Below are 140,478 nucleotides of genomic sequence, written 5' to 3' on the forward strand. Positions count from 1 at the left end.
GCCCTGCTCTCTGACTCCATGCTTATCAAAGAGGTCATTCACACCCCTCAGCACGGTTTGAGACTCACAGAGAAACCTGGTGATTTATTGGACCTCGAGCCATTCTAAGATTGAACAGCGTTAGCTCTGAAAGATGCTTGGTTCTTCACCTTCCCACAGACCACAGCCCAAAGCAGTGCCACACGCTCAGGTCTGCGTTCCTGTGTGTTAAAAACAACACGCGGACCATCACACTGACTCCCGGCGTTGCCCTCAACCTACGTCTCCGTGACCAACAAGTCATGCTTAAATGACCAGCCAATTTACCATCCTATACATGCAAGTGTTTTAACTCTTCCCACAGATCCCTGAACAGGATATGCATGGAACGCAAAGCAAGCATTTTATGAATATGCTCCTGTCGTGGTGCTCAAAAACACTTTCTGGATTTATGTTATTTTTTGAAAAATAGTCAGAGCTCAGTCAGAAAGCCCCTCTTTAAACCTTAGTACATTCAATTTACGAGCTTTTCCAATAAAGATGTGGATTTTTTTTATGGTTTAAACCAGCAATGTATTCACTCTGTAAAACATGTTTGATGTTATTCTGAAGTGCCCTTCACAGATGTATACTGTAGTACATAAGAAACTAAGTAACGACTTTGTTGAGCTTGGCTTTTCTTCCTTACTTGTTTTGGGTCCCACAGACCCAACTGCCATAGGCATGTTTAAAAATAATACTGGTAATAATTGCAAAATAATGTCTTTCCTTTTTTCATTATATCTTATCTTATTTAAACTATTGTACATATGCAGAAAAGAAGGACTCTTATAATGGGCTTGCACATTTGATAAAGGTGATGAAATACAGAAATGACCATAAAGCATTGTTATTTCACCAAATAAGGGAATTTTTCAATCCTTTTGCCAAAAAGTCATCTGCACAAGAGAAAGTACTGCATGTTATTGCACATAGTGATGATACTTGTGTTTGGGGTTGTGTTATAGCTCCCATAAATGGTCTTATTATCTCTTTAAATGTGGTTAAACTCCAGTTACAGATATCCAAATAGATTTATTTGGGATTTGGGCTGAGTAGCTGTATTTAAGGTAAAAGTCATCACCAAATTTAACCACCCTTCACAGCTGAGGCCAAGCAGAAGTAACGCGTTGTTTTCTGTAGTGGCCTTCTGAAACATGCCATCAGTTCCAAAGCATGTTTTGTTTTTAAGAATTTTCATTAAAGTACAGGAAAAGTCATGAAGTATCAAGGTGATAAAACAAATTAAGTGTGTTTTTTAATAGCGCAATAATGGCAAATGGCTGCAAATCTACTCTAAAGTCAGTTTATCTCACAGCCATTGCAGCTATTACTCTCAAATTTGTGGTACCAATACATTTTTCAGCCAGTCCTGAATTTAGAACTCAATGAAAGAGACAATGAGCCCACTCCATAAACTTCATCCTCAAGTCATCAAACTATGTACTGCTGTGGTGATTTGAGCGCCTGTGTTCTGCAAATGTCAATATCACAACTGTATAACAGAGACCCTTAATTCCACTTCTTCTTTGTGCAATAAAGTACATGTTGTACTTGTTGTAAAACAGCCTACTGTAATATCTTTGTGCAACGAGTTGTTTTTGTTGTCTGTTGTAAAGGTAATCGGGTGTAAAACAAGTGGCGCAATGTTGACACTGGAGAGAAGCATGTGAAAAATGTGCTGCTGCCATGCAATCACAAAAGGAAAAGGCTGGCAGTTGACTTAGACATTTAATCGCTGTGTTGCGTGAAACGGAGGAACCAAAAGCCTGGAATAACAGGGAGAGCCACCTTAAACTTTACAGAGGGATTCCTGGTGGAGCCACACCAAGGCACTGACAGACGGGGTAGCTGATTATCAGTCATGGCTTTGAGGTGAAGAGGTATAAGCAGACAGGAAGCCAAGGATCCAGGAGCTCAATAGGCTCTTAATGTCTGAATGAACAATTCTCCTTTATTGTTTTCTGTTCTTCCTATACCATGTAGGACATTTGATTCGTACTGGTCAAGTTTGGTGACATGATGACACTTTAAAAGGATTTAAATGGGACATCTTGCTGCTCTTAGTGTCAATATATAACAAGAAATAGCTACATCAGAAAAACAAAATTGTGCAGATGACAGACACTTTTTTAGAATCTGAAATGCACGGGCATCATGATAAAGATGGGTTAGGGTATCACTGGATAACCCACATGGTCCAGTGGACAGCACAACACATTTGCCAGTTGTATCTAAACAAGACAAGAGCTGAGTGTATTCTTCCAAGGACCTGAGCTGAGAACACTAGAAGAATAAACCTGATGTTCTGAAGTGATAAAGATGAGTTAGGCTGCTCGATACAGTTCATATCTCCACACAAAACGGTATGCACCACTTAACATGTTAAAAGAAACCTCATTTTCATTTTGGTGAACTTGTCCATGTTGTCTCGGCTCACTATCGCTTAGAGCACACACTGATGATCAGGGATCCAGTTACCAACTTCTCCGACACCGGGCCACGTGACTCAGGTCCTCCTCATTTTAAAAAGCGCTGCTACCCTGTAATTCTCTCCACAGCTTCAAAGAGGTGCTAAATGCTTCCCTTGTGCCATATGACCAATTTTCGCACCTTGTGCACCTTCTGTGTCAGAGGGACAACTACTGGAGGTTGCACCGCGGCGAAAAAGTGACTAGTGCGCTGGACCGAGTCAATCACATTTCTTCACCGATAAGTTGGCGTGCATCCTGCAAAGTAGCCTCATAGGTAGCCTCCGTCTCTGATCTGCTGGCCAAGGATGGTACTGGACCATAAGAGCGCATTTGGCGCCTCCGTTTTGCTGGCAAGTGTGATAATCTGCGGTAACGTGCTATGTCCCGTCGGTGCCTATCTGTACAGCAACCGCTACGCAGGGTGAGTAAAGACCCCCATTCATTTCTGGGGCTCACGAGAGCTTTCATTCTACAGGAAAAAGTGCTCTGTTGCTATCATGTTTTTCTGCAGAGACTTTACAGCAAAAGACGGTTTTATTGAATGTTCTGAGTTGAGAGTATAAACAAAGAAAGTCTTTGTGCTCATAATCTTCCTTATCGTGTTGGGACATATTTCCCGTTTGAGACATAATATAATGTTTACACTTTACTCTATACTGATCTTATTGTCTGATGGCATTTGGATAAGACTGTCTGCTGTGCTGCAGGAAGGCATTCAGATTGCTCATGATAGGCACGGTCCGGAAGACACTGGGGATGCTTGCAGCAAAAGTGGCCTGTCAAACTGCTTAAAGAATTCATTTAAAAAAAAAAAAGCATAGCTGTAAGATGGCAGCAACTGCCAACTCTCTTTGTCTAGCCATGGGTTTCTGTAATCACAACAGAGAACACATTTGTCATTTTTAATAAAAGGCCTGGCATATTAGTCTGTTTGCATGTTTATAAAGCTGAATGTGGGGCACACATCTCCCCACCTAGCCCCTAAGCTGGTAGCCTAATAGATGGTCTCCAATGGGACCACCTGGAACTGTACGCGTATAGACATGTAGAGGACATGACTGGACCATGTAAGGATTTATGGTCTGTTTTTTTTAAAGAGCTTTTGATGCAATGTATCATGAGCGGAGTGCGACCACCTCTGCTGGAAACCCCTCCTCGTCTGTCTTAAACAACATATATTTTGGTCATAGTCCATGAATTGCATGGAGGGGGTCCTGTTTCACTTAAAAAGCAGGGATGTCAATGATCAGGGTGTTGTTTATGTCACAATGAGCCTGAAAGAAAGACTTCCATTGTCAAAATATGTCATATCATTCATTAACAGATTGTATTGTATTAAAATGACAGTATCAAAACACTGGTGAGAGACAACTTCTTGGTTTGAAACAAATTGCTTCCATCCCAGAGACAGTACGGCTGTGGGAGTCAACAGACTGACAACTTAAAGACAGCTTTAGCTCCGAGAGCCCTGCAGCTGGTAGATTCAAAGTAAAAAAGCCTCTACCAGGCCAACACTGTAACAAAAACAGTCTGTCGTCTTTGAGAATCACTACAAGATGAAGAAAAGGTTCACTGTGGACTACAGTAGAGCTCCGGGGTGTCACTTTATTTTCTCATGTGTGTGTAGGGTGTTGTACGTACTGGTGAAAACAAAATAGTCCTACTAACTCACATCAGTGAGGATTGATTGAAGATGTGGAAACGCGTATTTCTCTGATGTTTCAGACAGAGAGACTAAATTATACAACTGGCTTGTTTTTAAAGTTTGCAGTCTGTCTAGATTTAGCTTGCCTCATTTCTATCACAAACAAACAACATTCTTACTTCCAAAAAATGACTGCCTGTCCCCTTTAAAGTCCGTCTTCTATCACGATTGTTGCCAAGGAAACAGGCTGTTTTTGGACACTGTTGGGATGGTCACTGAAATGGGGTGGCCAGCCTCTCACGTGGGACACCAGGACCCCTTTGTTTCTCAAAACCTTAAAGAGGCCGACTGCCACCTTTGTTTAGGGGGGGCCAACTTCCTGCGTGACACATTGTAAAAAGCTATTTGAAATAAGAAAAACATGAGAGAGGATGACACAGAGAGACAGAATAAAAGAGGCTAAAAAAAACATGAGACAAAGAAGTGGACATAAATACAACCTGGCAGCCAGACAGGTAACTGGGCAGACACAGAGACTGTAATGGATTATTTGCAGCGTGTTAGCTCTAAGGTCAATCCGAGGATCTGCAGAGTGAATGCAACACTATGTGAGATTCATGGTGAGGATGAAAGAGTGTCTTTATTTTAATATAAAATATGTTTGCAGGGTCTCAAGCTTATCTATCTACTGTTTGTTTTAGTTATGCGCCTAGACCAACAAGAGTAATATTACTCTGTAGTGATTTTTTATAGTAGTACAAATCTCTATTGTATTCCATAACAAATTCATTTGCAGTTCTGCATTTAACTAAGATGAAATTCTTTTTGATTCGCAATTAACACAATTTAATTAAGTGTTATTATCCGACCACTGATGTTAAAATAAAGTAAACTACAGCTTTATTAACGCCTTATCTTGTTTATGAAAACTATTATTAAAAAAAACAAAAAAAAAAACATTAATAGTCAACTCCCCTTTCTGTGGTTTTAACCAAACAAACATCTTGTGCGGTGTTTCGGCTTTCACATTACAGTTTTATGTTAAATGTTTTGTTTTCTGCGTATACACACTGTACACATGAACAAATCAATGTTGCACTGTCAAACGCATTAAAGTATTGGATTATACTTGTCCATATTTTTCATGTGTTTTTCACATCTATCTACAGCTAAAATCAGTATATGAGGGATATATTACACACATCATGTGTGAAAATGTGAAACGGCTGCTGCTACTGTATCCACCAAAGAATAGTTCCAGGTGCTACGTACAGAGCTGGAAACCATGAAATATAATCCTTTAATGAGGTCTCGCCCAGCTTGTTTGACTGAGGTTTGACCCAGCCGTCTATAGGACTCTGAAAGAGGAACCACCCATTTCACCATCAAACATCTGTTATTATATGTGTCACCTTCAATCAGCACAAAAGCAGGTATACCTATGACTTCACGGCCTAGATGTTTTTAAAATGATGTGCACTTAGCGAAAATTGATCCAAGCCCTGTTACAGTGAATTTTAGTGCCGTGAAAATCCCTTTGGGGGACTTTGAACCCAGCACTTAAAAGAGCGCTGTTGTTTTTGCAGTGATCAAGTCTTCAGGATAACCCCGAGCAATGATGAGGAGGTCAGAATGCTCAAGAAAATTCTGGGACACATGAAGGTTGGTGCATATTTTTTCTTAGATCCCCCAAACACACACACGCACACACACACACATACGCAAGCACGCACACACGCACACTGCTCACTATTCTGACTCATATTTATGACTGTATTCATCATCAGACACCATTTCTTAAAACTTTTTATTGTTGTGTGCGTTTTCCAAAATGCCATATTAAAAAGTCATATCAGTTATTATTCTGCTCAATCCAGCCTATAGTCCCTTTGTGGTCTTTACTATGACACTTGAACAGCAGTCACAGACAGAGTGAGGCGTGACGCTGGTGGTAAAAGCGGGGTGATGTGACAGAGGGCTGGGGACAGAGAGGCAATGAGCAGCCGAGTGTGGTCATCCGTCACAGTCAGGACATATTCCCTGTCTGAAAGAGCCAGATACTGTTGAAAGGAGAACCCCCAGGAGAAGAGTGGGGGAGGAATACAAAAGACTTTTTCATAATTAGGTCTGAATGTTTGGATGTCTTTCAGTTACAAACTGTATGGACATGTGTTTCAAAGACACTGAAATAAGGGGAGGACACAAAGCTTTGCTTCTCTTCCCAAACTCATTTGGCAGTAATTAGCCATCAGCCTCAGGAGCATAGATGACCTTCCTTTGCACATTGTTTTAGTTTGCAAATATGCAGCAAATATTGTTTGTAAAGCCTAAAAACCATGATGCAATTAAAGACATTATTGTGCAGCAAATAATCAAAGAACTTCTTTGAATAATTAATTGAACAGTGTATTTAACTAAAAATCTGCATTTCCAGTATTACTATCCTTATGCAGATGAATGGTACATTCAGAGGAATCATGCTTATGACAGAACAAAGCACATTTGTGAATATTAGAGTGATGCTGGTGATTATGTTTTTCCAGTAATAACCAGTGACTAACAGATCAAAGACAACAAAAACCTCACGGCAGCCTTATGTCATACTTATCTGACTCAGTAAATCTATATTTGTATTCCAAAACTAAAAAGTGTACACTTTTAAGTCTGATTCCAGTAGTTAGTCATAGCCTGGAAATCCAGACCCAAATCCGAAAGATTAATTAACTTGCTGAGCAAATTCAAACTGTGCACTCATGAGAACTCTGGATGTTCAGGGAAGCATCTGTAGACTTTAGATTTAAAATGTAGAAATTAAATAAATAATTCTGTGTTTCTCCATCCGAATGTTTAATCATGGCAGTGTGGAGAAGGCTTTGAAACTGATTGATTTGATTTGATGTTGAAATAAAACAGTAATGCTATATTCTAAACAAAAGGCCAACTTACAAGTTTTTTAGGTTTAACTTTCATTGCCATCTCACTCTTTATTTTATGGGTCTATTTCCTAATAACTTTCTAGGAAGTTTCCTGGAATGAACTATGTGATCTTGTACTAATTATAGAGAAAATAAAGGCAAAGCTCTGTGAGTGTTTTTAGGTAGTTTTGATTTGATATGTTTTGAACAATTTCCTTGAAATAACTGCTCCATTTAAATAAAACCTTCAGACAACATAATTGAACAGCTAATTGAGAAATCTAATATGAAACTTTCTGGAGATTCTCTTTGAGAGAGTTGCAGCAATGTCAGTGTGGTCCGTTTCTCTGGTTTGGTTTGGTCCACTTAGGTTGTATTTGTGCAGCCAGATGGCTCACCAACAGAAGGCATCTGTTCGGGTTTAGGTCAAGCTTTCGTTAATTGGTCCAGAACCAATACAGCTCTGAAACGTGAATGAACAGAAAAGGACAAAAAAGAGAATTCAGTAAATGTTTTTGATTTGTGGTAAGGGATAGAAGGAGAGAGCCAGGGTGCTGGCCGAAGCTTTAAGTATGTAAGGGCAGCGGACACAGTGGTCCAAGACCAACTGAGGCAGTGGCAGCCTATTGTTTGGACAGCTGTAGACTTGTGTTTTCAGTAGCTTAGCCACACTGCCATCACTCTTTGCCAGAGTCTAACTTTTCAGCCTCAGGCTAGACATGGCGTCAAATAATAAACAACTACTGGCCACTACAGAATGAATGAGAATCAAGAATCAGATCCATCAGCAAAAAAATAACCCATTTCCTTGCGTAATAATCCAAGATTTTTGTTTGGCTATGCTCTAAGCTTGACGTTACATTTAACCTAAAACCATGTAGGATTTTACTTTTGCTTTTTTCCGAACACCTGTTGGCGGGTTGGTCATTCCCAAGATAGAACGCCTGGAACACAACAATCAATGTTTCTAGAAACAGCAACAGCAATAGTTTAGGATAAATTTAGCACAAGCTTTGTAAGCCACCATTATAGGACAGAGTTTGATCTAGAGAAAGCATTAAGACATGTGCATATCAACTTTGCAGTCCTGGATGCAGTGTTTATTGACTCACAGGTGAACACTGGGCAGCCTAGAGAAAAAAACACAACAGCTTGTGAATGCACCCAGTAGAGCAAATACCTTCACCAAATCTATGTATGCATTGTCAAGATAAGATATTTCTACAGTACATGTTGGATTTTCACAAAAAGTTAATAATTACTACTTTAGCTCCTGGAGAACATGTTTATAATAGAGAAGCTGGAAATATGCATGGCGTTTGGTGTTCTTGCTTGACAAGTGACTTAAAGCTATAGTACTACAGTTGTTAGTAGCCAAGGAGGACACAGAGGAAAACATGATGAAATTATCATCACGCAAGTCTCTTTGTGGTAAAGGCACCGGACGACATCATCTTTTGAGCATAACCATACTGAGAAATACAGAGAGAGTTGTGTGGTGCTGATAGTCTTAATGTAGCAGCGCATTTGGCAATGGCTTGAATCTGACATTTATTAGTATCAAAAATGTACGCACTAAAGCTTTAAAAAATTCATTGATTATCAAAATAGTGGCTGATTCTGTTGACCAACTGGTCAATTAATCAGCTAATTACTTCAGAGACCAAACTGAAATGAATAAAAATCTCCAGTGACCCCTTGTTGTTTGAGGGGAGTGATGACAGAATGAGTGACAGTCTCTTTCCTGGATCATAGAAGTTAGTTTGACGTGTTCCAGGGATTAAATCTGCTAAACAGATGCACCAATACCACAACCACTATTATTTACTGTCTATGGAGCATGTCTATTGTTCACATCTGTAGTGCTGTTGGGGGGAATCTGACATTGACATTTTATACAAGTACAAAAAATACAAGTTTGTCTTTTGCCGAGAGTTAGATAAATGTAGCAAATATGAAGATGGAGCCAGCAGCCGGTTTTCTTTAGGACTAGAAACTAACTTCCTCGGGTTTACGCCTGGCAACCCCGTGTTGACAACTAAACTCTTTTTTTTTACAGATTAAACAAACAAGATATAAAGTGTTGATTAGTTAGCTTTAGAGGTTCTGGTTGGCAGATTCTGTTACTTTAGGACAGAGCCAGGCTTGCTCTTTTCTGTTTCCTGCCCTCTTTATGCTAAGCTAACCAGCTGCTGGCTGTAGCTTCGTATTCACTGTGTGCACAGGATAGTGATATTGGTCTTTTAATCAAACTCTCAGCAAACAAAGTGAATAAACGTATTTTCCCAAATGTTGAACGCTTGATTTTTATGGTATAGCATCCAAAATGAGACTGTGAAGCCAACAGCCGGTATTCTGATTATAATACATATTCACTTAAAACCGGTGTATTACTTTGGTGTGTTGTGTTTCACTTAAAGCAACAGCTTCACCGCATCTGCAAGCTCTTTTTATTGAACTATAACTTTTTCTTTCTTGTTCTGCCCATGCCAGTGTTAAATCAACCAAAACAACACAAATGCAATTTATAGCTACCCTGCATACACAGACACACACATAAAAAAGAACGATCACATTAAAAATCAGGAGACAAAAGATTTGAAATACAGACAAAGCATTTGTAGGGCTCATAAATACAGCTGTAAAATTTAAAATTGAGAGAATTTTCTGTGAGGAGTTGCGTTATCTGATCAGAGATATTTAAGTGCCTTTTAGGCTTACGTTCTTTTGTTTTTTTTGGCGGAGCTGAAACATTTGGGGTACTTAACCATTTGGAAACGCCATAAAAGTGCAGCAGTACAGAGCGGTTGTAACTCCAGGGCACCAAACATTCCAGCGGAGGATTTTCTACCCCTATGGCACTAAACAAAGTTAAATAAACTGGTATGCATTCTGTAAACTATTAAACCAATTGACACATTAACAAGCATGTGTGCCAGCCTGCATGTCTCTGCCCCCATGTACAAAATGAAAGCCAGCTGAGGACGCTCACACATGTCTGCAGAAACACCAACTGTGCAGAATTCAAGTCTTTGCAGTGACTACTGTGTGTATCATTTGTAGGTCAGCTCTAGCTGTTTTTTTATCAGTTATCACATGATGTCTGTGTTTATAGGGGTGGCTAGCTATTTCAGCTAACGCTAACAGACCAGACTTTCACAGCTTGATAACAGCCGTGGAAAGACAGGATTTTTGTTGCTAATACGGAGTCAAACAGTGGAGAGGAAAGCAGGAGAAGGGTCATTCACGGCAGGTTGTTAATGGGACACATCTGAGTGTGTTTTGCCCCATTAACGCGGTAGAGTCATCAACATTCCCCTGATTTAGTCCATCACTTGAAGGTAGTGACTAGAGGAATGTTAAACTGTCCAGGTCTCACAAAACAATATGGTCATTACCAAATTGTTGGTGCAATATTTAAACATCCACCAGAGAAGATAATACATCTATACATCTACATACCTTTTTTTTCTGAAACATATGCTCTTTAAATCTAGTTTACTTATTTAGCCAGTATCTGTGTTATACTGGGTATCAGCAAAAACATAACAGATCTACATTAAATATAGATTATGTTCAACATCATTATAAAATGTTATGTTTCTACAATTAGTTATTATTAGTTATTATTATTTAGGGCTGTAGTCAAGACCACCTTTGTTGAGTCTAATTATTATTATTATTATATAACAAAATGTAGTGGACGTTAAGATCTGTTTACAGTGTGGTTGCTATCCCTTTATTATTCTTGCTGTATGGGTTGGCGGCCATGCTGAAAATGAATGAGCAGCACTACTGCATGGATCAATATTGGATTTGCATGATTTTTGCATCAATTTGATGAAGTATTTGCCAAAAACAGACATTCCTGTCAGATTACTTTTGTCCATGAACAGTTTCTCAATTGATTTTCCTTATAGTATCTCACAATACTGATATTGCAATTTCGACTTAATATATATCGCCTTCTCCTACCCCTCAATTAAAAATGATGAAATCCTGCAGGGTGTTTGTGTCTCTCTATTCCCTGTTCTAATATACAGTATTTGTCCTTTTTTCTTTAGGTGGACTTCTGGCAGCCCAACAGTGCCACTCTAATCTGTCAAAATGCCACTGTGGATGTCCATGTGAAACGCAATGACACGCAAGGTTTTCATGAACACTTAAAGCAGGAACATATTGATTATCGGTAAGACTGGAAGTACCACCGCCCGCAAATACACAGACATACCACAGTACACATGCATACACATTTGGTTATCTTGTTAGCAGAGTGTCTACAAACGGAGACACATCTGTTATCCAAAGGGCGTTGCAATTACCCAGCTTTCCCCAGCCAGAATACATGATTTGCACATGCAGAGTCGGCCATACTTTGCATGCAAAAGAGCTTCCTCAAATCTGGGACACACACACACACACACACACACACACAGTACATCACAGTCCCTCTCCCAATCTTTCCAAAAGCAGCCCTTTCATCTCCCCACCCCATCTCTCATCAAAATTAACATTGAAATGATGGAGTTTTATCAAAGCAGCCGCAGCTAGAAAGAGTTCCATTGTCATCTCTGTCCTAAGGGAGGAATTTCAGATCTGAGAATGAGGTTGTTTTTTTGTACTCTGTGTTGATTGACTGAGAAAATGGTCCTCACTACAGGGGACATTTTTTTCAAGGTTGTTGGGTTTTGAGGAAGTGAGGCATCAAAGATCTCCTTTTACTCTTGGGGAAATAAGCTAGCTTTTTTAGTTTTATTGAAGTAGTTATGGATAGAAATGTACATATAAGAACCTTCATGAGAAAGTGTATTTTAGGAGAGTCTGGCTGCCCACATAGCTGCCATTAAAACAGATCACATTGGCTGTTTTAGGTTGGAGTGGGAAGTGAAGAGGCAGAGGTCTGATCAGACGTGAGAGCAGTCTATGAACAGATACTGAGGGTTATAATGATGGTGTTGGCTCATTCGACACATTTCGTTGACTGATAGACAGCAGTGTTATAGCTAGTGTCATCTGTGCTATCACACAGGGTTAGTGCCGATGTAGAAATCCGGTTTTGGACGTAGGAAAAGAAGAGGATAAGTGAGAGCAGTTTCATAATCAGTTAGGAATGAGTCAACAATACAATTCTTTAAAACGTTAGAGTTCATGCTTTGTATAGAAACACAAACAAACAATATCTGCAGTAATTATTAATGCAATATAATGTTTTACAGTAGCTACTTATATATGACCTTCACTCTAATGAATGAAATACGGTGGCACTGTATGTGAAGATTTTCCGCTTTTCTTTGGTATATACAGTATATCGTTGTAAACTGATCTATCTGGGTTTGGAACTTTTGGTTGAACTGAAAAAGACATTTGACAAGTTGTGATGTTTAGTTTTTTTTATTGGTAAGGATGTCACGCTAGTTTCAGTTTAACTACGTCTTTTCTATCCACAGGGTGTTTATCTCCAATCTGCAGACGGAAATTGAAAAACAGACGGGGTATCGCTCTTCTCGCAAGCGGAGGTCGGAGTCTCAGTATGACTACGAGGTTTACCACTCTCTGGAAGAGGTAGATGTGAAACCCTCCGTTGACCTGCCTACCTATCTTTCGCTCTCCTCTGCTGCTCTCTAATCGAATGCACGCAGAGTAAACTAACATCGTCTCTAAGGTGCTCTCAAACTCCCAATTACCCCATTCCACAGGTTTCTCTCCCACAGCCTCATGCTCTTACACACGGAGACATGCACTCTACTTCAGACACTTCACAGTAGAGTGTTTATTTTCCCAGGTCGATTAGGCTACTGGTTCATGAATCTATCAGGCCCTATGAAGCAGCATGAATTCCACACACAGATCCTAAGAGCCTACACAAATCTTTAGTACTCTTCCCTTTGATCCCCTCTTTTGCTGTGAAACACACACTTACACATTTATGCGTGTGTGTGTGTATGTGTGTGTGTGTGTGTGTGTGTGTGTGTGTGTGTGTGTGTGTGTGCGTGTGTGTGTGTGTGTGTGTGTGTGTGTGTGCAGACACATTGTGCAGCCAAAGACACAATCATGCACATACTCAAGAGGAACATTGAGTACGTCTTAGAAGTTTTTTTTCAGATTGTCTGAAAGGTTAAATGCACATTAAACCAATCATTTTTCCAGTGTACTCTTGAAAACGTTGTAAACAAAATCTTGAGTGACATTCACTCTTCTGCATTATGCGCTGTCCTTAAGATCCAGAGCTGGATGTTTGAGATGAACAGAACCCACACGGACCTGGTTGACATGTTCTCCATCGGGAAGTCGTATGAGGGTAAACCGCTTTATGTGCTTCAGGTAGGATAAAAAGCATGAGACACACAAAAGAATGGCACACGGGTGCGTGCACATGCACACTCATGCTACTTTAAAACTGACAGTGCTTGTCTCCTGTCAGATAGGAAAGAGAAGTCGTCATCAGAAGAAAGCTGTTTGGATCGACTGTGGCGTCCATGCCAGAGAGTGGATAGGACCTGCTTTCTGCCAGTGGTTTGTCAAAGAGGTACTCTTGTTTTTCTAGTCTGCCAATTTGAATATAAAAACACTGTTTAAATTGCATGCATTGTTTGCATCAATGCATGTGTCAACACATCTAAATGATAGCCTGTAGCTAACAAGTCTGTGATGATTTGGTCTCTGGGGTCCTCAACAAAACATCTGTTTACTCGTCATGCACGTCATGCAAATACTGAAGATTACTCTTTATTGTTCAGATGTTGAACACAACCCTGGGCGTGCACACAAGTTCCATCACACCCTTAAGATCTTAAATACTACCCTCTGAAGTGAGGACGGTACCAGACCAGAGCCAGACATTAACTGCAAGAACCTTTAATGGCTTGTTTTGTACTTCTTGTATGCCAGATGAGTGGGATTTGCAACACATTGCCAGAGCATTAAGATAATTAAAGGAAAAGTCAATGAATATCAATGCAGAGCACTGAGTCACAGCCCTTTTTTTGCGTGATTCTTGCATGATAGACCTCAACTGACAGGTACTTGAAAAAGGCTTTACCAAATGCTAAGAAATAATTTAAACTTTAGTCACCAAATGAGCTGATGTTGAGTAGCAAATAACGTAAACTTGCCACTATAAGGAATTACATGCACATTCTAAAGCTTACTTTTGACTAACCTCGATCATTGGATCGTATTATTTAAAAAACAATATTATGTTGTGCTCTATAGTTAGTCTGTTGTGCACGCTGACACTTATTGAAATGGCCTCCATAATGATGGTTTAAACTAAAATGCTTGACTAATTCACCTAAGACCATAGATGGACTTATAAGTTCAGTAGGGAATTCTTCAAAAAAGGATAAAGTAAGAGTAGGAAGTAAGAGACTAGGGAAGAAAAAAGAAAATAGCAGCAGAAAATCAGGAGCACACATTAAAATGACATAAAAATGGATGAACTATGAAGAGAATGAACTACAGTCATGTAGTTACTAAGGTTGTCCACTGGAGGTCAGGGTGCCATCTTGGTTTAAGACATAAAGCATTTAAACCTTGGTTAGAGTCCGATTAAAGAGCAGGTAGAAGCAGTATTAGCCCAGTGCCAAGATCCCACTTCAAATCCTCAAATATAGTCTGTTTAATTTTTAACCTACTGCAGTTGTGCATTTAAAGAACCGTGATAGCAATCATGCGTACATTAACAAAATAATAATACATCGCATAGTAATTAAATGTATCTGTATGATTGGACCACAATCTAGCTCGGTGCTCTATAATTACATTTAGACCTTTAACAATTCCAAATTTTGCTGTACAATTAAATGTATTAGAAATAATTGCCATTAACAATATAATTGTCTCTTTCTGTCAAATTAAAGTTTTGAAAGAATTCCAGGACACGTCTTTTGGTTCAATCACCTTTATGTGACCCACACAATGTAAGACAGATACACAGCCTATGAAGTAAACCATGCCTCTTTATTATCATAAAACATTGTATTTGGTTTCTAAAATGAACGTGACATTGACAATAGAACAATAACCCTCATCAATAAAAAACAAAGCATTGGTCATTAACAAAAAAAAGATTAAAATTAAATTAGGAGTACAAAAAATAGTCTTCACTATTGACAAAACTATGTGGCAAAAAAGTCTTCTTCTGTACTTACGTTTTTTTCTAACTGTATTCCCCCGTGTAATTTTTGTTGATATGAACGTGTAGGGACAAAAAGCATAGCTTTAGCTCAACAGTCTGACCAAACATCTCATATGTAATTACAATTTGCATATCCAAACAAAATCAACAATAACTATCAACAGCCATACCCCATTGGACCTTAGCTAAAGTTAGCAATTAATTGCAGTAGGCCTAATTATACTATTTTCATGTTATAATTCAAGGCAATCAACTCATACCATTATGACTCTGTGATGAGACGACTGCTTAACCAGCTCAACTTCTACGTCATGCCCGTCTTCAACGTGGATGGATATGATTTCAGCTGGACCACGGTACTGAAGGTCTTTCTGCATACACAATACAGACTTAATCCTGCATGCTCATTCAGTCATTTTCAAACAGCACGAGTCAGAAGCTTTGATTGTAAAGAATTCTTATGCTTTGCAGAATGCATGGTCCAGAGGAGAAACACCTTTTATTTAATTCAGGTGCTTGTATTCAGAACATCAAATAATTAATAATAATAATTAATTCCATTTATATAGCGCTTTGTCATAGACACTCAAAGCGCCTTGGGGTGGGGGTGGGGGGGGACTACTTTCTAACACCACCAATGTGTAGCACCCGCCTGGGTGATGCACAGCAGCCTTACGACGCCAGATGTTCACCACACATCAGCATCAACAACTGCTATCATATACCTTCTGACCACCGATTTTGAATACTTTTAAGGCAGTATGATGAATATTTTGTGTTCAATTAGATCAGAATTGATTCAGTAATGAAAGCTTAACAGAAGAGAGATAACAATGTGTTTTTGTCATTATACAGCCCTTATATCTGTGAAAGAATACATGTATACTTATGTGAAAAATGCTCCTCATCTAGTGTCCAAATATCTGGAATCTAAATGAGTGACAGATGGACTATTTGGAAGATGGCAGGGAGCTCCATTTGTACGATAAGTCTGACAGGCAGGGGGACGTACACAGTGACAGTGGCTTTTTTCCCTTTAGGATCGGTTCTGGAGGAAAACACGGTCCAAAAATCACAAGTTCCACTGCCGTGGAGTGGACGCTAATAGAAACTGGAAAGTGAAATGGTGTGGTGAGTTCAATTACACTGAACTTCAACTGAAATCTGAGGAAAATCAACTGAATCTCTATCACGCAGATACAGCACTCGGTGGCAGTAAGACTGCAACTTGGCAAGGCACTCCCTGTAGTCTGTTGCTGATGAAGTCTTTTCTGACTATTAATCAGTATAAGCTGCAGATAAAATATTTGTGTGGTGACAACTCTCTGTATTTAATGTCATGTAGTCTCTGGTGGCTGGAGGGGTTCTGCTGAGTCATCATCGGTCCGGGAGGCTTCGGAAAATATAGCAAGAGATGTTTGCAGTACATTCAGACATTTGGAGATGTGATGCGAGTTAAGAAAGAAATTGAGGAAACAAGTTTTGCCCTCTCAAAGGAATACTAAGCTCACAAATTGGCCATTTGGATACTTAATTTAAAAGCTTTTCTTAAAGGGAACCCACTGTTAGTGACATGTGAAATATATATATGTATGAAAGAAATTAAAACATGGAAAAGACCTCGGCTTAAACTTCAGTAATAGACTACAGAAGAAATGCATTTAACAGGACATAGTCAGGTCTGAGACAACTTTCAGCTTCAATCCATGTTAATTATTTGCAATATTGACCACCACATCTAGCTCCTGCTATTTATAGATATGATTTTCATGTGCAAAAATAAATGCAGCATATCATGTTTGACTGTTATCCTTGCATTATAATGTGACTTTGGTGATTTCAATCTGGGTCTGCATTAGTTTCCCCCACAGCGTTACTATGCATCTGTTTACTCTGCCTTCTTGGTTAATTAATGTAAATAATCCGGATTCCGGCACCTAACTTCTTTTATGTTTAATTTGAAAATCTGAGTGGAATCCAAATCTGTCCCTATCTGAATGCATTCTGTTTGTTCCCTTCCTTTCCTTCAGAGGAGGGTGCCTCCTCTCATCCCTGTGATGACACCTATTGTGGTCCCTTCCCTGAGTCTGAACCTGAAGTCAAGGCTGTTGCCAGGTTCCTGCGCAAGTACAAGAAACGCGTCAAAGCATATATATCCATCCACGCCTACGCCCAAATGCTGCTTTACCCCTATTCCTACAAGTATGCCACTATCCCCAACTTCAACTGCGTGGTAAGACACCCACTGTTTGATAATTAACCCATAAACCTTTATGTGTTTGAGTTTGTTAACTGGACCACATTGATATTAAACCATACTGTGAAGACATAGAATCACTAATGAGCTGACCTCCGGCTTTCACTGTCCAGGAATCGGCAGCTCATAATGCAGTGACAGCCCTGTACTCCGCCTATGGAGTGAGGTACAGATATGGACCTGCCTCCACCACCCTGTGTGAGTATTGTTCTTTCTCTTCATTGCATCTTCAAGGTTTAGAAAACGTAAAAGAATTGATTATGTGTTGTGTTATACTTGTTGCTTTGTGCTCTACTTTCAACCACACCTAGGTTTCGACAAGGAAAAATTGATCCTTATTCATGTTCCAAAGTAGGGAGACGTGCCAGTTTGTCTATAAATACACAATCAATTTAGTCTTCGCCTCAGTGTACTGAACGTACCCCTGAAGAGAAGATCAAAATGCGGAGATGGAAACTTAGCATCGATGAGAATGAAATGCTTTCAGACTCACCTAAAATGTAATCAATTTGTTATCAGGAGTGGTAGAAGAAATATTCACCTCATTTCATTAAGTAAAAGTAGCAAGACCACATTAACAAGTAAAAGGCTTGCAGTCAAAACGTTACTTATGTGTAGTAAGAAGTAGAACTAATTACAGTACAGTGTAATTACATATGCAAATGCTTCTATAACTAAATATTGTCCTAAGATTTCTTAATCTGTTTGTTTAACTCTTTCACAGATGTTAGCTCAGGCAGCTCTATAGACTGGGCCTACCGGAACGGGATCCCGTATGCGTTTGCCTTTGAGTTGAGAGATACAGGATACTTCGGTTTCCTCTTGCCGGAGTCCCTGATCAACCCGACCTGCACTGAGACTATGAGGGCAGTGAAGGCCATTGCATCAGGTCTGCTCAAGAAGTGTAAAACAGACAGGGAAAAATTTCCATATATATAAGCTAACTGTAGGTCCCCCGCCGGAGCTCCACCTTCCCAGTTCCTCCATCTCAACAAATCATATTTCATTGAGATCTCATATTCCTCGCAGATATTATCAGGTAAGGAGCTGAGAAGGGACAGCAAAGCATACATTTTAATTTGATTTTCTTGTGTTAAGGTTGTTCGCTTTATTTTACTTTTCTGATGAAATCTGTAGCCTACCTATGGGGGTGTTTTCTGTGTGGGTGTGCCAATACCCGTGAATTCTATAAGCAACCAGCCTGTTCACATACAACAAGATCACACATTTGGTGTAAAAGAGAATCCTGCTTGATCAGTGCCCAAATTTACTGGCCTGAGCTTAAATCCTTTCTAGCACTCCTTTGCCAAATTCTTTGATGCTCCCCACTTACAGAAACACTAATAATACAGATTTTTCCCTGATACAAGCTGAATGGTGGTCATGTGAGCGCTTGTCACGATAGAACAGCACTTTTTTTTAAAGAATCAGCTACAAATTTTATGTTTTTCAAAAATGTGTTATGTTAAACAAACTTTTTACAACAATTTCTAATAACCCTTTTGCTATTTTTATTCTGGTTGCATTTTATTGTGAAATTAGTCCTACCAAGTGCCAGTAGCTTAATGTTAATGTATTAATGCCGTTATTACTGCAACATTGTTGGTGTACATAATATGCTATCACCTGACAATCTTAGGTTTGGTTTAAATTTAGATGTTTTTTTGTTACGTTGTTGTTGTTGTTGTTTTATTTAGTTGAGATTGAAATTTGGATTGAAGGAAGTCACTTCAGCAGCTTACTGTGTCATTACTCAGGTATGGATCAATGACAGAGTCAGAAATGTTTACTTTTGACAGCTTATGTGCCAAATATGAGATTCTAATACATGTTTGACATCTGACTTGAATAAATTTTGTAATATAATACTGCAAATGTTCATTTCATCACATTTATTTCATATTCACATTTCTAGTATTTATTTAAAAATAGCAAAATGTGACAGTTGTTTCCCATATTTGTGTTTTGTAGGTGTTGATAGGGATGGTTAATAATAAATATTATTTTACTCGCATTGCTTTCATTACAACCTCACTGAACTTTTTATTATAAAATGATAGCTTAAAGCTGCTGATTCTGCAACTCTGCTCAAATTTATGGATTCAGAAACGATGGAACTGAATTTTCTGACGCCCGCAACTGCCAAATCTGTGTTGTGTATTTGTCAGATTCTTCGGATGTATTTGCTGTCGGATCTTGCTTAAAGTTGCGCAAGGTTTTAAAATGCAGTGTAGCAATACTACACATGTAGGTACACACAGTCACAGATGAGGTGAAGCAGTAAGCAAAGTATATTGATATTTGCAACGACTGTAGACAATAACTTAACCTGAGCTATTAATGTTTGGAGATTATGCTTACAGTTTTTTATGATTATTTTGAAAAGGGAAAAATGACATGCATACAAAATCGGTTGGGGTGACAAAAAAATTCTAATTTTAGGATCTGAAAGGGAAAAAAGCCTTTTCCTAAATAAGGATGAGAGAAGAATGTGATGTTTAAGATGTGTCTACGTCAGTAATAATTGGCTTGAGTGAAACATAAAAGTCATCCCAAAAAGGCTTATTTCTTTCTTGAATGCCAGTTAATTTGAAAACCTGTAATTTAGATGCTCAGTTTTCCTGTTACTATTATTCACACAACAAAATACAGCCTTATATAAATGCACTTACAACTCACAGGTAAGTTGCCTACATTGTATAATACTCATATTTTTGTAAGTAGGTTATTTAAGTAGAAAAGTGACATGTTTTTTCAGCAAAAAAAAGGGAAATTCTGCACACATTGAATGTGGCATGCTGGTTATATATATATATATATATATATATATATATATATATATATATATATATATATATATATATATGCCAATTATTTCACATGTGACTTTAACACGCCCATAGGCTTATACACGAGAGCTTAGCTGAAGAGTACACTCATGACGGTCACCCAATCTCCCTGCTGCCTCACTGCGGCCGTTCTCGAACGTACGTGACGTCGTTTCCTCTCTCCAACATGGCGCAGGAGGCAGGTCGTTAATGGAAATCGGAGGGATTTACCCCACCTTTCTGTGTTTATTTATGTTTGTCTGTTAGTTGCTCTGCGGCTGACATTTGTAAAGGAATACATCTCCATTCGAGGCGGCTGCAGCCCCCCTCGGGACCAGGCACACCTCGCCCCTAATTCCGGTGCGGCATGTTTGAGGGCAAAAAGACGAAAAACATGTTCCTTACACGAGCTTTGGAAAAGATCCTGGCCGACAAGGAGGTGAAAAAGGCTCACCATTCACAATTGCGCAAAGCCTGCGAGGTGGCACTTGGTAAGTTATGTTGTTTTAGCTCCACATTTTTGCAGTCTTGGACTCATTGATTTAGACACGTCATGCAACCTTTCACTTAAACCATGTTATCCTGCAACAACGTCGCAGTGTTTGGCAACACAGTGTTTTCACATTCATAAATGCTGACTGCTAATGTCTTATTATGTTACGTTGTACTGAAGGAAGACCTTTGTTATTAATTGACGTGGCACGGACTCCGTGGAAACGATTCCGTGTAGAACACGGAAATGGTGCAGGAGGGGTGGGTGTTAGCAACGCCGAACCGATGCTGCGAAACTATTGCGATGTGAGAAAAGGCCGAGCACTTGACAGAAAACAAAGTTGCTGACGGCTGTATCATCTTTCAATATCAAGCAAACCAACAACCACACCTCATATATTCGTCAAGTATAAACTATATTAATTTAAACTGCTTAATTCCAAGTGTTTAACCCCATAAAGGTGATACGTTAGTGTCTCTTCCTGGTACTAAACGCAAGACGTGCCCGTTCAGCAGTGTTGGAGACATGTTAATCCATTATTACAACCTTTATTTATTCGTCAGTTAAATCATTGGATAGTCTGAGCTCTCTTCTTGATTAATATGTTGTAAAACTACGCGTGAAGTCGGGGGAGAAGGTGTCAGCTGTCAGTAGCACTAGCACATCTATGCTAGAACAACGTCAAGCTGCTGTAATAATAAGACGTGTTTTCCGGTCTTATCTTAAATACAATTACAATAGAAATACACGTGACACCGATCCCAACTCCAATACCTGATAATACTAAATTGAAAAAATAAATAATGAATATGAAACAACAAACGTTATCTACATATAGCGTTGTGACATTTACGGTGCTTTTATTTTGAAGTGAACATCAGTTAACGTCCGGTTTTAAATTAACTGTATACTGTAGCTTTATGAAACTTTGTTAGCAGGTGGATTTTCCGAAACACGTCCTTGCGGAAGCTATTTTTTTTTAATTTTTTTTATTTTTAATAGCATCAATATAGAAATTCACATAGGAGCAAAGCAGCAAAAAATCTACAATTACTATACCATAGCCAATGATATTTTCCCATGCCAGACCTTTATTTTTGTGATCCCTTTTTTATTTTTATAATCAGAAAAAAGTAAACATAACATTCACAAAAGTTACAAACTGGGACATAGGAACACATCCCAGGGCCACAAATTCACAGAGAGGAAAAATGGGAGGGAGGGAGACAGACAAAACCACACATGCAAAAGCAGACACACACACACACACACACAGACGGACACAAGACAAGGGACCAATCACACACGCTAACAAAAGAAAAGGCTACAGCATTGCCTTCATGGACCCCAAAGTCTTCCCCCGGGGCTCCACCCACACGAGCCGTGGAGAGTTCCATGTATGTGATATTCCAAAAATAAAGGATCCATGAACGAACAGATAAGTCATGAGGTGGCTTCAAACGGGTTGCAATTATCCTCTTACCAGCATACACAGCACGTTTTTGAGCTTTAGAGAGCTGGAAGGTTGACAGGTGATTCCTAATCAAAACGTTAACAGTAACAGGCACAGTAACATTAATCACGTTGGAAATTTTGGATGCAATATTGTTCCAGAACTGACCAACAGGAGAGCACTCCCAGGACATATGAAGAAATGTACCTTGAGCTTTAGTTGGGCAGAACGTGCATAAAGGGCATGTGATGCATTTTCCTTTGTAGGAAATTATAGTTAATCTGCTGATGATCTGGATTTTAAGATACTTCTGGAATGTTGGACCATACATTATGCCAATCGAGAGCGGGGTCTGGGCCTTCAAGGACTGATCCGCTTAATAGGAAGGGCAGAGCGTCCAGATATCACCAAGAACTGAAAGAGCCTGAATACCATACCACAGTTTTTAGACTGAAAAGTATATAACTTCTGAATAGGATGGATGGGCAAAGGCCTCTGCCAAGGGACACCGTATGCCTTGAGTCCCATGCCAGACTGTTCTGAGTTGGAACAAGCTGGGGTTTGTCCTGCAAAGGGAGTAACATGACACTACCAAAGAAACAATGAGTCCATGTTGTGCAGCAGCCAAGCATCCAACCTGTCCTGGCAGTTGCTGCTGTTACCAACTCATTCAGCTGTTGCAGGGTTTTGAAATGGCCTTGAAGGCTAAATACACCAATCATGTTTGTCTAGGCTTGCTCTGATGTTTTGTGAAACCAACACACCTACACATAAATTATATATTCCGTCCCCACTTAAGTGTGTGTGGAGCAACAGTGCTGATGGCAAGAGGTTAGCTTTTATTGCAAGAGTGAGGATCTCACTAGCATTTATTGAAAGGGTAAATACACCATGAATTGCTATAGTGATCTAGCTGGAGTCAGTATTATCCCTGGGAATATCTGGGAATCAGAGCATAAGGACTTGAATTGATGATGTCATCAGGTGACACTCTTTGTCTATTGTAAGTGAATTAGTCACCCTATTGGTTTTATTGAAATGTAGGTTTTGAGTCAGAAAACGTTCACAAACCAATAAATTCCCGTCATGGTTGCTGACTGTAATGTAGCATCCTATCAGTAATTCACTGTTTATGGAGCAGCACCATATTTTTTCTCCACATGACACCACCATACATTCTTTCTCAATAGCCGCTTTCTGACCGGATAGACTTTTGCAGTTCCTAGAACATAACGTTCCTAGAACCCTTTTTTTCTTGTGTTGCAACTGGACAAATTTGGGGATTATTAAGTTCCTCTGGCCACTTTAACTCTTTCAGCTCCTACTTCAGGGCAGGGTCTTTTCTCTTTTTCACATAGTGTTGGTTAGATGGCTGTGTTATAATAACAAAAGATCAGTGCCTGTGGCCACATGGTCAGTGTGAATGCAAATGGTAAACCGGTTTTGGGGGAGAGTAGTTAGTAGAACTGTTTAGAAGTGGACTGTTCCTTCAACTACGTTCCTGCTACTACCTGGTCGAAAAGAGGCTTATGCCACTAACTAATAGTCACCACTTAAAATAATTATATTTAAAGGTATACTTTCTCTTTTAAAAAGCAGTGTTAGTCAGTCACACAGTCAAGGCTTGTGGGTCTCCTCAGGTCAGAAAATGAAAGAACAATATTGAGGAAAAAACCATAAACACTGTGCAACAGAACAGTGAAAAGGGGAAATATGTCATCATAATTAACTCTGCTGATTTTAACTTCACACTGAGGCTCAGCCATTCACTAAAAATCTATGAAATGATATCTGTAATGAGATGTAGAAGTTCATAAAAAAACTGGCTGACCTAGTATACTGAGTGACTTACGTAATCCCCTCCAGCTCTCGGGGCTCTGAGACATATCAGAGAGTGTCTGTGCCAGAGTCTCCTCTTTGCTGTCACTGGAAGTTCTCCTGTTATTCTTATTGCAAAACTAGGTATTGTTTGAATTCTTGCTTGTATAACACAATATAGTATATTTTATTCAGCTTTTCATAACTGTTTGATCATATTTGGCATATACACTCATGAATTGTTTATCACTGTCTGGTTTTAATGCATAGGAATGAGGAAAAAGGCTCCAGCTAGGCTACCTTTGCCAGAAAGTCCACCCTCCTCCCTCCCAAACTGACCTTTCTCTTGGATTATCAAAATGTCACTCAGCAGTTTCCCAAAAAGAACACCATCTCAATTTCTCCCACTCTAAACTGTATGTGTGTAGGCTCCTGTTATCTTTGGATCGCACCGACAGCTTCTTTGACAAGAGCTGTCTGAAAGCAAGAGACAGACAGAGGGTAAGTCCAACAGTAAACTCAAAATATCAAAGGCCCTCAGGCTGTACTTGCCAGGAAGTGAACATAGAAGCTCTGGTTCATTTGCTGTCGCGCATTGCAAGCTTCACATTATACTGGCTTTATAGATGCTCTTATTGTTTTTAAACCCAACTCGGTGTCCTCTCTGATTTAAGATATCCATGTAGCTTCACTGCTTCTGCAAAACAGTCCTACTGGGAATGTGACAAGCTAAAGCAGGGGACTCTGTATGAGCTACCACGCTAAGAGGAGTGAGTACTTGGATCCAGGCTAGTAATCTGTTGAGTCCTGCTGAGCACACAATGCTCATTTTCTCTCCCCTTAGGGCGTATCATCTTAGTGTTTGTGCATAGGATGCAGCAACATTGAAACCTGTTGCAGATGCATTCTTGATTCCTCCATTTTTTTCTCCATGCTGATGCGTATTCTGTCCAGGTTCTGGAGGCAGTCACTGGAAAGAGAACTCCATTATGTCTGAAACTGTGTACTCACTTTATTTTCTTTTTGTCACAGAGCATTCAAGATAAATTATTTACTCTGTAGATGTAGCTGAAATGTAGGTCAATACATTGTAGTGTGGACAAAATGAACATGCTACAAACAATTTACCTACTAACACATCAAGCAGACAGAGCAATATGGACATCCCATTGGATTCATCTTCATTGCCCCCTGATGAAATCCATTATTCAGTGGTATTTTGTGTCTGGTTCAAGCCACCAACACTTGAGAAAAACACCCGTCCCTCATTGCTTTCTAAATTCTTGATTTTCTTTTTTTTCTTTTCCCTAACGTTTACTTCAGCAGTTTCACGCTGGGCGGGTACGGTACAGTCGGTTTCTCTGGGATTGTTTGCTGGAAAAAGCCTGCCTTGGGTTTTGTATAGGCAGCGTGTGAATTTTATTCCAGAAAGTTGTGTTGCAAGCAAGCACACCTTATCATTGTCAATAGGCTTGTCAACTTTGTTGCTTTGCAAGATGGGGTATATATGAGAAAATGACAATAAACCAGGAGCTAGTAGCTATATTGACATGGTTCAGCCCCTTGCCATGCTATAATGGTAGTGTTTGTTAACTTTAATTTATTCATTAGTCCCCCTCTCCCCCTCTTCATCAACATGAACTCTTTCTTCTTTAAAGAGTTATGACTGGTGCCTATGAAAGTTGGTGATGTTGTTGGGCATTTTGTTATTAAAGCTTTTATAATAAATCCATCTAAAAAAATGAGAACAATTCTAAATAAGAAGATATTATGTTGATTAGTTTGTTCATTTTAATTCAGAAAAGCTGAAGAACAGTGTTCCCTGTTAGAGTTACATGTGATTCAGTTGTTTTTGTAAAGAAAGCTATGAAAGAGATGCAGATTTTAGGAAATTTCCTTAATTGATCCTCTGCCACATAATGATCTCATTATCTTATTATCAAAGGCTTAGAAATCATTATCAATTAATCGTTAACATCCCTACCGGCAATGGACTTTTTAATGATTAAGAAGTGTTTCCTGCTCATACATGGGATGTTTGCTTCACTGTAACATTTAACTTAGACCGAAATGTGGTTCGACTAATGCCACTGCATTTGTGGAACATCTGTGGCAGAACAATTTCCTATCCAAGGTCAAAAGAACCTTGAATAAATTGTAAACACAGACTAAATCAAAAGGAGTGCTCTTTTGCACCAAATTCAAGGCCACTGCATTCACTGGCCACCTTTTCTCTCGAGTTGGCAAACCTGGCAGGGAAGCCAATGGGACAACTGTACCTCTGATCATTAGGATGGTGAACGCACGCTCCTCCACAATTAGCTGCACAATAGTCACCACATGCTCACCCATGATAAGCACCAGGCTATAAATGATTCTGTTTGCTCGTTAATGTTTTTACCGAGACTCCCGAAAGACCCGCAAAGCCTTTCCAAAAATATGAAGTGCAGGGGCTGAGAGCTGATGTCAAGGCAAGCCTCGAATGAGTAATAAAAGCTTTCCTGATTTGTGTACCTGACAACCCTTTTTATCAGCATCCTTCATATTCTTGACAGACACGTATCAACACAGAAGTTAAAGTCAGGAAGTTTTATTCTCATTTCCACTGGAGCAGAGGCCAACTAGTTAACCGGCTGATGAAACTGGCAGGTATTACTGGGGATGGGAAAGTGTTAACAAGGGAAGAGATGGCAGCTGTCACTGTTTGACTTGGAATCAGATACATTTCCATGTATGTGTACAGTTTAAAAGATCCTTATCTTCTTCCAAAGTGGAGCTACAAACAAGTGGGAGGCAGCACTAGACAGACTAAACTCTATTGGAAAAGCAGACCTGCTTTGTGGCAGCATTTCCTCTTCCAGCGTGTTGTAGGGCTGCAGCTGACGATTATATGCCTTAATTATTACTCCATTGCTTATTAAAATTAGAGAAAGTGTGTGATAAAAGCCCATTGCAAGTTCTCAGTCCAAAGGGCAAAGGTCTTACCAGGATTTTGAATGTGCTGTATTTGTTAAAGTGTAGTAAATTTGTTTGCGATAAATTGTTCCACAATTAAGTCTTCTGCTACATTTCCCTGAAGGAAAGGGAGACATTAGAAAGGATGAGAAGATGTGTTTGGTTTCTGTCTCTTGTCTCCCCTTCAGACTACGTGCAGACACTTAATCAGCTTGTAACCCCAAAGGTTGACTGCTTTTCAGATAATGAGCAGTGGAGTAGTCAACATGGCAGGGCCAGGGTTCGCTCTGAAAACAAAAATAATTCTCTTATCCATACAGACGAGCCAGTTTAGAATTTAGAAAGAAACATTTTCTTCTTTTATTTTTTTTAATATTCCATACTTTAGAAATACTTTCAACTAATACATCCATACATAATATATTATTTATCTCCACTGATGCCTCCTTAAGTCCCGGGACAAGAGATAAGTTAATTATACCACAAACAGATGAGACGAATGAAGAGAAACCCTCTCATCTCTCTCTTCCTCCTCCTCTGTTTCAGCTTGTGTTGCTTGTATTTATCTTTATTTTCTATCTGATGTTGACCTATTATCTGTTGTTGTCCATGCACTTGGTTGTTAGCCGCTGCTTACTCCCATTTGTTTTGTTAGCTTATCCTGCCTTACTTTGAGACTCTGTACATCACTCCATAATTCTGATCACTTGGTAATATACAGTATGGTTCGCGTAGGTTACAGAACTACCAGTTGCAGTAAGCGTTTTTACGTCTGGACATCTCGTCCTTTAGGCAGTAGCACACTACGGAATTTGACAGTGCATCTCTTGGAATGCCAGCTCCCAAGCGTCAGTTGACCGCTTGAAACTTAAAAGGTGTTTAAACAAATACAGGGAGGAAAATAAGTATTTGAGCACCCTGCTATTTTGCAAGTTCTTCCACTTAAAAATCATGGAGGGGTCTGAAATTGTCATAGGTGCATGTCCACTGTGAGAGAGATGATCTAAAAAAAGAAATCCAGGAATCACAATGTATGATTTTTTTAAAACTATTTATTTGTATGATACAGCTGCAAATAAGTATTTTAACACCTGAGAAAATCAATGTCAATATTTGGTACAGTAGCCTTTGTTTTCAATTCCAGAGGTCAAACGTTACCTGTTGTTTTTCCCCAGGTTTGCACACACTGCAGAAGGGATTTTCGGCCCCCTCCTCCACACAGATCTTCTCTAGATCAGTCCGGTTTCTGGGCTGTCGCTAAGAAACACGGAGTTTGATCTCCCTCCAAAGATTCACTATTGGGTTTAGGTCTGGAGATTGGCTAGGCCACGCCAGAACCCTGATATGCTTCTTAAAAAAAACACTCCTTGGTTCTCCTGGCTGAGTGCTTCGGGTCATTGTCATGTTGGAAGACCCAGCCTCGACCCATCTTCAATGCTCTAACTGAGGGAAGGAGGTTGTTCCCCAAAATCTCGCAATACATGGCTCCGGTCATCCTTTCCTTAATACAGTGCAGTCGCCCTGTCCCATGTGCCGAAAAACACCCCCAAAGCATGATGCTACCACCCACATGCTGCACAGTAGGGATGGTGTTCTTGGGATGGTCCTCATCATTCTTCTTCCTCCAAACACGGTTAGTGGAAGTATGACCAAAAAGTTCTATTTTGGTCTCATCTGACCACATGACTTTCTTCTATGACTGCTCTGGATCATCCAAATGGTCATTGACAAACTTAAGACGGGCTTTGACACGTGCTGGTATAAGCAGGGGAACCTTCTGTGCCATGCATGATTTGAAACCATGACGTCTTAGTTTATTACCAACAGTAATCTTGGAAACTGTGGTTCCAACTCTTTTCAGGTCATTGACCAGCTCCTCCCGTGTAGTTCTGGTCTGATTTATCACCTTTATTAGGATCATTGAGACCCCACTAGGTGAAATCTTGCATGGAGCCCCAGTCCGAGGGAGATTGACAGTCATGTTTAGCTTCTTCCATTTTTGAATGATTGCTCCAACAGTGGACCTTTTTTCACCAAGCTGCTTGGCAATTTCCCCGTCGCCCTTTCCAGGCTTGTGGAGGTGTACAATTTTGTCTCTAGTGTCTTTGGACAGCTCTTTGGTCTTGGCCATGTTAGTAGTTGGATTCTTACTGATTGTATGGGGTGAACAGGTGTCTTTATGTAGCTAACGACCTCAAACAGGTACATCTAATTTGGGATAATAATTAAGTGGAGATGGACATTTTGAAGGCAGACTAACAGGTCTTTGAGGGTCAGAATTCTAGCTGATAGACAGGTGTTCAAATACTTATTTGCAGCTGTATCATACAAATAAATAGTTATAAAAAATCATACATTGTGATTTCTGGATTTCTTTTTTTAGATTATGTCTGTCAAAGTGGACATGCACCTACGATGACAATTTTGGACCCCTCCATGAATTCTAAGTGGGAGAACTTGCAAAATAGCAGGGTGTTCAAATACTTATTTTCCTCACTGGATGTGCAAAAATGACTTTGTCCACTTTAAGATGTAACGGTATGCACAAGAACTGCAATGGTTGTCTCACATAGAGCACATCTGTGAGGTTTTAACTCCATTATAACTTGCCCTTAACATCCTAAGACCTAAAAGACGGCGGGTTGGAAGAGAAAGGGCACTTTGGCTGAGTGAACGAAGGAGGATGCAATTCACAGTACACACATTTATCTTCCATTGACTTGCTATTATCTCCAGCTTGTGGACCACTGTCTTGCACAATAATAACCTGATTTCAAAGGGCAGAAAGTGCAATTCATAGCAGCCTAAAAGTGCCAAATCATGTACCAGCAGTGGAGTTAAAAAAAGATAAATTAATTTCAGTAACACAGCTAACAGCTGAGTAGTCAAGGCCCAGTGGAGGCTACGTTTTCTGTGACTTTTTGGCTAAGAAATGAGAGCCTTGATTCAGCCATGGCAGTGAAACTAGTGATTAAACACAAGCTTATGCAAGTGTGGGTGTGGGGGTTGTTTGGACACACGCACATAAACGTAACGCACACATACAGGCGTGTGCACACACTGGGAGCGCACGCACAGTTAGGTAGCCCAGACAACCTCTGGCAGTGTTTCCTTCTTCCCCTCCAAATGTAATTACTGCTGTGCAACCTTTCCCTTCAGGCTGGACAATAGAAATGTCAGGGGGCTGATTTTTCTTAGGGTCTTTTGTGGTGGTTGCAGCTGCCCCGTGTTTATCTATGTTTGATAGAAGGTGGAGGTGTACACATACTGTAGATTAATCCTTAGATTTGCCAAATTTAGCAGCACAAAGCTACAGTGTAGTCTTTATTATAATGCCAATGGACATTGTCTCATTACAAACTATTCCCAAAACTCTGTTGCTTGATGACTAATCACACCAGAGATGTAATAACGTTCACAGCCTGGATAATGGGGTCAATGTTTAACATTTAATGGAGATACATCTTTACTTTTTTACATGTTGCGGCATCATAAAGCCAGATTGTGTCCATCTGAGTCCTGAGGGTCGTGTTTTTGTCCCCTCAGCCTATTTCTCTTAAGCCGCCTACACATTTGGGCTGTGACGATATGGAAAATAAAACCAAAATCACGGTGGGAGAAGGCAGAATTGCAACACACTCCTTCCATCCCCAGAGTTATCCTTCTCGTCCAGATCCAGTGCTACCACATCTGTAACTTACTAGTAGTCCTTTTGGTGCCTTATTCCTGTTTTGTCTGGTAAATTAAGGTAACTGTACCGACGGCTTAAAGCGAAAGAGGGGGCACTGGTAACGCTAATGGAGGTGTAACGGGATGTAATCAATGACAAAACGATGCCATGTGGCAGAGAAAATGTTGTATCAGGAGACACACAGTTTTTTGTCTCTACCTTCTTGGACTTCCTGCAAAGTCAGTGGTCCATATCTGGAGACAAAGTCCACTTGACCACTGTTTTACTGAGGTGAATACAATCAGGCACTGTTTTGATTTTTAGCTGATCACTGCATACAGAGTGGTTCGAGCCAACCATGGGATCCATGCCAGATGCAGATGGGGTCTACACTCTTTGAAATAATGGTACTGCAGGAGGCCTCTAACCTCTCCTCTGTGTCTGTGTGTTTGTAAAGATTGTTGGACCCATTAGGGTTTTTTAACCCATTTTCTGTTATCATATCCATATTTTTGACCCAACAGGGCAGGAAGTGATTAGGATGCATTGAAATTATTTCCATTTTCCCCTCGCTGTACCTTTTTTCTTTCTTCCTTCTTTTCTTTCTTCCTTTTGTGGTACTGAATTTTAATGTCTAAGACTACGCACAGAAAGAACCAAACATGTCTTACTTCTGTGTAAAATAAGACCTAGCATACTGTTCCTCTCTAGTAGCCTTGTAGTATGAGCAGCACACACTCATGCAACATGTGGACACAAACAATAGAGCTGGCTAGAGACAGGTTTATATAGCAAATTTGTTTTGGAAGCCAGCCTTGTCCTTGTCCCTGCTTTCTCTTGCTTTCTCCCTTTCCCCTCCTCCCCCTATACAGTATGTCTGAACCCGCTGTCCCCTCCCAGCGAGGCTGTTTTCTTGCCACTGGTCTTGTGACGTACTGCAGAGCGTCTCCAGAGAGCTGTCTGTTTATCTCTGTCCCTCCTGCAAGGGGAGCAGCCGTGTGCGGGCTCTACTGTGACTTAATTGATGAAATGTTAAAGCTCTCATGAGATTTTTGGTGTGTGCATGTGTGTGTGCATTCGTATTAAATGCGTGTGCGAGTGCACTGAATCTGTGCATGTTTGATTGGGATTTTTTTTGGCTACATAGGTGCTCGCAGAATGTTAATTTATTGAATTAGTGTTGATACAACAGCTTTAGTCAGCAATAATATTTGCCCAGGTATGTGCAGGCGTCTAGGCCTGTCATTGCATTGGCTCTATCTGCTTTACAGACCGTTAAAGTCTACTCTAAATGATGATACGAGCATATGAGCCTAGGAGATGTGGATAGGGGTACTAGGTTAGACAGCTAGGCTTTGGTAAGAGATATTGCCTTTTATTTTCCAACCTTTTAATTTATATGCTGTAAGGCATAACGTAGCCACGTAATTTGCAATATTACATTGTTCATTGTAAATTCATTGCACTCCAGGTGCACTTTTTGCACACCTTTTAAACAAGAGAACGGCAGGGCAGCATGAACAAACAAATAGCGTCCGGGTATTTTAAATAAAGTGTCCACATTGACAGCACGCATCAGTGAGCAGAGCCCCCATGAGTTGAAATAATGGGTGCTTTGCCTTTACACATCATTTTGCAGATGTACTGCACCTCAGATGAGCTGCTGCTGGTTGAAAGCGCCATTGTGACCTCTGTATTTGTTTATGCTCGGGATGAAAATGCTAATCCCGTCCAAACTGTCTTTGACAACAGAATTCACACTTCACTCTCCATGGGCAATATACACAAACACTGCAAGACCCTTTACAAAACACTATAGGAAAGCTGTGATGCAGGCTACATTTGTTATGGCTATCAAGCATAAAAACATTTCATTGGTTTCCAAATATAATTTAGCCTTCGTTTAGAGTATGGGGCCAATGTGCAGCTGTATAATGGACCTTTGTTGTATATGAAAAAGGAGGGATGGTCACAGTTTAAAAAAATTATAAAAGCTTTTGTTTCTGACAAAGTTGGTACTAAATGTAAACAAAATCACAACTTTGTATATCTAAAAAAAACTAATTTAAAGGTGCCCTGTGGACTTTTCTTGTCGCGTTACTCCCCAAAACGCATTGTGAGCATTGGTGAGGTCTGACAAATGTGTTAAACGTATTTCCTTCCTTAAAAAACATTTGCAATGCTGTTTTTGAAATTGTGTTTTTTGAAATTGTGCATTGCTTACATCCAAGTTTATTTGCCAACAGTCTTCTTGGTTCTTGTGTGCATGCAAAAGCTAAACCAAACACCGACACTCTCTTAGAAAAACAACTCTGTAGCAAGACTAGAAGTAAAAGTAGTCACTTATAGTCAATGGCAAGTGTTAAAAACATTAACATTGCTTTTTTTAAAAGTCCTTACTTGTGTTATAACCTGGCCCTTAGGCCGCAACAAATAGGGGCCACACCATGATTAAGTTAATCAAAAATGTACTTTATCAAACAAAATCTGACTAAATTAAAGGATTATTAAGATGTGGGGTGTGCTTGTCAGTACAGTCCTTGGTGTAAATGTGCATGAGTGATAAATGTGTGCGGGAGTGTAAAGTGCAGGCAAAGCATACAGATAAATTAAAGCATAGGAAAAAAACCAACGGAGAGCTGGAACAGCAGCAACGGGCAGGCAGATAGAGCCCAGAGCTGCACTGCCGCCGTGTTTGAATAACCTGAGAACACTTGTAAGTTCCGGGTTACCCTTTTAACGATTCACCTGCAGCATCAGAAAGTCAGGTGAATACAGCAGACCCAGCACGGGTCGTCACACTGATGGCATTTCATTTTTTTAATGCGTTGTTGCACAAGCGCACATTACATGACTACAAACGCACCCGGGGGGGGGGGCATATAAATTGTTATTCCAGTGTTAATGGTCATGGCGAGCAGTCATCCCTGTGGCGGACACCCTCTGCAGGGTGCTCTGCTGCTGCTGCTGCTGCTGCTGCTGCTGCTGCTGCTGCTGGCTTAGGAATGCTTTGTCATGCTACAAAGGCAGGGTGGCGCCCAGGAAGAAGACTTAAGTCAGCCTGCAAGCAGCTCTTGTCAGCAGTGAGAGACAGTAGCGGGTTGTTTTGTCATGGACTTTGATATAATACTTAATGAGAGCAGACTGCCATTATGCTTGTGTTTATGGATGTTGTATTTTCTAAAATGCGTCATGTGGTCAGGGGTTCCCAAATACTTCCCTTGTTGATTCATCAGACTTCTCTGTTACAGCTGCACGTTTGCATTCTAAGAGGCTGACTACACCATTGTGCACTTGATATCTAAGCCATAATCAGCATTTACTGTAGCTCAGTGTAACTGTGATTAAAGGGATCACTGATAAGCCCCTTAGAAACATGTAATATATTAAGCACTGCAGGTACCTGTGTCTGCTTACAGTCAAGTTCAGCAACTTGAGTGTGATGTTGGCATCTTTCAGTGTGGACCAGGCTGTGTTTATCCTGTCATCTCAGTCCAACACCGTCACCTGAAGTTGTGAGGTTGTTGCACCTTCCCCTCACACAACAACAGCCTTCCCATAGGATTTCAGTAGCTGTCGTATGGCCCACAGTCTTCATACACAGGGCTGATCACACAGGCACCATGCTAATTGGTACCATGCTTTTGCAACATTGTCGCAGACAGAGGTGGCATCTGGCTGTTATTCGTGAGGTGACTTTGGGCGGAGGTTGGTGCAGTGTTGTCTTTGCCAGACTGGATACATCCAGTAATAAATATAGTTACAAACAGCATATCTTTCATGTATTAATCATGTAGTAATGGTCGGCAGCATTGACTCAGCAACTTTGTGTATCAAAACAGTAGCCTAGGTTGCTAGGCTAAAAGTTTTCTGAAATTCATGAAGTGTTTTATTTCCCCATCAGGAGGACAAAGCAATCAATACAGTACTGTTGGTTGGTGCTACAATACCATTTGACAGAGGGGAAGTACCTGACTGGAGTGCGTCTGTGCCTTTACCCGCTGCATTCATGCCTGTCCATTTTGTACACTTGCTAGCTTTCAAAAACCTGCCACTGCCCACTCTCGCCTTTATCCAGGCCCGGAGACTGCAGATTGGAGAAATGATTAGCCAGCTTTTGACTGACCTTCTCCCCTGCTTAGAGGCAGCTTTAGGGGGCTATTGAATAGAAGCCAACCTCAGGGTAAATGGGATTCAGTACAAACTGAAACAAGACCAAAATGCTCACACTGGCACAGTATTTGGTCAAGACCAGTTTGGTTAACTGGCCTTTTTGGGACACTGCTGCTTAAGTATCAGGAGCAGTAGGCCAATGCAATACTACACCAGAGAAATAGGAAATGTCTACATGTATCTGACCCACTTGTCTCTTGATGATGAAAGACAAGTTAGATGTAGGCCTAAAATGAATGTCTCCAAGAAGGAATTGGGTGGTCATTTAATGTCTTACTGTCATCTACTGTAAGGATCTGGGTCAAAGTTTATGGAGCTAGATTTGTTTCTTTAGTACATGCAAGAAAATAAATGATCTGAGAGAGAAAAAAAGTTTGAGAGAAAATGTTATCACACTGATGGCAAAAAAAAGCATTTTATAAGTGAAAACAAATATTTGAGAGGAAAGGTTTTCATACCAATAGCAAAAAAATCTCTCTCAAAATATCTTATTAAACTCTCAAATACATATTTTTTGCTATCGGTGTCAAAAGAAATTCTCCCAAAAAGTTTTTGCTCTTGATTCAATTTGTTGCTGTTGTCTCAGGATTTTTCACTCGATGTGAAAATAGTGTCATGGGCGGGGCAACAATCCTATTGGCTAGTTGTGTGAGCACCGTCTTGTCTTGGGAGTCCATCTGAATCATAACACTTTTGTCACCGCCATAGATGCGCTGCATTAGTTGAGCTCGGAAGCTAGCGTTAGCTAACTAACAGCCAGCCCACTTCTAAATAAATACATTTTAATTACCTAAATACTTTTTAACAGTCAAACTGAGACACTGGCGGTGAGCTCCAGGTCCTCTAGCCGCGGACGGACCAACATTTTGTAAGACAAAGCAGCTACTGTTTAAAAGCTAGGGTATATACATTTCTTTGTCATGTTCATCAGTGATGGTTATAATTTTAGAAAATTTAGAAACATCAATGTTTTATTATCATTTGCTTGCTACCTGAATGCAATTCTTGGCTGCAATGAGCGTTAAGAGATGCATTATTCAGCAGACATTACTGATGTTGCCCAATTGGGGGCAATTTTTGGCAGGGATGCAAAATATGGGTACAAAATCAGCAAAGCAAGTTCTGGTCATGGCTGGGGGATGTGCCGGTGCTACTTGGTGTGTGGGCTGGTCGGTTATTTTGCTAACACCAGCTTGCGGTGGGCTCCGGGGGGGTTGTGCCGCTGCTACCAATTCTGGAGCTCTCTGTGTCCCCCCGGAGATCAGATCAGGTCGAGGAGCGAAGCTTTTAGCAATGTATCCAATGTTTCCACGCAGGCCGTGCCCCACTGATGGCGGTCCGTCTGCGGCTGCAGGACTTGGAGCTCACCGCCAGTGTTTCAGTTTGACTGTTAAAAATTGTTTGGATAATTAAAAGGTATTTATTTAGAAATGGGCTGGCTGGTGGTTATCTATCTATGAAGGTGACAATGGTGTAATGATTCAGATGCACTCCCAAGACAAGACGGTGCTCACCCAACTTGCCAATAGGAATGTGGCCCAGACCATGACACTAATTTCACATTGAGAATTGTTTTTTACGTTTTGAAAGGAACACTTTTTTAAGAGATTTGTTGTTGTTTTTTTTACACAAATAGCAAAAAATTAAGAGTTTAAAAAAGTATTTAGATTTTTTTTTACTATTGGTATGAAAACTTTTCTCTGAGATCATTTTCGCACATGTAATAAAGAATAAAATCGAGCTCCATAAAAGCCAGCGTACGAGGGGAGTATGTATATTAAACACAAGTGAAATGGTGGAGGTGATTGGGGGCTTAGCAGGCTGCTCTCATACATTATGGAGCTCTCAAAGGCTTTGTGTTGAGGTCTGGGCTTTCTCTCACCAGAGAGCAGGAAGGCTCCCTCTAATATATCATGTCAGTGAAATAGGTGTATTATATATGTCACTTCCCCACTGGGCTTAGTAAAAGCAGTGTTTCAGCCGTAGTGTTTGTTTTAAGGGGAGCATCATGGGAGCCAGTAATCTTATTCTCTGCTGGTGAAGCATCAGCACAGCAATGATGGTAATGGTAACCAGGGCTCCAGACTAACCTTTTTCACTAGGAGCACAGTGGCCCCCAACTGAAAATGTTAGGGGCGCAACCAGAAAATGTAAGGGCACACACTGTAAATCAACATGCTAACCAGATATTCACATTTCAACTAATTTCCCCTGTATTACTAATAAATACTTTGATAATAGATGCAGAAATTACAATGTGCTGTTTCAAATTCAGTGTCACGCTTTAATGTGCACGTTTGAAGATGCAACATAGACGGTAAACCGACAGCACCATCGCTGTCATGACAGAACAAATATTACAACAGATATACTATACATTCAGAATTTAAAAAAAAGTGCTTAGTAACCTTTTGGTCATTTCACAATTAAAAACAATACTTGTTACAATGTATGTAAACATTGGGGGTATTCTACCTTTTGAAGGTTGAGCTGGCTTTTGAATTTGGTAAAACCAGCAACAAAGAAGCCTGTGTTAAATTTCGACACCATCTCTGCCTCATCTGCGTTCTGATTTACAGCCTCTTGTCTTCTAAAAGCAACTGCCAGTGGCGTTACTTTTTCATTTATTAACATGTCACAGCATACTCTATGCTTGAGGCTTGTGTGTTGTGTTTAAGCTGCGAAGTTCCTGCACTGTCGGCAAACTCGTGTTCCCCACTAAGGTCTATATAAAAGCATCCAAAGGGCAGGAACTTTAATAGTTTCTTTGAGTCAGATCGAACAATTGGAGTGATTGCCTTTTATTGTGCCATCACTTTCACAGATGAAGATGATTTTAAGAGGTAATAGGAGAATAATGAATTTGTGGAGACAATACGATGAATGCACACATGTTGTGTTTTTGTGGTAGTCCGTTTCTCAAATTTCAGTTTCACATTTTCAAAGTTTCACTCGATTGACAAAAAGCCCCATGTCCTATTTTTCATGCGCACCCATTCTTTTGAAAAGTGCGGTTTCATCTCATTACTGTAGAATTGTGTGACAGCGGTGTGGAGGAGGTTGTACCTACTAAACTGAATTAGTACTGCTGCTGTTCTTTGATTATACCAAGGTCCTGGGACAGACCAGGGCCCAGAACACAGTGTCTTCTAGGTATTTAGTATGACTGTTGCAGAGCTGAGGGAACGTGGGGTTGCGTTAAAAACCACAACAACAAAAAAGTGCTAAATACTGACATTTCTGGGCTCTTGATAGCCCGTACAGAACAAATTACAGAAATATGTGTGAGGTATTTGCTTTTGATACAAGCTGCTTTAGAACTTGGCACTCATCAACCAAGTGTTTTAACTTGTCTACTAAATTACAACTAAATTACAACTTCCCAGTAAAGTATTCTTGGGTTCCTGTGCTTATGAAGTTTCTATCCAGTGTTTGGTTTATTTTGGGACACCTGATCAGACTAGGATTAGCCATTTTGTGATGTCTCACCCTGTCTGCTGCGAGGCAAATGCAGACTAAAATACTTGCATTCAGTTTTCTCCTACTGTGATCAGTGTTTGTTCTGATTGTATCATGGCTGAGTTGATAAAAATGAGATGAGATTTAGTTTTGCACGTGTGTTTTAGTCCCACTGCCTGCCTCCTGGCATATGTTTGCACTCTATAAATGTGTGTTTGTTTTGAAACTGGTAGCTGCCAGATAAGTTGTGATTCCACAGCTTTAATTTGCTGCTCGATGTCGGCCCAGTCTTAGGAGTATCCAGCACGTATATATCTGTTCTTTCTCATCAGAAACACCACCCACCGTTGCCATGGTTTCACCGTTCAAATCCCCGGGTGACAATTTCTCATCAACACTCCTGACACACCAAGCTAATTATTTGACGGTTACTACACAGACGATATGACGATCCCCACCCCTCCCATCAAACTGGCGGCCTGTGTGCCTACCTGCCTGTCTTTGTGTTTGTGTGTGTGTGTGTGTGTGTGTGTGTGTGTGTACATCTGATAACCCTGTGATTCAGAAATTGTTTGACATTAAGCTAATATTAAAAGCAGAATAGCCTGATGTCAGTGCTTGTTTGTAATTTCACACGTCCTGGATAAGAGACCTCTAGAGTCCTGCTATAACTTTTATATTAGGGCCTAGTGAGCGGCAGACCTGCACAGACACTAAGCAGCAGAGCAAGTAGAGACAGAATTTCACTGTAGCGTGCAGTACAGTGTGATATTGCTCTAGTTTTCTCTCGGGTCCAGCTCTAGGATGTCGGGCTTTGTCTAGCACTCCAGCTGAAGTGAAAGGGTAGCAGGCAAGGAGAGATCAAAGGTCGGACTGTGCCGATTATTCACTTTGGTGAAAAAATCTTTTGCTGATTGTGTTGTAAAGGATTTCAAAGTTTGAAGGGAGTACACGGCGAGAATACCTGTATCCTAATGATTGATCTTCATGGTATCATAGTGCAGCATTCATTATCATGATATAATTACTGCTGAAACGGGTAGTTAATTAATGGATGAGTTGATCAACAGAAAATAAATCAACAATTCTGATAATAAATGATTGATCATTGACTCCTACAGAGCAGCCTGACATAATCCACGGCACAATACACTGTGTAGGTCGTTGGGAAACTCTTACCATCATCTGCAGCTCCTCTAAAAGCTTGGTTTAGGTTGCTCCTCTTTTTATTCTTATCATAAGTTGCATACTTATTGTTATTTGAGCAGTCATAAGTCGTATAGCAAGGAAAATACAAAATATTTGCAGCTTGTAAAATGTGAGGATGCATTTCTCTTCTATGTAATTATACATTTAATGTAATTGGATTTCTGGCTACAAGGGGGAAAAGACAAACTTTAAGAAGTCACCTTGGGCTACCTTTCACCTTTGCTACATTTTATAGATTAAACAGTTAGTTGATAATAGAATAATAATAACAAAAACAGATTAATTAGTAGTAGTAGTAGTAGTAGAAGTAGCTAGGGCTGCTCGATTATGGAAAAAAAATCCTAATCACGATTATTTTGGTCGATATTCAAATCACGATTACTTGACACAAATACTCATTGACTTTTGAAAAGATGTGGCAATCATTGAATTTATAAACAGTGAAACAGTTAAACAAATCAACACACAAACACCCTGATCTGTGAAATTGCACTTCTTTTCTCATTCAGAACACTAGATAAAATGAAATGTTACTTGCAAAACTTAATGTGCAAAATTTATAGATTAGCTTCAGACGTAGGCTTTGCTTTTTCTACTCAAGACTATTTCCCTGCATGTCCCTCGTGGGTAGTACAGTAAAACATGGTTGAAAACCAGCCTTAATTTAATTCCACTGAGTGTGAAATGCTAAATTCATCCGGCAAGTGGATTTCTTTTAAAGGACTGTTAGCCTTCCAGCAGTGAAATAATTGGGCTGTTGTTGCATTACTGGGGTTTTTCCCCAACCATCACAGGCTAGTGCAATTCTGTGAGGATTTTGCCGACTGCCACTGTGTTTTAAAAAGCTTCCTCATTGAAGGCCCCCTTTTAATGTCTAGTACCAATTGGCCTCTCTTTCGCTCTCTCTAGCTCTAATTCTGTCTCTCTATCTCAGTCATCATTCCTCTCTCTGTGTGTGTCTCTCTCTCTTTTTTGTGCTCTTCTGTGCCAGTACTCAGCAAGTTCATACAGCAGTTTTTCTGCCTAGAAATCTGTGCAATAAACACAAATGTTGGCCTGGCTCACGGACACAGCGCAGGGTGAATAATGATTAAATTTTTTAGGCCAAGCTGCAGCTGAGACAATACATGAACTAGGCTCTTTCTGCGCTCGGTGGTGGGATGTCAACAAGACATCTCCAAGACAACACAATGGCACTCACAAAAAAAAAACTGCACACATTTTTGTGTGTGTCCGAGTATAAAACATGTCCGATAAGTGCTGTTATATGCACTGTAAGTGACAGTACAGTATGTAGCCTAATCCTCGGGGAGTAACACACAGCTTCAGCTTCCTACAAGGCTCTGAAAAAAATAATCTGATCTGATGTGAAAACACTTAAGTTGTGCATATTGTGCCATTAGCAGAGTAAAATACTGCAAAATTGACATTCCCCAAGGATCGTACTTGACTAATTTAACACCTCTTCCTTGTCTTTTTTCTATTTCAGAGGAAATTAAAGAGGAATCAGAAAAATTAAGGTAAGCAATTGATTATTATATACTACAATAAGACATTGAGGGTTATTTGATTGGTTTTGTCTCTCTTTCTGCAAGTTTAATCACTGTAAAATGAATGGCTCAACTGCAAGCCTCTGTTGCTTTCTCCTGAGTTCAGACTTGTGAAGGGGATTAGGTGTGTGTGTGTGTGTGTGTGCGCGTGTGTGTGCGTGTGCGTGCGCCCATCTGTACAGCCTCTAGTGTGTTTTTGTTTGTATCTATCTGCCTGGTCTGTTCCAGACCCTTGCTTTTCTCATGAATGGCTTTCTTCACGAACGCCTGCCTAATGCTGAACTTGTTTTTGGGAGTCTGTGTTTATGCGTGCACATTTGCTGTGCTCGTGTATTGGCTGCCAAGTAACGTGGGCTTGGAATGAAACGTAGCATTAGTGCCACCTCTCCTTTTCCCCATCATTTCTTCCTCCTGTCGTTTTATTTTCTTGATTTTCCCCTCTCTTACACACAGTCCCTCCATATTCACGCCCCATTATTTCTCTCCTGCTTTTACATTCCTTCCAAATTAGCATCACCAGTGACCAACTTCATCCAAATTTTACCGTTATAACCTTTAAGGCTAGATCAAAGATAGATACATAAATGTTGGAGCAGGGTTCAGCCACACCCAACTCGCACAAATGCTGCTGCTATTGGAAACATCTCAGGCACAACATTTACCTATATGTTATGTTATATAGATTGCATCTATGGTCTCACAATGCCACACAGGAATACAAATGAACTGCAGTCCTATTTAAATTGTTTCCTTTTTGTTCATTCATTCTGTAGCACAGTTGCATACAAGGCCAGTTAACAAGATCTTTAAATCCCATTTATATATCAGAATCAGAAATACTTTATTGATCCCCGAAGGGAAACTCTGTGTTGCATTTGCACAAATAGTATAAATATCAGAGTAGGAATATAAATATAGAAATATAAGGAGTGTGGATATGTACGGTATTTACATAGTTAAAAGAATATTATGATGCAGTATTTACATAGTTAACATAATCAAGGAGATGCAATGGTGAAAAGTAAAAACAATAATAATAATAATAATAATAGTAGGAGCAGTTGAGAAATAGTGGTTGATATAGTAGATAAAAAAGGACCAGATGGGAATTAGCACTGAATTAGCAATTTAAATACTGTGATATTTTAATACTACTGTCTAGACATATAACTATTGTTGCTTTAGAAAATGCTTTCAAAGTAAAGTGAATGTTAATTAACCAAGCAAATGGAAGGATTTACCGTTAATGTTATTGAGATAAAAACACCTCATGAACTAAATTATTTATTGTAAATAATGGAAACGTTGGGTTACTTAACGTAACCCCGGTTGTTTGATAACGGAGTGAGGTGATTCACTATGGGGATTATGGAAGCTTCAATGACACTACATCTGTTTGTGACAGACAGGTTGAATTGTGCTAGTGCGACGCCCCCTCAAACAAACACAGTGAACCAGGTCTTTACAAATCACTCCAGATAGGTTTCTTTCCGTGTCTCTGCAAGCAGGGTTGGTGAAAGCTGAGACAGCAGCTAAGTAGACCTTAATTGTCAAAAAGCCTTGACAATTGCAGTACCTGAAGTATCCATCAGGTACTGCAAGAATCACAGCAGGTCCACCACAGAGCACTGAGACGGGATAGTATCCCCATGTTTGCGCCACTCCTCAAAAACCCGCCACTTTCCACTTCAAAGAGAGAGGGTGGATGAATGGTGTCAATGACCTGCTCTGGCAGGCCTAATGCATTCAAGTTCCACGTCTCACGGGCCAAGCCCAGAGCGCTATGTGATCTGGGTGAGGGTGGTAGATCTCCCCGTCCGCTTGGAACAGAAGGTCTCTGTGTATGGGGAGAAGCCACGGCTCTCCTGCCAGGAGCTATATTATCTCTGCTACCCAATGCTTGGATGACCACTGCATTGCTATCAGGCTTAGCAACAGGCCCTGTCCTCTATAGGTGTTGAAATTAATCAAATAATCAATGCATCGCAATGCCAACATGGACAATAATCGATTATAACGCAATGAGGTCACTTGTCAATTTTCCGGCCACGGCATAAACATTCAAATGAAAAATCACATTTTCAGTAGCCTAACCCGTTTCATCTGGACCTCTAGTCTCATCCAGGTGTCATTCGCCGTGATTCGCATACGTGCCAAAGTAAAATGGCTGAGCGCAGACATGAGGAGAGTAGAGAGAATAACAAATCGAGAAGAGGGCAGAAAACATGGAGAAACATCAAGAGACACTAGAATGGTTAGCTTGGAGAGGATCTAAGTGGAGTAACAAAGACGAATAGGTGTACATTACGGCACTCTTGGCGTGCTTACGTGCGATTGTGAGTGTGGTTTAATAGGGTTTATCGCTTAAGTGACTTAAGTGACTTAAGTCACTTAGTCGCTTGGTCACTTGGTCACTTAGTCGCTTGGTCACATGGTCACTTAAGCCACTTGGTCACTTAGTCACATGGGCGCTTGGTCACTTAGTCACATGGTCACTTGGTCGCTTGGTCACTTAAGCCACTTAAGTCACATAGTCACTTAAGTCACTTAGGTGAGGAAGTCACTTAAGGCTTAGGGTTTATGACTCTTGTCTGAAAAAGAAGAGAGATAAAACAATTCTATGTATAATTTTTGGTACTCAATTCCTATTTATTATTTTGTTTTCCGGTATTTCTTGTCATTACTCTTTTTGTTACCTTCCTTTACTAAGCTTTTCACTCCTCCTCTTTTCTTCTGATTTGCTCTGTGATCTCTTGATCCTGCTCAAATTCCTATGAATTCATGCTACTCAATGTCTGTTTTCATATTTTGTTTCCTAATAGCTATCTTTACATTATCTCCCTGTCCTTCACAAGGCACTTCGTCTTCACTCCATCCTTCCTCTCTTCTTCTGTTTTTATCTCCATGATTGTGCCCTGCTAAACTCTGTGAGGTTGTCTCTCTAAAAAAAGCTGAAGTCATCCTTTTTCATTGCCAAGACATAAACAATGCAACCCCCTATCTTTGTATCTCCCTCCCTCCTTCTTTGGCCCTCTGCCTCCCTCCCTCTCTCCCTCCCTTTCTCTGTTTTTCTCTTATTCCAGCTAGTGGAGTCTGGGTGTGGTGGTTGTGCTTGGGGATGCTGTTGTAGACACATAGCTGCTGGAAAGCAATGGTCCATATTGGATTTCTGTGTCTCTGGTCTTTAGAAATTCAGATATAAATCAATATATCGTTGGATTTAAGGCCAGGAGATGCCCTGTCAGCATGAACACATGGCAAAGCCTTGATAACAAACCTCTGGGATTAGTACAACCCCCCCCTCGCCCTTTCAAATTAAAATGTTTTAAACAGTCAGGCACTACATTAAATTTGGTGTAATAAAGATTTTGTTACTCTGCATTTTCCCATGGGTACAGGATGTTCGAGGTTGTTGTCTACAGTGAAGCATGCCATTCTTTGCACTCACTTTTCATGCACTGTTAGTAGTGCCTGGATTTCAAAGGGGAGTGAGTCAGGCAGATTTTTTTAACCCTGCTTCTTTTCTGGAGACTTTAGTTGACAGACTGGACCATGTGATTGCTGTGTTTATCTCACAGTCTCCATCTCTTTTTTTCTGTATTGTTCCTTCCTAGTCCGCCCAGTGGAGACGGTAAATCGGGTTCCAGCACTTTACCACCAATCAAGTCAAAGACCAACTTCATTGAAGCCGACAAGTACTTCTTGCCGTTTGAGCTGGCATGTCAGTCCAAATGTCCCCGCATTGTCATCACCTCGCTCGACTGTTTACAGGTCAGTGGCAGGACACGTTGGTCTGCAGAGCCCCAAATGTTTGCCTACCTTGACCAAGTCAACTAAAAAAATTAACATTTAAGTAGAAGCATTTTTAATAGGGGAATTGTGTAGAAAGTGTCATGACACGCATTCCTCATGTTAGCCAATGTTTGTGCCTTGTAGAAGCTGATAGCGTACGGCCACCTGACGGGCAGCGCCCCGGACAGCACGGCTCCGGGCAAGAAGCTCATCGACCGGATCATTGAGACCATCTGCGCCTGTTTCCAAGGGCCACAGACTGATGAGGGCGTGCAACTACAGATTATTAAGGTGTGCTGCGTTCCACCTTTTCTGAAACACCACACTTACACAGATACTTAACCAACTTTAGAATTTTCACAGTAAAATATTTCTCAAAAGCATATTGCTGTATCTTTGTGTCAGTTTGATATGAAGTCATTTATTGATATTAATTTAAATTCATTAACAACACTATTAGTGGCAGCATTTTAAGACAAACATTGTTTCATCTTATGAATCAGTATGTCATTTAAAAGACAAATTTAGTTGGTGTGTAATTATGTTACAAATGTTATCATTTTCTGGGAGACCAGCCGTAACTAAGCAATTAAAATGTGGAGTGGAGATTGTAGTGCACTGCAGACATTTTGCCTATCCTCCACACACACACACACACCAAAAAAAAAATTGTATTTGTAGTATTCATGACCTGTAAAAAGGTCAATGACTAAAGTGTTCCCTACTATGACCTGGCCTGAGAAGATGCATACACACAATATCCATTTTAATTCCTCTAGATTGATTTTTTTGGTTGGTTTGTTTTGTCGTCACTGCTGATTAATGGTAGTGAGTTGAAAAAATGGAGCAACCAAGGTAGGAGAAGCACTCACATTTTGCAAAGCGGCATGAATAATAGATTTTAGATGTTATTTAGTGTTGAATGGCTGTTCATCCACATAGCTTGATCATAGGCAATGTTGGCTGGATGCTCCAAATCTCCTTTAAACCCATGAAATGTGTTCATCAATTTCATCATCCGTGAGATAGAGATTGTAATACTGCTGCAATGTTTTAAAATTTAAAAACGTGCGAGCCACCATAGTTTTTAGTTGTTTTTTTTTAAGTCCCTACTTTGCTTTTTTTGTGGATAAATGTTAGTTGCTGGATTTGTATCCCGTAAGGACTTGGTATGAATGACTAATGATGTTTCTTGTGGTCTTTTGTGGTGCTGCACTGGGGTGGAAAAAAGTCCTAAAAATACCTACAAAAAAATCAGTTGTCATCCGTTCTGTAACTTCCCTCAAATATCTGATCCATGTTAGTGATTCACACTTGTGTCATCAAAGTGTTAACTAGGCCCGAGCAGGTAAACTATCAGCAGGACTTGGCAAAAGATTCAGGACTGTTTTTGAACTGTACTGATGTAAAGAATTTTGAGAGCATTTATGGAATGCAGCACATGTGTTTAAAAAGGCCGTAGAGACATGTTGACGTCAGCTGGCCCAAGTCAACCAGTTATTGGATGTACTGTCAAACAAAGTATTTTCCTTGTACAAGATAGATAAAACTTTTTTTTACCACAGCTTTCAGTTTGATGCTCATCTCACTCCACTTCTGCCACTTTGACACCTCCTGTCTTCCCTCCTTTCCTCCAGGCTTTGTTAACAGCTGTGACCTCCCAGCACATAGAAATCCATGAGGGCACTGTGCTGCAGGCCGTCCGCACGTGTTACAACATCTACCTGGCCAGCAAGAACCTCATCAACCAGACCACAGCCAAGGCCACGCTCACACAGATGCTGAACGTCATCTTCGCGCGCATGGAGAATCAAGCTGTATGTCCATCCGTCTGGAAACATTCACTTATAACACATAATCCAGTTTATGTAGAAAGACACACACACAAGTGAGAGAGAGAGAGGGTAAGTCCTCCCTTGAGTCATTATCTGATGGAATTTGACACTAACAAAAGCCAATGTAGCAAATTGTAAGAGTCAAAAATCTTCGAGGTTGCAGTTAATAATTCTGCAACAAATTAGAAGTATACAAAACAGTTGTGGCATGGGGTCAGATCGGATTGTAATATAATGAAAGACATTATATTCTGTGGGAAAGCTTTGAGCTTGATGGTTTACTCGAACCACCTTTTCCTGATTTCATTCAAGTCTACTGTTTGCTTTGTGTCCAGAGGGACATGTTAGGTGTTGCTCTAATGTCATCTTTTTCTTTTTAAATGACACTTTTCCCCCTCCTCACTTGCCTCCCTTCCCTTCCTTTTGGACACATAGCTTACAAATCACAAGCTATCTTGGTCTCTGGCCTCCAGAAAGCGTGACCGCCAGGTAAAGCGTGCAGGATTGCCGTGACTTGCCTGATCAGAACTCTCAAAATCTTCTCTGTGTGTCTGTGTTTGTGCTTTTTTCATCCTCATCCATTCATGTTACTCATCCGTTCTCTTCCTTTGCTCCTACACTGCACAGGAGCAGGTATGCTGTGTACTTTTTTCCACCATATGCTTGCCGTGGCTTTTTTGTTGACTTGCCTACACACCATCTTGTTGTTTGTGCACCAATTTACATCTTAGTTTACATTCCCACCTGAGCGTGGGTAAATGCTTTATTGTAGGTTAGCTACGCCCGTCTCGTTACTGACAGCTTTTTGTTATGTTTTCTTTCTCCAAAGTCCCAACGCAGTTCTTTTAGAACAATAAGCGACTGGTATTGAGTCAGACACAGATGGAGAATTATAAAGAAGCAGTCAGTGGTAGAGATAGAGAGACAAGGCAGATTTTGGGGCAGAGGCCTATTGTTATGTTGTAACTGCTTATGCAGTGTTGTGCTGCTGCACAGGGAGATGCACTCTGTTTGTGTGTAGATGTATCCTCTTGACTGCAGCTCAGCATGGTATGATCACACAGCCGCACGCTAACTCACACAGACTCAGCCTTCACTATCTGACTGAGGTGGTATTTAAATAATGAGCTTAGTTTGTCGCCTGTCCCCTCTAGCCGAGGTGCGTCGTCTGGCCTTGTTGTTACGGTTGCTCACATTCAATACTAATTGTTTCATTCAGAATGCTGTGTCATGGAATTAAGTTGCTTACATGTAAATGTGACAATAGCAGCAGGCTCATGTAATTGGAGTCGAACAGCTTCTGGAAGTGTGGTTTAAAAACGAGACAAAATGGAATTAGTTTTGTATGAAATAATGTGAATGCAGTGTTTCATTTTCGGGAGAAATATTATTATTCAATGAGGTAACCGCATAAAACAGATATAATTATGACTTGTGGCTAGAAAGGGAGATGAGACACGCTACTGACATCTGCAGTGTCCCTGCACTTGACAGATTTATACTGTTAATTACAGTATTTATTGAAAAGCTTTTCGGCTGTAGATAGAAGGATTGCAATCTGTCACCACTGTTTTGTAAATGTGTCATGAATTTCCGTCTGTACCCATACCTCTATTTAGTTACTGTGCTTTTTCTCTTTGAGTCACTCAATTCTATAATTCATTTTCTTTTTTCTACCATTTATGCCCAAAAGAAATCTACAAATGCACTTGAATTGAAAATGCACCATGGGCTGCTGTTAATTTACCTTGGCTGAAGGTTCCTCCACTGCTTGTGATTGTTTGCTCTCTCTTTTGGAACTTGTACCGGTGTTTGCCATGAAATAGTGAAGTGTGTAACATGTGCATATAATAAGTACGTTTTCTCGCTGAGATTAGCAGTAGAGATAGTTAGTAACTAACATCACACATTCTTTTGGCCAAAACTGTGTGCAAATGTCTTGTGACCCACTTTTAGCTCATGGCCTTCCAAGCTAAAGCATTGCAACACTTTCCAGTACTCCATATCAGAAGCAGTGGTAACACATGCCAGCCATGACGCATCAGGCAGAACATGGCTGTATGAGCCATTTTCCATCAGAAATATCTTTTGCCACCAGCCAACTAAAAAAGACCCAGTTCACACCAGCCAGCATGAATCAATTCCACAAAGTTTGTCTCATCGCTGTTTTAGTAGCATGTCCTACTTCTCAGTGAGTGCGTATTCGTATACATTTCCATAAGAACACACATCTAATGTATGCTGACACTCTAGATGTTAAAAAAATATTTTACAATAATCAAAGAGTTGTTGTCTTTGCTCTCTTCTTTGACATCTGGAAGTGTTGTGGCTCTGCTTTGGGTTCAGTGAGCCCTCAGGGAATCTAGACAGGTTGTTTAAACTTGTAGTATCTGTTATGAGTTTGTTTACATATTATTAACCTGTACCCTTTCTGTGTGTGCCTGCTTGATGAATGCTTTTGTTGTTTCTTTGTGTGTACTGTCTGTGTTTTCTTTTTATTGTTTTGTGTGTGTGCGTGTGCGTGCGTGCGTGCGTGCAGCTGCAGGAAGCAAAGCAGCTGGAGAGAGAGCGGCACCGGCAGCACTCCCCGGTTACCCAGCAAAGTGAGCCAGACTCCCCCCAGCTCCAGGCTCACATCCACCCGCCGGCCAAGAGTCAGCCCCAGGAGGCCAATGGGCCTGTCACCCCTCCAACACCCAGCATTACCATCCCATCCACCCCGTCCACCCCCTCAACACCCGCCCCAGAAGGCAGCAGCAGGTCTGTGTCTGGGGAGCAGGGAGAGCAGGGGCCCGTCTATGAGAGCCCAGATCCAGAAAACGGTTCTGATTTCTGTGTGGCTGAAAACGAACAGACTGAGGCAGATCAAGCCACTGCAGCAGCACAGAGTAAGGCTGCAACCAAGGATTTATTTTAATGTCCTGTATTTTTATATTCTGTATCCTGATTTTCCTTGATTATTTTCATTTGGTCTACCAACAGAAAAAGACAAATGTACTACAATGAACAAAAAGACTTGACCCTCCACATCTTACAGTATCTTTTCCCCCCAATATTTAGTTTTAACAAATCAAAAATAGTATATTCAGAAGCAAAGTAATGATGAATGCCATTTAATTTTTATCTTAAAGTAATTAGGGCTCCATACACACACTTGGTAAACAGGAACAGCCACTGTTTATGATCACATATTACTACTTTTTAAATTGTAATTCAAATTGAATTACATTTTTTATTTAACTTTTTGGGGGCTTTTTAATGGATAGGACAGCTGTAAATAGGAAAGGGAGGAGAGACTGCAACTGCTCATTTACTGCAGGAGCTGGTGTAGAGTATGAAGACTTGGATTAAAAATGGTCTGTCAGCAATGACATTGTAGATTTATGGATGCAGGCCCAGAAAGCACTATGCTTATAGCAGAAAGGATGTGTGGATTGCTTTCTGCATCTTTTTAGTCAACAAACAAGGTGTGTTTTCCTAAACCGTGTGTGTGTGTGTGTGTGTGTGGGTGTGTGGGTGTGTGTGTGTGTGGGTGTGTGGGTGTGTGTGTGGTCAGATGCAGCAGCCCTGCAGCATCCAGAGGGAGGTGAGGACGAGGGGACCCCAAACTATGAGGAAAAAGCTCAGGAAATCGTCCAGAGTATTCTGCAGGAGGTGGTCAACACTGTTGCAGGAGGTGAGATGTGTTCTTCAATGTATGGAGTAAAAAAAAATATTTATCTTAATTTAAAAGTTCATTTCTATTGTCAATGTTGTAGGAGTCATTTAACTATTTTTGAAGGAAATATAAGCATACAGACACAAGAAATGATTGCTTGTTAAACCCACCTTAGAGTAAATCAAGTGTGGATTTTGTCATGGTGCATTAGCAGCTCAATGAACAGCGAGTTCTAGTACTTCAGCCACAACTACCTCTACCTGCTCTTTACTGATCATACAAGCTGAACCTCATCTGTGCTTCAAGGCTTGTGCCCCCGTTTGATTGATAACAAGCACATTTTTGGGTACATAATGTGTTTGAATGGAGATCCAAAAATCTCTAAACCCCGCTCTGCTAAGAAATTGTTCCTGGGACGCTACACTATAATTTTAGGTCACGTCAAGTTCCCTGAATTTGCCTTTGATGCTGACAAAAAGAAGGCAAAGCACTCACAAGTTAAAAGAAGTCTTTATTTCATGGCTGCAAATTAAAAAAAAACTCTAATAACTTGTACACAAGTGGTGCTTTGGCTTCCTTTTTCAAAAACACTTTTACCCTCGAGCGGCAATTTTACAAACAGGCTTTAATGGTTGGGAGGAACATTGAGGAGAAATGCACTCTAGTATCCCTTTTTAACCTAAAACGCTGTTGAACATGCTGTTTAATAATGTGCCGCTTGCATTTTCTGTTTTTGTTTCAAGTGTACTTCATACAACTCCAGATTAAGATGTGATGGTTTGATGTTGCCTTGCGAGTCATGTTGTTTAAGGGTGTTATAAGTATCTTCATATTAAGACTAGAGATCAATGTGTCAGCCCTGTCATTCCAACTCCTCCCTGCTCTTGTCATCACCACAGGGCACTGCTTGGACCCCACAAACCTCTGCTCTGACACCAAGGAGTCTGGCGCCGATGGCGAGACGGCGGAGTCGGAGCCAACTGAAGCGCAGACAGAGGGTACCCAGAGCTCCCTCGAGGACGAGGGCACCCTGGGTAGCGACAGCGAGCACGTCCATGCCAACGGCATTCCCGGCACGCCTATTTCTGCCAGCTTCACCCCCTCGCTGCCCGATGACAGACTGTCTCTCTCGTCCAATGATACTCAGGTAAAGGACAGGCCAGAGCTATTACATTTCTGCTGGTTTAAATAAAATAAGTACACAGCAAATTATTTTTATGCGTTTCATATATAATGTGTTATGCTTCTTGGCTGGAGTTCATCCCCATTTTTAAAAATATATAATGCTTGTTTAAAATTCAAGATTTTGGCCCTGGTTAATAGCTGTACTGGCTGAGAGTCACAGGATAATGAACAACTTGATTTAATCAAAAGACAAAATAATGAATAAGATTTGCACTGTTAAGACTAGGAATCCAGTTTCCTTAATTAAGCTGAATACATTTTCTGGAATGTCTTATGTAATCGCCCTCCTTTTCAGCTGTATATGAAGTCCCCAATCATTGTGGATTGCTCTCCTCAGTGATCAAGATTTAACCAATCTAATAGACCTGGAGGCTTTATACTTTGAATGTGTAGTAGGCTGAGATTCAGTAACAGAAGATGTTGACAACTGCACACTGATTTTTATTGGTTTTGTTTCTCTGTAGGAGTCAGGAGCAGCGCCGGGCCAGCCACCAGGTGCAAAGTTCTCCCACATCCTCCAGAAAGATGCCTTTCTTGTCTTTCGCTCACTCTGCAAACTGTCAATGAAGCCGCTGTCAGATGGACCACCTGATCCCAAGTAAGAATTCGTTCCATGTAGTGTGCAACAATAAGTTATCAGTATTATTTGGGTGATCATTTTTGTGTATAAGTTCAGCCTAGCGAAAGAATTATTGTGCATAAAAGTCAGAGCCATAGACTTTAACACAATTGAATAATTATGATCAGAGGGTTTAGAAACAGGCTTTAGTCTGACTAAGAAATAACCTCAGTAACATACATTGTTCTTTGTCATTTAGATATTTTCCAGCTTTTGTTCCTAAGCACACCAAAAGTGGAAGGTCGTGTTTTACTCTGAAAATCTCACTGTTTGGCTTTATTGCCTCAGTTATGATTCTGTGTGAGTGTGTTGTGTTTAAGAATCAGCGTGAGTCAAGGTTAAAAACAAGGATGGGTCAAGTGATCACAGTAGTATTTTGATAAATGGTGACGAAGGAGAGAATGAGGCATCGCTCAGCATTTTTTAAATCACTTCCTGGTTTCATGAATCCCTTTAATTGTTTCCCTTTTCAAAGCACCAGAAAGGGGAACACTAACTAGATTTTCCATCATTCATTATTACTTCTGACTATGCTCTGGTTTTGCCAAATTGGCTAATCCTGATAGCAGTAGCTTTTGTGAAACAGGATTTCCTGCATCTGGTTTCTGTGTATAACTCAATTCACACAGTGCCTGAGGGGTGACTAATATTTTTTGTTTACTTTTTTATTTATCTAATCTTTTCAATTCTTGAATAGTATTGGAAAATGAATGTGGTGGAAATGCAAGAGGTGTTTGTGTGTGTGTGTGTGTGTGTACGTGCATGCGTATGTGTCAGATGAAGGCCACGTCAATTACATTAGCACTGATGTGCCATGTCACTGCCAGACAGAAACCTTTTACCCTTCCAGCAAGGCTGCTCTGATGTCTCACTCTCTGTCAAGCCCACACACACACACAGCACAGCACAGCACAGCACAGCACAGCAAACAGATGGAAAAGCCGCATTACCTTAACTATCAGAAAGTACTTTGCATCTTCATGGTGGACCAGTGGGTAAACATTTGGTCTCAAAAGGAGTTATTATATGCCTGTTATGGGGCATCTGTGATGATTTGTGCAACACAACGCTGTCCCCGAAACAAGTATAGAAGTTGTAAATGTATTAAATATGGATAAATCAACTTGAACAAAGCCACTTCGGACATTTGTCAAATCTGACATTATTCTCTCTGTGTAATCCTTGCTGTACTCTGTTCAGTTAAAGGAGAATTCCGATCGATTCCAACCCGCAACTTTGTTGTTTGTAAATTTGGAGTGCTGTCAGTAGAGAGAAAAACGAAACCAATCGGTGCTGCCTACACCGTGATATCCTCCTGCTAGCTTTAGCACCTAACATGCTTAAACAGGGCAAGTTTTAAACATGTTTTTAACCTCTAAACATGTTCAAAATGTCATTAAAAGTGCATATCCATGTGCAGTGATTCCTTCCTAATGAGCACAGTGAATCAGACTATTGTAGATGTGAAAGAAATGTATGAAACTTGTGCAAATTCAGCTGTGTTTAGTTCCTGTGTTGATACTGCAAGGAGTGCTCCGGGACCGTTTGTCTCTTTTGACAAACTACAACACCGAAAAGAGATACTAACATAGCAGGAAGATAACACAGTCTACTCAGCAACGATTGGTTTTGTTTTTCTCTCTACTGACAGCACTCCATATTTAGAAACAACAGAGCTACGTGTTGGAATCGACCGGAATTCTCCTTTTAAGTCATTGTGGTTTAAAAAATACTTTTAATTGCAATGACATGAAGTGTAGTTTGACTGATCTCACACAACAAACGGTGTCTCTCCTGTTCTGTAGAATTATGGGTAATTTAGTCTTTTATGCAACCCTTTGGATTTAGATTTATTTCTGCATCCTATCACCATTACTAAATGTAGAAATTACAATAATATACATATTTTCCTTTTTAACCGTTTCTCATAAACACTAGACCTATTTTACTAATAGTTATCTTTTCGCTTTTGTTTTTCTTGCTCTTTAAACAATTTACCACAAGAATGCATGTGTACGCTGTGACAGAAGTAGCCTATTTAGGAAAAAAAAAGTCTATTTTTTTGGCCACTTGCAGAAACAGTAGAGACATTTTGTTGTGCCACATAAATCCTACTTTGTCTGCTCGCCAGACATGGAAGACATTGCAGAGAAGCAGCCAATTTCAGCATATGAAGTAGCTGAAAGTATTTATTTTTTTTAAGTCCAATTCTTCTGTCCTGCTGCAGCAGAAAAACAGTTCAGACAAGCTGAGGCTCCACACACAGAGGAGCTTTGACTTAGTTGCCTATGCATTTCTTTGATGGCTGTGGAAGATTTTAACTTTCAGATTGAGAAATACATTAGTATTAGAATCAGAAAAACTTTATTGAGCCCCGAAGGGAAATTCTGTGTTACAGTTGCACTGAGTATATAAATACCAGAGTAGAAATATAGATAAAGAAATATAAGGAGTGTGGATATGCACGGTATCAACATGGTTACAGGAATTTTTGTGATACAGTATTTACATGATTAAGGAGCTGTAATGGTGAACAGTAAGTATTGCACAAATTTTAAGCCAGTGTTATAGTACAAAACTGATAATATTGCCCAGTATTTAACTTACTAGGTTTGTGTTTGTCAGACACTTAGAGGGAGGAGTTGTAAAGTCTGAGGAATGACTTCCTATGGCGCTCTGTGGTGCATTGTGGGGAAATAAGTCTTGCACAAAAAGTGATCCTGTGTTTGAGTTGCAAGTCATGGAGTGGGTGGGAAACGTCCAAGATGACATGTAGTTTGGACAGCATCCTCCTCTCTGACACCAGCTCTACCCCCACAACGTCATTATGTGGTCTTAGTGTGCATTACACTAACACAACCTTTCTTAAAGGACAGATAATGTGCCTAAAAATACTTGGTTTAAGCAAGACTTCTTTTGTTTTTCCCACGTTGAATGTATTGTACGTCTGATATGTTAATGCTCACCCAATTGGACAATGTGTTCTCAGAGCCTTGAACAGATGGCTGGAAAAAAGATACAGACAAGGACCTTCACTTTATGCACAAAAATACACACAGTCAGTCTTTTCTCTCTTATTGAAATATTCAGACTGATCTCATGATAATACCAGTGCTGTGTCTGATCCTTATTTCCCCCTGACTATACACAAATAGTCCTATGGAAAGAGTGCCTTAACTTCCTCCTTTGATCCCCCCACCCCACCCCACCACCTCAGGTCCCATGAGCTGCGATCGAAGGTCTTGTCCCTCCAGCTGCTCCTGTCTATCCTGCAGAACGCCGGGCCCATCTTCAAGACCAACGAGATGTTCATCAATGCCATCAAGCAGTACCTGTGTGTGGCCCTGTCCAAGAATGGTGTCTCCTCCGTGCCTGAGGTCTTTGAACTCTCACTCTCCATTTTCCTCACTCTGCTCTCCCACTTCAAGACGCACCTCAAGATGCAAATCGAGGTAAAGTTTTCACTGCAGCAGCTTGTGCTCGTCAAGAAAATTTCAGGTTTTGTTGACGACTTCTCACACTGAAATTGTAAGGGTAAAGAACCTTTTTTTTAAATCTCTGCTGACAGCTTAATGCAGTAATCATAAAAAACTACATTTTGCAGGGTTTTTCAGTCTCACCACCTGATGTAGTTTTTCAACAACTTCTATCCTATTCAAATTTTAACATTTACTGCAGCTGCTTTACAGTAACCACAATTCTTTACTTTAAAGCTTTTAACGTGTTGCAATAAAAGCCATCCACATTTCCAAAACACACAAACACGTGCTTTCTGACAACTGTTACCGGCTGCTCTTCTTTATTAGCAGTTTGCTCTCCATGTGTTCAGTGTTTTTTCTTTTAGTTTTTCATTCATACAGGATAAAACCTAATAAACCAGTTGGCTAGTACACATTTGCTATATTTACATATCCACCCACCACAATGGGAAGCAACAGTTTGACACCTTCTTTGACAGCTATCAGTGTTTCTAGGAAACGGCAGAAGTGGAAGAATTGCAAAAAATATGAATCAGAATATCAAAATATGAACACATTGAAAAATTGCGTACTCTTTCAACACACGTTACAGTTTCATTTTCACCTGCTTTACTATAATTAAATTAAATAGACATTGTGGTTTTTTTCACAGTATTCTTTCCCTGTTGTTGTGGAAGAACACCACACACAGCATAGTCTGACACTGACAGTCGGACTCCATTTCTCAATGCAGCCGTCAGCTGACCCAAATGATGTATGGGAGATTGTGGTTTTTCACAGAGTACTGTAACATTCTTTCCCCTCGGTGCAATTGAGAGTTGCTCCATGACCTCCTTTCTGCTGCCCAGAGTTTATTGTTGTGTTTGAGTTGGCCCAAGGTTGATGACCACCTGCTGTGTCTACTGAAAGAAACTCATGTGGCCTCCTGGAGAATGCTGTGTGTTGTGTTGGCTATCCAGACAGTTAATGGTTTTTTTCCCCTCTCCTGACTCTGTCCGCAGGTGTTCTTCAAGGAGATTTTCTTGTACATTCTTGAGACGTCCACAAGCTCCTACGACCACAAGTGGATGGTCATACAAACCCTCACTAGAATATGCGCAGGTTTTCATTTTAATTCATTTTATTGATTGTTTTGTCTAATTTGATAATGAGGCAATAATGGAGGCTTCTGGTACACAATACCTGACGTCTTGCAAAATAGGTGTCAGCTAAATGTCTTTAAGCACATCATCCTTTTTTAAAGGTTTCAGTTCATTTAATGCAAATAATTAACCTTTAATTATTTATGCTTGCTTCAGACTCCATAAAAAGCTGTGTACACAGCCTGTATTTTTTTCACAGATTCTCACTCACAAACTCCATATGTTTCTCTCAGATGCCCAGAGTGTGGTGGACATCTACGTGAACTATGATTGTGACTTGAATGCTGCTAACATATTTGAGCGGTTGGTCAATGACCTCTCGAAAATTGCGCAGGGTCGCGGAGGCCATGAACTTGGCACAACCACCCTACAGGTGATGTTTCTTCTCTTTTTTTAAATGTGTTTTGCTTTATTTGGTATTTTTGTTCTGTAAAGGTTCAATATTTATTATGTTTTTACAAGTATTTGTAATATTGTAATTATTTTTGTATCTATTTTTAGGAGCTGACCCTGAGAAAGAAAGGCCTTGAATGTCTAGTGTCCATCCTGAAATGTATGGTTGAATGGAGTAAAGACCAATACGTCAACCCTAACTCCCAGACTAGCCTTGGTAAGACACATGAATGTAATTTATCAATCAATAAGAATTTTACCTTTCTGTTTGATTCTACACACTAAATATATAGTATTAAGACACAAATGGGGTACAAATCATGTTTGCATTTTAGTCTAAGTCACTGAAAGAGAAATTAAACACATAAGTAGCCCATCACTAGTTTGGACGGAGGAATTAAACTCCAATTGGAAATCACTGTATTCCATATTATATTGAGACATGATCATAAGTGGTTTAAATTTACCTTTGCAGTTCCATTACAGATGGTATATGCGAGAATTGTTTGTGTGCCTGCAGATAAACACTTTGTTGGAATTGCCCATAAAACCCCTCACTCAAAAATCCCTCAATTGTAAATAGAGAAGGGTTAGGGAAGGTGTACGTCAGAGATGAGACTTCCAAGGCTATAACTAAACCTTTCCTCTGATCAGCCTCTTTTATTGGCAACAGGAGTTAGTGATGAAGCTTAGACTAAAACAAAGCAATAGCTGCAGCCGAGCCGCTGTGAAACGCCCGTCTACAACACACAGAGCATATTCTGTATGTGAGACTGGCCCCAGGGTCTTCTGCACACCGGAGGATTTCTGTTGTTTTCCAAAGAAAACTAAGGAGTAAGTGAAACTTTCCAAAAGGGCTGAAGAAGATATCTGACAAGCCCATGGAACTATCCACAAGTCAGCTTCGGGCCAAGCTGTCAAGACTAACCCGCAAAGGCAGTTAAACTTAGTACAAGTCATTAGTAAACTAGCAGTAGCTCACGGGTCAGAATTTAAGCTTTGAATTTTAAAATTGCTCTGCTGGCTGACAAAGGACTATTTTCTTACCGCATACAGTCAAAGTGCTAAAATATTATTGAAATGTTTAATGCATTCCAGCACAATATAGCTCATTTCAATTGTACCTTGTTGTGTCATTTTCCCCTCTTTTTTTACATCTTCGAAGCAAGAGCAGGTAATGGTAGAACAGTACACAGTTGTTGCTGTCATAAGAATTGGTTGTTTTCAGCTTGTTGTGTCTGTAGTTTTAGATGATTTTTTACTAGTCCAGCCTTCAATAACCTGTATTGTTTGTAGGGTTTTCCATTACCCCGTTACGTCCCATAGATTGTAACCAGAACCATGTATGGATTCATTAAAATAACAGTAAAAACACTTTTTTCTGAACTCGATGGGTATACACATAACCAATACACATCTTAACAGTAACACATATTTCAGTTCATTGTCCCTCCTCCCTCTGTATGCCTTCGTCTTTTTCTCTCTATGATGTAAGCCTTAGAATGGGGAGAACACTGCCAGCTCACATTACTGTGACACTGTCCTGAATGTTTTAAAGAGTTTCCAGTGGGTAATCAGACACCTGGCCCTAGCACAGGGTTATAGGGTCATCCTGCTCCAGCAGCAACAGCCGATGTCGTGCACCCGTCTCGGCTGGCTTAAAAAACACTTCCCTTGGCTTCTAAATTCTTGCTTTGCTCCTCTTTGACTGCCTGGAGCCTTTTAGATAACCCACCTTTTATAATAGCCTCCCCAAATACCAAGCCTTGCACCTGCTCAGCATGAGTAAGTGTGTGTTTTCAGGAGTTCGTTAGGCAGTGATCTTGTGTGCATGTGAGTAACGCCAGTGTGCATACCCTCCCTGCCAACAACAATCATTAAGATGGGGTCATTTTGTTCTCTGTGTTGCAGTTTCCCCTTTCAATTACTGAAGTCTCTCTTCCACAGTAGAAGCATTAAGTTAGCGAATTTTCAAGACTCCAGGATGGCTTTGTGCCAGCAAAAGAGTTTCTATTAAAAACTCACGCCTTGTGATGGTTTCAGGATGTAGCTTCTTAGAGTAACAAAAGCAATACTTGGTTAATTTACATTTGTCTATAACTCTTTTTGGATTATCTTATGTCGTGTTTTTTGATCTTCAGGCCAGGAGAAACCATCAGAACAGGAGAGCACAGAAACCAAGGCCCCGGAGACAATAAACCGCTATGGGAGTATTAACTCTCTGGACTCCACAGCCTCGTCTGGCATCGGCAGCTACAGCACCCAGATGTCCGGTACCGACAACCCTGAGCAGTTTGAGGTCCTCAAACAGCAGAAGGAGATCATCGAGCAAGGCATTGACCTGTAAGTTGCACTACGTACACTTCCGTATTGCATTTTATCCTTACGTTGTTGCTGCATTGGCTACAGTATGTTCTGTGTTTGGATTCTACACAGGTTCAACAAGAAACCAAAGAGGGGAATCCAGTACCTTCAAGAGCAAGGCATGCTGGGTACAACCCCAGAGGATCTTGCTCAGTTCTTGCACCAAGAAGAGAGGCTTGATTCGGTAACAAGTCACCCTGTTTTCATTCAATTTCTCAGCTAAAACCAAGCACAGTCTACAAGACTTTCAAAATCATAGACATTAGGGTGCACACACTGATCTCCGACAAGGTGTGCCGATTACAAGGTTATACCACTTGAGTCAAATGATCACGATATGCATCAAAAATGTGAGAAGTCACTGTTGGTTGAATTGCGCCAGTTTTTGAGGTGCACATGTAATGCTTTCTACCCCAAAAACTGTTTTAACATTGTAGTGTAAGAACAGCACAGTTGAAGGAAAAAAAAAAAGGTTCTTAGAAAGAATTACAGAAAATGTGATTGTAGGAGCAAGCAGAGGGCAGAAAGCTGTGTTTTTTGTTGCGATAAACCTGATTTTGAACATAACACACAAATAATGTTGTAGGGCACCTGGGTAGCTCACCTGGCAGAGCATGCGGCCATACATAGAGGTGTACTCCTAAATGCAGTGGCTGTGGGTTTGACTCCGACATGCGGCTCTTTGCTGCATGTCATTCCCTCTCTCTCCCCCTTTATGTCTTCAGCTGTCCTATACAAAGAAGGGCCTAAAATGATCTTAAAAAGAAAATAATAATAATGTTCAGGCTAAACTGCACTCTTGATATTTTGTTACTAAATTTATTTCAGTATTCTAGTAAAACATAATTCATATCAACATCATCACCAGCCTCAGCCTTTGTGCTAACTTGAGGCCTTTGTCTTGAGAAATATGTCTGGGAAGGCAAATCAAGGAAAAGTCTTATAGTCTGTACCACCCTATTGGCAATAGACAGTAAGACAGAAATAAAATGCTTGTCAAATAAACAAATAGCCAGTCTAACTCAACAAACTCTGCACTTTCTCCCTTGTGCATCAGCCAGCCAAACCACACAGAAGCCACACAATAATCTAATCCTTGTCCACCAGCAGCGGACATTGTAACTCTAGTGAGGAGCCCACTCGCTTTGATTGGACAGCCTCGAGGGTGTCTGCGCACAGCGGTAATCAGCATTAAAGAGTGTTCATAACATTTGGTTAGAAACAAGGGCCCTTGGATGCAGTGGCACAACAGCTGCGTTAAACTGAGTGGATAACCATGAAAGTCTGTCATGTATTTATCTAATCCACACTGACTGGATAGAGCTGCTGTTAGAGCAGTGCTTCTCGTTAGTGGAAATTGTAAGTGGTGAAAGCCAGAAAAATACGTTGCTCATTTACAGTGTGGAAGTACATTTTCTTTGTCTGCTTTCCCTCTTATGACGTGAGAAATGTTATGCAAAGAGCAACTTATTGCAATTCTAGTGAGTGTTGAGCTCTCACTCTGTTCAAACCAAATTCAAAACATGGGGGTGTAACAGCACAGCCTTTCTGTTCTCTTGGCAGGATTTTCTGACTTATTTGTATTTTACGTTGCAGTATGTTAAAATAAGACTGCCCTAACTTTTGCTCTCCTAGACTCAAGTGGGAGAATTCCTTGGAGATAATGACCGTTTCAATAAGGAGGTGATGTACGCCTATGTGGATCAAATGGACTTCCAGGGCAAAGACTTTGTTTCTGCACTAAGGATATTCCTGGAGGGCTTCCGGCTCCCCGGAGAGGCCCAGAAGATTGACCGGCTCATGGAGAAATTTGCAGCGAGATATCTTGAATGCAATCAGGGGTGAGTTTACTCTGGCCAGAAAATCCTGACTACGGAAGTAGCTGAATTTGATTTAACATGACCGACATACAAGACAAGCTATTAAGATGCATTGTGTTTTTCCTTACCCTCCTCTTCCCTTCAATTTTCCAGGCAAACCCTCTTTGCCAGTGCTGACACAGCATACGTCCTTGCCTACTCAATCATTATGTTGACAACAGACCTTCACAGTCCACAGGTAAGCACTCCACCTCAGGGAGACGGCAGCCTTTGGGAATGTCTTTTGACAGCAGTCAATTCCTCAGATATCATTGCAACCTTAATCACAGAGACTGCATGTGCAGCTTTTGACCCATATCCTTGTTGTCGTCCGCAAAGGTGAAGAATAAAATGACAAAAGAGCAATACATCAAGATGAACCGCGGCATCAATGACAGCAAAGACCTGCCTGAGGAATATCTCTCAGCGATCTACGACGAGATTGCGGGGAAAAAGATTGCCATGAAGGAGACGAAAGAGATCACCATGAAATCCAACAAGCACAGTGAGTCTTGCTGCTATGGGATGTCCCAAAGGGATAATAAATATTAAGACTGTTATTATCAAGAGCCGATTACCTGATGTCTTTGTTGCTGTAAGGTTTTTGAGACACAGAGCAAAGAAATCACAAAACTTAAGAGTTGTATGCAATGCTGGAACTCTTTTTGAAACAATACAAATATTGATAATATTAATCCAAAAGACGTGGACTTGTTCATATTTACCATCGATTTTAATAGGCTAAAGAGGCCTATTATACCTTTTTGTCTCTCGATAGTTCAACCTCCTTATAGACACTTTGATAAACTTGTCAGATAAAAGCTGCAAGTGTTGTCTTGGCGGAGTTTGTTGGTGTGTATGAGACTGAGTATTCTGTGTGTTCATGTCGCTGGTGTTGATTCCTGCTCAGGTGTGGCTAGCGAGAAGCAGAGGCGGCTGCTGTACAACGTGGAGATGGAGCAGATGGCCAAGACGGCCAAAGCTCTGATGGAGGCCGTCAGCCACGTGCAGGCTCCCTTCACCAGCGCCACACATCTGGAACACGTCAGGCCCATGTTCAAGGTAGCAGACAGAGACGTACGCACACACATCTACTGTGACATACGCAGTTTCACACAAAAATTACACACATCATACCTCTGTTGTTCCGCAGCTGGCATGGACACCGTTCCTGGCAGCTTTCAGCGTGGGTCTACAGGACTGCGATGACACCGAGGTGGCCTCACTGTGTCTGGAAGGCATCCGTTTTGCCATCAGGATAGCATGCATCTTTTGCATACAGGTACTGCAGTCTTAACTGGAGGATTTGTGTCTGACTGTATCTTAACTGTACCTTGCAGTATTCTGACACACTACCTTTTCTTGTTTTGTCTCAGTTGGAGAGGGATGCTTATGTGCAGGCCCTGGCGAGGTTCACCCTGCTGACAGCCAGCTCTGGCATTTCAGAAATGAAGCAAAAGAACATTGACACCATCAAGACCCTCATCACTGTGGCCCACACCGACGGCAACTACCTGGGCAACTCCTGGCACGAGGTATACTGTTCTACATAATCTCTAGCATCTCACCTCACCTTTTCTTTCTTTCTTTCTCCTTTCCTGATTCAAGCAATGAGCTACAATAGGCCTCAATTCCAAATGTGAAATGTATGTTGACGCTATGCACAACATGAATCACTGTTATTACATTAGAAAGATGTCTGAACATTGTAATAAAAACAAAATAGTTACATTTTAGTAAATACAGTTTATTCTGTTTAACCTTGTTGTTCAAGCAGTACAGGTTTTAAACAACATATAAAATTGAAGCTTACCCAAGGACTCCATTCTGTCCCAGTTTTCCCAGTGTCAATTTTTGGTACTTTTTCTATGCCTTTGTTTCTCTAAATATGCCTTGTCTTGCCGCTTCTCAGATCATGAAGTGCATCAGTCAGCTGGAGCTGGCTCAGCTGATCGGCACAGGGGTGAAGGCACGCTACATCTCAGGGACGGTACGGAGCAAAGATGGCTTCATTACAACTACAAAGGAGCAGAGCAACGACGAGTACCTGGGTCTAGGTCAGCACCAACTGATACATATTGCAAAGCAAGTCCAATGTACCGGACTATTCCTGTGTTTTTCACTAGAGATATACTTTGAATAAATTGCCAAAACTTCAAGCTAAAACAAGCTCCTTAATGGTATCAATGGTATCGTCTGTGCTTTGCTCTGTAGTTGGTGGGACAGTGGACCGTAAGCAGATCGCCAGCATCCAGGAGTCCATCGGGGAGACCAGCTCTCAGAGTGTGGTGGTGGCTGTGGACAGGTACTGTAGTTACCCTGAATTGAAAAGAAAATCTGGAAAACTCTATTTTTCATATAATTACATGTTTTGAGCAAACATCTTTTTTTGCTTCGGCATCATCCTCTTAGGGTTGTCCATGCAATGTGGCTTTTAAATAATAACTGTCATGTGTTTTTCTACTTTAGGATATTCACCGGTTCTACTAGACTGGACGGTAACGCAATAGGTGAGTGTATCTACTTTATATAGGGTTATTCCTATTGCTCCAAGGACGGGTACATTCAAACTATTTTCGATCGCCGTGAGTCACTTTGCCCGTACCGAGCATCCTTGCTTTGCTCATTTCCAACATCTTCTATCTATCCCTCAGTTGATTTTGTGCGCTGGCTGTGTGCTGTGTCCATGGATGAGCTGGCCTCACCCACACACCCACGCATGTTCAGCTTGCAAAAAATAGTCGAGATCTCCTACTACAACATGGGTCGCATCAGGCTGCAGTGGTCCAGGATCTGGGAGGTTATCGGAGACCACTTCAACAAGGTGGGTGAAGATTGGTTACGCCAGGGATGGAAATCGTGAAACGGAAGCACATTTATTAGACATGGATACATACAGGATTGTTCTGTTGTATAGAACAAAACTAGAAATGGTGTCATTGATCATCTATATGGCCCAAAATCATGAGGTCAAACTATAAATAGAGGATCGTTTACTCTTCTCTATGAAGGAAATAGATAGAGGACTTTTTACTTTCTCTCCCACCTACTTGTTTACACAAGGCAGATTTTCAGTTTTTTTAGTTGGTTGTTCAAGGACACATCGCTCAGTGAGTAGCTGCAAACTGGGTTTATTGTTTTTAAATCCAATCCTCAAAATAGTCATTTCTCATGTTGGAGAGTAGATTTTAAGATTAGTTTTTTTCCTGCTGGATGGTGAAGTCTTTCTTTTGTGCATTAACAGTAAATGTTTGTTAATCCGTTGCAAGTCTTACTGAAGGACCCGTTGGAAAGCTGCAATCTTTACATTTAAGAAAATGGTTTAAAATACGTTTTTATCTCTGTGCAGGTTGGCTGTAATACCAACGAAGATGTGGCAATTTTTGCAGTGGACTCTCTCAGGCAACTATCCATGAAATTTTTGGAGAAGGGGGAGCTGGCAAACTTCAGATTCCAGAAAGACTTTCTGAGGCCCTTTGAGCACATCATGAAGAAGAACAGGTAAAGTAGTACGCATAGATCGAGAGATAGATCAATAGATAGGTTGATCGATCATTATCATTGTGAATAGAACAAAGTTAAGTAAACAATGGCTACAGCTCTTGGAAAGAAGCTGGTTTTCAGCCGATTTGATTTGCATTTTGTTGCTCTGCACCTTCTCCCGGGGGGAGGGGAGTGTCAGGCAGTGTCCAGAGTGGGATGGGTCCTTTATTATACTGCTGGGTTTCTTTTTCAGTTGGCCAGTGCTGATGTGGAGTGCAAACACAAGGCCTGTGTGTTGGCTTTGAGTATTTCCTATTTCTGGGCTGTTTCTCCCATGGCTGCAGACTCGCTTTCCCCTCCTCCCCTCCTCCGCTCAAGCTCTGTAGCAGCTCTCTGTGTCGTCTGATATTCATTCTCTTTCTTTCTGTCTCTTTCTTCCTCCATCTCTACTCTCTCTCTGACATTCTTGTAGCAGTGAGTAAGCATAGTGTTCACTCTGAGAAAAAGCAGTAAGCAAACATTTTGCTTGACCCATTTCAGTCCATTTTCATTAAGCTTTCAGTGAATTCATGTGAAAAGCCTTTTTATTCCCCGCTTGGTCTGAATCAGTCTTGAATAGATTTTGAACAACTATCTACTATTTTGCTGTTGTAATTGCCTGCGTGCAAAAGGCAAGCTGTTTTACTGCAGCACACTTTTCATTCATGTGAAAGAGTAGCAGTGTAAGTATAAATCCACCCACAGATTGAACAGGCTGAGAGCTTCAAAAGAGAGGAGATGGCAGGCAGCCATGTAAACCCTGCAGCGCAGTGTGACCATTAGACTCGCTGCCCCTCCTTGCGTTGGTGTTGGTGTGCGTGTGCGTGTGCGTTGTAAGCAGCGGCAGAGCTCTTCTCTCATTCATAAATACTGAGCAATTGGGAATGCTCTTCACTATGGCAAGAAGTTGACGTAAAAACCTGTCGTGCTAAGAATAGCCAGTGCTGGATTAGTGAGTCTGCCTGAAAATTGAATATCAAGAGCTTTTAAAGATAATTGACCTAAATAAAGAAATTAATTTCCTCCCCCCTCCTTTCTAATGCTTGTTCATCTGCTGCTCCCCTTCTATCTTCTCCTCTTCCTCAACTCTTTTCCTCCCTGTCCTTCTTCCAATCCCTTGTTCCTCTACTCTTCTTACCTGCTATCTCCTGTCCAGGTCTCCCACCATCAGAGACATGGTGGTGCGCTGTATAGCCCAGATGGTTAACTCCCAGGCGGCGAACATCCGCTCTGGCTGGAAGAACATCTTCTCTGTCTTCCACCTTGCTGCTTCTGACCAGGACGAGAGCATTGTAGAGCTGGCCTTCCAGACCACCGGCCATATCGTCAGTGAGTCCAACACACACACACACACACACACACACAGACACCTGTGAAAGATGTAATACCTACAGTGACAACCTTACTAATTTGTTTTGTTAACTGCTTACATTCATCTTGTGGTCATCAGATTTTCAGATCGAATTTGATCTTTTCTCTCTCTCTCTCTCTTTCTTTCCCCTCCATCTATCTTTATCTACCTCTACTATTCTGCCTTAATCTCCCTTAAACCATCTCCCAGCGAATGTATTTGAAAAGCACTTTGCGGCCACCATTGACTCCTTCCAGGACGCTGTCAAGTGTCTGTCAGAGTTTGCCTGTAATGCCTCCTTCCCGGACACCAGCATGGAAGCCATCCGCCTCATCCGACACTGCGCCAAATACGTCTCAGAGAGGCCACAGGTCAGTGTCAGGCCTTGCTTTATAGTGAAGAGTTTATTCCTTACTGTGAAGGTGCCATGTGCAGATAATTTTGCAGACACTGTAGCTTTTAATAAACATAATGTATCTGAGCAACCCATCATGCATATACCTCTCACTAACATCTAAAGATTGGCAGAATACAAGCATGCTGTGCAGAACATAAGCTGTTCAGTATAGGATGAATTTAGTTGCAGTAGTATTTCTACCCCACATCTATTGACATCATCCAGTGTGTATCAAAATATGCCATGTGCAAATGTTTACTGATACAGTTTTTGCATTGTGCTATAATCCTTTTTTCATAAAGACAGCGAGAGAGTAATAGTGCAGATCAGGGCCCCGTACAGTATGCACACAGATGTGTTTAAGATGGAGAAATGGTAAACTTGGCTTGTATTTCTCTGGCAGGCCTTCAAAGACTACACCAGTGATGACATGAATGTAGCGCCTGAGGATCGCGTGTGGGTGCGAGGGTGGTTCCCCATTCTCTTTGAGCTCTCCTGCATCATCAACAGGTGTAAGCTGGATGTCAGGACCAGGTAGGTGGGATTCACTTTTTGAGTGGAGGAACAGCAATAAAGACTACATATCCAATGTTTCAAGTCAAAGCTATCTGGATGAAAAAAAGACTGCAATGCATAAAATGTCAGCTATAGCATCAAGATGATCAGTATCAAATGACAAATCTGTGTGTGTGCCTTTCTCAGAGGGCTGACAGTGATGTTTGAAGTGATGAAGACCTACGGGCACACCTTTGAGAAACACTGGTGGCAAGACCTGTTCAGAATTGTCTTCAGGATCTTTGACAACATGAAGCTGCCTGAGCAACAGACTGAGGTACACGGCAAGTCTTTCATCCGCCACAGCTGTTTCAAAGGCTGAGTTTTGCAGCTGAATGCTCGAAATATAAAAATCTCTGAGCTGGGGTGAGTTGAGTTGTAGTTTGTGTTGTCATGGTAATGGAGGAAAATCTCACTGAGGTTCTGTTGCACCCTCAGAAAGCAGAGTGGATGACCACCACTTGCAACCACGCTCTTTATGCCATCTGTGATGTCTTCACTCAGTACTTTGAGTCCCTCAATGACGTCCTGCTGGATGACATTCTGGCTCAGCTCTACTGGTGTGTGCAGCAAGGTGAGCACACAGCAACCATTGCTGTTTCCTGCCATATTTATCTTCACACAAGTATCTGTGATGGGAGTCCAGTAAGGGTCCAGATTGTCCCCTTGTCTTTAGGCAGAGACACAAAAAAGGGGCAAGTAATTGCTGTAGTAGTTGAAGTAGTTCCTTTTGATGCAGGTTATAGAGGTCAAAATAATAGGAGGCATTAGGACAGTTACCGGCCTTGGCTGCAGTTTTTTTTGGGGTTGTTAGATTAGGTCAAAGGGCAACCATCACTGTAGACTGTATACTTCAATACATCTTACCTTTCTTCTTTTTTTATTATTCTTACGTGTTATTTAATTTATCCTTTCCTTGTCTCGCCCTCCTCTCTGCCCAACACTTCCTTTTCCTCCTCCTTTTCTTTCTCCTCCTCTGTGCTTCTGTAGATAATGAGCAGCTCGCCCGTTCAGGCACCAACTGTCTAGAGAATGTGGTCATCCTGAATGGAGAGAAATTCTCCCTTGAAACCTGGGACAAGACCTGTAACTGCATGTTGGACATCTTCAAGACCACCATCCCACACACGTAAGCTGCCGCACTGAACATAAAACAAGCTTCTCTTCAAAATTCAAAAACATGTGTTTACATTTAGATGTAAATAAATCTGCTGCCTTAGATTTAGCAGTGATTCTGATAAATGGGGGACATTAATGAAAATGGCAAATGGAAATACAAACCAAACAACTGTTTTTCAGGCTGTTAACATGGAGACCAGCAGGAGCAGAGGGAGAAAACATGACAACACAGAGCCTGTCAGACAAACAGCTGGTGAGGGAATACACCCTATACACCATTTGTTCATAGTTTATTTCAATATCTTTTGCAGATTTTTACTGCTAGCAAACACACGGTTTGCATTTCTTGTACATCATTTATATACCTGTATGGGCCTTGCAGTAACTATCCTCACTTTGTTCTCAGGACTGCGTTTCCCAAAAGTCAGTGGATATTCAATCCCGCTCGGACGACCAGCATTCCATCAGCAGTACTGATAGGGTTGCCATGGAGAGCCGTCGACAGAGTCAGTACAGCTCAGCCTCAGGCACGTGTGAGGACGGCTCCAGGAGCAGGACCCCAATAAGTAAGCCTGTCGCTTTTCTTAAAGACCAACTGCTGGTGTTTGCTAGTGAGTGTTCTGATGGAAGTTCCCCCTCTATGCTCAACAGAGATCCAGGAGCAGCGCCTATTCACAGCTTTGCTGATAAAATGTGTCGTGCAGCTGGAGCTGATCCAGACGATTGATAACATCGTGTTTTTTCCTGCCACCAGTAGGAAGGAAGATGCTGAGAACTTTGCCGCTGCTCAGGTACAAACACGTGTGTTTTCTCTGAGAAGAAGTTAAGAAGTTATAGACGCTACCTCTTTCTCTACTTCTGTTTCTGTGCTATGTGATTAAAGCCAGTAGTAATCCGTTATGTGTAATGTTTTTGAAGCGGGATGCCTCGTATGCAGCTGACGTCCCAGTGGAGGCCCAGGACCAGGGCATGTATCGCTACCTGACCTCAGAACAGCTCTTGAAGCTGCTGGACTGCCTGCTGGAGTCGCACAGCTTTGCCAAGTCTTTCAACTCCAACAACGAGCAGAGGACCTTACTGTGGAAAGCAGGTAGATCAAGAAATCACTGTCTTCATCTAGACAGTGATTAACAGTGGGCTGTTTGGAGATTATTATCATTATTATTATTATTATTATAGGCATGATCATTATTAAAACATTTTAAAATGGCTGTGATTGTTACTGTATCCATCTTTGTGTTTGTGTTCCAGGTTTCAAAGGAAAGTCGAAGCCCAACCTGTTGAAGCAGGAGACCAGCAGCCTGGCGTGTGGCCTGCGCATCCTGTTTCGTATGTACACAGACGAGAGTCGGCAGGACGCCTGGGAGGAGGTCCAGAGACGACTACTTGAGTAAGAATGGCGATGCCCACTGCATCACCTCCGCAACTGCTGATCCTGCAGTGGTAGTGGAGGGTAGTCAGTGGATCTGAGAACCCCTACTCAGCTACCTCCATTGATATTTGACATGATATTTAAGTAGTACAACATATTTCTTATTTAATTTCAATTGAACGTGTTAAGACACAGTTGGAACAATACATACTATGTGTGCACATGCTTGAGAATGTGCTCTCAATTTGACAGAATTCAGAAACTAATCGGGTTTGTTGTTGGTAGCTTGTATTGGACAGATGATGAATGGTTTCAGAACAGTACATCTTTGTGCTAAAGCTCAGCGAGAATGAACTGGTTTAGGTATTGAATAATGTGTGTGCATTAGATAGATAGATATGGGATTTTTTGGTCTGGTTATGTTTATGAATTCAGTCAAATCTAAGAATAAATGAGAATGAGTCGATGATTTTAATTCTGAAAGTCTTGAGGGCAGTTTGTAGTCATTAAGGTTCCTTTTACCATCACTCCTGCAGAATCAATTGTCACCACATAAGGGATATTGTTGCCAATACATCATCCTCAGAGAAAGGAGACATCAAAAAGACACTGACTCTGTGACGAGGGGAGGTTGTTTTGATGTCACTATCTTCTATCTAACAGTCAGTTACCCGTTGCGAAGGCACAGCTCGGCTCTTCTCTGTAACGGATGCCGTGCGCTGTGAGGATCTAAAGGAATCAGCACACTGAGGTTTCATTGTTCAGTCAGCACTGCTGTCATTGCTGTATCTTAATTCAGCAGCGCCTCAAAAACAGACTTCACCCGCTTTCTCTCTTAGCCTCACTCTCAAATTGATGATAATATCAAGATAAAGCGGAATCATCGGCTGTCTCTCCCACTAGCATTGGTTATAATGAAGGAGATGAGAAAGAGATGGGAGGAGGAGAAAGGATGGTGCCTGCATGTGCAAGTGGCTCAGAAATCCTAATTCATGGAGACGCCGTTATGTGCCGTCATGCTTGTAGTTTATGTTCCTTTGCCCTTTTGCAAACATATTGCGCACATACACACACAAACAGACCTTTTGTCAACCAGATGTACACCACCCATGCAAGTTTGATTAGTACAGGGAGCAAAGCATATTTAGGAGGTGATAAGGTCACAGAGATGCAAGTGCAAGATAGCTGTGGCTTCAGCTGTGAATACAAGTGTCCAATTGTTTTTTAACAGCCTGAGTCAGTGGCTTTAATTAGCAGTTACTAAGCGAAAACAATATTCATCATCCCCATGCTGGCATTTTGTCATGTGATAAACAATGCAGAGAAGCAGATGCTTTCTTGCTACAGCACTATACAGAGCATCACAGCTCTAATGGACTATTTTATTTCATTATATCTAGCATTTTTTGCTTTCATTTTTTTCTCCCATTGTTAATAATATACTGACTGAGTTCAACAATACTTCTCTATTCCTCTGTAATGTAGTGTGTGCAGTGAGGCTATAGCGTACTTCTTGGCTCTGACCTCAGAAAGCCACAGGGAGGCCTGGACCAACCTGCTGCTGCTTTTCCTCACCAAGGTGCTAAAGATCAGTGATGGAAGGGTAAGGAGCCATAACACTTAATGACACTTTAAACTTCACAAATAATTTACAACTTGGTCTGATATCCAGAAATAACACATGGGGGAATTATTTCCTCCATCTTAACACTTCAGAGTGTATCATTGTATTTCTACCATTGGTGTAACAAGCAAAACATAGAAGAATACCAGGTGTGTGATGTCTCTCTAATTTTAAGAGAGAACTGACAGACAATCAGAAAATGTCCAATAGGAAAAAAAGATTATTTTTTTTGTGGCCATGGTATTAATATAGTTTAACAATGAATCGAGAATCTGTATGCCAATCACTTTAAGGGTATAAGTAGAGCAGAGCAAGAGCAAAAATGGTTGCATTTTTTGATTAAAATATCACATTTGAACCATTTTAATATGTAGTTATAGATCAGTTCCACCCTTTTACTCTGTCGAGATCAGCAAAACTTAGAACATTATGCTTCTTCTTTTTTTGTACCAAATAACCACCCAGATAAAATAAATAAGAGTGTGCTTTAAAGTGTGTCTTTATTCTGTGCAGCACCAAGACGTGGGTGTCTCTCTTTGTCTTACTCTCTCTGTCTCATGCCACAGTTCAAGGCGCATGCGTCCAGATACTACCCTCTGCTGTGTGAGATCATGCAGTTCGACCTGATCCCTGAGCTGCGGGCTGTACTGCGAAAGTTTTACCTGCGCATCGGCCTCGTGTTTAACATCGCCCAGCTGCCTGAGCCCGCACCCGAACCTCGGCCGGCACACGTTGAACGGGAAGCAGACACAGAGGTGGGGGAGGAGGCCGGGGAGGAGGCCCAGTGATGCTGCACCACCAACAGCCTCGTACACAGAGCTCTACTGCGCTGTGGCTCTGCGTCACCTCAGCGTAGCCTACGCCTGACTCAAACAGCTGATTGTCAATCGGCTATCTGCTACCACCCACCCGCACCCTTAACCCTGTCACTACACACACAGACACGCCTATACACACAAAACAGCCCAGACAGAGTCCTTGATATCATGATGAAAACAGTAATGTCTTGTGCAAGGTGTAGCGATGCCTCAACCAGATACAACTACTGATTAACAGCTGACAGTTATCCATATCTCTGATCTGCTCAGAAGGAATTTATTTCAAAACAATGTGTGCTTCTTACTGTATATTTAAAAAGTCAAGAATGAATGGGTTTCAACAACATGCAAAAAGACATATTTAATAACTCTGAAATGTGACATTTGTCACACAGTGATAGTAATGATCTTTCTGTCTGCACCGCAGATGGCAAACATTAGTGTTGGTAGCCTCTTGGATGAAGCTAGTTGTACAGATCTGCCACTATGTAATATAATCTTATAACACTAGATTTCATTTATTTTCATTTTTTTCCTCCTCTGAATTTGCTGCACTTGATCTCTTTTTGAATGCACTGGAGATTTTACTTTTGTGATAATTTATTTGACTTTACCATCGTCTGCAGATTGTCCTACAAAGTACGATTTGTAATTGAACATGACCGTGGAAAGTGAAGGGTTAAATTATTCCATTTTATATGTTCTTAGGTTTTTATCGGAAATAGATAACTGGGCTTCTGAAACTGGAAGATGAGAGAGCAATCTGATGCTAGCTGCTTTTGAGTCAGTCTGTCTTCATGTTTGAGTATAGTTTTCACTCTTGTGTACAAAATCAAAAGTTAATAATATATTTAATGTTTTTTTTCTTTGGTTTGGTGTGGGGAAAAGGTTTATGTATAGAGAAAATGACAAATGTTAGCCGTGCTTTAAGTATGAATGGGAAGCATTCCTGCTCATGGATGTAGAAAACAAAATGTATATGATACAGCAATGTAAAGTTTTCTATGTTGCAAAAACGATTATGTACAACTTTCTGTACAATACATCATCTGGCATTCTAATCAGGTTCTAGGTCAATAAAGTTTTTGAACCGGTTGATTTGAAATGCTGAATAACTGACTTCTAAATGATAGAACTGCTGTTAATAGATGGTAATGCTGATAACTAGCTGTTTTTTCACAAATGATCAGCCAGGACAACATTAAAATAACATTTTATTATAAAATAAACTTTCCGGTGTATATTTATAACAAAATTAACTACGTATATGTTTACGGTACATTCACAGACGTGCATCTTGCCAAACTGTCATGGACAATCTACTGCAGGGTAAAAAAAGCACTTTTCATGCTGAGACAAAGTCTTGCGTAAGATGTTTCTTGTCTAAACTATGACGATATTTTTTACAGGCAGACTGTTTTTATTAACAAGCTTTTGAAATTATGCATCTAACTTACACATTCACAATGCAACGATGTTCATTTTTAGGAGAGCCATCCAAAGAAAAGGGGGATTGGCAAAGAAGTACCCTCACTGTTTGAAGACGAGCTAATAGGAGCTATTGGACGTGCTGTGTCAGCCAGGGTGGAGCATCCAACCTCCTGTTTGGCGTCTCTCTACAACCAGAGCGTTTTACAGTATCCGACGTGCCAGGCCGCAGCCAGGCCTCTGTGGCAACGGTCTCCGTGGAGACACGTCTCTCCAGGGCAGAACGCAGAGACAAGACATCCACTTCATCATCAGACAGCCCTTCTGGAGAGAACGTTTTTTTTTTGGCAATCAGAAAATGAAGAATCCTTAAAATTCAACATATAGATAATTGTTTTTGTTAAGGCATCATTTCTCTAATTTTAAGTAAAAAATGTTTTGATTGTTCTAAAACAATAGTCAACATCTGTCTCATCTTTATTAAAAAAAAAAGGCAAAGCTTTAGTATGAGACTGAACCATGTGTCAGAAATCTGGGGAGAAAAAAAGCAAGTGGGTTAAAAAGCCAGCTGTAATTTAAAGTTAGATGCACTTTATTTTAATTTTGTTAATTTACTAGTGAAAGATGTTTATGACATCACTGCTAAAGTCTTTAAGTGGACCATCCCTCTTTGATGCTCCCATTAGCCAGACATGGCAACAATATTTGTTATATTAGCATCCATCTTATTTGAATACTTCTGATGCGAAGTGTTTCCTCTCACCTGATCTGCTGTTGCGATCACCTGTGTCCTCTCTTGTGATGCGGTGCTGGTTGTGGGCCCTGACTTTAGAATCAAGGTTCAAACTAGTCGGTGACTGCAAAGACTGGGCATCTGGTTGGATGTTACAGTCCCTCTGATCCATGGAGACCTCCTGTAAAAAGAAGAAAGCCACAAGGAAGTATTTTCATCTGTTAAATGAAAACGAATGAAACTTGAATAATACAGCATTGAAAGCATCCGCTCTGGGACTGTAGTGATTTCGATTGTTTTGACCCAAAGCAAACAAAAGCATCCATTTACTGCTCCGCATCATACATCATAGTCATGTCTCCTCCGTGGTGCTGTCCTCTCCTGGCGCTCTGCTGAGGGCCGACGGCGTCTCTGCTGATGAATCCCCTCTTCACGTGCTTTACCACTGTAAACATCTGACAAAGCCGTTCATCATCGTTACGCATCTACACACCTCGTTACAGCAGGAAAAAGATTAGCAACCTAAACATTCATTCAGTTCAGATACGTGTAATATGAAAAGAAGAAAATCAGTCCCTTCAGCAAAACCTCTCACTGGAAGGGGTTTTGATGGAAAAGTGTAAAAGGGAAAGTATTCAAAAGCCTCTCTTCCTGCACCACTGGCTTTTTTTTAAACAATTTCTCCACTGTCCCCCATTCCCAATGTCTGGCACTGTGCTATCTCCACCCTTCAGCTGGCATGTGCACCTTGCACCCAGCACTGGCACTAGCTGCAACACAGAGACAGGAGCTGGCATGTGCCACAATGAGTCTGGCACAGAGACACAGAGCTAAATAATCCTGGCTGTTGAAGTGTGGTATTGTGAGGGTTTATGTATCTGACCTACCAAGCCATGTCACCTTTATGGAAAATGTCCCAAAGCATGTGTTACATGTAAACACTTTATTTATACTTAAAAGAGGAAAAAGAGAGGAACATGGACAGTTCTTACAAACAGACTATGTTTAGCCAGGCTTACCGATGAAAGCAGTCTCAGATGGCAATATGGAGTCTCTGGGGATGTAGCGTCCAGGTTTCTTCCTCTGGGAGACAGATAAACACAGACAAACACCAATTAATTTATTGGAAGTGCAAACCATAAAATATGTACTTAACTAGCCTGTCACAATGTAAATGCATATTTATAATGTGATGACCACTCACAGAATGATAGTGGCTCGGTTTCTGGCCCAAAACGTCTGCAGCAAAACACAGAACAATGAGTTAAACAGCACAACAGTTATAGGACAAATGGGAGTGTGTGCTTACTGACCATGCTCTTCCGCTCTCTTCATAAGCCTAATATTGCGTTGTTGTTCGCGAAGAAGGGCCTGCTGTTGGATGTCCAGACTATGTTCGTCAGTGGGAGGGTCAGGGTACATGTGGTGGACCTCCTCACGAGATGCTGTGTCTGACAAGCAAAGCAAAGGTATTATCCCAAGTCTTTCCTACAGTAGCAATGAAGTGGCTTTCTTCGATCGATTCAGCAACAACAGGTGCATTAGCGCCGTAATAAAGAATTAGAGCGATAAGGTCAGAGATGAGATTAGAAGGCACGTTGCTCCCTTCCTTAACGTCTCCCACTTTCCTCCCTCTCTCTGAAATAGCAACGTGGTCGTGACTCAGCAGCTCCACAGCTTGCCTACATCCTTCCCACTACAAGGTTTGAATGGATCTGATGCAGCTTTCAGATGTAAGGTTGGGTTAAATCCATAATTTATATCTAGTTCCCAGACTAGCATTTCTTTAAATTTTTCTTTAGTTTTACAAGCCGGAGGCCTGAGTGTCTTTTAGACCCCTGCTTTAACTTGGCCTGGGAACCCATCCAAAGCCATTTCCGTGGTTCGCTTGCATTACATTCTCTGTTTGCACTGCCAAAGTGCCTGTCACTGACGGACGCCTTCCATGACCTCATGAGATTAGAGTTTCAGTGTGGCTAGAGGGAGACAGAGGACTGATGAGGCTCTGGAAAGCCTAAACCATCTGGCAATGCCCAGCTGGTTTAGGACCGCAGTGATCTTCATCTATTGTCCTTACATCAACACCATGACCAAGCCAATTAGAGGAGGGTTTTTTAAATCACTTTCTCAAAATTGGAAGAAAGAAAGGGGGTTGAGTACAGAAGCAAAGTAAGCAGTGTTCAACTGGTTTTAGTCCAATGGGGTGAACTTATTTTTCCTCAAAGGATGATGTTAAGTTCATTACTATACAATTAAAATAAAGCAATATTTCACTACAGTAAAAAGTCTTAGTGCAGTTTTTACTTGCATTGTAGGAGCTCTCTTTGTGGTCATGACTCTGGGTCATATAGAAGGCAAACAGATGGCACAGAATACTGACTTAGGGTGTTTTTGTTTCTTGCAGTGACCGGTTGCTTGTAGAAATGTTGCTTGATAAAATGAAACCAGTGTCCAATCAGTCACAGTGCCATTACCTCTGTATTTAAGCTGGTTAAACTCCCTAATATTTTGCACATTAACACGTGCAGCACCAGAGGAGGTAATCCTAGTTGATGGCTGGACAGCTTGCCTGTGCGTTGAGTCATCCAATCTGGGTTGTCTTTTGGGTCTGAGCAAGGGAGAGAAAAACACAATTTAAACAGGGCAATTAACTCAAATAGCACACAAAGATGCTCAATAGTACTTCATCCTGAATGCTTTCAAGTTGTGATCAATGACTACAGCATGCAGTTCCACTTGGCCAACGTTAGAGTAAGGTGAGTATTGTTTTAAAATATTAAGGACATAACCCTCTGATTTGTGTGTGTTAAACATTTCCAAATGCTTGGAAATGAGGTCTAAATCAATGAGCTTTCTGAGTAAGCAGCTTATGTTGGAACCAAAGAAAAGAAGTGAAACTGGCACCAGTTCAAAGGCATTTCTCTAAAGATTTGCAGTAAACTTTTTTGAATATAAGCAGGGACTTTTCAAGTAGCTTGTAGTGCATTCCTGCCCTTTCAGGGATGGAATTAAGTTACATGTCGCGTGTGTTTTTCAGGGTGGTTAGAGGTCATAAGCAGCCTCGTGTCCTGCTGAATTTCTGCTCAGCAACATTCTGAGTCCCTTTTGAATCCTGCACTGCAATTGACCCTGCAAGTCTTGCAAGGTGAAGACAGACGAAAATAAATTTTTCCTTTGTGATCATACTGTTACATTACTGCAGTAATGATTTCTTGAAGCAAATCTAAATGGAGGTTAGAAGATAGCCAATTTGACCTGGGTCACTTCCATGGCCTTAGAGCACAAGAAAGCCTCCTTAAATACCAAAACTATCATTTGACAAGACCAAATTAGTTATGTGTCTCCACCTTAATGTGTCTAGGGGTGTATTACTGTAGGTGAAATTGGACCTGAAGGGCTAGAGCACATCTAATAGCTTTTCTAAATGTAATAAAAAGTAATACAATTCTGCTCATTCTATTCGTTCAGGAGTGTCTGACCATAATACCTGTTGGGGGGAGTGTAGTGACTCTCCTGTCGATCTGACTGGTCCAGCTGAACCTCCAGTTGTCTCTGCTCATTCCTCAGATAACTACGGAGGGCTGACAGCTCTCTGAGCACTTCCTGTTTACCATCTGAACCCAACAGAGGGAATGAGGGGAGACAGAGACAATAATTGGAACGGTAAATACTGAAGTGGAAATGTTTGATTCACAAGAAGGCAGGCATATGATTTTTTTAGGGGGTGGTGGGGGGTGTACAGATAACTTAAGACAGCCTCACCTTGTAGCTGGGGTAATTTCCCAGGGACTGGTCGGGAGTGTGGCGCTGACGCAGAGTGCTCCTGTTGAGGAAATTGTGGGTTTTTATACATTTTATAATTACATCAAAATAGCCTTGATGTGAAAACATGTCGATCCCTTTACTGAGTGACTTACAGTCCTGGCGGAGACTTGGCTCACAGCAGACAAAGGTCTATATGTTTCGAGATTTTTCTGCTTCCTCTGCAAGGTTGGGATCGGAGGAGATGGCACTCTCTGCAAATTTACGAGCAGTCATGTTGATAAAGATGTCCAATAAAACTGAAAGCTCCAGTACCAATGTCTTTTCAGGCTTACTGTACCTCGTAACTCAACTGTGCCTTTGTCTGTTCTGTGTCCCTGGCGCTCTCAGATAACTTCTTCTCAATCTCTTCTTTCTGTCTCACCCTCTTTTCCTCCTCCTGGTGTTGTGTTTTAGGTTTATGGATTGATTCTTGGTTTTGCATCGTATGCTGCAGGGAGTAAAGAAAACTGTTTCTCAGTGTGAGGAGACCACTTAACTGTCAGGATAGAGGAATGATGAACTCCTCACCTCAAACTTCTTTCGTTTGCTTTGCTCCTCCTCAAATTCCCGCTGTATGCGAGCCCTTTGGTCTGCCAGCTTCTTCTCTTCCTTCTCCTCCTCAATTCTCATCCGTTCTGCCTCCTCTGTCAGCTTTTTATTTTTTTCCTCTATCTGTTTGTAACAAAGAGTTACATTCATAGTTCATTTACAACTTCTTCGAAGTGCTCAAAAACACGAGCAGTATTCGTAAACCAGAAAAAAAATTATAATTATATATTTTTTTTAAGTTGACACACGCCTTACAAGCAGCTACCCGAATGGATAGCTACCTATCAAGTTACTCTCTACCTACCTGTTGTTTCAGTTCTTCTTTGTATCTGTTCTGCATGTGGAGCCGCTGTGGAGTTGGCAGGTCATTGAAACCTGCAAAGACAAGTGAGACAGACAGTATTCCTTCAATAAAGAAGAGCAAGAGTGTACATGTCCACACACAAATGCACAATACACTATAATATACTGGATTACAGGACCCAGTTTGCCACAACTCTGGCAAGCTCACCAGAACACTACCTGATAGACGATGGGAAATGGGAGTCCTGGCTTCAACTCTGGGACTGTGTCCATTGCTCATTGGAAAGCTTTGGGTCTGTCCACTATTCCTGGACACAGGATTCCTATTTGACACCTCGTTGGTCCTGTGCATTTGATTCAGGTCACCTGTGGGCATGGAAAATATTCTGTATTACTGTTTATTATGATCCATATTAAAATTATCTTAGGCTTAGCAGACCTCATTAAAGGAGAAAATAACTTCTAACTTACTAACAAGGTTGCCTTTTTGGTCTTTAATTGGAGCGCCTCCCCCACTCTTCCCCCAGGGGTTGTATGCCATCATCTCGGCCTCTATCTTGGCATCATACCGCTCCTTCTCTTCTTTTTCTCTTCTTTTACACTCCTCTCTTTCTTTGATCTGGACACAAGGAAGGCGGGATGCTTCAAAAGTTGATGCACTTTCTCTGACCACTTCAGTGGACTGCAAGTCTATGTTTCTCTGCTGGTCTTGCTACAATGCATTTCTTTGCCAATGGGGAAACGGTGACTCCACAATGATCTGGTTTCTAGCTATCAAAATATCTTGTCCGTCTATAAAAATTAGTCAATGTCTGGGTTTTCTTTGGTATCAGCAGGAAGAAAGCAGCCTGTCTAAGCAATCATTCAATCAGGGGGGCAGTTAGCAAGTGTGCTGCAGTTATTATTTATGAAAGCATGGGGTCTGCTAATAACAAGCAGGTGAAATCTTGTAGATCTGATGTCATACCTGTAGTCTGAGTGCTTCTTGGTAGCTTAGTGCAGTCTCTCTCTTCAGCTTGGACTTGTCTGCATTTTGCTCTCCAACATACAGGGGAGACCTTTGATCAGTTGCTCTAGAAGTTAGAGTGTCAAATGATGAGGAGGTACAGTATGTTTAAAGGGGGGAGTTGACAGTCACACAGTTGTTTTGCAGTGGGAGCCCTCTTCAGGAAGAAAAACAAAAGAGACCTCATGGCCATCTGCTAATCTAAAAACGTTCACACTTTGCAAATTGCTTTTCAGTGTAAAGAATAGGAAAAAATGTTTGAGGTTGTGTACACTGAATTTGGATCTGGATAAATGAACTACGATTGTATAAATGGAGACTTACAGAGTGCGACCACTGGGTCTGATAGGAGGTGGTCTTTGAGGAGGACTGTGGAAATTCCCAGACTGCTGCACCCCTCCAGGCAGGTCATCTGATAAAGAAAATACAAACATATTTCAGTTTCATTAGCTATCTGCTGCCACAGTCTGCCAGCTCTTTTTTCAAACATTAAAATGTTTGACTGCCAAGACCAGGGCAGAAATTTGGCTGGTAAATTAATATGGAAAGACAATAAATGTAACCAAACACACCAGCTGGAAGTAAGGTCCATCTGGATCTGCTGTACTCATATCCAATAAACCGTATTTCCCCTCAGTAATAAAATTAGTTCTGCAGTAAAATGAGATTCATGAATTGCTATGCCAAGTCCTCTTGGCTATTGATATGTCGATAAAATGGCTCCATAATAAATGGCGATAGTTCTCTACAGAGAGGTCTGGGAGTTTATTTAAGCCAATGTGAACTACTCCCATCTAAGGTAAGACTGCCAGATCCCACGAGTCACTTCATGACTGTGAAGAAACTAGACACAAATATGCATAATTTACATTACTGCTGACCCTTTTCCAGGCCTTATGTAATTTTTAAGATTTAATATAGTTTTCCTTCCTCATAATAGCCACTGGTTTCCATTCACTTCCATTCAATATTAAAATCCAATTGCAGAGAGTTGAACCTTTTTAAGTTGCAGTAAATTATCCATATCATAACAGTGAAAATCATGACTGCTTTTTTACACAATGTGACAATGTTCACACCCCACTGAAACGAATGTGTCTGTTTAATATGTGAGAAAACACAATGCTAAAACACTACAGCCAAAAATAGTTTGCAGTAATGCAAAGGATATTGATATGATTTCAATTAAAAGTTAAAGAGGCAAAAACATAAGGTGGTTGAAATACTGTACTCTGGTTGTAAGGAAGAGTAGGATCTAATAGATTCCTGGTTCCATAGTAGTAATAAGCTGCATCATATGGAGTCTTGTAATTATTAGTCACAGTGTGAAGAACAGGAGGAGGAACACCAGCAACCCTGAACAAACAAAATCACAGAAACTACAATGAATTAACAGCCGAGTTGATGTGATTCAAGTTAAAGGAACACAAAGCAACAGTGAGCTACCTCGGGTTGGCCACCTCTCCTAGGATGTTTGAGACGTCCCTGTGGTAGTCCTCATTAAAGTAGTCCAGCGGAGTGACACCTTGTGCTGCTCTTGCTCCAGACCAAGGCATTGTCTTCCCTGTCAGCTGACTGTAGTCCACATGGGATTGTCCTGGGGGGTCTCTCTGTTCTGTGTCTTCAGTGCGTTTGTCATTAATTTGCCTTGTATTTGGGTCCTTCCCCAGATCTATGCCGGGCTTGTAGGGGACATCTTGTCTCCAGTTGTTATGTTGCTGATGTACAGCCCCAAACTGCTTAATTCCATCAGGTTGGAAGAGGTGATGCATTATGTAAAATAGATAAATTAAAAGAAATCAGGCAACATATATTTTTAAAAAACTCAAGAGGTGCTCAAAGGTGTTGCTCAAGGCATCACATCAACATAATCATCATCTATGACAGTTTGTGAAATGTGAGATATGTAAATTGTGCTGTTGATGCCTTTCTACAATATTTTATCCAGATACAGCAACAAATGGACTGACTTTAGACAATCACATCATAGAATATGTTTCTAAAAAAACTATCAATTGTGGCCAGTTCTTGCCATTCTGCTGTACCTGTTTCCCAAGGTCTCTGAGTCCCGTGGCAGCAACGCTCAGCTCAAGCTTCTTCTCTCTGAAATGTAAATCATCCCAGGGTTTTTGTCTTTTTGAAATAGTTGACAGGCATGTGCCAGCAGAAACAACTCTAAAGAATATGATTCAGTGAATAAACACTTACCTGATCTTGTTAATCTTCTGTTGAGCAATTTGTTTCAGCAGCTCTTGCTTATACTTTTCTTTCCTCATCTGAGCGCTCGCCTGATCTTCTGTTGCTCCTGCATGACAACAGAGAGCCATTAACACACAAGTGGTGTCACCTATGATGCTAACAAAGGATTTTAAATTCCATCAACTATCCTGCAGACATCAATATGTGTCTAAAAGCATCAAGCAATACAAATGGCATTTACCAATCATTAGTCCAGTAAAAAACTCTGCTTTATCCTTGGTGGTAGCAGGTCTAGATCTTGCAGCTGTCATCATGCCGTCTGGCATTTGCCGACTATTAAACACAGATACAAAGACAGAACCAGACACTCCACAATAGCCATCGAACTACTGACAGAGTATACGGATAACACCAAAGCAATCAGTTTCTGTCTGAGCCACACTCAGCTACCATTTTACAGTGCCTCACAGTTTGCCTGCAGAGCTTTCTGGTCTCAGAGAAAGGGAGTGAATCCTTATTCTCCAATCAACACAGCTACTCCTATAGAACTGGGGGTGAGTAATTGTTTGTCTGGAGCTGAGCCAAGGGTCACTCTCCATCACCGCCCCACACGTTCACAGCTTACTAAGAGGGGCTCAACTTAATGGCATAAACGGAAACCGTGAAAGGAAATGGCATGTAAGAGAAGTGCTGGAGAGCAATAACGGAGTAAGGCAGCAATGATCTATACCTGTTGCAGTTACCCTGTGTTGGCTCATTCGATCAGATTATTTTATTGATTAAGAAAATGTATGTGACTTTCCAGGAGGATATCATTGTCTGTCTAACTCTTCATTGGAACACTGTTGCTATCTAGGATAATTGTGTCCAGCATCATAAATCTCATTACTGCAATCGACCAGAACTGTACATCGAAATGAATCTTGCTTACTCTGACTTCCAAACCCCTTCATTGTTGTTCTGATCATAGAGACCAGGAGCCTCTACCTCCTTTATGTCCCGAGTAGCTCTGCCATAAAGACAAGAAGAAAGGACAGTTGAAGAGAAATTATATCATCACACCTTCTCTTCTGTCTATGATGTATACGTAACATACGGAAATATCTCAAAATCATACTATAGAAAAAAGCTACACCTGTTGACAGCTCTACGTTCCCTGGTTCTCCTCTCCATTTTGTACTCCGGTTCTGGAGTGTGTCTGTCTTGTAGCCTCCTGTGTCTGAACTCAAACTCATTGTCTTTGTCCGGGATTGGCTCCTCCTCAGAGCTGTAGGGCTCTACTGGTCTAGGGAGTAGCCAACGCCTTCGTCGCCGATGGCCTGGACCCCAAGTCCCTATGTTTTTTCCATTATCTACTGTCTCAGTCAGAGTGGCAGCATCTCTCCTGGATGCAGGGCGCTCCCTGGGAGGATGGTGTGTGTTTGTATGGTTGTTGAGGATGGGCCGAGGAGAAGCTGGAGAAGAAATGTACACAGCATCTGAAGGTTGAATCTGTCCAGGCTGAAAATAAAAATGTGAAGAAAACTGAATGTGAAAACCATTTACTTTATACCTGGGTGCCTAAACAGCACATAACAACAATCCTCTTAAACAAAGTATTTGTTTAAGTTAAAGCAGAAATGTTATATTTTGCAAAAATGGGACTATCAATGTCATTATGTGCATTACCTTTGAAATTATGGGAGGTGCTCCCCTCTTTAACCTTCCAATTTGTGCTTTTTCTTGTAGGAAGATGTTGTATTCTTTTTTTCTATCTGCTCTTAGTTTTTCCTATGAGAGAAACAAATTTAGAGTCATGTCTTTGAAACAGCCATTTTATTCAGATAGGGGACCAGCTAGTTGTCTTTAATGCTGTATTTGAATCTGACTAATTTATAGCAATATAATGTGTCCTCTATACAGTTCTGCATACATTAATTTGACAGATATTGGTCTCACAGAGCAATGCATTTCCCACCACTACATTGCAAGAGACTGATGATTTTGTATAAATTCAATGACCCAGGTGGGACTTGAACCCACAATCCCCAGCTCCGGAGGCTGATGCCTTATCCATTAGGCCACTGGGCCATTTGTAAACCTCTACACTCTCTAATAGTTTGTTAGTGAGTAAGCACTATACACACAAGCAGTTGCTATGAAACACAAAGCCCTGTACAAACAACAATTCACTGCACCAGCAGTATATCAATTATATTAGTGTTGTGAGAAAGTTATGTCCCCACCAAAACGTCCCACTTTGAATAAAATTGACAGCTACCTGTTATGTCATACTTGGGGACACAGAAACACATAGACACACACACACACCTGAACTGATATCTTGTCATCAATAGGTAGGGAGAAGCCCTGGGGTTGTGGACGAGGTTCATTAGTTTTCAGATCCTTTTTCTGGAAGAAGAACATGAGAACAAAGGACAGGATGGTGAGGAAACATAGGGAAACACGTCTTAATGACTGTTTTTTTATACATATCATCAGACCTTTGCAGCATACTGTTTGTAGTCCAGTTGAAGCTCCTCCTGAAGTTTCTTCTTCTTCCTTTCATAGTCATTTCCCAGCAGGAAACTTATGCCCAATCCTGGATAATATATAATATATAACACATAAAGTGTAGGACATAAACCTATGGGCCTACTCAAATAATGTTATCTGTTCAGTATCAGTAAGACTTGCATAATACCTCTGTCTGGATTGGGGTATATGTGTGCTGCTGATGCTGGAGGCATTTCCACACAGTGTTGTTTATGTTACCACCTGTTGACTTGGAGAAGGTTACGAAGGTTAACACATTACTTAGTTGGAACATTCCGTATGTTTGCGCTTTAAAACAACGTGGTAATCATCGGAGCACTTATTTTCACATAACGTTACCTCAATGTAGTGTATCACACTTCAGTGATGATGACATAATACATCTTTTGGTGTTTCCTCTTCATGCGCCTCGAAAAACGTCCCATCTTTCTTCCATTAATTACTTTTTACATCAAAGCTCAGCTGAAACAGAGGTTATACATAACATTATTCGGATTTACAATATTTGCATTTACAGACCATGTTTGCAAATGCTCTTTTCTAGCTTGGCAGCAAGGCGCAAAGCATCATTCCGTTGCTATAGGCAACCATGACACAAAAGATTTTCCGATGAGAAGCTAACTAACCAAGCTAACACAAGGCGCTATAATGGAAAATATACCTAAGACCCGCTTTTTGATAGTTGTTCCAGTCGTAAATAACATTGGCTTTGTCGATTCTTAAAAATACCTTGGCCCTCACCAAAGAACTGAAAGCATAAACCTCAACGAGGGATTCTGCTTTTCTAAAAAGCGCCGCTAGATGTCAGTGCGTCCCTGACGGTTGGTTGTGAGTCTTCCCAGGACTAAACCATGCATGCTGGCAGAGGGGTGATTACACTTTAATATGATTCATATATACGGTAACAGCCGCTTCAGGTGAAATGTTATTTTTATATTTATAGTTCCGTTTTAGTGTTACAAAATGTCGTGTTGCGTTAAAATACAAACATGTCTACGTCATGTTTGAAAAACATCAACAAAACGTCCCCTGCTGCTGCACTTTGGCATATTGGTATCCTTCACTGTCATGGCTACCTGAGCAAGTGGGCATTTAGCTAGCCCTGTTACGGTATCAACCATCAACATCTTTAAAGAAAGAAAACATTTCTTCAATTATTGGGGGCAGTAATAGTGGTTTTAACAATTTGGTTGGCTTAGCTAATTCATCATGGCGGGGAGTAGCACAGCTCAGAAAACATGGGAGCTATCTAACAGCATGCAGGAAGTTCAGAGTATTGACGAAATTTACAAATATGACAAAAAGCAACAACAAGAAATCCTTGCTGCGAAGCCATGGACAAAGGAGTAAGTACACAACAGTAAGGTGGTATTTGGTTTATTTAAGTGTTTAAGTAATTCTTGATCTTAATGTCGGGATCGTAACGTTATGTTGTGTCACGGTAGTTATTCTTAGAACACACGATAGCTTGGCTACAAACTAGCATTAGCTTGTTTGTAAACAGCGGTACAACTAACGTTAACTGCGGGCTGTGTATTTGCTAATGTATCTACTCCTTAACATTGTACCTAATAGACTTTACATATCTGATGTTGATTGTGTGTCTTTCTTTGACTCGTAGTCATCACTATTTTAAGTATTGCAAGATCTCAGCCTTGGCCTTGTTGAAGATGGTGATGCATGCCAGGTCTGGAGGAAACCTGGAGGTGATGGGCCTAATGCTGGGGAAGGTGGATGGTGAAACCATGATGATCATGGACAGCTTTGCCTTGCCCGTGGAGGGAACAGAAACTCGAGTCAACGCCCAGGCTGCAGCATATGAATACATGGCTGCCTACATTGAAAATGCCAAACAGGTTGGGCACTGACTTCTTAATTAAAAGGCATCTCATAGATTTTATGATTGTGAAAGGAGTTACCAAAGTGCATTCACACTGTTCAGTTACATTATTTTGATTCAAAGTTTACTTTATGTAGATGTAATTGATGGCTACCATTTTTTTAATTTTGGGACTTGGGTTCATTTTGATTCAAGAAAACATTTATATTTGGAATATGGTATAACATCCACATGAGTTTTAAAGCTGATACCAAGATGTGATAGTGTCTCACCTCCAATCCAATGTTCCAAAGACACATTCTCTGTTTACTTATTTGATATAATTTAAAAAAAACTAACTGAGAAAACATTGGAGAACCAATTATGTAAGCAAATAACATAATCTGAAAACTGCTGCCCTGGTTAAAAAAAAGCAATGCAACTCATCTCAGCTGGAATTCTGTCTACAATGGAAATTTCTAAGTTACCCCAAAACCTTTGACCAGTAGTATGTCAGATTATATACATTTGATTTGTCTTCCATCCATTGCTTTATTTATTTGAAAGATGACGTACCTTGATCTGTAGGGGAATCATTTACTGGTTTAGTCATACCAAACATTCCTGTCTATTTATTTTATCGATGAACTGTTTCGCAATTGATTTAAAATATCCTAAATACCGATGTTTCATTATGAAATTATATACTGTATTCTGTGAATGAAGGTTGTTATCCATATACCACTACTATATCACCTGTATCATCCAACACAGTTATTAATTTCTAACATGACTACTACAAAATGTATGAGTTTTTCCTGTAAAAAAAAACCCTTCATACTTTAATTCTGTTGCCACATTGTCAGTTGTTTGAAATAACATATAAATTAAAAAAATGCCAATTATACTCTGCAATACCTATACAATGCAATGATCAAACATTTGATTGATATTTTCATACCATCTCCATTGTCTCACTCTCTGTGGTGTTCTTGTACAATGGTGCTGTTATGCCCTGAATAATAACCTACATCTATCCTGTAATGTCTCAGGTTGGCCGGCTGGAGAATGCTATTGGCTGGTACCACAGTCACCCGGGCTATGGATGCTGGCTCTCGGGCATAGATGTCAGCACCCAGATGCTCAACCAGCAGTTTCAGGAGCCTTTCGTGGCCGTTGTGGTAAGCCTGAGGAAATAGTTGTTTTTTTCTATCAAAGCTTCGTTTACCATGTTTTCTAATTGCACCCCATGAAAGTGATATTCAGGAAAGAAAGATTTTTTTTTTTTTCTAAGTTTGACAATACAAGTTAATGCATGTGTAACTGAGAAGGTGGTGAGATTGTTGATGCATGAGTTGTAGGCTTCCATGTAGTACTGATGAATATTTTCCTATTGCAACCATATATGCTGTTTGCACTTGATTTGGTTTAGCAGTGCCTAAATGCCATGGGCATCATATAATTAAGTGTGTATTTTCAGCACACTGACAACCATAGTAAAAGGCTCCTGGTGGCCGGATTTCAGTAGTCCCTGGAGGTTTTTATGACCCCTGACTTTGTTTTCCTGTTCTACTGTATCTTGCGTCCTACAGATTGACCCCACTCGGACTATTTCTGCAGGGAAAGTCAACCTTGGCGCCTTCAGGACCTACCCAAAGGTAGAGCAACAACTGTACACAACGGCAATTCTCCTGAGAGTAGAATTCTAATAGGAATAAAATAAGTTGCTGTTAATTATTATTTGTTGTAATATATACACTAGAATAATTGCTTGTCTATCTCATTACTTACATCCGTATAAGTGTTATAGTTATCTGGATATGGTACAGAAAGTCTTTTTTGTTTGTTGCTATTTCTCAGCATTTCCTCTGTGAATTTTAGGGTTACAAACCTCCTGATGAGGGACCCTCAGAATACCAAACAATCCCCTTGAACAAGATTGAAGACTTTGGTGTTCACTGTAAACAGTGAGTATTGATTTATATCAGTGTTGTCACCATATTACAGATATGGATAACAATATTTCTAACATAAATATCATGAAATTCTTTTAAATTTTATCTTAATTGCAGTATTTTTAAAGTGTACTCTTTACTATATACGTGAATCATGTTTTTCTTTGATTTGTTTTATTTAGGTATTACGCCCTGGAAGTTACTTACTTTAAGTCCTCCCTTGATAGAAAGCTTCTGGAACTCCTTTGGAACAAATATTGGGTCAATACCTTAAGTTCCTCAAGTCTCCTCACGGTATGTAGGCAACTTCAAAAAACTAAATTGTTTGACGTTTTGATTTATGGTTAATTATTACACTATAACTCATTGAGACATGTGGTCACCCGCTTGTGATGTCATGATTTATTGCTGCTGAGTAGCCAAGAGTCCCTGTTTATTGATTTTAGTAATAAGTTAATTTAAACTTTTTAACAAGAGATAAGTTGTAAAGCTGGAACAAGTGATACAGATGTTGTTCACCCTGGATCCTCTGCTTTCGCCCCGCAGTTTATTCTAAAGAACGAAAGCCCCTCATGTGAATTCCCATTGTGGACGCAGTCACTCTGTCCCGAGCTTGACTAAACAGTCTAAATAGGCATCAGGCTTATCCAAACAGTTAGCTCTTTGGCAATCTGGATGGAGATAAATTGACTAGATGTCAAGGATGAGCTGCTTCTTGGGTGACAGGCTTTGTCAGTTGCTACAATGTCATCCTAGTCAGGGGCCCCTGTGTCATTGTGTTTTAATTACCTTTTTCACTAAAAACACGGCCTCACCTTAAGCAAACTTTTCACTGGCTTATTTTCATTCACCACAACACACAACGTGTACCTTCAGCTTGTTGGACTGATTTGTTGCCACTCTGCAAAATTCTTCTTCATGTGGAAAATCAATTTTTTAGCTATTGTTTGCAAATTGCGCATGACTTGGTTTGGGTGTTTATGTGTGTGTTTGACGGATGGTCAGAACTCGGACTACACCACAGGCCAGGTGTTCGACCTGTCGGAGAAGCTGGAGCAGTCTGAGGCCCAGCTGGGCAGAGGCAGCTTCATGCTCGGGTTGGACACGCATGACAGGAAGTCTGAGGACAAACTGGCCAAAGCAACACGAGATAGGTAAATCATGTTCTTAGAAGAAAAAGGCTGCTAATGTTAATGTGAACTTAGTTTGTATTGGGTACTATGATCTCGGATTTCGTTTCTTTTTGCTGATTGTATTAAAAGTGGTTGATGTTATTACTTTTAATCCATTTCATCATATTTGTTTTTGTGTCATATACAGTATTTTCCAATTATTTGTTGATTAGACATTATTGTCCTTATGTAATAGAATGTTTGTGTCAATTTTAATCAAAAAATTCTGTTACATGTTTAATTTAGGGTTACAACCAACATTATTATTTTTGTAATCAATGATAAATTGGCAAATTAAATTCTCAATTAATCCGTCCATCTTGTTTCTATAATTAAGAATGTCATGTTAAGCCCATCAGTTTAACAAAATATAACTTTCCAATTGTCCAAAACCCAAAGAGATGCAGTTTCAATTATCTACTCTTTTTTTTCAAAAACAATGATTCAAACGATTAGTAGATTATTAAAATAGCTACTGATCAATTTTCTGTCAATTAATTAATTAACTTACAATCAAACAATTCTTGATTTTTATTAGATGTGTGATTTAAGAACAGAAAAAGACCAATCTAAACTTACATTTTCCCATTATTTTACATATTTGATTCATAATATGATCAATAATTAATTCATTCATATATTCGATTGATTCATTAAATATGTTTTTGATTCTAACTAACCAAAGGAGCATCAAAACTAAACCGATTAATCTGTTTATTAATACTGGTTTCATTAATATCTGACACATAGATCGAGACACCTTCACTATGTATTGCTCCAGATAGTCTACTAATACCAGTGTACGTGTTACATCTCTTTATGTTGTGCCTGTTTTGCTGGGGTAATTGAACTAATATCCATTTTTCACTGTGGTTTGTTTTAGCTGCAAGACAACCATAGAGGCGATTCATGGTCTGATGTCTCAAGTCATCAAGGACAAACTCTTCAATCAGATCAACACATCTGGCAATTCAACCTGAACCAATTCGGATTTTACCTGGAGGTCTTTTCTTGTGCATATGCAGCACTTATTGGTTTATGGTTTATGTTTCACTGCTAAGGGTAGGAATAACTGGGAATTGTCTTGGTGGTGTTTAAAAAAAATTTTTTAAATAAAAAAACTTTTTTTTCTCCTAGAAGTAGTTAAGGATTATACAGTCAAGGACTAATAAAAGTGGGTGTTTCATGCTAAACAAAAGTATATTATTTTGTTTAAATTTATGTTATGCAACATTAAGCTGGAAAAGTAAACCGTTTCACTGGTGTATAAGGTGGACATTAGACTTCATATGTTAAGTCATGTAAATATGATACAGTGTCCTTAAGGTGTGAGGCAGTGCAGCATTGTTTCTCTTTCCCTTCATGCTTTGGCTGTTACTAAAAATCTTCATGCATGTAGGGCCTGTGTTCATCTGCAGCCTAACATTTCAACACGCGCCATGGTTGCATTTAACGCTCAGCCTAACCTAGCACCAGTCAGTCATTCAAGTGTAGCAGTGTCACACCATTACATAATGGAACAACAAACTCAAGCTTCTGCATAGGCTCAAAGGGAATCGGCTGCCATGTGTGGGATGTCTCTGCGGAGTCACTCCTAGCACAGTTTGGCTCTTGGTGGTACACACTCCGGCAATGTGGCCAGTTCGTCAGGTTTTGGTGTGGCAGTGATGCAGCGCAGAAACAGAAGCCGTACACACTGGAGTCTATTCACCCAATGCGTCTGCTCTCCATCGAAGCAGACACTCCCAAAGTCTGCCTTTTTTTTAACAGACAGCCCCTTTGGCCTGGATTTTTGTCATGTCTTTTTCATGGTATTGTAATGGCTAAATGTATATTTTTTCATGTCATGTATCGCAGAGAAGACAATCCCTGTGGGGCAGTGGAGGTGTCTGTTTTTTCTCATGCGCATGAGCTTCAGCACCTTCTTATAATGATTTTCTTTTACCATTATTTTTGCCTTGTCCTAAATTGGAGGGTGTTCAGTATAGCAGTTTAGGAAGAGGAAACTTATTAGATTATATTTATTGAAATTTGAAATAGTAAAATAGGTTTTCTGCGCACACACGGCCTACTGAATAGCTCATGTTTTTGCCAGATATTTAAATGTATTACATGGATGACTGTCGCAGCGCTGAGAAAGTATTTAGAGTATGCACTTCAAAAATAATTTCACCTAATGTTTGGTCTTCCATGGTGATTCAAGAATCAGTGAAACATATTGAACTTGTTGGACATGTAAATATTATGATTATCACCAGATGGACATTTGTATGCATGACTAAATGTGGAATAGGAAAATGTATGTAAATTCTAATCAAGTCAAATTGTGGGCAGCCAAATCTCCACCACTAGTGTATTTTACCTTACTCGTTTAACATTTAGCAGTGTTCTAATTCCAAAGTATGTTCCCCATTTATGGAGAGAGAAAAAAAGATTGCAGAGAAATGCCTTCTCTTTTGGTGTGCACACAAAGAAAGGCGTGAACAACTGGGTGATTTGGCAATGTCTGATATGAGAGCAGAAGATTAATAAGACTCGTGAGTAATAGCTATAGGTAGCTACAGTATAGAGCTAATGACCCCACTACAATCTGGAGATGTTATGTTTTGTTTGGCTCTCAGAGGCATTAGCCACACAAGCATGATCGTGTGTGTGAAGAAGTTGATCCCAGCTCAGAAAGCTGGACTACACTTCCTCCCTGCCATGTGCCCCTGCATAAGTGGAGACAAGTCACTCCCTTACAGGAAACCCAGGTCCTGGCAATATAGATTAATACTGCAGGGGTCACTGGGAGAATGGGTTGTGGTCCTGATTTGGTATGTGGCCTTGAAAGATGGACACAGCAAACTCATAAAATATAAACTGCTTAAACTTTACTCTACATTTAGTTCAGTAAAGTGATTTGTTTTAATATAGTTGTGATAAGGCAACTAACTGACAAGAATTACAACCTACACTGCAAAATAGTTTGTAACATTACTGTTAAATTCCAAACTAATAGTAACCAATTCATTGTTATAGCTTTCACTGGATTGTAGAATAACGATTCAGAATTTAGTTTCTCAGTACCTTTAGTCAAAACAAAGTAGTTATGTATATATTGTCCAATTAAAATGCAAAGAAATAACAGAATTATAATTATTTCATTGCTCACTTCCGCTTCGCCGATTTTCGTGAACCATCAGATTTTGTGACTGCGTTGCTTCCGTGGTTTCCATAGCAACATGCTACTCAAACAAAACCGCCCGCGGTTCGCTTTATCCCTGCAACCTCTTTAAAAACGTTTAGCTAGCTCACTTTTCCAAATTTTCCGAAGACCACCAGAGGTAGGAGAGTTTAGTCTTTACACATGTCTAACGTTACCGCAATAGGGAATGTTACGCTTAATGCAGTTGTCGAATGCGCTAACGTTACAGTGTTATAGTTTTAGCTATCCATGAAATAGCCAACGCTTTCTAAATAACCCCCCATTTAAATTAATACTGATATTTCTCTGGGCCTTTACCAGGTGTGTGAACATCATCACCTTACACTGGCTATATGCACTCACTTCAGCGGATATATCCTGTCCCTCACTTACTGCACCCTGACATGAGGACTACGAGTGTCGCACTTAGTTTGACAGTGATAAACTGCGGACCCTGAGTCCCTGGAGAGGACAGGGTCTTGGGTGTATAAGTTCAGCTAGCCTTTAGCTTCTGTTCAGCTCTGGTTTATTGATCAGTGCCTTTTGTCACCTCTAACTTCTGCCTGAAGCCGTGTATAAAATACATGCTGTCACATCTCTCAGCCTTTCTCTACCTTCCACCGTATTTCAGCTACACACAGACTGCTTTGCATTTAGCAGGTGGAAAGGCAAAACATAATAACACCTATTTGCAAAGTAAAATCAAAGTGCAAGTTTCACATCTCAATGTCAGGTCAATCTAATAAACAAGCCCCATGGGTACAGAATGAAAGGAAGTAGAAGCTCAGCTTGGTGTGCTGTGGGAATTGACCACTCTAATTACAACATAAATTGAGTGGTCACGCAACCTTTGGCCTCTTAGCAAGTTTCCTGGAGAATGGGGATGTTTTTTCCCCATCAATTATCCCTAATTGTGAATTGACAGTTTAGGTTTTAAGCCATTTAAAGTTTGGTACAAGGTTAATCTTTGCCTGTCATTTGTGATTACTAATGCTGAACTAATGGGGCATTATGGAATAGGTATTCCGAGGAACATTTGTTTAGCTGCTAAGGTCTTTTTGTCCATTTTCTCCTAAACAGACAGATCTAGTCACTGCTGTGGGCTGAATGCTTGGCTGAAGCTGAAAAGACCCTCTCTAAAGCAGCGTCTGTGACAAGCTACCATGGTACGCCTCACCATAGATCTGATTGCTAAATCTAGAAACCACTTCAAAAAGAAAAGGGGCCTCTCCTTCCCAGACTACCTCAAGACACTCACCCACCTCCACTTTTTCAGCAAGAGTATTGAAGATATCGTAAGTAGCTATTATGAAAACTGACGGAATTCTTGCTTTTCTTCCTCTTATATGCCTCATTTTTAAATTCTTTTTTTTTCCTCAGGGTGATCTCTCCATGTGTAGAAACCTTACTGTTCTTTACTTGTACGATAATCAGATCACACACATTTGCAACCTTGGCTTTGCCTCCAACCTCACTCATCTGTATATGCAGAACAACAACATCACTCAGATAGAGAATCTATCCAATCTGCAGAGGCTCTCCAAGCTGTGAGTAGACCCATTTAACTGATTGTTGTCCTCTGTTGTAGTAATCATTTGAAGTCTAAGGTATGTCTGAAGATTTGTTTGGTGTTCATGCTAGGTATCTGGGTGGAAACATGATTGCAGTGGTGGAGGGCTTAGAGACTCTCTGTGAACTCAAGGAGCTTCATCTGGAGAGTCAGAGGCTGGCACCAGGGGAAAAGTTGCTCTTTGACCCCATGACTCTACTCTCGCTGGCGGTATGACCTATTTTTACACTGCTCAGTACATACTTTGAGAACACAAGGATGATCCACGCTCACTGAATAAAAGAAGCTCTCTTCTTTTAAAATTATATTTATTTACATAAACCCTAATGTTTGATATGTACAGTGTATCCACCTGGTAGGTTATCACATCAAGTTTAAAAGATCTCAGTTTTCTCAGAGGCCGGTGATTCATGTAAAAGCAGTATCGTGCTGGGTTTGATGATGTCAAAGAGACCTCTGTTGCGCTCTCTGGTCTGACAAATCAGTAAGGTCTGTTTACTTTGTTTACTGGCCAGGCCATGGATAAACACACCAAAAGTCTGAGCTTCTTGTTTGTTTTGATAATTAAAGAAATTGCTGTGCAAATTTAAAGAGTTCCAGCTTTTTATAAATGTGCCATTATTGAAATTCAAACCCAGATGAATATTTAGCAACAGCACTATCTAGAGTCTGTTATGGACACAATCCCAGAAGATCAGGCACATAAAGACAACACTTCTAAATGCCTAATCCAAACGGATCACAAGTAAAGAAAGATGAAAATACTGTAAAATGTTTTTTTTTTTAAAGAAAGAAATTGGCCACAAAAAAAATGTAATACAGTGACTATTTGAAAGAATTAAAAATAAATATATTTTGTGCGCTGGGTATGTAATAATATTTGTAATATTAATTGTATTAACTGGAAAATGAATGCTTCGTGAATCTGAATTCTCTGCACAGGAATCTCTTTGCGTCCTGAATATAAATAACAACAACATTGATGATATCAGGGACCTGACTGCGCTGAAGGGACTCCAGAAGTTTTCTGCTGCTGACAATCAATTGCACAATGTGGAGGTAAATGTAGCTTATTTTTTTCAGAAAACTTAGTGTCCATGAAACCAGTTCAACACTTCTTCTCCAGTGTGATAGAGTTAGAAACTGGCTGCATGATGGGGAGTCAAACTAAACAGTACTACATCACAGCAACAGGCTGTGCCTGACACGGTGCATTAAAGTCAACATACCAGCTATTAGTTGATCGGGTCAGCATTACCGTTGTTCCAAAGCTTTGTGCAGTGATGTGTGAAATGATATGGAGAACAGGGTTCTAAAGAACCAAATCCTGCAAATCCGGCCATAGGTTCCCAGTCTCCATGACTCGCACAGGGTCAGAATTATTCAACAAATCAGCGAGCCATTCCCCTGAGACGTTTCTTGCTGACAGCTTTAAACAAGCGTGAGTTTCTCTCTTTCCTTGGGAGGCTGATTTTTCCTCTCTGCCTCAGAATCCTCCATTTGATATCTTAAACCACCAGTTCTTATTTTTCTGGGAGATTCCTGAGGCAGAGATAGGATTTATGCTCACAACTTCCTTAAAAAATGACCTGCTTGTTTTTGATGCCCACTGTTGGAGGGCTTTGGTTTTTCAGTTTGAATTGATATGTTAACTGAAAAGGTTGATGCCTTCTTCTTTCTTACTGGAATTTAACACTAGAATGAGACATTGAAAGCACTTTATAATTGACTGCATTGCTGAGGCTACTTTTTTCTTTTCAACACCAATGATTTTCTTTTGAGAACGTTGATGCAGGTAATTGCTGTACACGTGTCATTTTTAGCAGATATCTTCTATAATTTATACAACCCGTCTGCCACTATCGATCCTGCAAAGACAGCCCTCCAAAGGATCAATCCCTTCTTCTGCGCCATTTGCTCAGAATCCAGAGGCAACATTATAGATTTTTAAAATAGATTATGACAGGCAGTCAGCTAGGGTGACAAATGGGGAGCATCTTCAGAAACCGTTAGCTGTGTGCAGGGCAGAGAGGACAGGGGAATCGAAGTCCTGGTCAAATACAGGTTCATAACTGGCCCATCATTAGTCCAGGCGAGAGAGCCAGCCGAGCTCAGTGAGTATCCAGCCTTTGCTGTTCTCCACGCCCCCGCGTGGGGGGCAATTTGGCGCTGGGCTGCTCTTCGGTGAGGGCCTTGTGACTGACGGCCCTGACACGATCATTTATCAAAGCCTAGGAGCGCGCGGTGCTCAGGGGTCCCCTCTGAACTGATTGCAGCACGAGCTGGAAAAGTGGAAGCGCTTTGGCCAAGACAGGAAGCCAATGAACAATCAGAGCGTGTCCAGAGAGTATTCATATTTCCAGGCTTGGATTAATGTGCCTTTAGATAAACATACAACTGCAGGCAGCTCGCCGGAGGAGCCAGCCTCACACTGCCCCAGGAGAAAACTTGTAGTTACATGACACCGGCGACACTGTTTATTAAAACAGACGGATGGGTTGTTTATGCACTTACCATTGGCCCTTGTACCTCAACATTACCATTCACGTATACCATGTCTTTATAAGTTTTCATGTGTCTATGTGGTTATCAATCCTAAATATGCATCATAAAGAAAAAAAGAAAGTCATTCATTGTTTCCTGTTTAGTTACTGTGCATATCTGTAGATACACACTATTGTCATTTGAATTATTGTTGGTTAAAATGGAAACACCATATAACACAGCATATCACAGGTTTAAGTTTCTCTTTTTGTGTGCTCTCAGGAGTTAGAGGATGTGTTCAGCCACTGGCATCAGCTGCTTGACGTGGATTTGGGTGGAAATCCTGTGTGTAAAAAACCTAAGTGCAGAGACCGCCTGATAATTGTGTGCAAAAGCCTCGGTGAGATTTTATTCCTTCTCTTTCTCAATGGCATGGCTATTGAAAAAATACACTTTATTTCTTTGACTTACATAGGCTAATAATTAATAAACTACTTAATCAAAAAAGTAAGAATAATACTGATTCATTTCAAAATAAATGTTTGTTTTATAGAGGTTCTCAATGGCCGAGAAATTAAAGAGTTAAACAGACAGTTCCTCATTAACTGGAAAGCATCCAAAGAGGCCAAGAAGAAAACGAATAACAAACATTTGATTGGTGGACCGTTGAGCTCCTATCCCTTAACAAGTAAGTCACTAAATTATTCTTATTTTTATTTTTTTTTTAAATCTATCCTAACATCTTTGCCAACATTCCCACAATTATCCTCTAGTTTTAATCAATGGGATCAGGTATTTCAGCACGGTCACATCTTTGATTTAGTTAGATGTATTCATTAGTTAAGTGTTTTAGTAATCTTGTACAAATAATAGTATAGATAACCATAAAATGGAGAAACAGCTAAATACTGTCATCATAATGTTGGAGTAAAATATGGAAACCATATTTTTTTCTGTTGCTACATTTATCATTCTTTCCTTTCTTATTCCAGGTGGGATTTCACACATTTTAATTTGTGTGTGTGTGTGTGTGTGTGTGTGTTCTACTGTGACTTTGTTTATATTCCAGATGACTTTTCGCGTGGGTCAGGGTCCACACCTGGTCACGTCTGCAGCCACGCTAACGTGCAGAGGTGGAAGCCACAGCAGCCCCTCAGGTCCATCATAGTTTACACAGACGTCACCTAACCCGAGAGATCTTACATTCTTGTCTCACTTCATTTCATTACTCATTAAATAGTTTAACTATAGACAAATAGTCAAATTAACAACATTACAACCAGCTGTCAATTTGTTTACTACATGATGAAATGTACAAATAATGAGTGATGACAACTGCTAATAGGTTTGAACTCACCCCACATTCTGATTCATGTTACAATTCTCCCCAAATTCAAGAAGACATGTTTTTAAATTAGTTTCATTGTAAAGAGGTATCAGTTATTTTAATTTCCCTCATTCCTTCCTCTTGACAAATTATTTGCTATTTTGTGCTCAAGTTCCATTAATTAGCAATAGTGCAATAATGCTTTCAATCTCTATTAATTTAAGGCCACAAAGTAATTGCACGACAAATTTTCTATGATAGCTGACCCATGACTTTATAGTGCTTTTTTTCTCTGATATTATAGGGCACAAAAATAAAAGATTCCTTTGAGTGGACGTCTTACTCGTGGGGCTGTCTCATCATCACCCATCTGCAGTCATGTGGATGCTTAAGACAAACCTCCCAGTCCTCTAAAATCTCCACCTCGTCCTCCTCCACACATGCAGGACTGACCCTGCTTCTGCCTTGTTTAAGTCGTCATAACTGCGGTGGATCTTTCATGCTTGTATATATGTTCTGTTCTGTGTCCTATATTCAGCAAGGCACAGAACAGTCACTGTCACCCACTTGCTGTCTATAGCTGTAGTATAGTGAATTATAGCTGTTTAAAATGTTTACTTTTTTCACAGCATATTTTCAAATGTTTTGATTTGATCTGCCCATCAAAACTACATTTCTAAAAAGTAATTAATAGGCTGGAAAAAATCTACTGAAATAAATTAAGAAATTAAAAAGTAAAACAATGAATAGTGGTGTGTGCACATTACTTTCCCTAACTTTCACAGCTGGTTTATTTCTAATTCCATTTTTGGGATCTGAGGATATAAATAATCTATCCACCTACAGTTCCTATGGTCTGAGTCATTTTTCTTCTGCATGCATTTCGGCAAATAAGTGAACCACAAGATGCAGAGTGGCACAATCTAAATGATCCCTCTGCCCTACCATTACAAGGCTTTACATAATGCAAAGCTAACACATGCTTCTATTCATACAACTTAAATAAATCATTCAGTCCTCTTTTCTAGCAAATACAGTAACAACGGATGTATTTATTGTCATCATTGTCACTAAATGTTTGAATGAGGATCCAGTGGGTGTGTAACCCCTGAAAGATGCAGGGTTATTAGGGAAACAAGCTTACTTAACCTTCTTTTACTTCGACTTATAATTAGTGGCCCGGAGCAATACTGTTACTCCATCCTTACAAAAACAATGTTTATTAAGAACAGTCCGAGGATATACATATTATGAATAATTCCTTTCATTAATTTGCCGACATCTCCGTTTGGAGCCTTGAAAATCAGAGTGATTAATTTATGAGTCTCACAAGAATTTCCTCAATGCCGGCCTGTTGATTGCAGTGCTGGAGTTTATTTATTAGCTGTTCCAATAAGCTTGCAATTCAAGACACCCTGGCAATTAGTCAAATGTTTTGCATATCACCTTACACTTGTCAGCCTGTTTTCATGGTGCATTGCAAATAGGGGTTTTGAAACACTAACCTTTATTTCTGACCATGACGAGCACATTTTTGAGGTAATTTTGACTAACTTTCTTCCCGTTGCTACTTTTTGATAGGTTTATAAAGAAAATACAGTGTCAGATTCGCAGCCAATTAGAGTGGGATATGGCGCACCACATATCAGGGTTAAAGGAAAAAAAGAGCCCTGCCTCTGGCGTTGAAAACGAGCCTCTGCTGCCCTCAGACAGAAACAAGTTAGGAAAGGGTAAGAGCAGTCTTGTCCACTGCGAAGGAGTGCTATGGGGTTAGTGATTAATTACGTCGGAGTGTAACACTTGTCCACCGCTTTGTGTATCCAATAAATTAAGGGCTCCTGAGACTTTTACGCACACAGGTGAAGTATTGGATGAGCGCACAGGGACTGCTGCGCACCTTTACTGCAGACGCACCACTTTATAAGGATAAACTGCACGTGGACTGGGACTATTCTACATTGACGAGGAAATTCTCTATCCCATCGAAGCCCTCTTTGGATTACCTTCATGTCGTTTTTGAGAGATAACCGAGGTAAACTCCATTTCAGAAACTGCACTCATGAGTCTGTACACCGGCAAAATGCCTGGCAGGGACTTCATTTTTACTGCGGTTCCTTTAACATGTCACTGAGCATTCAGCACCGATTCAGGTGTCTTATAGTGCAACTTTGGACAGCTGATTCTCTTCAGTCTGTTCTCTTATTTGGCTTTTTAGAAAAGGAATGTGTGTCTGTTTAATTTGGTAGCACCATGCATTTTTGACAACAGATAGGCCTAGTTGTTATTAATGGACTGCAGACAACTTGAATAATAGTTTAATAAATAAATACAAAGGCAACCACGTAAATGATCATATAAGTTAAAAGTTAAGTTAAATGTAGAACAGGGCATATTGGCCAGCCAGCAGTAAATATGCTAATGTGTACATTTTCTCTAATGTAGTCTTGTCAACTTTAACTTGCGCTTAATAAAACGTGCAATATAACTACATCTGATGCAATTCTTCAGGTCTGTAAGTGCACCCCGATGGCTGGAAGACAGGCGCTCGGAATGGACAGTGCTAATTGCTCGGGGGCGGCTGTGGATGACAGCCCTGGATCCAGTCCGAGCTCCAGTCCCAGTCCGGACGGTCGTCGGGAGCTTCAGCGGGCCAGGGTGCTCCAGACCGGCGGGCTCGGCGGCAGAGGACGCCCGGCAGCAGCTAACGCGGCTCGGGAGAGGAGCCGAGTGCAAACCCTGAGAACCGCGTTCCTGGAGCTACAAAGGACTTTGCCGTCCGTGCCCCCGGACACCAAGCTGTCCAAACTCGACGTGTTGATACTGGCCACCACCTATATTGCCCATTTGACTCGAACACTACAAGAAGAAGGCACGGAGGAGGGAGAGAGCACAAAACAAACAGAGGCGTTACACTCATTGAAAGGTGATGGCTACCTGCACCCAGTGAAGGTCAGTAGCATAATAATAATAATAATAATAATAATAATAATAATAATAATAATAATAATAATAATAATAATAATAATAATAATAATATTAACGGTGTCATGGTAATAATAATAATAATAAAGGTCTACTATAGGTTAATCTGTTTTTGTTGTAATACGACTCAGTATTTTATTGTAAAACGTTTTGTTTCTGAATGAAAATGATCACTGCATATAGATCTACAATGCAAAAGATTACATTTTTAAACAGTGATAACTTATAGGCTTGGCTACTTATCGATGTAACACGTTTTCAAAAGGTGCAACGTCATCCTCGGTGACCTTTGAGCCTATTTTAGCGCTTAATTTACTAACAAATGAAATGTCTTTACAGAAATGGCCCATGCGATCCAGACTGTACGTCGGAGCAAGCGGACAGTTCCTCAACACAAAACCTTCCCAGTCGGAAAATCAAGGCCCGTCATCGTCCACCTCCCAGTGATGGGCTTAAATCAGTCGTATGAAACCATTTGCATGAGTTACTGTTGCACCAGCATTATGCATAATGATTGTGGATCAGATTTTACTTCCACTAAAGCCCTTGAATACATTGTAAATTAATATATTACGTGAATTTTATTGTATACATTTTGAGAAAACGTACATTAGGTTTCTCTGTTGTTATTTTGACTTAACCTGTTTGCCCTGCATTGTGCAGTTCCGTACATGTCCCAGGTATATTTGAAGAAATTCCACGGGGTAATAAGCCCGTCATGCTTGAGGTGTGCACTTTCAGTTGAAACATTTGCACTAAATGCATGTGTGCATAACTTAACATCCGTCATGTGAAGTGGTCTGTCAGAAAGTCAACAATGGAGGCTCTTCGTCTCATGTTCCTTCTTATTTTTACATGCATGGTTGTAAATGTGTTTGTGAATAAATGACTTCAGTGAAAGAAGAGTCTCTAAGGTTTTGACGATGACAGAAAATCTATGTAAGAGTCATTTTTTTTATTAGAAAAAGATTACAATCTAGAGTCCACATAGAATTTTCAGAGCATTATTGTTAATTTCGTTTATCATTATTATTATTATTATTATTATTATTATTATTATTATTATTATTGCAATTTAGGATTGTTCAGGGTTGCTCTTTTGTTTTGTACTACAATTATGTTCAATCCAATACAGGTATGGTGCTCGCTTCAAGGCTAAAACAATTGTTGGTTTTAATAGGTCACAACTCAAAATCTATTTGCACTGAAGATTTCTATTTTATAAAAATATGCAACAGTTTTGGCTGAGTAGGTTTAACTCCCTTTAGAAATCCAGTGGCCAAACTATAACACATGAGTGCATATCTTACATTAGTTTCAGCTGTGTTTATAGTGCCAACATGTTTAAGAAAGCAAACCATAATTACATAGGCCTATAATTTTGTACAAATTAAAGGCGTAAATATTAAACAAATAAGCCCTTTTCCCATTTAACATTCTAACGATTTACAATTTCAGTTTTCAGCAAAGGTGATGAAGTTGTTTTTTAAATATTATTCTGTGGAGCTTTTCTGCCTCTAATTTTTGACAGGACAGTTAAGAAAGAGAGGGAAGACATGCAGGGAATCGTCGCAGGTCGGATTCAAACCCTAGACCTCTGCGTCGAGGCATAAACCTGTCAACATGTGCGCCTGCTCTACCACTGCTAAAGTGTTTTTTTTTTTGTGTAAATTAGTGGTTATTTTACACTACTTAGAACACGTTTTCTTAATTTGACTAATTGATCTTATCATCTGATGTAGCATCTTAAAATATGGATATATTAGGCAGATCACAACATATTTAAGAGGAAATATATAAAATGTTATTGTAGCCAGTGTGAAAGAAATAAGGGAGGTTAGGTCTACAAAATGATTAGGTCGTTTATTGTGTCTGTTTTATCTGATCTTATGAATTTCCACTATAGATCACTAATTCGTCACAAACTGGTCATTTTATGTAAAGTATTAATAAGCAATTTTGCTATCTTAAATATGAGCGTCATCTGTATGGGATGTAGCTGGTAGTGGAAATATGATTAACGCCCAGCTGTGCACTACATGAGCTCAGTACTCACTGCGCAGCTTTGCGGCGCATTTAAGAGAGGTCGGATCCGGAAGTCTGTCCTTTTTCCTTGGAGGAGACACAACGATGAGCCGAGACGAGTGCTGCTCCTCATGACATTCGAATAAACAAATTGCTTCGACAAATTTAGAAGACTGCATCATGTTTAGTCTTCATAACGACGGTAGGCAACTGTGGGATATATTTGTTTGCATGTGGTAGACTCGTTTTCCAGGCGGATTCGCCATTAGCTCTAAACCGCTAGCTAGCTCAGGTCTCGGCCACGTGGGGGAAGAAGCGAAGCTCAGCTTTATTTTTTCCTCGTGGCACAAACCAAACACGTAAACTTGAGTTACTTAATATCAATCATAATATAACGCCTGAAGTGTAACATTACAAGTTAATTGAGTCTCAGAAGGCGAGCAGCGCAACGCACGTGGATTTGAATGTCGCTTTATTGCAGGGCCTGCTGTTAGGTTGCACTCACTTATTAATGGTATACCATACAACACTTGTCTTAGCATTTATAATAAGCATATCCTAAAATAAAAATGACAACTTTACAAATGAGCCAGCCATATCTAACGTTACTAGTAACCCGGCTTTAATGTCTCTGAAGACAGGTCTCCATGCAAGTAATGCAATAAATCATTCTATCAGACAGTTACAACGAAAAAAACGCCGCCCGTGTCACTCAGCCCTCACAGCCCTGACCATGTCAGGTTCTGTGCACGGGTCAGAGGATGAGCTGCTGGTTAGGGAATTGGCCTCCCATAATTTCACTGGACAAAGTCATCATGGCTCCCTCTGAGGACGTAAGGTCATGGCAGAGGCGGTGACCTGCTGTTGAACCTGCGGCGTGTTAGCCAAGCTCCCAAGCTGGGTACCACAGCTACCCTCTGACCTCAGGGTGATCAGTCATCTGTGCTAGCTGTATTGGCAATTTCTTAAGTACACCTGATTCATGCAAGCGGAAAATCAATTTCACTCTAGAGATTAATTATTTGTGACTTAGGAAGCTACCATGACAGACTTTAACAGGTATTGTGGGAAAATGTTGCAATTTTTTAAGGATGACTGAAAATGTGCACTAACTTTCTGACCATTGTGTATATCCTTAGCTGTTTCGATGAAGATGGAAAATGTTATCTACGATTGGTACACCTGAAAAGGTAAGGTTACTTCTAGACATTACTGTGAAAAACAAGATTGCAGGATTGGTCAAATGTGCTTTGAAATCACTAAAGGAGAATCTGATATTTCAGATGTCAAGTCACCCTTGTCTACTACAGATGGCTGGATATTGGTTTTCACCATGTGGACCTTAAGGTGAGCTTTAAGTATTTGAAAACATTTGGTTGTGCATTAAGGTAAAGATCAGTTCTGCTGCTGGATTAGTGATGACTTCACATTTTGCCGTTTACCCATCAGACAATAAAATGGTGAAACTGTGACTAACTGAATCACCAGCACGATATTTGGGACTAGTTTTACAAAAGGGCAAATATGATTTGGATAATGGCATGAACACTTTAAAAGGTATCTGTCCTGTTGTTCCTTTCAGCTGCTTCAGACGTCACCCTGTGGTGAGGGACATGTGCCCAATTTAATCCTGTCTCCTGTGCTGATCTAGAGGTGAGTTCCTTGCTAGGTGGTTAAAGTGACAGACTAGAGTAACTGCAGAAATAATGCAGGTCTTATCAAAATTATCAACTTTGTCCTGATGTAAACTGGACTTTGAAAAGAATTAACAGTCCTGTATAGTTAATAAAAATCCAAACCCTGGGTATTCAACTTACTGTGGCAGAAAGACAGGGTTTTAAATAGTATTGATCACTGGCAACTCTTGCAGCTGGAATAGTGATGAGATTACCTTTTACGCCGTTTACCCATCAGACAAAAGAATGGTGAGGTTGTGTCTACTGAATTACCAGCTGCAGCCTTAGTTTCACTTGGTCAACTGCACTTTTGTACCTAGGATCTGGATTTTTATTTTTTTGCATGCACCACCAAAGTGTTTCATGGATGACAGGAAATGTCTTCTTGAATTATGGAATTGCACTATGCAAGATTGAATAATCAACATTCTCCTACAGATGGGCAGTTGGTGCAGCAGTGGAACAGTGTCTGCTTTATCTAATGTGGTATGTAAAACCCATGCTGATATTTATTTGTCAAGACTGGCTTGTTTGCTTAATGTCCTGATTAAAGAAGTAATGATGAGTTCACTTTTGCCGTTTACCCATCAGACCATATGGGTTGCTGAGAATGTGATAAACTGAACTAAAACAAAGGGGTTGAATACAATCCACATGTTTTTTTGTACTAATTAGTTGTACTAATTATGTTAATTTCTTGGCAAGGTTACAGGACCATTTGACCTTACGGAGTAGGCTCATGTGAAAAGTAAGTAGATTCCAATAGTCAACAAGTGTTTGTCGGGTTTTTGCAGTTGTAGACATTGTACCCTAAATTTTACATGGTCCGTAACAGCAGTACTTTAAATAATTGTCACATTTTCACATTTACAGCATTGCTGAAGCTGATGGCTCACCAGTTGGAGGACTTCTGGAGATTTACTTTTTTGAGGGGGGGATGACATTAAAAAATGATTGAATAAATGGTTCCCCTACATATCTTTTGCCTTATGTGCTGTATGTAGATCCTAAAGATCACCAGTGCGTTCAACAATGAATGAGGGGGCAGGGCCTCCAGTGTCCTATCAGTTGGTTGTGTGATCTTGTGCTGCCTACCTGTGTTCTGAACCTTGACGGCTACTCCTCTGTGATGTACGTATCGGCTCCTGGTGCGTAGGCATATATAAAGCGTAGTATATTCTGGTGCAGTTCATCTAGGGTCTTGTCTCTCTTGTGGAAACCATCCACATCTCCCAGGTCACAAGGAAACACTGCATCGGGTGGAACAACGAGGGCAGATGCCCCTGTTGGAAGATGAAATGTTGAGACTTTACTGGTCCGCATTGCTCATCAATGAAAAATTTCCAGGACCAGATGTGAATGTCTTATGTACAGTATTAGACTTGGTGTTTCAACACTGATTAGAAATGGGACAACTATTGTCAACTGGTTTGTAATCTAGTGCAAACTAGTTATGATTTGTGTATGTTTAAATTTATTGGATCATCGATGGGATTAAAATTTACCATGTTTGAGAGTGACTGAGTTTTCACAAAGGAGTACTGCAATCACGGCATCTTCCTCTTGTACTTGTGATCTGAGACACAACTTACAATGGGCCTCAGCCAAAGAGATCCTGTAAAACAACCATTACTGAGTGGGGGAAATTGCAGACTAAAGTTTGTGTAATCTGAAATTAGGGTGAGAACAGGTAAAGTGTTAACTGGTACAGGCAATTGAGATTTATAGCTTAATTTGACAGTGTCCCGCATTTAAGATTTATTTGTTTAGTTTTAGTCCAAAATAAAATGCCACCACAGTGAGAAAGATGACTAAACATTTTTCATAACCAAATGAGCATGTCACCAGAGTGGTTTGGATGAGCATTCTCCACCTAGTGGATGATTGCACATTAGTCAGTGAAAAGCTTTAAACTGGTTGTAATGTGAAAAAGCCGTTGCATCTTTGCATTAGAGTGCTTACAGTAGTTTGATGGAGGCCACAGACATCTTGACACCCTGGCTCTGTGTTCGGACTCTACGGCTAGCCATGTAGTAACCGTGGATGATTTTCTCTGCTCCAGGGCTGAGCTCCACTTGCAAAGTCTGGGCATGAGCTACCAGCTGGAAGGCATAGAATTTAGGACAGCAAGTGTAATTTAAGGTCATATAATCAGGTCTGTGCATTTTAATAAAGTAGTGCAAACTTCTTGTTGGGAGAATGTTTGACCTCGTGGTAGTCTTGAGTAGAAAACTCCCAGCAGGATGGGTAGAGAGGTTTTCCAGGCTGCACTGCCTGCTGAAGGGTGTGGATGGTCTGAGCAAGCAGGGCCTGCTCTCCCACCGTAGCCCTACACTGAAGGATCAGGCCAAAGGCATCTGCCAACTGTGTTGGTACGGGACCCATGTCCTGCTCCGAAAGAAGAGACAGGGCATTGAAGAGCTTTCTAATTTCTGAAATGCTGTTAACCTGCCAGGATAACATGCGTTAATGTCAAAAAGTAACCTGGAATCTAATCCATATCTGAACTGGTTATAGTCTATTGTTAACCTTTCCCCTCCCTGCAAAAGAAAAAAAAAAACATTAATTATCCTCAAGGGCCCTGCTGTGAAGTAATGTTTGGGCAGGGCACTTCCTTCAAGAAAAGTAAACAGTTTCAATTTCCTGTTTGTGCTATATAATCTACAAACATCTGATTTGGGTAAAATTGAACACTTCTTGAAGTTGGTGTTTTGTACCACACACACTTATGTTCCATCTAAACACATTATTTTCCAAAAGAAATTTCCATTCAGACCTGCAAGTACATTCAAACCATGTTTTAACTAAGCTATACAAAAGTAACACAACGCCATGTTGAGTTTGAACCCACTGCTGTTCCCAGTAGAGTACAGTCTGCCCTTCCAGACGTGGCGTCTGCGAGGGCCCAGAAGCTGCAGTGGACTGGTAAGGAAAGCTGCTGGTCAGCATCCTCACCATACTTCTTCCCTGGGATGAACACAGTCACTGTGCTGCTCTCCAGAACTGAGAAACATTCAGAGAGCAGGAGAGAACTATACAAGTTTGTTTTGTGTGAGAGAACTTATACAAAATGTGAATTGCTGATAGAATCCTCTCGTTCCAATGAATGCTATAATTTATTATTGATTACTATGGTGCTCTACCTGACTGAATGGCATCCAACCTATCCTTTTTGTAACAGCCCAGATCTCCCAACATGCAAATGCCACCAGTAGCTAGCAGGGCGGAGCCAGCATGGATGTTAGCAGTGCCTGCTCCGTGTTCGTCCCGGGACAGAGATGCAAACATCTCCCCAGAGGCCTGATGCCTGACCCCTCGACACGCCAAGCTCATGCTATATGTCATTAGTCTGGGACAAACGGAGAGAAAGCACTAAGTCTCAGGTTTCATATGCAGTGTGTCCACTTCGGACGTGCAAGCTTGGGTCAAGCAGACCACCTTACCTGTCTATTATGAGAGTATCAGTGGTGACAACTAGGAGATCCAAGTTGTGATGTGTGTCTTTTGCATCTGCTCTAGTCTGCACTATGCTGAGTAACAAGCTCAGCTTGAGGGTGTTGTATGTGCCTGGAGGAGCCACATCCAACCCAAAGTAGTGAGCCACAATGGCAGAAAACCTCCAGGGAGAACCGGCTGTGGCCTTCAACAGCTCCTGAAAGCTGGCACTGACCTTATGGGGATCTGTAGGTAGAGGTAGAGAAAATTGTAAATCTTTCAATATGGTTATGGAAAATATGAAAATTGTTTAGATTCATCAGAATATACTGTGTTAAGATGTGCCAAGATTCACATGTTATCAGTGAGCCTTTGGCTTGGATTTATGTGGATTTGGTGCAGGACTTAAACTGCCTTACACTCTGGCTCCCATGGTTGGACGCTATTTGCCTCTACACTCCAGGTGATGCTGGGCCATTGGTGCACATGCGCAGGAATGCCCAACACCCTGTAGAGTTGACCGATTCTCATTGAATTACACAGCTCATCTGTACGAATAGGGAAAACAAAGCAATAACACTCAAAGGGGTTGTTCTGTGCTGTCTGGTGATTATTGTAGAAACATGCATGCCACCTACAAACCGCCGCCAAGAGAAACAGAGCGAGGCCTTTAGGACAAAGATTTCTCTGTGTCCGAATCACACAGCCAGCTAATGAGTGTTCCATGCACTTATTAACATATATGTTTAGTAACGGGAACCCAGTGTATTGAATTCCTCTACAGCACTGGGTCAACAGAATATGTTAATCCTGGTGCTGAGATTTGCTAAGCTCCCAGGGGTTCTGCCTGGACAATGTTATTAGAGGGGACAGAAACACTTAATATCCCACCATGAGGCACTGTGTGCGGTTGGCTGCACAAAAATCTATTTATTTGAACTCTTCCCCCACTAAGTTTCTGTTCCAAAGTGAGCCTCATTTAGTAAGCAAGAGAAAATGAATGACAAACCTCAATACATCGGACTGTGTGTAAATATAAGCTATTACAACTGCATTATTCAGGACTGGGAGTGACTATAATAGATGATAATATGATTTTACAAACAAATAATACCCTTTACATTTTTGAAGGTATCAATCTAGAGTACAGGATCTACTTTAACATTATACTTGCAAATCAAAACTGAGCCTTTTAACCAAGTTAGACTGAAACTGCTCACTTGTTCTATGCTGTGCAAACAAACTGGTTGGAGAACAGTCTCCGTAAGTCTCCATACCGATGTCATTTCTTTGCCTCTTTTAGCTGGCATACAATAGACTGTCAAACCAATCAAATAATCCAGGGGGTATTCATGCCTAACCGTTTTACAGCAAAGGCTTTAAATGATTCAAGTTTGAATCCAAGTTGTTCATGTCATTGGTGTGTTCATGGTAAAGTTAAACAATATCGCATGCTCTTACATGTGACAGGGAAGCCTTTAAATACTCCAGCGGAAGGATGTCAACTGATCGTGTGCTGCTTAGTTCAGAGGTTGTAAAGGAAAGTAGTCCTGCTCGGTTCTGCAGCCGTTGTCAAGATTAAAGAGGCTTAAAGATGCTAAAAAAATGCAAATTCAAATCTTGTTTGAAAGATCAGAGAGTAACTTGTTACACTCTGTACTTGTAATGCTGTCATTTTGTAGTCTTTGTTGTTTTGCTTTACACTGGATTGTTGTTGATTATTATGTGCTGTAGTGCACATTTATTTCTTCACCTGCTGCATTACCCTACTCTCTCTCAGCTGAAGATAGGCTCGGCTATTAGCTTTGTTTCCTCTAACATTTTATGTTGCCACAAAAATTCATTAATTTGTTGGCAGGGTGACATTGTAATGGGGGACAAAATTATGTAGTTATAGAGTAGGCCTGTGTTTGAACAACACAAAATCCCAAACAATCTGTAAACGTGTCTAATGTGGACCTACCTCTAAGAAACAGGGTGACGGACTGATACCTGAAGGAGCTTTGCTGATGGGCACTTAGAACATTCAGTGCTTTGACGTGGATCAGCTCCACAAGCTGTTTGTCTGTCTCCACAAAAAAAGAATTGCAAACACAATCAATGCACTGATTTTTTTTTTTAACCTTGTGTGCCAATTCAGATGTCTCCATTCCAGTGACACTCAGAGGCATCACTCTCACCTCCCAACACTCTAAACTTCACATCCTCTTTCAGTTGGGAGCTGCAGATCATACAGGTGAAGTTGTTTCTCACAGTAGCTGACTCTGTGGCTCCAGGTGCATGGACACGAATATGGTGGAACCCTAGAGTTGCCATCCAGGGAAATGAAATTAAAAGTGAGTCCAGTTTTAAGTCCGTGAATGATACTTGTCAGAGACAGTTTGTAAGTGCAAACCCAACTGACTGACCTATCTTTACAGTGAATACTACTAGATGGTAAGAGAGGTGACAATGTGTCTTCCTTGCAGTGATTTACCTGTAGAGCAGACACAGTCATCATTAATGCAGAGGAACCTGGCACCCTGGGTGTATTTCGTGACCCTTGTCATGGCAATGACAAGGCCCTCCATAGAGACAGGCCTCATGGGCCCATATCCGCGAGGGAAACTACAAAGGTCCAACGTGTACTCAGGGAAAGGAGGCAGATGTGTCAACTTCAGAATCACATTCACCTCAAAGGGAACAATCAGATGACACATTTGTTACATGACTGAGTCGGAACCAGTGGTAAAGAAACAGCTATAGCTACACCAATGTATTACCTGACTCTCTGTGTGTATTTTTTCAACAAGTGAAAGTGTCTTTATTGCCAGGAAGCAAACCTGAATGAGGAATTAGGAAAATGTAGTTAATCTTATATTAGAAGAACACATCTTATTTTTAGCTAGCTCATAGTTTTCACTTACAGACTGAAACAACGCTGTTGCTCTTATGGGATCACACAGAACACAGTCACCCAATACAGGATCCACCTCTATCACATCAGAGGGATTCACACTGATACAAAACCTGTAGACTGCCTCAATCTGTTGTGGGTCTGGAAAGAAGGGACAAAGGTAAGCAAGTTGAAATCCTAGCTTGTTTGTAGAGATTTTAGCTTTCATTGCCACTAACTTAGCGTTAGCTTGTTAGGTTAGGAAGCTAACATTTCTTACAGCGGCGTTCATAGACAGTAGCTTTAAGGTTACCGTTGTATCTTTTGCAATCTTCGGCCAGTTTCTGAAGGCCACCACTTCTGTCTAAATAGACCAGAACTGATTCTTTCAACGACAAACTGCCAGCCATTTCAACTTAGTGGTAAGAAAGGTGTACTTAAAATAAAAAGTAGCTAGCTAGCAACTTTGGTGAAGATAACGTTGGCATGACGACGTTCACGTTGCCATGGTGACCACCCAGTAGGACTAGGATGTGGTGCACTTAAATGTAATAATTTCATCAGTTACTACAACAAACGCATCGTTACTATTAAATACACAAACACTCTCAGACAACTTTTCTTTGATACGTTTGTTTTATTACTGTGCAGGAGTATATGCCTAGTTAACTGCCAGGCGAAGCAAAGCATTGTGGATTTCTAATTTCTGCAATTATGTATAAGGCAAAGCGAAACAATAAATACAAAAAAATCTAAACAGAAAACGATTCACTGAATATTTAAAGACGAACTGAAAACTAACTGACAAAGCAGAATGTTTTTTCTTGTACAAATGTGACCTATACACCAAAATGCTTTATTCAGTGGTCTCTCAAGTAATCCCTATTTCCAGCTAAGTTAAAACGATGATGGTACATAAGTGTATTTTTACAGTAATTCCATGAATGAACACACTTCCATCAGACAGTCAAATAGTGTGATTTTTAAGTGCAGTGAATTGTTCAAGTTTTTTCAGAAAACTAATTTCATATTAGGGGCAAATATAAGGCTTTTTTAGAAACCACCAGAAATAACATTAATAGAAGATGTCTGTCTTTAGTTTTTATATTAATATATACAAATTGGTAAAAAATAGACTTTCTGGCAAACTTTGTTCCAACCAAAATCTGTTTTAATTTTTAATGCTGTTTTCCTCAGCTGCATACTTTTGTGTCATAGAACAAGTTAATTTATTGTATACATTCTTCCCTTTAGTCAAAAGAACTTATAATGGTTAAGGCAATTGAAGACCTCATTGGGAATGTTTCATAGGAAAGAGTCATCAGAAGCTGGGGCATAGGAGAAGCCCACAAAAGCATCGTCGGCCTCCATTACACTGGCGTTAACTATGGAATGGTCTTGAGACCAGCAGACGGAGTTGGGGACCATCTCCTCTGTGAACTCAGGATCAAAGTTTGTGATGTCACAGTAAGAGCTCTGTAAAAACATTGGAGAAAGAAGGAATAAAACACAAGTCACATTAGCGCTCATGGAACAAATATGGAACAAGCTGCTTGGGACTTAATGATGGGATTGATGGAAAAATACAAACAACAAAATCAAGTTTCAACTTGATTTTACAAAGAGCTATAAAAACGGGAAAGAGTCAAATATTCTAAACTTCAAACCAAAAAAAAAAACAAGCAAGAGAAAACTCAAAACCTCACTTGAAATTAAGTCTATTAAAATGCATTTTTGTGAGGTAGTTTCTAATTAGTCAACCTCCACTGTTAATTAGAAACACCTGTGCAATACAGTAGAATCAAATACAAGAGCACTGCAATTAAGTTTTTCGTCTTCAGAATTTGTTGACAGACTATCAGTGTTTGTTCAAATCTTTTGTTAAAACAAATATTTACCACATTCGGTATAAATGGGGGAGGGATCTTCTTCTGTTCGAGGTCATCCCAGTTGATGGAGGAGAAGAAGCTGTGTTCTTTTATCTCACTCTGAAAATGTAGAATAAATTACTTAACATTCAATTTGTATTTATAGGAAGTTAGATTGAGTTGTCTTGTTTTTGTTCCCAAGGTCATGTCAGAATTAAACATGGAGAAGCAGCGTTCACTTTTTATGCACCAAATGTCTGCAAATTTTTTTTTAAATCAAGACTGAAGACATTTTTTTCGGTTTTAAAAGGCCTATTAGTCATTCATGTTAAGCACTTTGAACTGAAAACTTTGAATGACAGTTCATCTGTAATGTATTTACAGCAATGACATGAAGTACAGCGATCGGCCACACGAGGGAGCCCAAACATGAGGAACTCTGCTGTACATGTAGTGTCTGTCTCTGGACAGTGTATGTGTACTATATAATCCCACTCACAAAGTCATCCCTGGACCCCAGTCTGTGTGTGCCGTCTTTCTCCAGTAGGCCCTGGAGGAGAGACCAGGCTGTGCTGGACGCCCCGGGGCGCATCACTAACGGTTTGTGGAGAATGTTTTCATACATTTCATGTGTGTCCCTGCTGTAGAACGGCGGCTAGGATATGAATGGAAAAAGAGACAAGTAGAGGCATGTATGTGAGTGTGCAAATATGCACTTTGACATTTAGCGCTAAAGCAAATTGTCCAATTGGCTGCAGTTGACCAATACATTACATTTTAACTAAAAAGGGATATCCATAATTATAGTCAAGACTCCCTATCAAAGAATGAAATAATACTAATCACTGTTAATTGTGTGGTATACTGCAACGAATAAGTACAATGCATTAGGGATATTTGAGGAAAAGTAGACTCAAAGTTAAAACTCACCAGGCCGAAGAGCATTTCATACAGCACTGACCCCAGACACCACCAGTCCACTGTATTATCATACGGCTGCTTCCTCAGGACTTCTGGGGCTAAGTACTGGTCAGAAGAAGATCACAAACATAATACTATAACATTTGCATCTTGTTTCTGGCTAATAGAAACCAACCAAATGTTTATCAACTATTTTTGCTCATAAAAGCCTATTTTCTCTCTAGAAAATGTGATTTATAGCTCTACACAGACAGCACTATGGCCTCAAGATGGAATACACCCATACAATCATTAACCACACTTTATTCTAAAAAGTCTGTTAATGATTACTACTTTTAGACACTGTAGGTGAGACTTCTTTGGAGCGCTCTGGTGCAAAATTGGTAGTAATTAGACATGTAAACATCCAAATAAATGTTGCCATACCTCAGGTGTTCCACAAAATGTAGTGGTGGTATCTGTCTGGGAAATGCCTTCCTTGCACAATCCAAAGTCAGTCAAAATGATATGCCCCTTTTAAAGAGAGGACACAGGGACGTTTTTAGACAACATGTGCCACACAAACAGCTCATTATCCCCGGGGACTGAGGATTCTATTGTTGCCCAGGAATGTTGGCTGCAGTGTAACTCAGTCAGTCCCATTCACCGTTCCCTCCCTTTCTCAATAAGGCTGGGCAGGAAAATCATTAGTAAGACCTAATCCAATCACACACACATTCTGTCCAGCTGGAACGAGAAATGACACTGTTGTTCACTGGTGGTACAAATGACTGGACTGATAAAGAATGAAATTTGGGCTGTACAGTGTAATAAATCTGCAGCCAGTATTTAGGCACTGATGTTTCATACACTTAAATAAGTATTATATTGTCAACATAATGTCTAACTTGAATAGAGTAGGTGCTGTGCAATCCAGTCATATTCAGTGTAATTACTGCAAGAGGTGTTGTACATCAATTACACAGAAGTGTTTGGTTCATTAACAGGAAAAAACTCACTTCATGGTCAAGGAGGATGTTTTCTGGCTTCAAGTCTCTGGACAAAATGAACACAGTTGAATGAATTTAAGACACATGGCTATAGCCAGCATTTTGAAACACTGAGGTCATAATGACAGCTTTTTTTTTGTATAATATATATCTATTTAACTATTAAAATATACATTTCCCTAAATTGTATTTCCCTATTATGGAGATCTAAATGCTACTACAAATAGATTTCTATAATGCCAGGAACATAAATCTGGTGAAGAACTAAGCCTTAGAAAAAAAGTGTAATTTGTCTGTAATTGTAGAATATACTTTTGTTTTCAGGTAGTTCAAGCCCAAACAAACATAAAATGTTAGCTACCGCCCTGAAGACACATGATCATGTGAGTAAGGCCAACATGTGTCACACACTTATGTTCAATTTTATACACTGTCAACTTCATGACAATCAATGTCTCATTTAGTACATATGTGTATAAACGGCAACAAAACTATTGTCACATTTTTTACACCATAGTTATGTTTAGGAGATCGGATTAATTAACTCAACACTAGGCATGTGTTCTTAAAAAACCCTCAACATACCTGTAAACAATGTTGAGGGAGTGCAGATATCCAAGCGCACTTGCAATTTCAGCAATGTAGAATTTTGCTCTTGGCTCTGGAAAGGTCCGCTCTTTTTGAAGATGGAAGAAAAGCTGAAATGAAAATGTTTGGTAAGATTATTGTAATGCGTCATATGGTAACTGTATTGTGGGAGCATACACCACCATGAGAAAATTTAATAATTAACCATGATGTGACAAAGTTGCAAAAATGTATGTAATGCCTTTGCTAGCTCTTTATCTGATTTCTTATTAAAAAAAAGATCTTTATTTAATAAATAACTTGATCTGATTAAATTTGCATGTTACTTTGTTGTTAACCTTTACAGCAGAAAGAGGCAGATTGGCATCCAGATTGTAGTTAGTCACTCTCACATAGCCACACATGACAGCTTTAAAATAGCTGATAGCTGATCACACTTGAAGGAGAAACAGGAATTCACACTCTGTGTGTTCAGTGAGTGATCTCTAATGGGATTGTTAACCAGCAACAGTGCTGCTTTGAGGAATTTTATTGAAGCACTATAATACATAATTTCCTATATTACTGACATCTCAGCTTTTTTTGAAACTTTTTTTGTGACTCATTTCTGTGTGAGCGCATTATTCACCAAACTACTCACTTCTCCTCCATTGACGAAATCCAAGACAAAGTATAACTTGTCTGTTGTCTGGAAGGAATAATGAAGCCCAACCAGGAAAGGGTGTTTCACATTCTTTAGCAGCACGTTGCGCTCTGCCATGATGTGCTTTTGCTGTTTGGAAGGAGTGATTTATAAGGATAATTATAATTCATTTTTGCATGCCTTTAAAATGGATAGTCATATTTGACAGTGTAGTTACCTCTTTTCTGTTGAGAATGACCTTTTTCTGTAAAACCTTGACTGCATAATACTTTTCATCATGTTTTCGTTTTGCAAGGAAAACCTGCATCACAAGAAAAGAAAGCATGTTGAACACTGTCTCAACAGTCCAAAAAACCAGAATAAATCTAGATCTGATTCTCACTTCCTATATGGAAAGGCCAACACATGCAGAACCAAAACGTGTTGCTAACCTAACAAAACAAATATAACTAAAGTATAAAAGAATATATAAGGAAACATGAATCCTTCTACATAATGAAACTACTACATTGAAGACATACTTTCTTTTTTACATATTCATACTTAATGTTTGTACCCGTAACAATTCTTGCTTTGGGATGAACAGAAAGCAACTGTACTTTTCAGTGTTGTGTTGTTCACATACCTTCCCAAAACTCCCCTTTCCTATGACTTTTAAAAAGTCAAAGTCTGTGGGCTTGGCACTGAAATAAAAATGACAGCACATTAAGATCAGTGCATGTATGTACTGTATGTAATCTCACGTTTGCAAGTTTAATAAAAAGAGCAACACAGCCGGGTTATGCTACATTAGATTTAAAGTGTATTTGAGAAAACATAAGATCAGATTGAATTTAAAAACTGTTGTGCAGCAGTTGCAGTGCAAGGTAGGAAAGAGTGCAAATATAAATACAACGTATCAAATATCAATAAGTTGCCATAAAACAGTTGACAGTAAACAGGTTGAACATACTGTGGATTTCCAGAAGGTCCCAGGTTAATGTTTCTGGAGGTAGAGTTGTTCTGTTTAACAGCAGAGAAAACATTACCTAGATTAGGCTAAAACTGAGACACACTCAACACTGATTCACTGCTAAGGACAGTTCTTGGATCCAAGAAATACGTCCTTTATCTGTACTACAATAGCAATCTGTGTTTATTTTGAGTCTAGATAGACTATTGGAAGTAGAAGACCTAACTTCTCCACTTTGTCTGGGCTATCCAGCACATCAACTGAAAAGATGTGGTTAGACAGCAGGAAAACAGAAATATACACAAAGAAATACAGATATATTGATCCAATGGTCAATCACTCACTTTGTCGTCTTCGTCCTCAGAGGCATCGGAAACGTTTTGCATTTTGTCCATCAGTAGAAAGGCCCTCACATCTGGCCTGTAAAGTTGAAGACGGACCAAGCAGGGAAATTACAGAAATACAGTCACATCAGCAAGTCAAGCATGACAAAGAAGAACACACTAAACAAATTTGATCTCATCATTGTAGCCATTCATCGGGATAAAGTCGAGGATGTAATGTAATATAATGACAGTGAGAACACCAATCAACACTTACTGGTTGCAAAGCTGAGGATGTGAGACAATTCGCTTGATGAACTCATGCAACCCTGTTCTTCTTTGCTTGATGAACTCTTTAAATAAACTTAAAATTAATAATCAAACACTAGGCAAAATAACATGGTTCAGGCAAAACAATGCAACCATTTTTTCTTTTAACATCAGGTACTGGGATTGTGTTTTGCTGCATACATCAGCCTAGTAACCACTTACCAGGTTCAAAATTGTCCCCAAATATCCTCTTGGCAGGAATTTTCAAGTTCATAGATGGAAACTGTTTCCTTAACTAAAAGATAAGAGAGCAACAGAGAAAATGATGTGGGAAACATCTATGGTCACAAGTATTCCAAATGTCAATGTGAACAGCATGTCACAAAAGCCAATTAATTTAAAAGAATGAAACACCCAAGAACAGCATTATGCTAATGTGTTAAGGCATATGGTGTAAAATCATAAAAGACATAGTTTCACCACTCACTGTGTTGTAGAGTTTATCAAACTCTGCATAACGCCTGAAGACAAACCATTCCTGTTGTCCAACATTGACTATCACTTTATAAACCTAAAAAAGGGCAAGGACAGTATCACAGGCTAATATTGTTAATAAATATCATTTTATGCTAATTTGACAAAATGAACTTTGTAGAACAGATTTAAACTTTATACTGAACAATGAACCGATTTTTTTTACACACTGTGTAACGCTTTTTCTTGTCCCTCTGCTCGTTGTGGGTTGGTATGCTGACATTGGGGAGACTGGGTTGCTCCTCCATCTTAGGGGCTGCCGGCATTCAAAGGCTCAAGGTCATAAAAGGGACGTGTCCTCCTCAAGGTAAGACTTCAAGTCTCCAACTGGCCCATCGCCATGATGGGTCACTGCTACAGAGGAGAAAAGAGAACAGACCACTCTGTTATTTGGGAAGTGAAACTGGTGTTCTTCTCCTCTCGACACATTTAAGTCTGCAGCGGTTATCTTGTCTACCTGTTATGATACTTCATCCCAGACTATAACTTTGTAAGCAGTTTCTAGTCCATTAATTAGATTCCTCATTACGGTTTTGACAGTTGCTTGCTTGTAAGGGCATTGCTGGTTAAAAGCATCGTCTTGAGGTCCCTGAGCTTTTCTTGTAAAATGAAGACTGTAACAAGTATAACAGGCTACAACAGGAGGGTCAGTAAGCGCTTCCCCCACCCAGTTAACTCACTCCTTCCTCTGAGCACCCCATCCTCCCTCTTATCGGATTTTTATGTGAAAAATACCTTTTTTTTTTTTTTTTTTATACATACACTACCGGTCAAAAGTTTGGGGTCACTCACAAATTTCCATTGGACTCCATTGTAGACAGAATCCCAGCTGAGATCAGTTGCCTTGTTTTTTTAACCAGGGCAGCAGTTTCCAGATTACATTATGTGCTTACATAATTGCAAAAGGGTTGTTTAATGTTTAGTTCTTAGTTAGTTTTTTAAAATAATATCAGATTAGTAAACAAAATAAGCATTTGGAACATTGGATGAATGGTTGCTGATAATGGGAAATGTAGATATTGCATTAAAGATCAGCCCCCCACTCAGATCAGCTGGTATCCTGTCTATAATGGAGTGAAATGGAAATTTGTAAGTGACCCCAAACTTTTGACTGGTAGCGTATATACTCGTTAGTGTCTTAACATGTTTATTTAATCTCCCTCACATGAGAATTACAAGGATCTGTGCAGTCTCTTTGGCGCACGCGCACACACACACACACACACACACACACACACACACACACACACACACACACACACACACACACACACACACACACACACACACACACACACACACACACACACACACACACACACACACACACACACACACACACACACACACACACACATGCTGGGTCCGTGACATTCTCCCTTGTTCCGTCAGTAGAAAGGTATTTTTACATAACCTTTCGGGGTCTTTGAAGCTGGAGTTACACAATAGGTTAAGAGTAAGACCCCCGGAGTTGTTCTTCCACAACATTTAAAGAGAGAAATAAAGGCTCATTGTTGAAGTGTAAGAGACTCCTTCCCCTGACAACAGTAGCAACAAAAGGTGAAGGCCTCAGGTCCCTGAAAGTGAAGAACGGGGTCAAGTTCATTACTTACAAAAAGTGTAAAAAGTGAATTATCAATTGGAAAAGATGTTATCCCTGTATTAAACTCACATGAGGACATAATGAAGAACAAATATCTATAGTTAAAATACTAATCTAATTGAAAGAGACAAACAGAGGCAGATCTCTCTACTTCCTTCATCATGAGTTATGTAAATGTGTCTGTTTCTTTTACAACAAATCTCTTTGTCCGCTGCTCTGACTTGTCCATTGTTGTTTTTTTAATCTAAGTGAGGTCAGCCTAGTTTGTTCAGTAGTTATTGTCTTTCTAACTGCAACCCTTGTTACTGTCACAGTTGTTTGTTCACAACACATGGAAAACCTGCTTTGCGTCAACATTCGCCTTCTGCGTAAGGATCTTGAACGCATCCTGAACCGAACTCTCATTCTGCTCACGTTGGGGTGAGGGTACAGCAAAAGAGCGTCCCTCTTTAAAATGCATGTGTGCGATCAGAGGGACCTTCATGGCCTCTTCATTCACTAGACTCTTTTTTTTTCTCTTTAGTTCCTTTCAACTTTCAGTTTCGTTTTGATGACATAAAACAAAGAGACACTGAAATACCTCACATTTAAGAAACTGAAAGCAGAGCAATTTTGGACATAATGCTTGAAAAATGACTTGGAGCGATACATTGATTATCAGAATAGTGGCTGATAAATGTGCTGTCAATTAACCGCCAACATGCAGAAACGTTGCCTGTATTTACCGGTTTATTTTTAGTCAATTTACCTATATTTACAAGTTCTCCGTGGGGGATAAAGTCAGATCGGTTTGTGTTTTTAAAACCTGGCTTTTAAATACAGGGTGCTGGTAAGGTTCGTACAGATGTGGCTGGTGCACATAAAAAGAAACGGTCGGCTATGTCCCTGAGCTGCTACACATCTGTGCATGTTTTCATAGTTAAAAGACTCTATGCGTCACTGTGTAGGACCCGCTTTTTAACATTCCAGAAATATTTTTGTTCACTGGAGAATCAACCTTCAACCATCTAGTACTACTTATATTTTCAGTTGACACTGCTACTCCTTTATATGGAATGCTACAGCTTACCACACACACTCACAGACATTGTCAAGTTTAGTTACAAAAACAAAGCTTGGAAAGGCATACTGAGCACAAAAAGGAACACAATTAATGCTAAGCACATTTCCTAGCTGTAGTTTAAGCTCAGCATGCCCTGCCATTTTTGACCACAGCATGAATTAACTTGTGCTGACAGGCACAAATATGCTGGACTACTACACAGGATCAAAAATAGCATTCTTCCTGCTTAGCTCCAACACACACATCCTTGCATGTGGATATCCTATGAGGATGTTGAACATCAGGTTGGACACACGCAAATTGTTACGTGTGGGATAAACTGAATAAAATAAACGTATTTTATAATGCCACAGAGACAGATCTATGATTGAGGAAGTGCAGCTGGAGAAGTGTGAGGGGCATGAACTCAGACAACCCTGGAGCGTGCAACTGACCTCAGCATCTGGACAAATTCCTAACCTGACCTGACTGTCCAGACAGCTCACTGACATCCACGTGCAAACTGTGGTGCTGACTAGAGATGTTCCGATACGATTAGCATTGCCTCCGATACTGCCTAAAACGTCGGTATCGGGAATTGGGAAGTACTGGAGTTTACACACCGATCCAATCCCATGTAAAAAAAACTAAACTAAAGATATTCTACACTAAAGTAGTTTACTTATGTTCTTTTTCTGTCATAACTAACTGCCAAAACGAAAGAATTTCTGTGGTGTTCATTGTTTGTCTTTGTTCATGTTTCACAAAGAGTTTAACCTGAGCCAGCCCGACAACAGAGACAGAAATCATATCACATCCATACATGGATAGTAGTATACAGTTGTTGAAATATAATAAAATAAATGACACAGTGGTAGTGGATCAGTACTTGGTATCGGCTGATACGCAAGTTCAAGTATTGGAATCGGTATCAGGAAGCAAAAAATGGTACTGGACCAACTCTAGGGCTGACTTCCTTTTAGAATCAGACAAAATGACAAGTTCATCAGCCTTAAAAAATAGAGATCAAAGAATGTAAGATGCTGTATGGGCAAGCCTAAGCAAGTTCTCAGCATATCAGGTCTAGCGAGATTTGAGCTAATGTTGGTTGGTGTTTTTGAACTCCCACACCACTGTTCTCACAGATGTAGCTCTCAAATAAAAAAATGCATCTTGCAATCATGTATTATTATACAGAAACGTGTTCTTCATAGCAAGCTGTTACATCAAGGAACAAGTTGTGAACCTCAACTCACAACAAGATGAAAATAGGCAGATTTCTACACAGTTAAACTATTGTCAGCAGGGAACAGAGGAGAAAGCATTCTCAAGAAAAGCACATCCGTCTTGTCACTACAAACTTGTTAACTGGGCTATACATATTAGCATCACAGGAGGTAAAACATTAATATACACATCACTCAACTTAGAAACGGTTGTGTGCCACCACTGTCCACACAGCTGAATCAACATCCCATGTGGATGGAAAATCATTTTCACAACATATGAAGTCTGACACATTATTTCTACAGGCAGATAACAATTATATGGGGGGTGGGGGGTGGGGGGAGTATAAAACGTAGCTACATAGAACACAGCATTGGGAAGGCCTTGTCCGTTTAATTTTGGCTGAGCCGTTTGGCATGCTAACACCTGAGGCTATGTGTGTGTGTGTGTGTGTGTGTGAATTTACACTTTTCCTCAGCATGGATTACGCGTATTACAGGAAAAGCATGCCTTCTCCAACCGAAGAGAGGAGAACAAAATGAGCTGGAGGAGGGAGGAGCGGAACACACACGAAATAAAAGGTTTGACATGCTCTAACAAGCTCCCATATGTAATACAAATGTAAACAATACAGCAAAAGCTTACAATTACACGTATTCTACGTTACTCGGGTGTGCTACACAGCAACGGAAACTTTGTTTATTAAATTATGATTCAGTTGAGATTCTGTTTTGTGTTGTCTTCGAGCAGAAAAAGTTAATATTGTGTAATAGCCAACAGTTATCCCTTTACTATTAACGTTTCTTCCGAGCAACGTTTCGGTTCTTAAATTGTTAACGTTACAGGAGCTCCGTATGCTAAGAAGAATTACCCTACAGCTAACCAACGTTACGTTAGCAAAACGAGAACAAGTTAATGTTACGTGAACATCACGTACCTTACAGTATTTTGATGTGGTGTTTATCTATTTCCGTAGGTCCAGTGAGAATATTTCGCTCTACAGCATTTCATCTGTCAATACAGCGAACATTTCCCCAGGTTTGGTTGTGACAAAAGCCCCTAAACCGTCAAAGTGAATATGAATTTTCCTTCTGTCCATACGCGTCTGTCAAGTAGCTAGCTAAGTGAGAGAAGCTGAAAACATCAATCTTTCCTGGCCGTAGAAAGTTCGAATGAAATTCGTCACGGGACTTCACAACTGCAACAGCTAGCTAACATACCGGGAAGAATACACACTGTACTTCCGGTACAGCATTTCAAAACATAACCGGAGAAAACGCAACAGATAGCCAAGTGGTGGAATGTATGTTGCTTGTACATTTACTCAAATACTAAAGTACAATTGGGTAGTCCTTGTGCTTTTTCTTCTCTTTTTTTTGACAAAAACAAATAGTACATTTTAATCCACTACATTTAGACTACAACTGTAGTTACCAGTTAGGAACATAGGCTACGACTATTTTATAAATGAGGTTGCATTAGTTACTATTAGATTTACCGCAAGCAGCACCATAATGATATGCTACTTACGCATTGATATTATCTATCCAAGAATTTGAAATATAATAATATAACCATTACATAATGTGTAGGCCTACTTTAGCTGTTCACATTCTGCAGTTTTTCATTGGTAATATTTTTATTGCAAGACTGTTAAATCATTTTTATATTGTGGTATTACTATTTTTACCTAAATGTTTTAAACAATCTGAGTTTATATTCCTCTAATGATGGCTGGATAAACCCACTTCAACACTTCCACATCTCTGTGCATTTTGTGTGTATCTGCTCATTTCAAAGTACATGCATGAAAGTGCTTTATATAGGAATATGCACCATGTGGACTTACATAACATAATAATGACACAAGGTCCTTAATGCAGAAGTTGTATACTGGCCCTTGGTTACATTGATATGAGTAGCGCTAGACAATTACCAAAAACAGATTTTTAGGGCCCCTGAGAGTCTGGATGAGCCTAGCTGGTAATCCAGTCCTGCCAATTATATACATTTCCTTCTGTTCTGTACAATACGGTCGGATGAAATTTACTTGCGGAGTAAGTTAAACATAGTGGAAGTCTTATCAATGTTTGTATAAGGAAGATGTTTACCTACGGAGTAAGTTAAACACAACCCTAACCCTAACCCCAACCCTAGCTAAATGACCGAAATCGCAAATTTGACTTCCTCATAATGGAAACAAGCCATTTAACTCTGGCAAGCGACTATGTAGCGTGTTCAGTGGCCGTAGCCAACCAACGGTGAGTCATTTTAAGCCAAGCAAGTGTATCTGTCAGTCGGGTAGAAAGGGTTGTGAGGGTCCAGCATGTTTAGCGATTTTTTGCTGTAATTTTAAGGTAAGAAAGTGTGTCTGTCAGACGGTCAGGTGGCAATAACGGCAAGGTTGTGGTGTTTTTAACGGTTTGTATTTTAAGTTGAGAAAGTGTGTCTGTCAGTCGGGTAGAGAGGACAGCGATGTAGAGGTGTTTCAGCGGTTGTTGCAGTTATTTTAATAAGGCTGTGTACAGAGCTATGCGTGAGCACAGCTTTTTATGACTGGCAACATAGCCAGCATTTAACGTTAGTTTTTTAGCTGGGCTGTGGAGTAAAGTGTGACTATGGGAGACTAGTCTAGCAACATTGTTGGATTCTGTATTGTCAACCTGGAAACCTGTGAACTTCAAGTTTGGGGAGGAGGGGTTTGGGGACCACTCTGTCCAGTAATTTGAATTTGGACTGCAGTAACTATTTTAAATGCTAGCTGTCAGTATTATATCTTGTACCTTTATTACTAAAGTAATTAACAATTACTTGTTTTGAATTTACGTAATCTGTGCTTTTATTGTTTAGAAGCATACTAAGCAGTTTCCGGTTTTATTGCGGTTGGCTTAACACAGCTGACTCAGGTTTGACAACACTGATGAGTCAAATAGTTAAACAGTGTCACCTACAGGTACAAAGACGACGTGCCTAATATCCAATAAACTTATGCACATCCTACCTTTACCGCCAGAAAAATAAATGAATGGATTTAGAACTACGGTCATTATAATTATAAGATAATTACATTAGTTACAAGTGACAAGTTTGAGATAATATCTCATAGTTATTAGGTACTTCAAAATGTTGACAAACAAAAAAGACAAAATATGTTTTTATTACTTCCTGTGTTGAATTCTGTTTAACATTATTAGGCCTACTAGTCAAAATCCATGCAGACGCATTGCACCATGAAAAAGGCGATGTCCCGAGTCAAGCTACTTGCTTGGAGCTGCGCAGACGAATGATATCCAGAGATGGTGTGATAAATTAGAAACGAATAGTGCAACATATGAACGTAATGGAACATTTGAACGGAACACATTTTCAGTGGTAAATATAGTCATTTTGGCCTGATATACATGAAACTAATGCACTGTGGAGATGCCAAAGGTTTGACCACAAGGTGTCAGCAAAACACAATTTAAAGGAGCTGCAGAGTGAACTGTCATAATGCAAGACCTATCTGTCAAAATAAATGTTGTGTTATTATCTATGTCAGAGTTTGAATGCTGTCCATATTGTCTAACTTTTGCATGAATCTCAAGATCTCAATCTTCTCAAATATGACCCAATTGTGAATCATCATTATAATTTCCATTACAAGGAACCACAATTATGTAAATTTAAAGACTTTGGCATTATGAAACAGCATAAAGTGGCATAATCAATGCACTATATGCATAATTTGGTAAAAAACAAGCTATATTCCATGTGAGATATCTGCATCTATGAATGTGTGTTGTCAAATATTAACAAAAAAAAAATTCTCAGCACTATAGATTACATGGACAAAATTAGAGATTGGATTAGTCGCAATTGCGTCCAGTAAAATTGTGGGGCTGGGAATCCCCTGAAGGGCCCCCGAAAGTCCCCGCACCCCTCTTTGAGCCGCACCACTGCCTTGATGAAAAGATCCATTCTGCTGCAGGAGTTGACAGTGCAGTTGTCTAACTTAACGCCCGCCTCTTCAAATTGTCAACCAATTAAACCAGCCCTCCTCCCACTTCTAACCAATCACACACGATGTTCTCCTCATTTCTGCCCTATCAGTTTCGAGTACCGATTCCTCTATTCACAGCCCAGTTTATAAACCAATCAGGAGCGAGGCCGCCTGCCAAGAGGGCTGGACGCTAGAATCGGCGGGATGGACAAAAATCATAACGCCAAATGAAATAGAGACCACTGGTAGAGACAAGAAAGACAGAAACAGCACGGACAGCAGCGAGTAATGCAAGTAACGTAAACTTGTTAGTCTCTTCTACTACTTGCTTTTTATGTTGCGATATTGACTTTTCAGAAACACGTAACAGAAGAAGAGAGTGACGTTTTTCTTTGGAAAGATGTTAATGCCAGAGTGTAACGTTAATGCTTTTCCAGAGAGAGCTTAATGTTATGGACTGTACATTAAGTTAGCTCACTGGCTAGCCGAACACTGCTAGCTAGATGCGGCCGCGTCTCAGAAGAAGCCAGCGATGACTTACAGCGATTTCTATGGATAAACATATATTAATGTGGAATTTTAGACCGCTGCCAAACCACAGGTTCATCTTTGAAAAGATTCAATCATCATATCAACTGTCATGGACAACGTGAAACCACGCAGGTGAGTCAGTGCAGCGCTTTTTGATCATGAAGATAGTTTCATATTTGAAAGCATAACGTACACTGAATGTGCACCTGCAGAGTCATACTGTAACAAAGTAATAAATGTGTGTATATATATATATATATATATATATATATATATATATATATATATATATATATATATATATATATATAGTATGATATTTAATGGTATAGGTATGGATAGTGTAGAATATAACCAACATGCTTAGATGAAAAGAATAATGCGCGTGCAGCCCATTGTCAAACAGAAGTCACTTGAAAGGGACGAGTCAGTCAGATTAGTTAACTTGCAATAAATGTAACTGGTAACATATTTTTTTCTGTTAATCAGAAGACAAAACAAAAAACATACAGCTGCATCATATGTATCACGATTTGCTATCATTTTTTCTTCTTGGAGCACCTTGTTTCAAAGAGTTTCAAAAACCCAGTGCCTAAAAGTACCTGAGAAAACAAACAGAGGTGTTGGTTTTGTGATAAGACTTGATAAGTTACTGGCTTGTTAAATTAAAGGGACCAATGTAGCAGCACATTGATTATTTACATTCACAGCCAGGTGCACAATATTCGCAATTAAGTGTTATTATTATTATTTATAATAAAACACATAAGTGCTATAACGATAAGTGAATTGATTGATTAGTTTATCAACATTGCTAACAAGTTTAATCATCAAGGAATTATTTTAGTCATTTATCCAGGGAAATTGCCAAACATTTACTTGTTCCAGCTTATCATATGTGAGGATTGGTCGCTATTCTCAATTTGATCTCATTGTAAAATAAATCTTTGGGTTTTTTTGGTGGACAAAACAAGCTATTTGAAGATGTGACAATTGGCTGTGTGAAATTTTGATTAGTATTTTTCCACTATTTTCGGCATTAAGCTTGAACTAACTACTGACTTGTTTGGATCTCATCCCTGTCATGTATTCCATCCTTGTGTTACCATCTGGTGAGAGACTGGTGGCTCTTTTCTCTCACAATTAGAACAGCTCAGGGTTTGACCTGTAGAATGCAAATCCTGCATTTTACAATATCCTATGGACTGTTTATGACTGATGAAGTATTACTTAATGCAGCAAACTCAGACAGTGTAATGTTTGGTACATTAGTGTCTATTTGTTTTACTGCCACTGAAGCCTACAGCTGATACTACATTTCAGTATGTTGTTATTTCTCCAAGTACAAAGAGGTTATATAAGTCTTCCTGTTTTTTTTTTGTTTTTTTTATAATTTTTTGAACAACTGGACCGTTAGGGCTTTGCATTCCCTGACCACTCCCCAGCGTACCACCTTCTCCATCTCACACACACTCACACACCTCTGGAGGTGAAAGAGCCTGTTGATGTGGGATTGCCCCTTTCCTCCACCCCTTGTTACTCCCCTCCTTCCTTTTCAGCCATAGGTCCAAACTCATTTCCCCACTTCTCTTTGCTCTAGAGAGGGAATTCGGCCACACCAACATTCAATTGCCATGTTCAAGTTTCCATACTGAAAAAGACCTTTCATGATCTGGTACAAGACCGTTTGTGTTTAGTTAAGTGCATGCGTGATCGGAAAGGTCTGCTTCATAGTAACACCGCTCTCAGGAACCAATGACTTAATATCTCCTCTATTATGAATCTCTTCTCCACTAACACGAAGAAAGTGTTGCCCAGCAGCAAGTTTTATGGGAACACATAACAGAAGTACAGTGCTACCTGCCAACTTCTTGTGTCAGTGGAGAGGAAGTTCATGTTCTTGGATCCAGTCATGTATAAGTACAAGTTGTTTCTTTCTTTTTTATTCTGACAAATCCATTTCTATTCAATCCATCATTATACATTATTTATTTAATTAATTATCTGTTTGTTTGTTTACCTATTCCCTTTTAGCTTAGTTATATTAGCATAGTCTGTTAGGATGAAAGCAGAGCAGGCTATTCATTAACATTTAGTCAATTTGTAATTACAATTATTTCTACAATATATACAATTTCTTGCTGTAGTTAAATGTATGCATATCATATATAACATGCTGAATGTTTATAGTTGTTAAAGTGATTAGTCATCAGTGGCCACATCTTTTTCCTAACTTTGTTGGGCATGCATTACAAAAATGAACCCAACCTATTTATCTTTAAAATTAATTTGAAAAATCTATGCAAAACTGAGGCTATTTACACGTAAAAGTTGATCTTCTTGCACATTTCTCTACTACTCCTTTCCAATGAACCAGTGGCAAAGCATAGATGATAGAATAGTGACTCAAAAGTATTAGTTATTTCTATGCAACACCAATACTATAATCCTATCATTGTTTCTGCATACAGGCATTGACATAAAGAAATGTTTTGGCTCCTCTAACGAAATCTGCACTTCTTTTACTCCCCTTCCACATTTGCCTTGTGTATTTTTAGCAATGATGAGGATGAAGAGCCACACTCCACAGACCAAGAGAATAAAGACAAGAGCAAAGATAAAAAGACCCTGTGTAAAGTAAAGTGGTCCCGAGATGAGGTAAGTTTATCAGAGGCACATGTGACGTTGGGACATAAGGGTTTTTTTGTAGGTTATATGAGTTAAATGGGGACTTTGTCCTGCATGAGATTTGTATTTTATCTTCTTGCAAATAAGAGCTTGTTTAAGTGTGTGCTCCACATGGGAACCCTATTAGTCCCTGCTGTTATTTTAATAAAAACTGCGATGAAAGTCGATGAAAGCGTGTTAATGTGGATGACGGAAGTTCCTTAGAAGGTCTCTTTTTTCCCCCTCCCTTCTCAGGATGAAAAGCTGAAAAAACTTGTAGAGCAGCATGGAACAGAATCCTGGAAACTAATATCTAACGTTTTTCCAGTAAGTATGGGATGTAATGTGTCTGCATTGTGTAATAAAAATCCAGGCAAAACTTATTTGAATAGTAAGAGAGTAGTATTGTGCTATACCATCTCTTTCCATTCTAACACTTAATGACCGTCCAAACCATTTGTAGTAATTTCAAAATTAACATTGCTCCTCGTTAGGATGTTTTTAGCAGTGATGGTAAGTCATGGGTGCAGAGGCAGCTGTCAGGAGTAGTTGTAACTGTGTATTGGTGTGCTCTGTCACAGGGGAGGACAGATGGGCAGTGTCAGCACCGCTGGCAGAAGGTGCTCAACCCAGAGCTGGTGAAAGGACCCTGGACAAAAGAGGAGGATCAAAAGGTAAGAGGAGCTGGGAGTGTTCTGTGCTTGGATATAAAGCAGATGACAAAATTAGTAAATGATAGGGCAGACGAAGAAAAAGAAAAATAATGTTTTTACCTTCAGGCTAACAGGGCTGTGCACTTGTTCAAGCATACTTCCCGCAAAAAACTTTCTTTGCCTTAGCTTCTGTTTCTCTCTTTTTTTTTTTGCAAAAGTAAATGCTCCACTCTGTGCTCCGCATTGCCCCTTATAAAACACAGACTCTCTCAGTCACTAGTTTTGAGCGCAGCCAGCCCTTCTTTGTAAAGAGTGAAGCTGTAAAATCTTCCCTAGCTCTAAGATGAGTAATGCATTCCTTAAATGGATGCCGATTCTTCAAGAATGTAAAGAATGGCGCCTCATTCCTCCAGAATCTCCATAAGCATCATAACAGAAATACAGACCTATTGACAGCAGCCTTTGCTGCCAACAATGACATCATAACATTTTTCAGCCTTGAACAAAACAGTCTAACAAACTGTGCTGCTGCTGCTGCCACAGTCAAAGCTTTCTGAACACTGCTGCTGCTGTTGGCTATCAATGAGAAAGATAGAACAATGTGATTTCCCTCTTTATACAATCCCTACTCGAGCCATTAATAAAATAAAATAAATGACACACACATTTCTAACTACAAAGAAGTAAATACAGCCTACTAAATTTCTTTTCTTTGGTAACATTTGTGCAGGTTATCGACCTGGTACACAAGTATGGCCCCAAGCGTTGGTCTGTGATCGCCAAGCACCTCCAGGGGAGGATTGGAAAGCAGTGCCGTGAGCGGTGGCACAACCACCTTAACCCAGAAGTGAAGAAGTCTTCATGGACTCAGGAGGAGGACCAAATCATCTACGAGGCCCACAAACGCCTTGGCAACCGCTGGGCAGAGATCTCCAAGCTTCTTCCTGGAAGGTAATATAATCTTGTTCACACATTGCACATGTCCATTTCCAGTTTTAGTCATGAAAAATGTTATTTGCTCAAATAATACTGATCTTCTCTCAAACAGGACAGACAACTCTATCAAGAACCATTGGAACTCCACCATGAGGAGGAAGGTGGAGCATGAGGGGTACCTTCAAGATGGCAGCAAGAGTTTCACCTCCTTTCACGCTGGAGGGAAGAGGCGTCACCACAGGTCGTGCCCTCCATCTCCAACAGAGCCCCAGCACTCTGATCACAGTCCCCTGCCTGTATCAGAACCCAACCAGGTCCACTTCCCTTCTACACTCCACACCACAAGGTGTTTTGACTTCATTATTTCTTTTTATTTAAGTATGATTCTTTGCATTTTAGATGGGGGGATATCCTCATGGTCCTCACAGTAGACACTTGATGGAAGGTCTTCCCGAGAATTCCGGCTTCATATCGGTGAGTCTTTGTGTATTTCTTTGCATGCTATTGGGAAAACTTGTCACACTCTTTATTTTCTGGACTTTCTGTAATTATCTTTGTGATCTCTAACTCTGGACTTCAAATCAAGCACTTGAATGTCCTGTTATTTTCATCTAACATTCAAAATCTCAAATGCTCCCGTCAATAATTTACGTGTTAAATCTGTTTGTTTTTTTTTGTCTGGTTTTCTTAACTTCTTCCTTTTTCCTCCTGTCCTCTCAACCTCTCCTCCCTGACGTTTGTTTATTTCAGCCATCCTGCCTGGATGATCCCGACAGAGAGCAAAGAATTAAGGAGCTTGAGCTGCTGCTTATGTCAGCAGAGAATGAAGTCCAACGACAAGTGCAGTGCAGAGGTCCACGTGTAAGAACACACTCCGAATGTGTGTTTTCATATAGCCAGCATAGCCTGCGTGTGTTTGTAGCCAACATACACTGTAAAAAGTCATTTTGACATTAAACACTGAGTCTTAAAATCAAAAGTGAGATGAAGAGAGACTATAATGAATTTTCTTGAACCAGGTGGTGATTTCTCCCCCTTACACTCGAAACTTGTTTATGGAAAATTCTCAGATCCCATCTCCTCAGTGGACTTTTCCTTGCTTTAAGGAAAAAAAAGATTTGATGACTTCCTTAGACCAAATGGACTTTTTGCAGTGTATGCATGTGGAAAAGAGAATGGCACACATGTATGCGTGTCTGCATCCTGATTTTCTTTAGTTTTGCTATAGTAGTATAACTACCTACCCCATCTCGCTACTCATTCAGACTGGCATGTAGCTGTGCTTGATATCCCCCCCCCCTCCCTCCCCCCCATTACCATTGTTCCAAATATGAACCTGCTCCTTCATCCCCTCTAGTCCTCACCCGTAGCCCACGCTCAGCCAGCAGTTGAACCAAACTCTCTCCTCTTCCTGTTCTGTTCCTCCCTTATTCCGTTTTCACATTTAGTTTATTCTTCAATGTTGTCCGCATTTTTCTTAGTCATAGATCATTTCAAAACTAATGCAAATTCAGAATAATATGGTCAACATCTACCAATCTCACGCCATTTATTCAGATACACATCTGTTACTGGAGCCAGAGATGTAACACTAGTATTCTATCATCCTGCCCCCTTAGAGTTTGGAGCAGTTCTGGTCCAACAGCGTGTCAGATGACACATTGACTACAAGTAGCAGCAGCCTAGAGGAGCAGGTGGACAGAAGGCCTTGGAGGGGCCCTGAGATCCCCCAAGGACCTCCATCACAGCTTCCTGTCTCCCCCAGCAAGTTCTTGGCTGTAGAGACCAGAACTGTGCTCTCTAACCTGCAGACCATACCAGAATTTGCAGAAACCATGGAGCTCATTGACTCAGTGAGTAACAGAAGGAACACAACAGAGAACAAATACTGTATTCATACTAAAATGTATGTTGAACAAAGTTAGGAATGTATTAAAGATATCCTGTAGATGTGTTTTGCTCTGCAGGACCCTGATGCATGGAGCGGTGTGGCCAGTTATGACTTGTCAGAGACAGCGACACCACCCAGGCACAACCAGGCAGGCTACACCACTCTCCTGCAAGAGAGGACGATTGACAATTCAATGGGCTACACTGTCAACACTCCGACTGCCATCTCTGGTCGCGATAAGAACTGTACTTCGTTTGGTCTGGGCAGTGTCACCTCCCTGACTCCTATCAACTCGTCCAAACCCACCCAGGCATCCATTGGGAGGAGGAGGAGAAGAGAAAGGGGGGAACCATCTCCTTTGTGTGACAGGACTTGCTCCTCCTTCTTGGAAAATATCTCCAATTCTCCCAAGAAAACACCCATAAAGTCACTGCCATTCACCCCGTCACGAGTAAATTACATCTGTTTTTCTTTTTTTCTCACACCCTAATCTCCACTTCAAATGACGACTTCTTCCTAGAGTTGAGGTACTAATGTTGCGTTAGTCATGTGGCTAATGTGCCTTTTCTGTCTGTTTGCCCAGTTCGGCAACATATTAGGAGCGGAGCATCTAAATCTGGATAACCCTTCCCTCACCTCAACTCCCATGTGTGGCCAAAGGTGTCTCCTCAACACGCCACTCCACAAAGAAAGCACACCTAAGCACCAGAAAGAGAATGATGGGTAAATAAATATCTAAAAGTATTCTCACAAGAGCTGGCATGAAAACCAGAAGTCTGCTGTGCTTTGTGGGAATTTTCCAAAATGTATCTTATTTTAATCAGATTGTTAGGAAGAGAGTACTCAGTGTGTAATATTCTCATTCAACTTTATAGTTTGCGGACCCCCAAATTCCGTAAAACTGTCATGATTCCTACCCCGAGGACCCCGACTCCATTCAAAAATGCTTTGGCTGCCCAGGAGAAAATGCATGGGCCACTGAAGATGGAGGTAACGACTCAAATTTGGCTGTGTGCATTTTATCTGTATGTTTTCACACTTTTATTTATTGTTATTTATGATAAGGTTTTTGTCATTTTTAATTTGCAGTTTATAGCTGTGTGATCTTGTGGTTGTATTTATGTGTTTGTGTTTTTCAGCCACAGCCGTTGGCATTTCTAGAAGAAGACATTAGAGAAGTTCTGAAGCAGGAGACTGGCGCGGACATCTTTAACAAAGCATACGTGCAGCCAGACTACAGAGCATGGAAACATAACGTATGTGTGGCATGTACATTTTCTTTGATTATTAAAATATACTAACCTGCTCTGTTATTTGAAAGAAACAAATACTTAAATGTACACAAACTACACAAGTTTTTACTGAGCTCAATTGTAGTACTTAACAAAACTGTATAGCTCTACCCTAATATAGAGCTACAGCATTTATTGTAATTTGCATCTTGGTCCTTCGATTTCAGATTGATGGTCCAGCTAGAAAGGTGCGCAAGTCTCTTGTGCTGGACCCCTGGGGAAAAGACGGCCTAAACGTCCAACTCTTTCAAGAGCAACTCAACAACGCACAAGTAAGTCACGATACTAGTTTAAAATCACTGGTTTAGACCCCTATAGCTAAATGAGAACTAATTAATTAACAACCATTGCTATGTAAAGGAGTGGGGCATGTAAACCCAAAGAGCTACTCAGAGGCTAACAGTTGTGAGGTGTGGTTGTACTGGGAAACTGATCTGTATGTGCATACAGTAAGTGTATGAATTTGGAATGTAGTGTTGTTGCCCACGCATTCTTGGGCAGCTTTTGGATATTTGATTATCTGCTAAATGTTAACATTTAGAATTGTTGCTAACAGTAGATGTCACTTTCAAATGCTATTTTTTTTTTTTACATGAATTAAGTTCAGAATCGTCATTTCTTGTATTGTTGATGTAGCTACTCAGTTTATTGAACCTCACATTGCAGGTGCCAGATGATAGTCTACTCACGGGCTCTTCACTGGGCAGCCCAACACCTGAGCAGGAGGGGTGTAGCCGTTTTTTGACTTCTGGGCGAGACGAGCCGTCACCAGTCCCCGTTCACCCTCATCGCCTTACTAGCCCCCGGATGAAGAAGCTTCTTGCCTCCCACAAAGCACCAAAACACGCCTCTGTACAGGTACGTAAAGAGTAGTCTTGAAATAAAACCACCGATGAGGTCATCTTTTATAAATAGAATTCTCAAGTGGAAGCTACTTTGGCAACCATTGGTAATCATTGGTTGCCTTCTCTGCAGGTGAGGGAGTGGGAAGCAGTAGTTTATGGGAAGACAGAGGACCAGCTGATCATGACAGAACAGGCTCGTCAATATCTGAACCCTTACATGTCATCTGGTACTATCTCAAGGGCCCTTATGCTTTAAAGCTGTACCCGCGCTGCGCAGGCAACACTACTACACCCGTCTACAAACCTCCACTGAATCCTGTAAGAGACAATCCAGTCAAGACAAATGATTTTATTTCTTATTTTGATGCAGAAATGCACTGCCAAGGACATCCACAAAAAGGCATGGCTGCTGGTATTGTTTTCAACACATTTGTAGGTCACTGTCCCAAGTAGTTTCTTGTTTATAGGTGTGTCCTGTATTTTCCTTTGAATACACACAACCTGGCAACGGAAGCAGTTTTGTACAGATAGTAAAAGGCTAGAATTTCTTTCTGCACTAGTCCGTAATGATGAAACAACCTGCACATACAGTAGGCTGTAGAAATAGAGTGTTTATTACTAGAAGTGGCTGCTTTTGAGTTTTATATTGTTAATATATTGTTTAAATGACAAGAAAGAAAAACATTTTATAATGTAACTCTACTCATTGTGTGTATCTCCTCCAGCTTGTTTTGCTAAACTGCCCCATTGCTGTTGTCAGATAAAAACCACGTACTCTGCATGCAAAAATTTTAGCTTTTATTGACACCCATGTATTTTTTAAAATCACACCATGGGTTTGTAACGCGATACATACATTACAGCATATCATGTCAACCATGGCTTTAATAATAGAGAATCAAAAATGCAGTTACGTGTTTTTTATGTGATGGCAGTGTTGCATTACTGAATGCCTATCCACGGTGATGTGAAGTTTTTGAGGATGGAAATAAGAAACTGTCAGTATTACACTACTGAGTTGATTTGTTTAAAGGGTAAACTGGATAGCACTTGTGATGGTGACACGTTTCCTTTCCAAGGCCATAGTGTCTGTCAAGACATTGGTTGAATGTATTTCATTGCAATGTACACGTGTAAGAACCTGAAAAATGGAAAGGTACCTTAATGTTTATTTTTCTTTGTTTTATTTATTATCTCACAGCTCTAAAGCTTAGATATTAATATAAATCGGACACCATTTTAAGAAGTTTAACTTTGCTGACAAAACAGCCTAAAAACCTTCACTTGCTCTTGAACAGTTCTCTCTGTAACAGAAAATGAAAAGTCACTATTGCTTTGACTGCCCAGTTTCCATTTCATCAGTGTTCTACAACAAGCGTCTGGTCGAGAAGGATTTAACTTTTTACGTGAAGGCTGTAGGTTTTATTTATTTAATTTCTACTAATTTATTTATTTCTTTAAAAAAAAAAACATTTAAGAGAAATTATTGAAGAATTTTATTGTTTTTCAAAATCAGGATTGGGCTACCATTAAGATTCATTACTCCATGTTAGAAGAAAATGCACTTCCACTAATTATATACGTTCGTTTTCTTTTTTTCTGATCAGGCAAGATCTAGCAAATAGACACTGTGTAGTTGTATCTGTGATCTTGTAACACATAGATAGGACAGTATTTTCCTTTGATTTAAATATGTTCTTGGCTATTAGATTGCAGGACTCCATCTCCGACTTCTAATCATAGACAAATTGCACTTTTTACTCATCATTTAATTTTAAATGTTTGTTCGTTCTGATGATGTAGCTCTTGTCCTTTTATTTCGTGTGTGTGTGTGTGTGTGTTACACATTTGTCTCCCTGTTTTGTAATGAATGCTGACATTACGATCCTGCTGCTTGATTTGAACTTTTCTCCTGAACTGCTGCAGAAATGTGTGTTTAAATACACTACACTGAAGCCTTACTTTAAATGTTTTTAGACAGATGGCAAAAACGGCAAAAACAGATCATCCCATTACAACAAGAACCAAATTTGATCCCTGCAGCAGCCAGTGTTGCAACAACCTTGTATCCTGCTGAAATGCCGAAACCCCTACCTGCTCACTCGATATCTGACGCTGCGTTAGAACAAAGTGCTTAAAATGTAATGTAAATATGCACGGATTTGGGTGTAATTCTAAAGAAATGTACTTCACTGTGTTCCCATGTTAACAGACTGATTCATGTCATTTTTAACCATCGTGAAACAAACTGTCTATAATCTGATGAAGTTAAAACTGCGGATAGAAATGTTTTTCTTTGTATTATTGGCATTAGTGGATCCAGTATTAGTTATAATCTGGATTATCCTGCATTTGAGTGAGAATAAGAAGGGAATCTTGTCAGGGAGATCATGTGGAAGGATTAGGAGGATACAGTATACAAATCTGAAACAGAAAGTAGAGTAACCTCCCCATAAGATATTGTTTCTGGTGGCTGAGATGTGTCTAATCTGTATATAATTGCATGATATGTTCTGTTTGTTGGTTTGACTTGTGTTTGTACATTCCATTAGTTAAATCCAAGTTAATATGTTTGTATGTTAACAATATTTGGCCATGTAACATAGGTTTTGAGGGAATTAAGTACATATACAGGATAGTAGCCGCTGTTATATACTACTGTAGTTGTGCATGTATGCAAAACACAAGATGCTGGACTTTGCTTTAATTGAAAAGGTGAATCACAAATGTAACACTCGCTCTGTATTTTTGTAGCATTTTTCAGTTGAAATTATAACCAAGGTACCATAGAAATCCTGCCAACTGTCTTTGTAACCATGTACTTAATTTGGAAAAATAAATGCATATGTTGCATGACATCTATGGAATTTAGAATTTTATATGTCCACATTCTTGTTTTTTAAAACAGAACTTTCCTTTCTCCGCCAAGTGCCCCTGCACAAATTAGGATAGGTTACATGGTATTTCCCATGTAATAAAGATTTCTCATGATCTTTTAGTTTTTCTGACATGCTCACAGCAGGTATAGCAGCCTCTTGAGCTCTTGCCAAAAACTGATTCCTTGAAAGACAATGTCTTGAGGAAAATCTAAATCCAAATTCTCCACCTTTTATTAATAGTGTCACTTTTCCCCAGGTGGAGTTGGGGGGCCATGCAGGTGAATTGTTTTGTGTGTGGGGTTGACACGTGATAGAGTGGTTTAAACTGAACTCACTGTCATGGGTGTATGCGTATGTTGGGATACTGTCAACTTGGCCTGGGGTCCAGGGACACGAGCCCCCTCCACCAGAACAAGAGGCCTCTCCACAGGGTCAGCTGCTGGCCCTAAAGGGGCCCACTCACCCATGACTTAATGCCCCCGGGCTCCTTTGTCCTTTGGGCTGTTGGTTTTACAGGCCCATTCACTCAATTGCCCCCCAAATGGAGAGAGGCAAAAGACGTGAGTTCTTGCCTTATGCTGAAGGAGCAGCAGTTCACATGCATAAAAACAATGTGCACATAAACTCACAGGCGTCGCATGCACGCCATGTCCACTTAATCAATCTGTCCTCCCTTCGCTTTCATTCTTATACAAGAGGGTCTTTCGTTCTTGAGTGACCCGCACTAAGAGTTAAAAGATGTCAAGGACCTTTTACCCCTTAATTGGTTAATGGCAGCAGCTACTGCACCTTATGCTTCATGCATGTATGGGGAAGGGAAGCAACTCTTAAGAGTATAGTGGCTTAATGACATGAAAGACATGCATGTTGTATGCAGACTAGACTTGTTAAATGTACAAAGCTGTTAGTGTGATATTTATCAAAAGCTAATTATATTTTTCATCTTTTAATTACATATACTGTAAAACTTGACACGCCATAGTGCACCACCCATTTTTAGTAACCAGTACAGATCTGGCACCCTCTACACCTCCAGTCCTTGAGTTAGTCATTATTGGACTCAGTAAGGTGTGTATTCCTTTTTCTGTCTACCTTGTACACTGATGACATGAAACAGAGACTGCAGGCGTCCGACCAAACCTCCCCTGCCTTCCTCTTCTGAGCACACACCCCAAAGCAAGCACCTCACACAGACACACACACTCACACTTACACTCACACACACACACACACACACACACACACACACACACACACACACACACACACTGTTTGCCTTTGTATATACTAGACAGCAGATGGCAGCCCATTATTGGGCTGACAGAGCAGTCATCTGGCAGGCACCCTGTTACCCTTCCTCCCCCTCTGCTCCCCCATCCTCTGAAGACACCCAGCACAACACAGCATGGATAGAACACTTTTAGGCGGGAGAGTCCACAACTCTGTGTGTGTGTGTGTGTGTGTGTGTGTGTGTGTGCGTGTGTGTTATAATTGGACATTGGCCTCTCTGCCCTATATAGGTCACTCTTTCCACTTGTGTGTGTCAGTGTGTGAGGTAAGTCAGACTCCCATTTGAATGAGACTTTGCTATGTTTTAAAGCAACAACTACAGTGGATGATCAACTAATTTAGTATGAACGTAACTTGCATCTTCACACTTTAGTGTGTGACCTCATCTGAATTTGAATGAATTACTTCCAGCCACTAATCCATTAGACTCCCAGAAGCTGGTATGTTTAAGATAAATAACATTTTTACTTCTATACACTTCCTATCAATGCACATATTGTACGGATTAACTTATTCAGGGTAGTACACGTTATTTCCTTTCATATCCTGTTACGTGGTAATCGTGGGTCAGAGTTTGAAAGTATACACGCAACATTGTCAATAATTTCCTCCCTCTATTTAAAAGTGAAAGTCACAAACTTCAGATAAGCTATAACAGTATTGGCAGTGGAAAGACTCACACTAATATTCTCCTCATGAATCAGAGTTTGCTCAGAGAACCAGTGGTGCTGTCTCTTTGTAACATATACAGTGTTGCCTGTGCAAGACATGCCGCCCAAACACTGGCCCCAGAGTGACTGCCTCCTACAGCCTTTATTACAAAGGATTATACAACAGTGAATATCAAATGGAGGGGGAGGAGGGGGAGGAGGAGGTGTGTGTTTCCCTACGGAGGTCACGGCCATGGTTAGGGATTAGGTTTGGTGTTTGTGTCCTCGGGAAAGAGGAAATCTACAGCCCACCCTCTAGAGACCCTGCTACGGGGACATGCTGGGAGGCACCACAGATGAAGAAGCCTACATGCGACTTCTGAGAGCTGCTTTAGCGTTGCCAGGGCAACTGGCACAATCCCTGGTCCTTTGGCGAGGTTTTTAGCAGGCCTCAATCGCACGTCCTTTCGCTTGAGAGTTTTTTTTCTTCCTTACGGCACTGTTAAATAGAAGGGAGGCCCAGTGTGTTCAAAGGAAAATGAAGAATGAGGTAATATACGGAGGCATGTTTCTACTGGAATAAAAAGAAGTAAGCTAGTAAGGGTTTACATATTTTATTATCATTATACCATTTACATATCTTAAGCAGTAAAATATATACATATCAACAGATTCACATGAAGTCAAGAAAAGTGAATGA

At 40.3% G+C, this 140,478-nt stretch overlaps 9 protein-coding genes, 1 long non-coding RNA gene and 1 other non-coding gene across 34 annotated transcripts; 7 read left to right on the top strand and 4 right to left on the bottom strand.

The window, feature by feature from the left end:
- Nucleotides 1–2,282: 2,282 nt before the first annotated feature.
- On the top strand, nt 2,283–19,315 carry cpa6 (carboxypeptidase A6). Its single transcript, XM_034862646.1, has 11 exons — nt 2,283–2,913; nt 5,724–5,799; nt 11,117–11,241; nt 12,500–12,614; nt 13,272–13,373; nt 13,474–13,578; nt 15,435–15,545; nt 16,230–16,320; nt 17,220–17,422; nt 17,560–17,644; nt 18,171–19,315. Exons 1-11 carry the CDS (start codon nt 2,798–2,800, stop codon nt 18,383–18,385), a joined length of 1,344 nt encoding a protein of 447 aa, XP_034718537.1. The 5' UTR covers nt 2,283–2,797; the 3' UTR covers nt 18,386–19,315.
- A 1,090-nt stretch (nt 19,316–20,405) lies between these two features.
- arfgef1 (ADP-ribosylation factor guanine nucleotide-exchange factor 1 (brefeldin A-inhibited)) lies at nt 20,406–73,243 on the top strand. 11 transcript variants are annotated; one of them, XM_034862411.1, is made up of 42 exons: nt 20,406–20,765; nt 40,994–41,024; nt 44,669–44,825; nt 44,991–45,137; nt 46,484–46,663; nt 47,117–47,170; nt 49,221–49,569; nt 50,238–50,357; nt 51,239–51,486; nt 51,989–52,122; nt 55,133–55,201; nt 55,361–55,595; nt 56,624–56,723; nt 56,998–57,137; nt 57,266–57,374; nt 58,323–58,331; nt 59,299–59,500; nt 59,594–59,705; nt 61,157–61,362; nt 61,495–61,579; nt 61,720–61,885; nt 62,291–62,442; nt 62,534–62,662; nt 62,757–62,915; nt 63,293–63,437; nt 63,595–63,685; nt 63,850–63,890; nt 64,035–64,204; nt 64,730–64,881; nt 66,059–66,231; nt 66,464–66,624; nt 67,054–67,184; nt 67,353–67,482; nt 67,644–67,779; nt 68,196–68,334; nt 68,505–68,577; nt 68,731–68,890; nt 68,976–69,115; nt 69,243–69,414; nt 69,576–69,714; nt 71,182–71,299; nt 71,887–73,243. In XM_034862411.1, the coding sequence occupies exons 1-42, from the start codon at nt 20,642–20,644 to the stop codon at nt 72,106–72,108; spliced, it is 5,910 nt and encodes a 1,969-aa protein (XP_034718302.1). In that variant the 5' UTR covers nt 20,406–20,641; the 3' UTR covers nt 72,109–73,243. The 11 variants fall into 11 exon arrangements, with proteins under 11 accessions (XP_034718302.1, XP_034718303.1, XP_034718305.1 ...); XM_034862412.1 differs by having other exon boundaries at nt 50,241–50,357; XM_034862414.1 differs by having other exon boundaries at nt 50,244–50,357.
- A 92-nt stretch (nt 73,244–73,335) lies between these two features.
- On the bottom strand, nt 73,336–85,634 carry LOC117938078 (centrosome and spindle pole-associated protein 1). Of its 9 annotated transcripts, none has more exons than XM_034862425.1 (31): nt 85,215–85,634; nt 85,035–85,137; nt 84,844–84,924; nt 84,644–84,741; nt 84,471–84,551; nt 83,829–83,930; nt 83,296–83,660; nt 83,092–83,169; nt 82,402–82,493; nt 82,170–82,266; nt 82,007–82,064; nt 81,408–81,700; nt 81,193–81,317; nt 80,286–80,373; nt 79,923–80,028; nt 79,780–79,803; nt 79,427–79,577; nt 79,175–79,321; nt 78,957–79,027; nt 78,632–78,775; nt 78,402–78,551; nt 78,217–78,315; nt 78,062–78,122; nt 77,787–77,913; nt 76,774–76,907; nt 75,613–75,750; nt 75,504–75,538; nt 75,319–75,382; nt 74,645–74,754; nt 74,330–74,480; nt 73,336–73,905 (listed from the first exon to the last, which is right to left on the bottom strand). In XM_034862425.1, exons 3-31 carry the CDS (start codon nt 84,887–84,889, stop codon nt 73,697–73,699), a joined length of 3,444 nt encoding a protein of 1,147 aa, XP_034718316.1. In that variant the 5' UTR covers nt 84,890–84,924; nt 85,035–85,137; nt 85,215–85,634; the 3' UTR covers nt 73,336–73,696. The 9 variants fall into 9 exon arrangements, with proteins under 9 accessions (XP_034718316.1, XP_034718317.1, XP_034718315.1 ...); XM_034862426.1 differs by having other exon boundaries at nt 84,844–84,917; nt 85,035–85,154; nt 85,437–85,630; XM_034862424.1 differs by having other exon boundaries at nt 85,035–85,154; nt 85,437–85,629.
- trnar-ccg lies at nt 84,158–84,230 on the bottom strand. Its single transcript has one exon. It is a non-coding gene; the product is annotated as a tRNA-Arg (tRNA).
- A 104-nt stretch (nt 85,635–85,738) lies between the features above and the next one.
- cops5 (COP9 signalosome subunit 5) lies at nt 85,739–90,758 on the top strand. Its single transcript, XM_034862437.1, has 8 exons — nt 85,739–86,041; nt 86,317–86,551; nt 87,567–87,695; nt 88,107–88,172; nt 88,396–88,481; nt 88,652–88,763; nt 89,475–89,623; nt 90,525–90,758. The coding sequence occupies exons 1-8, from the start codon at nt 85,905–85,907 to the stop codon at nt 90,619–90,621; spliced, it is 1,011 nt and encodes a 336-aa protein (XP_034718328.1). The 5' UTR covers nt 85,739–85,904; the 3' UTR covers nt 90,622–90,758.
- Nucleotides 90,759–92,838: 2,080 nt separating this feature from the next.
- On the top strand, nt 92,839–99,025 carry ppp1r42 (protein phosphatase 1, regulatory subunit 42). Of its 3 annotated transcripts, XM_034862440.1 has the most exons (10): nt 92,842–92,967; nt 93,150–93,319; nt 93,909–94,123; nt 94,209–94,375; nt 94,470–94,608; nt 95,341–95,457; nt 97,165–97,282; nt 97,436–97,570; nt 97,952–98,039; nt 98,514–98,923. In XM_034862440.1, the coding sequence occupies exons 3-10, from the start codon at nt 93,992–93,994 to the stop codon at nt 98,524–98,526; spliced, it is 909 nt and encodes a 302-aa protein (XP_034718331.1). In that variant the 5' UTR covers nt 92,842–92,967; nt 93,150–93,319; nt 93,909–93,991; the 3' UTR covers nt 98,527–98,923. The 3 variants fall into 3 exon arrangements, with proteins under 3 accessions (XP_034718332.1, XP_034718330.1, XP_034718331.1); XM_034862441.1 differs by lacking the exon at nt 93,150–93,319 and having other exon boundaries at nt 92,839–92,967; nt 94,320–94,375; nt 98,514–99,025; XM_034862439.1 differs by lacking the exon at nt 93,150–93,319 and having other exon boundaries at nt 92,839–92,967; nt 98,514–98,922.
- A 785-nt stretch (nt 99,026–99,810) lies between these two features.
- Nucleotides 99,811–102,101, top strand: LOC117938083 (transcription factor 24-like). Its single transcript, XM_034862442.1, has 3 exons — nt 99,811–100,241; nt 100,718–101,158; nt 101,531–102,101. Exons 2-3 carry the CDS (start codon nt 100,736–100,738, stop codon nt 101,636–101,638), a joined length of 531 nt encoding a protein of 176 aa, XP_034718333.1. The 5' UTR covers nt 99,811–100,241; nt 100,718–100,735; the 3' UTR covers nt 101,639–102,101.
- A 1,094-nt stretch (nt 102,102–103,195) lies between these two features.
- LOC117938084 lies at nt 103,196–105,852 on the top strand. Its single transcript, XR_004655325.1, has 7 exons — nt 103,196–103,418; nt 104,356–104,406; nt 104,500–104,563; nt 104,799–104,869; nt 105,331–105,378; nt 105,598–105,640; nt 105,766–105,852. It is a non-coding gene; the product is annotated as an uncharacterized LOC117938084 (long non-coding RNA).
- Nucleotides 105,853–105,939: 87 nt separating this feature from the next.
- Nucleotides 105,940–111,748, bottom strand: mcmdc2 (minichromosome maintenance domain containing 2). The gene is made up of 14 exons (XM_034862434.1): nt 111,516–111,748; nt 111,234–111,364; nt 111,090–111,149; nt 110,804–110,999; nt 110,508–110,630; nt 110,291–110,392; nt 108,747–108,875; nt 108,336–108,573; nt 108,036–108,241; nt 107,744–107,895; nt 107,101–107,280; nt 106,855–106,994; nt 106,398–106,507; nt 105,940–106,175 (listed from the first exon to the last, which is right to left on the bottom strand). Exons 1-14 carry the CDS (start codon nt 111,610–111,612, stop codon nt 106,009–106,011), a joined length of 2,031 nt encoding a protein of 676 aa, XP_034718325.1. The 5' UTR covers nt 111,613–111,748; the 3' UTR covers nt 105,940–106,008.
- Nucleotides 111,749–111,825: 77 nt separating this feature from the next.
- Nucleotides 111,826–123,375, bottom strand: sgk3 (serum/glucocorticoid regulated kinase family member 3). 2 transcript variants are annotated; one of them, XM_034862435.1, is made up of 17 exons: nt 123,100–123,375; nt 118,461–118,644; nt 118,244–118,327; nt 117,979–118,051; nt 117,764–117,839; nt 117,508–117,583; nt 117,164–117,213; nt 116,837–116,894; nt 116,429–116,512; nt 116,209–116,340; nt 115,566–115,678; nt 114,990–115,026; nt 114,418–114,504; nt 114,001–114,096; nt 113,570–113,725; nt 113,101–113,190; nt 111,826–112,678 (listed from the first exon to the last, which is right to left on the bottom strand). In XM_034862435.1, the coding sequence occupies exons 2-17, from the start codon at nt 118,554–118,556 to the stop codon at nt 112,508–112,510; spliced, it is 1,479 nt and encodes a 492-aa protein (XP_034718326.1). In that variant the 5' UTR covers nt 118,557–118,644; nt 123,100–123,375; the 3' UTR covers nt 111,826–112,507. The 2 variants fall into 2 exon arrangements, with proteins under 2 accessions (XP_034718326.1, XP_034718327.1); XM_034862436.1 differs by having other exon boundaries at nt 123,105–123,371.
- Nucleotides 123,376–126,281: 2,906 nt separating this feature from the next.
- On the top strand, nt 126,282–137,838 carry mybl1 (v-myb avian myeloblastosis viral oncogene homolog-like 1). Of its 3 annotated transcripts, none has more exons than XM_034862095.1 (16): nt 126,282–126,807; nt 129,234–129,333; nt 129,598–129,669; nt 129,924–130,016; nt 130,726–130,946; nt 131,044–131,245; nt 131,331–131,405; nt 131,682–131,792; nt 132,551–132,784; nt 132,899–133,273; nt 133,406–133,545; nt 133,698–133,812; nt 133,962–134,078; nt 134,282–134,386; nt 134,781–134,972; nt 135,090–137,838. In XM_034862095.1, exons 1-16 carry the CDS (start codon nt 126,785–126,787, stop codon nt 135,213–135,215), a joined length of 2,301 nt encoding a protein of 766 aa, XP_034717986.1. In that variant the 5' UTR covers nt 126,282–126,784; the 3' UTR covers nt 135,216–137,838. The 3 variants fall into 3 exon arrangements, with proteins under 3 accessions (XP_034717986.1, XP_034717985.1, XP_034717987.1); XM_034862094.1 differs by having other exon boundaries at nt 126,283–126,807; nt 132,881–133,273; XM_034862096.1 differs by lacking the exon at nt 131,682–131,792 and having other exon boundaries at nt 126,283–126,807; nt 132,881–133,273.
- Nucleotides 137,839–140,478: the final 2,640 nt, after the last annotated feature.

The sequence above is a fragment of the Etheostoma cragini genome, chromosome 22 (genome assembly GCF_013103735.1).
Source record: "Etheostoma cragini isolate CJK2018 chromosome 22, CSU_Ecrag_1.0, whole genome shotgun sequence".
NCBI classification, from domain to species: Eukaryota; Metazoa; Chordata; class Actinopteri; order Perciformes; family Percidae; genus Etheostoma; species Etheostoma cragini.

Bases quoted from the DNA above. Each gene is read 5' to 3' on its own strand.
- cpa6 (XM_034862646.1), top strand. From the start codon at position 2,798: ATGGTACTGGACCATAAGAGCGCATTTGGCGCCTCCGTTTTGCTGGCA. The intron at 13,579-15,434 runs GTACTCTTGTTT...TTATAATTCAAG, and splicing joins GCCAGTGGTTTGTCAAAGAG to GCAATCAACTCATACCATTA. The intron at 15,546-16,229 runs GTACTGAAGGTC...TTTTCCCTTTAG, and splicing joins ATGATTTCAGCTGGACCACG to GATCGGTTCTGGAGGAAAAC.
- arfgef1 (XM_034862411.1), top strand. From the start codon at position 20,642: ATGTTTGAGGGCAAAAAGACGAAAAACATGTTCCTTACACGAGCTTTG. The intron at 47,171-49,220 runs GTAAAGCGTGCA...GCGTGCGTGCAG, and splicing joins CCAGAAAGCGTGACCGCCAG to CTGCAGGAAGCAAAGCAGCT. The intron at 55,596-56,623 runs GTAAAGTTTTCA...CTCTGTCCGCAG, and splicing joins ACCTCAAGATGCAAATCGAG to GTGTTCTTCAAGGAGATTTT.
- LOC117938078 (XM_034862425.1), bottom strand. From the start codon at position 84,889: ATGCCTCCAGCATCAGCAGCACACATATACCCCAATCCAGACAGAG. The intron at 79,578-79,779 runs AAGAAAACCCAG...CTTCCTTGTGTC, and splicing joins CTTTCTTCCTGCTGATACCA to CAGATCAAAGAAAGAGAGGA. The intron at 76,908-77,786 runs GTATTATGGTCA...TCCCTTGCTCAG, and splicing joins CACTACACTCCCCCCAACAG to ACCCAAAAGACAACCCAGAT.
- cops5 (XM_034862437.1), top strand. From the start codon at position 85,905: ATGGCGGGGAGTAGCACAGCTCAGAAAACATGGGAGCTATCTAACAGC. The intron at 87,696-88,106 runs GTAAGCCTGAGG...TGCGTCCTACAG, and splicing joins AGCCTTTCGTGGCCGTTGTG to ATTGACCCCACTCGGACTAT. The intron at 89,624-90,524 runs GTAAATCATGTT...GGTTTGTTTTAG, and splicing joins GCCAAAGCAACACGAGATAG to CTGCAAGACAACCATAGAGG.
- ppp1r42 (XM_034862439.1), top strand. From the start codon at position 93,992: ATGGTACGCCTCACCATAGATCTGATTGCTAAATCTAGAAACCACTTC. The intron at 94,124-94,208 runs GTAAGTAGCTAT...TTTTTTCCTCAG, and splicing joins GCAAGAGTATTGAAGATATC to GGTGATCTCTCCATGTGTAG. The intron at 94,376-94,469 runs GTGAGTAGACCC...TGTTCATGCTAG, and splicing joins CTGCAGAGGCTCTCCAAGCT to GTATCTGGGTGGAAACATGA.
- LOC117938083 (XM_034862442.1), top strand. From the start codon at position 100,736: ATGGCTGGAAGACAGGCGCTCGGAATGGACAGTGCTAATTGCTCGGGG. The intron at 101,159-101,530 runs GTCAGTAGCATA...ATGTCTTTACAG, and splicing joins GCTACCTGCACCCAGTGAAG to AAATGGCCCATGCGATCCAG.
- mcmdc2 (XM_034862434.1), bottom strand. From the start codon at position 111,612: ATGGCTGGCAGTTTGTCGTTGAAAGAATCAGTTCTGGTCTATTTAGAC. The intron at 110,393-110,507 runs GTGAGAGTGATG...TTGTGGAGACAG, and splicing joins GAAGTTTAGAGTGTTGGGAG to ACAAACAGCTTGTGGAGCTG. The intron at 108,242-108,335 runs GTAAGGTGGTCT...CGTTTGTCCCAG, and splicing joins GATACTCTCATAATAGACAG to ACTAATGACATATAGCATGA.
- sgk3 (XM_034862435.1), bottom strand. From the start codon at position 118,556: ATGCCGGCAGCCCCTAAGATGGAGGAGCAACCCAGTCTCCCCAATGTC. The intron at 117,214-117,507 runs GTGAGTGATTGA...GCTGTTAAACAG, and splicing joins CTGAGGACGAAGACGACAAA to AACAACTCTACCTCCAGAAA. The intron at 112,679-113,100 runs GTAAATATTTGT...ATGTTTTTACAG, and splicing joins CCCCATTTATACCGAATGTG to AGCTCTTACTGTGACATCAC.
- mybl1 (XM_034862094.1), top strand. From the start codon at position 126,785: ATGGACAACGTGAAACCACGCAG. The intron at 126,808-129,233 runs GTGAGTCAGTGC...GTGTATTTTTAG, and splicing joins GACAACGTGAAACCACGCAG to CAATGATGAGGATGAAGAGC. The intron at 129,670-129,923 runs GTAAGTATGGGA...GCTCTGTCACAG, and splicing joins TAATATCTAACGTTTTTCCA to GGGAGGACAGATGGGCAGTG.